The sequence below is a fragment of the Caretta caretta genome, chromosome 6 (assembly GCF_965140235.1).
Source record: "Caretta caretta isolate rCarCar2 chromosome 6, rCarCar1.hap1, whole genome shotgun sequence".
In the NCBI taxonomy this organism is placed as follows: domain Eukaryota; kingdom Metazoa; phylum Chordata; order Testudines; family Cheloniidae; genus Caretta; species Caretta caretta.
In genome coordinates, this window is record NC_134211.1 from 104,741,985 (window position 1) to 104,863,880 (window position 121,896).

A 121,896-nucleotide genomic window follows, 5' to 3' on the forward strand; every position below is an offset into this window, starting at 1 on the left:
GAACCACATGGGACAAAATGAAAATATTTAATTTAAACTCCTGTCAGAACACTGGCTCTGATACAGAATAGAGCCAAAATCTTAATCAAAAGCAAAGCACAATCTCTCCTGCCCATCTCTAGGAGAGTTTTAAATTACTTCTTTCACAAATGGCTTTAAATCCATTCACTTTTTCAGCTGCTGCATCTGCTAGTTTCTGTAGCATTAGATTGGCCATTTAGAAATGGCCCTTTCAGACAATGAATAGGAGAACATAAGAGTAGAAAAAACATAGAAGTTGGTCTGAAGATGGCAGATCGTGATGGGTTACATTCTAAGATCCACGGAGAATATTTTCTCACTGCATGTATGTTATCTAAAGACATTTTGCAAAGGCAGAATGTTTATATTGTGTATATACTTGACAGTATAACATAACCCACCCAGACATTCACACAGAATTATTGCCCAACATCCATATCAATATTTTTGGGGGTGAAGCATGATCATATTTAATATTTTTATAGTTTTTAGGCACTTCCTTGAAGAAACATTGTTTAGAAATAAACAAATTGGATTTTTCATTGTTTCAATAGTCACTGCTAACTTCTTATGCATTAGGGACACCTGCTGGTATAACAGTAATTTTGCACATCCTGCTGGATGTGACAGAAAAGGCATGTGAGTTCAGAATCATGTGAGATGAGCAAAAGGGTGTTCTTGGGAGCTCTTGGTAAAACACTGAAGGGAGGGTTGAGCTGGATTCCTATATCTGATGGAGTCATCCGCCTCTATGGAAGCTGCTAAACTTTACCAACTTATCTCTGGGGTTCATAAAATGAGACGCTTGAGTTTGGTGGGTGTTTTGAATGGATCAGACTGCCTCAGATAGCAAACTTTTAGAGAAGTGCAGGGTAAAGTCAGGTTGCGTATGAAGTGGTATTTCCCTAAATCTTTTGATGTGGTTATAGCAATGGTTACATGGGAAAGTAAGGGAACAGATTCTGCAATCCTTCAACTTTCCTCTCAGCAGGCATATGTACACCTGAGGTACCTGAAGTTTATCACAGCTTGAGGGAAAAAGTAGGAATGCTTTGCTAGAATATTTGTTTGCATTATCTTGCCATCTAGAGGCAGTCAAGAGTGGTACCTGTAGCAGAGGCTCTAGTATCTGTCACTAAGTGCAGTAGCAAAACCACAATTAAGGTTGTCAGAATTTTCCTCTTTTATGGAATCTGTACCTCAGTATCCCACCTTTTTTCAGAACTTTTTTGTAAACATGGCATGGGGAATTTCAACCAAATTTCAGCTAATATGTGAGGCATGATCTCCAGTGTGTATTGTATTTCTGTGGTTTCAGAGTAACAGCCGTGTTAGTCTGTATTCACAAAAAGAAAAGGAGTACTTGTGGCACCTTAGACTAACCAATTTATTTGAGCATGAGCTTTCGTGAGCTACAGCTCACTTCATCGGATGCATACTGTGGAAACTGCAGCAGACTTTATATACACACAGAATATGAAACAATACCTCCTCCCACCCCACTGTCCTGCTGGTAATAGCTTATCTAAAGTGATCATCAAGTTGGGCCATTTCCAGCACAAATCCAGGTTTTCTTGCCCTCCACCCCCCCACATAAATTCACTCTCCTGCTGGTGATTTGTCACTTTGGATGGGCTATCACCAGCAGGAGAGTGAATTTGTGTGGGGGGGTGGAGGGCGAGAAAACCTGGATTTGTGCTGGAAATGGCCCACCTGATGATCACTTTAGATAAGCTATTACCAGCAGGACAGTGGGGTGGGAGGAGGTATTGTTTCATATTCTCTGTGTGTATATAAAGTCTGCTGCAGTTTCCACAGTATGCATCCGATGAAGTGAGCTGTAGCTCACGAAAGCTCATGCTCCAATAAATTGGTTAGTCTCTAAGGTGCCACAAGTACTCCTTTTCTTTTTGTATTTGTGTGGTGTTAGGGGTTTTTTAAAAAGAAATTTGGGGACACTGAAATGGTGAGCTTGATATTTATTTTTTATTTAACTCCACACTGGACATTTGCTGCCCTTTACTGTTGCCTGATCAGTAACATTATGACTTTAGAGATAATCAGCCACTCATCAATCCCTTCCTTTAGTTCATTTGCTTTCTACAGCCCTGGCTGTCATAACAATGACTGCCTTTGATAACGGATGTCTCTCAGACTACCATAACATTACAAAGGAGCGTCTCAGGAGAAACAGCAATGAAAGCAGCTAGTAGTCTTACCTTTCTAATGTGGCGGATGTGCTCTTTCCCGCGGCAGCAGCCCCCAAGCTGGGGCTAGGAAGGAGGGGAGGTCTCTCCCCCACCATAGCAGCCACAGAGCTGAGGCTGTGAAGGAGGGCCATCTCTCCCTGGCAGCCACAGCCCTGGAGCAGGGGAAAGTCACCTCTTGCTCTGGCTGCTGCAGCCCTGCGTGTCCCAAATTCCCCCTACCCCTTCTCACCCCACTGCACCCTCCCACCTGCTCCCTATTCCCCCGCAAGGCCACCACCTCACCTTACATGTGAGTCTTCTCCAGGGTCCAGGCACCTAATTAGTGGAGCCACACCTGCATGGCTCCACTGATTAGGTGGGTGGCCCTTCATTCTCTTGTGTGCAGCCACCACAGTGTGCACCTTAGAGGGAACTATCTGCAGACCACCTGAATGGAGCTTGCAGACCACAGTTTGAGAACCTCTGTTCTAGCTCCTTTTCTTGTAGACTGTTTATGTGCATCTTACAAACTGGGGGCTGTGGCTTTCTGAATATTCACACTTTTTAAAAGGTGTGAATAATTTATAGATACAAGTTTTCTGGTACACATGTCTTCAATGTAATTTCTATTTTTAAAATGTGTACCAGAAAACTTGTAAGTGCTTTCTTTAAAAAGCAGATATGTTTTTCTGATTAAAAAATACCTAAGGAAATTCACAAACTTCATTTAACATTAGTTAAGGATGTTCTCATCAATAAACCATAAAAATAGGAAGTATAAAGGTGAGTATTAAAAGGTTGCAATGCCAAGCACTCTCAACCTAGGAAATTCCAGAATGAATATTGCCCATTCAGTGTATGGCTTGTACATATGCATTATGATGCACCCTTTAATTACACAACATGGTATCATTTTTTACACAGGATTCCTGGTTCAGTTAGTGTACAGGCTGGATCTGCTCTAAAGAAGAATCAGGGCTGTGTAGAGAAGGAGTTTGCTGCCTGTAGGACCCCTGCCTCATTTGTTGCAGAAGCTTTTTGTAGTGAATGAGCAAGGAGACTGTAGGAACAGAAAGGATGATCTTGTAGCCACCCTAGAAACTTGGATTCTATCCCTGGTTCTGCCACTGAGTTCCAATGCTGGGGAAGTCAATTACACCAGATTTTTAACAGGTAGTCACTTCTGCATGAAACTAAAGAGTATCATAGTTTGTATTGTATTTCCTTGTTTTTTATGCTTGTGTTTAACTAATATTAAATGAAGTTTTCTGCTTGGGAATTTAATAAGTTGAAGTATAGTTTAAAAATAATGGAAGTCTGCAAGTAGCATTTCTAAACTCTGACAAAAAGGTATTGAATGATCCTACCCCACAGGGTAGAAGCGGTTTGTCTGATCTAGAAGATAAACCTTTTGAAAGGAGGTTAATTAGCACCCCTAAAAGGCCTCTTGACAGGTTCAAAGGTGTGACTGGTAAAAGCCTAATTTTTTTCTATAAAAGTTTATGCATATGAATCATGGGGAAACTAATGCTGATAAGAAAATTTAAGCTTTTAAAAGGGGTGCTGGCAAAGCTCTTGCATCATTGTCTCTCGTTGACAGAGAAAAAGATGAATGCCTATGGCAGAAATATTACTGGAGACATGCAGGCTCTGACATCAGAAATCATAAGATGCAAACTTGTATACTTTGGTCACTAGGTGTAGAAATAGGAATAACCTTGAGAAAGTTATTAGGGAAGGTATGGCGGAAGGTCATCATAGTAGGGGACAACCAGAAAGGAGGTGGAAGGATGTGTGGCAGATCACTGGAAGGTCGGCTGCTAAGTGCTTGAAGATGGCAATGGATTGTAAAGAATTCCAAAAATTCTGCTGTGATGTCTGATAGTCAGACATGAATACTTACTAAAAAGACATTCTTCTCCTAAATGCATAATCACCCAGAGGATGGGGGAAGGGCCTAAGGTGGGATGCAAAATGTTTACCCATGTATTGTGTGGAACTTCCCACAAAGGACTACGGGGCAAGCAGGTGTTGAATGATAAATTAGAAATATGAAAGGAATCTAATGGATATCTGACAAAAGACTTGAGAGGTTCCCAAGACACACAAAGGAGCTATTTTTCTGAGGCTATTAGGACCAAAAGCATCAGAAGGTAAACTGGATTTCTATACATGTATTTTCTTTTCATTATATCTAAACTGAGGGAATTTAATCTAGATTAGTGTAGGCACAATTTAAATCTAGGTATGTCATGCATTTATTTTATTTTAAAATCCGTTCGTCTTTGTAGAATAACTATTTTTTATAAAACTACAAATCTCAGACTGCAGTTTTGATAACTTGCCGGCCACCTCAAAAGCTGTGTCTACCCTAAGAGAGAATGCATTAATTTTTTTTTAAACAAACATGTATTAAAGTGTGAGAAGGCAAATTAGCTGACATCCATTAAAATTTGCCTCATCTAAATTAGGATTTTGTCATAGGGTGACTGGGCCCTTGAAGGGGAGTCAGGGGCCATTCTACCCATGATAGGCTTCTTTAAGAAGAACAAACCTATGTTGGACCACCTGGAATTAACTGCCTACATGGCTTTGGCAGTTAACTGACTAACAAGCACCTCGCCCTGATTAAAATGCTACTATCTCTTGGTTAAAGGAGGGTGTTCCTAGAGAGAGGATTCCTAGGGAGAGGAGTTCCCAGAGACATAGGCTCCAGAAGAAGAGCTGTGGAGCTCCTGAGTTTAGGAGGAGGCCTTGGGAACCCGGATCCTGACCCAGGGCCAGAAGACCTCCCTAGTAGGCAGATGGACGTGAGCAGCCAACAGGAGAAGAGGCCTGCTTGAATTAGCACCCCAGCTTCCAGGAGAAGGATGGACTTGAGGGCTAAAAAGCTTGTATTGTGTACCAGAGTTAATAAATCCCCACCAAAGGGTAATCTAGGTCTAAGCACTTTGGGCTGGGAAAAATTATTGCAAGAGGGTGAGACAGAGCCGGGGGCCTGAAGAGTCTCCTGGTTCCTCAAGGGGTCATGCTTGAGGGAGGTGCCCCATCAGACTTGAACACATTAGTTAACCTAGGTTAAAAATATACACTACTTCCTAGTGAAGGCAAAGCCAAAGAGAACAAAACCCCTCAATTTCTAAGGGAGATTATGAAGGGAAAAGAGCTCTGGGATCTTCCCTCTGAGGCCTCAGTCAAGAGAGCATAGGCCAACACTGCCCTCTCCTGCAGGTGTGCCTTATTCAGGGCTGTGGTCAGATCACACATAGGGCAATGCCTAAAGAGATGCAGATTTAAGGGGGAGTGCTAGTGACAGAGCCCAACTGTACCAGGCTCTATACCACCATTGGCAGATAGAGGCAGCACATCACTGAGAACACAGTTCAGCAAAGCACTTAACTTAAGCATGTGCTTAACTTTAAATACGTGCTTTGAATCAGGGCCTGGATCTGCTTCTTACCATTACAGAGAGTCTTTTGAGCGAAAGAATTCCTGAACACCTTTTTTTTGTCACTCTAGTTCCTTTGGTCCAAAATATATTTTTTAAAAAATGGCATCTTGGAATGTTGCTAATTGCTATGTATAGTATTTTCTGTTTCTTGAAGGCACACTTCTACCTTTCAAAATCTTCATTTATGATATGACTGTATGGTAGGCTGCGACAACAGGCAGATTGCTAACAAAGTCCCCAAAGGCCAAAATTTTCAATGTAACTTGTGTGTGCTGTAACATTACTGAAAAGTAGCTCACTTCTTTTGGTGCCTAGCATGGCTGGGATTTTCAATGGGACTGTTCCCATGCTTAAAGTTAGGCATGTGCTTAAGCACCTGGTGGAATCACAGGCTCCTGTATTGGCGGAGCATGCCAGTGTGACCATCACACCTGTACATTTAAAAAGTCAATTCCCATATGATTTTCAAATTTCCATGAAAATCGTCAACAGTAAATCACCTGGTTGCATGCATATTAGGGGGAAGTGAACTAAAAAGAAATCAGGTGCATGGACAAAACAAGGACATTTTAAAAATTCACGTGGATACTTGGAAAACACTATTATCCCAGGTTTAGCAATAAACCACCAATGGAGGAACTATATTTTCCCTTACTACTCCCTTTAAAATTACAATTGCCAATTAATGGTGTCCACGTAGTAGATGATCCGGTTTTATATTTGATGTAAAATAGAGATGAGCTCAAACAATATGGAACTGGACTTCATGGAAGAGGACTAGCTACACTATGAGCCAGGACTAAGACTGAACCCTTCCTTCCATTCCCCTTCCCCAAAATGACCCCACACCTGAACTTGAGGAAAAATCCATGTCTTGATTTGACTTCATGGCTCATGCCTGTGTATGCTATAAAATAGAGATGGGCAAATCTTATTGTGCATGTTTGTATGGGGTTCTTTACAAAACTTTATTTCTCAGGTGTTGGTTTTGCAAGACCAAAAGCAGGGGTGAGTCACAGGGCCAGATCATGTCCCCCAAACTGGCCCTAGAGCTTTTGCATGCATGTAGATTTCCCATTTAGGATTAAGCCCCTTTTTCAGTTTAAACTGATATTTACTGAAAAAATCATGGGCTTTACAAAAAGTATTCAGTTTTTTTCTGATTTTCACCCTACTTTTGTATCATTCAAATATAAAAAAATAACTTGTTTTATTAGGAAAATACAATACATGCCATGAGATATTATTAGTCTGTGTGTCTGGGGTTCGGAGTGTGGGGGGGGGCTCAGAGCTGGGGCTCAGAGGGTTGGGGAGGGGAGAGGGTTCCAGCTGGGGGTGCGGGCTTTGGGGGTGGGGCCAGAGATGAGAGGTTTGGGGTGCAGGAGGGTGCTCCAGCAGGGAGAGAGGGCTCCCCCCAGCTCTCTCCCCACAGCAGGACCTGGGCTGTGAGGGAGAGGCGCCTCTCCCCGCAGTAGCAGCTCTGGGGCTGTGGCCACAGGATAGGCCCCCCCCCCAGCAGATCCGGGCCAGGGCTGGGTTCAGGGAGGGGCACCCTGGCTGCAACAGGTCCAGGTCAGGACTGGGTTCAGGGAGGGGTGCCATGCAACAGGTGTTGGCTGGGCCGTTCAGGCCGGGCCGTCCAGGCTGCCCCAGCCTGTTCCAGGCTGTGCCACCCAGGTTCAGGCTGGGGTAGGGGTGCCCTGGCAGGTTGGAGGCTGGGCTAGGTTGGGGCCAGGGGAGGGGTACCCCTCCCCTGGCTGCGTAAGGTCCCCGGGCGGATTCCCGGAGCGCCTGCACAGTGCTAAATAGGCTGCTGCATGGCCGTGCAGTTTACAGGGAACTTAGATCTGAATGTATATGAATCTCATGCCCACCATGTTTCACGTACACATTTGAAGCTGATAGCAGATAATGGTTTAAAGATTTGACACACTAAAATGGGAAGAAAATTAAAATCTGTATCAGGTTAAGTTTTAAAAAAAACAAACAGGAGAAAAGGCTGAAGTTGAGTGTATGCACTGCAAATGGTGTGGCCCAATTATTAAATGTAAATATTTATAGGTTAATAGTTCTAAGTCTACAACAGTAAACTGTTTATTCAAATGCAAAGTTTTTATTTGGGGATTAGAGATAGTTTTCTTAAATGCAGAGGTGGCATTGTGTTGAGTTCTGTAGCAAACCACACTGATAAACAGAATTCAAAGCATTAATCTACTGAATACTTTTCCCCTTGTCTTTCCCTCCACCAAAATAAACGCTGATATTTACCCAGAAAATTATTTAGTTGTTTGCACTGATTTTCAGCAGTTTTTGTTGTTGTGGTAATAAACACCGATAAATTCCTGGGAAAAATTGAAGACAAAATCCTGAAAACAAAGGGCCCTACTTATGATGGGGCTTAACTGCCTCTGGGGCACCAATCCTCCGTCTGCATTCTGGGCTCTGTGCTGGGGAACAGGCTGGGGATAGGATGTAATCCCCACTCTAACACTATGGAAATTTTTTTAAAAATGTTATGCAGCCTGGGGCAGCTGTATTGTCCCATCCATGGACTTCTACCACATCAGGATGTCAGAAGCAGTTATAGTTAGAGGTGGGCCTACAGTTTCAATTGAGCTGTTCTGTCAGGAATCTGTCGTGGCAGCCAGAATAGGTACCGTGGTGCAGAATAACCTTGGCCTCCCACACATCCCCAGGATCCACACAGATCCTTTTGGGGCTTTTTCTGTGAGAAGACAAAGTTCACACTGTGGGTACAATGGGTGTCCACAGTGCAATCATCACCAGAACTTATTCTCTCTGAGATTCCATCCTGCTAATTTTACCATAGCAGGGGACAGCTGGTGACACACAGTTTAATCTGTTTACGGTCAGAAAAACCTTAAAAAAGAAAGTCATAATAGTCACAAGGGGGCAGAAGCAGCTCAGGATAAGTAGTGAGTTCGTCACCCAACAGTGGGTATTGTGACAAAGCTCTCCTTGTCTCCGTGGGTCCCACATTTCCTGGCAGATTTCACTAGCCTCAGAGGCTCACTGTGACCCTCCACGTAACCCTTCTCTCTCTAGGGAGAAGGGTCACAGTCTACTGAGCCATTTTCATCATAAGCCAGCAAGGGAGGTGAGGAGAAGCTATCCTCCCTTGCACAGTCTCTGTTGTCTCCCAGTCTCAGTGATTAATCAGGGGGAGCAATGAGGGGAGCCCAGGCCCAGGCCCACCCTCTACTCCAGGCTCCAACCCAGGGACCCTAATAGTATCAGCTATGGTAGCTGACCTTTTAGAAACATGACACGTACAATTCCCTGGACTACTTCCCCACAGCAGTCCCCACTTCCTCAGGCTCTACTTCACCCTTACCTCAGGGCCTCCTTCCTTGTGCCTGATATGGTGTGTACTGCTCAGTTTCTCCAACAGCACAACTTCTTTCCACAGCTCCTGACATCCACTCCCAACTGAGTGGCTGGGAGGCTTTTAATTAGTTTCAGCCAGTCCCTGATTGGCTTCAGGTGTCCCAATCAACCTAGCATTCTCCCTGCCTTCTGGAAAGTTCTTAATTGGCCCCAGGTGTCTTAATTGACCTGGAGCAGCTGCCATTTAACTTATTCTGGTACCAGAGATTTGTTTAGCCTGGCGCTAATATATCTATCTCCCACTACTTTTCTACTTGACTCCCTTGACGCCTTTGAGGAGCAGCGGGAAAACCGTAATTATTTGGTTTTCCAGGTCCTGTGGACCCCCCACTTAGGCTGAGCGGGGATCCTTTAGCAGTGGGCAGGCTTTGCCCGCCCACTTCCTGGATCCCAATAAGACTACTTTTCTATAGCCATCTGGCTTTGCCCCGTCACAGTATATGTAGTAAGTTCTCTTACAATAGTTTCTGGTTTTAGGTTCTGATAAAATCCCACCAGAGCAAAAATGTGAGTATAGGATTTCATAAAATGATATATCGCAATTGGGCCATCGTTATTGCCATGTTGAAAAATGTTTGTAAAGAGTGTTGATTAGCAGCCCCTAAAAGTTAAGGCCTAAAGATCAGGCTTCCTGGGAGTGTGGGCTATGGAGTGGGCATTTGGTTGGCTGGTTGGTTGAAGTTCTTGAAAACACTTTCTTTTAAACCTCAACAGAAAGCCTGGTTTTACACCTAGAAAAAGTAATTACAAAACTAACCAATTCAATAACAAATATCTGAGGTCTATACACACATTTTGTATGTATGTGACTTTCTCCCTCTATCCATTGTTGTATGCTCGTCCTTTTAGGCCCAGATCTTGCAAAGATTTTTGCACATGCTTAGCTTTGAACACTGACTCCAGTAGAACTATTCACGGTGTGTAAGGATTTGCAGGCTTAGGGCCTTGCACTGCAAAGATTTTTTTTTATGCAGAGATTTTAGCTACCATTATGGACTTGCCTCTGCAAGCTGCCCCAGGCTCTCAGAGCTTTCACACCCATGGAGAGCCCAACTGATTTTGGGAGTGCTTGTGTTAAACATGCTCTTGCATTTTTAATTTTGCAGCCACGTAATGGCATCCAAAGCAGAGCCGGATCCTAACTGCAGCAGGCAGCCCTCTGTTCTGATCAGCATTCAGAATCCTGAATTGACTGGCAGCTTTGAACTCACCAGCCAAACCCAACAATAGTAACTATTCCATGCAAACACACCTACCTGCATGGAGCAGCTTGCAGGATCTGGTCCTATATTTGTACAGCACCTAGTAGAATGGGGCTGTGGTTCTTAAGTGGGCCTCTGGCTGGAACTGTGACATAAATATTAAATATTAAAGACTAATCCTTCAACTTAAAATTCTGAATGGTCTGACTGTTTTGCATATAAATGAATAACTTAGCTATTGAAATGTACATTATGGACAAAGCTGGTGAGAGCTGCACTGCATGATAAAATCAATACAGCTAACAGGGTAATATACCACTGTTAGAAACAAAATTGTCCATCACTTCATGAGAAAGACAGACCACTCAAAGAATTGGATTATTCATCTACCAAATGGAATATATCACACATTGCATCAAGTCTTTTACCCATTTATCAATATGTATCTGGAGAGAATTTAATCTACTTCATGTGATAATAATGCATCTCAAAAATAAACACAAACATTAAAAATGGCAAACATTTCCTGGAACAAATCTTGCAAAATCTTGCAATACAGGTGCCTGATGTAGCAACTCTTGGTGTGGTAAAAACACCTTTTTCCTTCACTTGTCTGAAAAATCCTTGGAATAGCAACCTGAAAAATAAAGGCTGCAAAGTAAAGAAGGCAAAATTTAGGGCAACATTCTCCTTTCCTCTCAGATTGTACTCCTATGTAAATGCATAGACACCAAAGAATTGGAGATAAATACAAAGTGAGTTGCTTCATACTGTTCTAATCAAAAAGGCACATAGGTGCAGTTATCTAATTCTGAGTTTTATTCTTGCTTAGAGATTGGCCCAAAACTAAATCCGAATTCTCTGCAGGTGTCAGAATTTGAACCTTGTTCCATCTCCTAACCTATTACTGACAATGTTCCACAAGTTGGCCGTTAATGGGTGTGAGGAATTGGTTCCTATATAAGGTGAATTTGTATTTGTTCAGCCTTTTTGCTATACTTTCCTAGTTAATTTTTTCTTCTCCCCACATTCATTGAAATAAAGCTGCTGTTGGTGGACTGCCCACCTTCTGCATTTGCACTGTTACATTTTTTATATTTATTGATTTCTTTAGACTATCTACCTTACAGTTTTCCACTGCTGCTCACCTCAGTAGTAACTGAGTGCCTTCCACATAAAAACGATAGGAAAGTCCCTAGTGGACTTCATGAAGTCTCTAGCCCTTCTCCATTTTCAAGTTGAAAACTCTGCATGGGGTAGGGGGTTTGTTTTTGACTGTTTAGATTTTATTCATTTACTCTTTTTAACTTACTCTAAGGACTTGTCTTCACTACTGGGGTAAGTCAACCTAAGTTATGCTACTCCAGCTACGTGAATAATGTAGCTGGAGTCAACGTAGCTCAGGTTGACTTACCCTGGTGTCTTCACTGAACTGAGTTGATGGAAGACCCTCTCTGGTTGATTTCCCTTACTCTTCTCGGACTGCTAGAGTATCGGGGATCAACTGGAGATTGCTCTGCCATCGAGGGGATGGTAGAGATCTGGGGAACTAGGTTGTTTGTTTGGCATTAGGAGTTAAAACCTCCTTGATGAGGGAGAAAGGAGGAAATCTGAGTCTCTTTATTAGGCTCATTATTTGGCTGCACTCAACCTGATAGACCATAGTCATGAAAGCTCTTTGCTTGAGCAGGGTCTGAGGCCGGGCCGAAGGAAGAGTTTAAACCTTGACAATGGAAATGTTTGATTATTTTGGAAGGCCAGATACCTCTGTCAGTTGGACTTTGTGACTTTTTGCTTTTGGTCCAGAGCCCAAATGCAGGTCCCCAAGCTCTCTGCCTACGGTACTACAAGACAGTCATGACTTGTTCAGCAGATTGTCTGTAACGCTAACTCATATAAATAGAACCCCACACAATGGAATAGATCCTGTAACAAAACTCAGAGTAGCAATAAATTGGTTAGTCTGTAAGGTGCCACAAGTACTCCTTTTCTTTTTGTAACAAAACTGTGGCCCATTTGTAACTGCACAATAAAATCGGATAGGGGAATGTGAATCAGATGGCTTAGAAATCTTGCTATCAATATGCTGATAGGTTATTCAGAGTCTTGTTTCCAAATGAATTAAAAACATCATTTGGCTAGAACAGCCAAAGATTGTGTATTGTCAGGCTATTACTCAAATTGCTCATGAGGAAAACTCTAAACAATCTCCAAACACCATATCAAATGCAGGAACGTGTGCTTCGGTGACACTGAACTCCATTGCAGTGTAGACAGTAGCAATGCAGCTGAAAGTCATCTGATTCTATGTTCTCAAGAAATACAACTTGAACTGGTTGAGCATGTAATTCATTTCAATTTTATGCTACATGATCTTGTTAGGCAAATAAGTTCTAAAACAGCTGCACAATTGCACAACACTGCTTAGTACCCTGGAAACTAAGACCCTTCAAGGTCCAATAATTCCACTTATGGTCCAATAATTAAGGCCCAATAATTCCTATTTTAAATTACAACATGAGGCAATGAACAAGATAATTTATCTGACAAAATATACAAATATTTTATTTGAACACATTAAAGATATTTAAGGCTGAGGGCTCTATTATCATGAGAAAATTGTAATTGCACTCAGTTAATGATCAACTTCATAGAGCAAGAGACAGTGAAACAGGCTTTAGCATACAGTGTATATATCCACAAATCCCCACATATGCTGCAGAAGCACATTATATTTCTACATTGGCTCCCTTAAAGCAATTTTTGACAACTGATGATGGCTGGGTTGCTCAAGCTGACCGCACCTAAATTGGTACATCCAGGATGTTTTCAGTTGGAGAAGCTGCAACTTTGGGGCTTCCTTCCCCAGCAGAGCCAGAGTTTCACAGGTTTATAGTCTGACATCCAGGGCATGTTGAAAAGCAAATCTACTGTGGCTAAGACTAAAAAGTATTCGTAATTCTGGGTATCCACTCTGAGACCTTGTAAAGGGGCCTGATTTTCAAAAGGTGAATGCTCAGCACTTTCTGAAAACCAGGCCCTTAAAGGCATTGCCAACAGTCAGCTGGAAGTTAGGGACCCCAAATGACTCATCACTTTTGAAAATCTTGGCTCTTCCTCCAGGACGTGGGTGATTCTTGTCTTTTGGAGGCTGTGTGGGGCATTCTTTTAGTATTGTTTTCACTTTGTCAGTGTAGTTGTGTGTGTGTTTTACTGTAAATGTGTGTAGAGGACTGTTAGACACATTATATCAATTAGAATAAATAGCTATGTCCCCTTAATAGTCAACAATCTAACACTTCACTTATTTTAGTAACATTTAGGGCTAGAGTCACAAAGGGCCTTAGACACCTAACTGCCACTTTGGGTGTTTAAATCCCAGAATCAGGCACCACTAGTATACACACAACTCTTGCGCAGCTGTGGCCAAACTCTGCAGAGGCCTAAACTCATTTGGCACTTAAATGTTTCCGGTAAAAGTTCTCCTGACTCCTTTGTTTCTGCCTCCGTTCATGTGCATTGCTGATCCCAGGAATTTGAATGCCTAAGTCCCAGTGCGATGCACAAACTGGGGAAGAAAGGTGTTCCTATGCCTACCTCGCCAGTGGGCCCCGATCCAGAGAGCATACTCAGCTCTCACCTACTGGTTGGAGCCCTACAGGTGAGCTCTCACAAAATGGCAGAGGGAGGAGGACCTCCCTCACAACTTTTAGGCCAGAGGTTAGAGTACTCACTTGGGATGTTGGAGACCCCCTGCTAAATACCCCTCTCCACCACCTGGGGAGAAGGGATTTGAATGTGGGTCTGCCATTTCTTAGGTGAGTGTGCTAGTCACTTGCCTATGGGATATTCTGATGTGGGAGCCCCTCCAGCATTCCTGTTAAAGCTATTCCATCATTGTGGATAACTAGAGTCAGTAGAGCAGGGGAGTGGATCCTGGGCCTCCCACATCTGTGGTGAGTGCACTACCCACAGGCCTAAAGCGTCATTGTCATGCTTGCACTCATGCTCGCTCTCTCTCTCTCTGGCTCAATAACTTCTTAGTTATTTAGCCACAGTGGACTAGCTTCAACAGGAAAGACAGAGTATCCCACACCAATGCCCCAAGCTCAGTAGTTGGGGTACTCACCTGAGCAGTAGCAGATCCATGTTCAAATCCCTTCCCCCCCCGACTCCCAGTAGAAAAGGGACTTGAACGGGGCAGGGGTCTCCCATATCCCAGCAAAGTTCCCTAGCCATTGGGCTGAAGATTTTGATCTGAGAATCCCCACTAGAGGGAGGCACCTGCCCTGCAGCCAGAATTTACATGCTAAACTCCCTAAGAGGGGTGGGGCTTAGGACACATCCCTCCCCTTGGCATTTCCCATTGGCTAGCATGCTGGCTTTTGTGAATCCCATTCTTAGGTGCCCATCTCCCTCCATTCATTGTACAGGGAGCCTGAATGTATTACACTCCAGACGTTTTGTTAGTTACCATCCTTATCCTTGTACCTGCTAGTTCAAACAAAACATCCATATCCATTATTCTGTCATCGCCTCCTTATCTTTACGAGGGGTTGGTGTGTTCTTGTACCATTTCTTAGCAATGTGCTTACTTGCTCTTAGCTAATACTTAGTGTATTTTTGTTCTGTCAAGGCTAGGCCTTTTTGGTTCACAGCCTTTGGTTCACACTGCTAGTTATACGCAGAGCTCCAGCAAGGCCTACAGTCTCAATGGGAGTTAGGTGCCACAATATATTTGAGGATCTGGGCCTAAGTGACTTTCCCAAGGTGACATAGTGAGTAACAGTCAGAGGCAGGACTGGAAAGCTGTAGCTGACCTGGACAAACTTTGCAGTAAACACCTTATTCAACCAATTTAGCCTCTTTCATTTGTCATAAACAATCAGCAGACGGACTTAAATTTTCACGGAATTGTTTGTTCAAAATTATCCAACAGTTTGTGAGCAGTGTTTAAGCAGGTAGCCCAAATCAAAACCTTGGATATGAATAAACATACCCGAAGGCCAAGGGCTTTGTGAAATTAAGATAATTGTCTGAATTTCAAATGGCCCCTAACTTTAGAGTAGGCTGAACTATAAGCCCAGATCCAAAACATCCTGGAATGTTAGGATGATTGAAATCTGTGGCTGTGTTTCTTGGCCCATCTCAGATTGAAAGGGAAGAACAAAATGTCTGTGTCAGAACCTTTGACTTATTAACAGTACTCTATGCAAAATGACAATGCCGAACAAACATGCAAATCATATATGTGCAGCCCACAAATGAGCAGCATACAGCAACCAGCCATCATGCTGTGCTCTCATTATGGTGGCATCAGAGATTGCTGCTTCAGCTCCTACATCCTTCTGTTCCTCAGGACTTTGATATCTCTGCTTCCTGTGCTACTGAATCCCACTTGAACATGAGAGCACAAGTAGGCATTGACTGCTGTTGCTATGCAATGAGAAGCTGAGTGATGCAAAGGGAAGGTGAGTTTATCTTTCTGGTGATTGAACTGCTGTTGATACAGAAAGAGTCAGTAAGTACTAAGGACTGAAGCTTTTTTATTTTAATCTGGGGACAGGGGAGGAAAAGAGAGAGAGATACTGTCATAAAGTAAAAGACTTAGAACAGAATCCAGCAGCCTGTAAATGCCTCAGACAGTTCTAGACTTAAGGGATGAAAATGGAATGAATCTTTGTAGGCTGCAGTTTAATCATTTAAAAAAAAATCTTTGAAATCAAGTTTTGGAAAAGCTGGCCTCCCTTTAATAGTTCATGATGAAGGCCATTGGCTGGTGGTATCACAATGCTGGATGCCTCTTGAGAATGGACCTCTTGAAGGAGATGGACTTTGGTCTGTCAACAGGGGTATGAATTCTATCTTCCAGGAGACTTTATTGTAGAGCCACAAGAGTTCTCCATTAGCCTATGGCATGGACACAGCAACCCGGTTTGAGGGAATTGGAGCTATGCTGTGGTCTGAAGACTGCTAGGAAAAACAAAGGGAAAGGGAAAGAATGGCTCAGGATAAGCCACTTCTCAGCACTTGAGGATCATTAAGAGACAATACCAGGACAGGAAGCACATGGGAGATCAAAATAACTGTGGCAGGTTGAAAACGGAACATTCTCTGAAGAGGGAAGGAGTTGTTCAGGGGAACAAGGCAGAGACACACGATGCCCTGCTGGAGGTATCTGAAGAATGAAAACTTTGCATCTAATACAAATCCCACTTCTGTTATAGATTTCCGATATGTAGTGAGGGGACACACACTGCATTTTCAAATTAGGATGGAGATGCTGCATGGCCCAGCACAACCTAAATTATTACATGATCTAAACATGCTAAATTACAAAGAATTTTTTTTTGAGTCAAATACAAATACAGCAAATTTTTCAGGACAGCTAGAAGCTTTGCTTAAGATTACAAAGAAAGGCTAAACCTTAGAGAAGCATGTGACAAATATGGCAATTTCTTGCACTATCCCAGACAAACCATATTGAATTAAGTTTATATATCATTGTGGGCCAGGGATTGTGTGTAATTCCATGGGGGAGGGGGACCACAGCCCTCCAGGAGTTAAGAACTGTGGGGATCAGGCAAATGCATTCAGGTTGTAACACCTCTAAAGAGCTACCATCACCTAGAGAGTGGCTTGTATATACTAGTTTAAACTGAATTCTCCAGGGTCCAACAGACAAACGCTTTTGGTTAAATAGCTTGAGTTAAAACTGACTCAGGGCCTTCTTTCTAGTCCTGTAAATGGACAATTCCTTTGGTCCAAATGTGGCTCAGTCCTTACAAAAGCATCCTTACTGAGGCCCCATAAGACTGAGCATGCATGTTCTGAGCTGAACCTATGATAAACTTTTAACCACAAGAAGATCTCCTGTGTGGGGTTTGAAGGACTAATCACCAGCCAGAGCCCTTGGCAGAGTGCGTGGTCATCTGTGGTAGCCTTATTAGCAGGAATGTGGTTGTTTTATTGTTTTTAATGTTTTCTCTGTAATGCTTTTACCTTAAGAATAAATGTGCTTGCTTAATGACGGGTTTCAGAGTAGCAGCCGTGTTAGTCTGTATCCGCAAAAAGAAAAGGAGGACTTGTAGCACCTTAGAGACTCCTTTTCTTTGTGCTTGCTTAGAGTTTTGTGTGGTAGTTAGACTGCAGGCAGTTACACTGTTTACTATCTCTCTGAAGTGAAACAGGCCTGCTTAGGCAGTCTGACTTTGCTAAGGTGTTCACTGCATAGGAAGAGAGCTATGCAGTCTGTTAATACCCCAGTCGGGAGGGGGAGAAATGCAGGTCTCTCACCAAGAGAAGTGATGGATGAGGAGCCTGGAACCTAGGGTGGATGCCATTGCTGGACCTTAGAGCGGGAATATAGGTGTAGTTGCCCTGAACTGTGATGAAGAACACAAGTTAAATCGGAGTTTTAACTCCGTAGTTAGATACCTTACATCCCTTCAGTGTCTGCTTTGATACGTGATTTGTTTAATTATATAGGCAATGTATCTGATTTGATTAGTTCATGGTGGTTTGACTTGGCAGGTGCTATATATTTGTCAGGAAACAATGGATTTGTTTTGTCAGATGGTAATGGTCTTTGGCAGCATGATCAGCTTAGGTTTTACTATGAGATGCGTTGTGCACATCAAGTTAATGATGTACAAGACAATACAGGTTACCCTTTTGGTGTATGTTTTAGTAATTAATTACAATATGTAATCTATCCACATTTTTTCCACAGTGAATCTTTATGGCATCACAAACTTTTCTTGTCAAAGGGATTTGCCTGACAGGGATTGGGGAATAAGGTTTGACTCACTGTAGGAGTCTGGTCCTTTACATCCATCTCTGAAAGTAGTGGAGTTGTGTGTAATGACTGTGTCTTTCTTATGTGTTGTATGTACACTCTGAGCTTTATGCAAGGAAGTATTTTATTTATCTAAAATATAACTAAATAATATGAACCTATTGTTAATGACTATTAATGACTGCTACAAACTTTCCTAAGGTAGCTTCTAGTCAGTGCTGAAATGTTACATACAGTATTGGTAATCTGTTTGGGGCAGGAACTGTCTTTCACTATATGTTAGTTGATAGCATCTAGTTCCAATCCTTTTGCTTACTGAAATACAAACGATAAATCATCATAATCATCTTGGATATGGCCTGATTTTTTATGCAGAAATCACTGAACCGATTTCTGAAAGTAAAGACTAGGTTATTTAAAGGCCTAGAAGCTCCTCAGAATTGGTTTCTTTACCTAACAATAACTGTTTCTGTGGCTCATGGTGTACTACAGCTTTTCAGATACCACAGTGAAGGACATGGCATAAAAACCTAAGTAGAAGCCTGTGTTTCTTTCTTAATAAAAATAAATAACTAACAAACTAAATGTGAATCCAATACAGAGTTTCATATGTTTTATTTCAGCACGTAATCTTGTACTTAAGACACTCTGGAGGAGTCATTAGGATATTGTCTAGCACTTGAGTGAAAACCAATTAATGTTGGCCTTTTATCTGCAAGGTAGGACTTGTTATATTGTGACTTTTATTGAAAGAAAATGGCAGCCATATAAAAATAAGAAAAGCTTAGTCCTCCAGTGTAAGACATAGTGGATATCATCTGTACATGTATTATTTTTAAAGAAAGAAAAGATTTTAAGGACAAAGTTTGTCTCCTCCCCCCTGAAATCCTCTCAAATTATATAACTGACAAGTGAAATACAGTTTCACAGTTACAGTTAAAATACTCAACACAGATTTTCAGAAACATGATAGGAAACTGCTAAGCTGCTTGCCATAGTGATACATCCTAAAGGGTAACACTGTTAGGTTTTGGTTTTCTACTCAGCATTTCAAACAGCAATCTGGGTTTGAGCTGTTTCGTTCTAAACTGCTCCTCTGCTTAGAAAACAGAAGAATACTGGTGAAATCCTGACGCCTGTGAACTCAATCGCAAAACTACCATTAACTTTAATGGGCCAGGATTTCACCCTCTGACTTCAAAACACAGTTTAAAGTGGCAGTGTACAGACCTTTTAAATGAGGTTACAGTCAGAGTGACTATGGGCTTCAGCCAACGCTTGTTGAAGTCGATGGGATTCTCTCCATTTACTTTCACAGACACTGGATCACTGTAAAAATGCCATCTCTTTGCTCACCAGATTTGCTTCCTGTGTACATTTCAAGTCCTGTCTGCTTATTTTTCTGACTAACATAATATTAGTGAGAGAAGGTGGATGAGGTTAGATCTTTTATTGGTCCAGTTTCTGTTGGCTCGTCTCTCTCACCTTTGAGCTTCCACCAATCTCTCCTTCAGGTCTGGAGAGATCTGTGCAAGCTCAAAAGTTTGTCTCACTCAGCAACAGAAGCTGGTCCAATAAAAGATCTTACCTTACGCACCTTGTCTCTCTGCTACCCTGAGACCAACATGGCTAGAATCGCACTGCAAACATACTTGACTGTTTTTACTTCTCTTAGAACTAGAGAGCCAACAGAGTCCTGGGAGACTGAGCTGGATTCTGTTCTGACTCTCAAATCATCATTGGACTTCTTATGCAGAATCTTTATTAGGGATGATAAATGAGCCCATTTTGAGATTGCAGGACTACTACTTAGAAAAAAACCCTCTTTTTTACTTGTTAACTGAGGAAATTACATATGGAAATTGAGACATAGTAAAGATGGAAATCCATGATAATACTCTCTTCAGGGTATAACCACACTGTAAGAAATACTACATGTTTTGGAAACCTTAATGCTGTCTTTTTTTGTCCTTCACAGCTGAAATTCAACCCTATATTTACTGTTGCAGAGGGTGGCAATGGTGGTGGCCAAGGATCTATGTTATCCTATGACCCTAGCATACTGTGCAAATGCTATGGAGGGCAGTAACTGTGCAAATCCAGGTCTAGGGCTGAGCGATGAGTCTTATGTATCAGCTACTTACAGTCTGATTACATGCTATAATGCTGGTGTAGTCTGAAATGTAATGAGGACTGGACCATACACCTACATGTAATAACAGAAGAGAATAGGGAAACCCAATGTCCATCAGTGCCCAACTTCTGCCCTCCTCCTGCAATCACCAGAAATTGATCACAAGGGATATATCATCATGGGTTCTGAAGGAAAGCAAACATTCCCAGCCCACCCTCTGCAAATAGTACAGAGCTCTTGCAAGCTTGTCTCTCTCACCAACCAAAGTGCGTGGCATGGATCAGCATTCACGTCTCACTTGCAGTCAGTACCCAGCCCAGGCTGGGGAAGCTAATGATCCAACCAACGGACCAAATTTGGTGATGAACTCGGGGCACGTTGCACATGTGCTAAGACGACGACCAACAAAAGTTGGTCCAATAAAAGAGATTACCTCACCCACCTTGTCTCTTTAAAAAATTATAGTTTACAGAAACAACAAATGGTCTGCCAAATCTTATCATTATTTCTTTTAATGTGAATTTGAGGATATTACTCCCTCTATTTTAGTCATATAAGTTCTTGGGGTGGCTTACAGGACACCATGATTTAAAAGTGCCCTAGCCACTAGGCTATTAGCTATTCTCGTGGGGGTGGCGGGTCTGTGTGTGTCTCTCTCTGGTTTAATTAGAAATTCCGTCCTGGACCAGAGAAACCTTTGCAGCAAAAGTTTCATCAAAAATTTTGGTTTCAATGAATCACCATTTTCCAACGAGCAATTCTGTTGAAAAATTCCTGACAAGCTCTAAGAAACTGTCAATTTTTTCTAAAATCTTAGTCCAGTACTACAAATATTTCCAATGGGCACAGTTCATGAGAATTACAGCCATTGTTTACACCTTCAGTCCTTTTGCAAAAAGAGGCTGCTGAATGAGAAATGAAAGGTTCTACACATGCTTCTGCATCTCAAAGGAATTTATGCTTCAGTAAGGACTCACAGGACACCTTGCACTAAATTACAAAATCTAAGTGGTTATATTTCCTGGCATCAGAGAGTCACTATTCTAACGATCTAGTGCACCATAGCAACAATTGTCAAAAATGGCTAGTTATTTCAGGTGACTGAATTTTGGGTGCCCAAAAAGAGATATCTTAGAGGACAGGTGCTGAGCACTTCCTGAAAATCAAGCCCTTTGAAGATGCCTCAGGTTGGGCACCCAAAATCACTAGTCACTTTTTTGAAAATCTTGGCCAAGGTTCCTTGAAGACTAGGTATAATTTTTTCCTCTGGAGAACACACATGTTCTTGGAGGTATTTAGAGTATGCCTTTCAATGTGTTGTTATCTCTTGTATTCATTCATCAGTACAGGCTAGTATAGGAATCACAGTCTACTAATTTTGGCTTGATGATACATCTCCTCTTGTACCACCATCTGATGAATGTGCACTAACTGGTTATTGGCTGGGGGAAGGTGGCAGAGTGAGTTGTGGACAATTCTCTAATTGACCATAAAGTAGCAGAGCTGTTGCTGGGGTGCCAGGCAAAAGGGGAGCAGTTTTCTTTTTCCTTGTGCTTGGGTTGCTCCCTGTCCCTTAAGAAGTTGCACATCAATGTACAGGATCTATACCAGGATTCTTTGACCACTTTTGCTTCCTCTTTAGCCAGAATGAATACAATAGCAATGGAGTGGCAGCAAGGATAAGACAGAGACAGTGTCTGGTAAGCTCTCTAAAATGCCAATCTCACATCCTCTTAGGGTTGAAGCTTCTGTTAAGCCCTGCAAAGTCAACTCAAAAGAAAAGTAAGCAGAAGCCTTTCCCTCTGTAGCAGAGATGGGAAGATCATTAGCAGGGAGCAAAACTGTCTTTCTTCTTCTGAAGCCTGCAACTGGAAATGATGTGAAAGGTGCTCATTAAAGCAGAAACTCCTTTCCAGATTCTCTCCTGCCTACTCTCTGTTCTCTGCTTTAATAAGAATTCTGGAGAATGTGCAGTGAAAATACATTCATTTGTTCTCTTGCTTTTCAGGATTAATTACCTACTGTCAGAGAGGCTGGAGGGGAGAGAGTTCCCAAACAATCTCCTTTCTTCAGTTCATTTTTTAGTTGCCACACATCCCCAGGGCTGACACTGCCATTCAGGCTGAAGAGGGGTGCTTAGGGATGTAAAATACTAGGGACAGCAAACAAAGCTTAATGCCTGTTCATTGGATGAGTGACTTTGGGTTCCGAGGAGGTAGGCATGTTGCAGCTTGCTTAAAGTGGAACAAATTATAGGGTCAATGTTGTATATCCCCTCAGGATGTCCTGCAGTCCTATAATTTCTCTTTGATTGCATTAAAGTGTTTTAATTAAAAAAGTGAATGAATTTGGCCATGCAAAACACTGCTAACTGAGAGGAAGAAAATTGGCTCCTTTGGTAAATGGAGGCCGTTTGATACTTTTTGGACTAAATAGAACTGAAGTTTCTTGATGGCAAAAAACAGTGGGAAATACTGATGTGACTTAACTGGTTCTTCAGTAAACCAAAGTGTTTGTTGCATTTACATTTATGTTTCAGCTAGACTTTTTTTTTTTTAATTACAAACACTTCCTGTACTTTTTAGTATTCACTAATGGTTTGGAGCAGGATATCCTCTACCCTGTGACAGCACGAACAGAGGCAGTACAAGATTTCCCCATGCTGCTCCTCCATTGTAGCTCATCCATGACTAGGAGGGATCACCTCTAGCACAGACGGTCTAGCGTTTTGACACCATATAATGATTTTTCTTTGTGTCCTTTAGGCAGTAGCTCTGCACCCGAGAGATGATCCAATCAGATTCAGGAAGAGAGGACAAATCTTACTGTTGATAGGCACAACTTCTAAAAGGAACTGCCAGACAGCTCTTGCAGCACCAGTAGCTGTTAACTCTGTTGATACATCAAATAAAAAGAACATATTGTGTAAGACCGTCTGTAATAACACCATCGGATCACTTCTATAACAACTTTACAGGGGTGAGGAGATGCTATAGTATTCATTCTTTATTTAGAGCTTGGGCTCTCTACTGAGATTGCCAACTGGTGGTAGATTTTGTGACATGAGAGCCTCTTCGGGTGGTGAGGTTGGGTGGATTGAGACCGTCAGACTCCTCTCACATAAAGAGGTGCGGCTCTGAATGTTGTCATTTATTTAAGATATGTGTAGCCGCCTACAATTATTTGAAAGTTGCAACCATCACTGAGACAGGAATAAAATGGTGTACACAGCGGAGGAATGGGATGAAACGGGGAAAAGTAAAACTTAGGTTCAATGTCAGGAAAAGCTTCTTGAGACGTACTAGCCTGTAGAATGGTTTCCAAGGGAAGTGCTCTGGTATATATAATACCAGCCTGGACAAAGCCCTCAAGAGAATGTACAACAAGGAAGAATCCTATGCTCTCTGTATCTCAGAAGAGCTGAGTTCTACACAAAGGTATAACAAGATCTTGTGACTGGAAGTTGAAGCTGGATTAATTCAGTCTGGAAATAAGGCATACATTTTTAACAGTGAGTAACTACTGGAACAATTTACCAAGGGTTGTGGTGGATTCTTCATCGCAAGCAATTTTTAAATCAAGATCACATGTCTTTCTAAAAGATCTGCTCTAGTAGAAGCAGGAATTATTTCAGGAAAGTTCTATGGCCTGGGTTATGGAGGAGGGCAGACTGAAAGACTACAGTGGTCCCTTCTGGCTGTAGAACCTAGGAATTTATATTCTCAGCTCTGGTGCTGGCCTGCCATGTGACCTTCAGCAAATCACTTCAATGCTCCGTGACTCTTGTTTCCCCATCTTTGAAATGGGGATGATGATAGTGACCTTCATAAAGTGTTCTGCAACTTACACATGGGCAGCGCTACATAGGCACTACAGTAACACAAATAATAATATATGGGCTAGGAACTATCATTATTACACTGGCAATTGGTTTAGATGTAGCCAGTGAAATACAGCAGGGATGAATTTGACTCTGTAGGTATTTTCATAGGCAGTGAGTAATATGGACCCGTGGTGCCCATGCGCCACCAATATTCAGGAATGTGGGCCCAGCTCCACCAGTGTATGGGCTAATATTTTCAGAGCTGTCCCGTCCATAGGACAGACCGGGGCAATTGTCCCGGGCACCGCACTTGGCAGCCTGGGGGGCTAGGGGGGGTACTGGCACTGGCAGCAGCGAGTGTCCCAGCCCCAGCCTGCCCCACTCTGCCTCTTCCCGCCCCTGCCTACATTCCATCCCTTCTCCCACACCCCTGCCCAGCCTCTTTCCGGCTTCCACCTCCTCCCCCGAGTGACGCCGTGAGCCGGCGGGGCAGGGTGGAGCAGGGCAGGCTGGGGCTGGGTTGCTTGCTGCTGCTGGCGCCAGGCCCCCCTGGGCCCCATATCCCCCTGAAATGTGTGCCCCCCCCAAAGTACGGGGCACGGGGTGGTTGCCCCCGTCCAGCTGAAGTGGCACCACCAAAAATTATATAAAACTGGCGCCCATGCATGTTTTCCCATCTCTCTTTACTTTTGTTTATATCATGTAATCTAAAGATAGAGGAAGCTGTTTCTTTGATATAGCTTTTTTATCTTTCAGTGTTAGATTTCATTTTCTCCTCATTATTTTCCTTCTATTTGTATTTTTTTTATGTAAAAGCCTCAGACTCGCCCAATGTACACTCCTTTGAAGTTTCCATGTCACTTTTCTATCAACAGTATCCAATTATAGATCCCAGACAAGTTGCATATTAAGGAGGCATTCTTTGATTGCAGAATATCATGCTTCTATGATTTTAAAGTTTTTAATGGGCTTTTGCAAAACACAATATAGCTTTGTGTCCAATTCTCTTCTCTTTTATTGTGATTCCCTCCTTTACAATATCCATTAGGTGTCTTTTAAGGAAGGAAACTCTATTCCAATAGAGCGCTGACATATGAAACAGGCTGTTCGTTGTATGGAAAGAGGTCTGCATAAGTTTTGTTCATTGGTAAAGAAAATAGAAGGTTTGGTGATAACCAAATTCAGTTAGCGTCTGAACTCCAAAGGCTAGATCATTTCCCATGTTGGAAAATTAACATGCAGGTAACAGGAAACTCTGTGAGGTTCCCTTTGACTTTCACTAGATAGTTCCCTTGGGGGAGAAAGGAGATAGGACTTACCCCATATGGAATCACCATGGAGTTTGTTCCTGCCAAAACAAACCTTGTCAAGCTAAACAATTCCATTCCCCACTATTTTTATATGAATGTGTGGCCTACTGGTTTGAGTCCAACACTAAACCAGAAATTCCTGTGTTCTAATCCTGCTGAGCGAGTTCTGCCACAGACTTGTGATAAGGCCTTGGTAAGTTCCATAACCTCTGTTTCAATTTCCTTGGCTATGAAAACTGGGCTAATAACACTGACCTACCTTTAAGGACTGAATCACTAATGCTGGTACAGTGGTTTAATTATATGAATCATTTTATAAACTCTGAGGGGTATGAAATGTAAAGCACTCCAACATGCCGCATGCTCACTTCATGATCCGTGGAACTGGAGTCAAAGGGCTCATGTTCCCTGAAGGGGCTATTATTGAGGTGATACTAGGGAATGCCAGGGAGTTAGAGCAGTCTAAAGGGTTTAAAGTTGCATTTGTTCAACTTAACCTACAAGCATATCTCTTTGCAAATGAAACGGTGTAGAGCCAGCTGGCGTGCACTAAAAGTTGCCTAGGGCACATTGACATAATACTGTTAAAAAAAGTACTTTTGTTAACATGCACTAGGGAAGGTTTCCTGCACACCAGCAGGGTCTGCATGGGCCAGTTAGTGCGCAAGATGTTGGTGCACTTTAGAATTCACACCCCTCCAGTTCATGTTCCCACAGCACGTAAACCAGCCCTAAATATTCCTTTAATATCCAGTTAGGGTTATCTGACCAGACACACAGTCTTCTGTGCTCTCCTTCACTGTGTGGTGTGGACGAGAGGAAATAAAAGTGAAAAGGGACAGTATGCTCCCCTGCTTTTCGAGAGTATGTGGAAGTCCCCTAGAGCCTGCCCTGAGGTAGGCACTCGCCATTGTGCGGCACTCCAGACATAAGGTTGCCAGGTGTCTGGTTTTTTAAGCAGAAAACTCGGTTGAAAAGGGCCCCTCTCGACTCCAGTCACTGCTGCTGACTGGGCCATTAAAAGTCCAGTTGGCTGTCTGCAGCGGGACAGGCAGGGTGCCTGCTTGGTTCCACGTGGCTCCTGGGAAGCTGCCAGCATCTCCCTCTGGTTCCTAGGCATAGGGATGGCCATCGGAGGTCCACACGCTGCCCCTACCCCAAGTGCTGGCTCCGCAGCTCCCACTGTCCAGGAACTGCGGCCAATGGGAGCTGTGGGGGTGGCGCCTGCAGGCAGGGGCAGCGCGCGGAGCCACCTGGCCGCACCGCCGCCTAGGAGCCAGAAGGAGATGTTGCTGCTTCTGGGAGCTGCCTGAGGTAAGCACCACCTGGAGCCCACATCCCGAACCTCCTCCCATGCCCCAACTCCCTGCCCGAGCCCAGAGCCCCCTCCCGCACCCTAACCCCTTGCCCAGCCTGGAGCCCCACCCACTCCAAACACCTCGGCCCTAATGCCCAGCCTGGAACCCCCTCCTGCACTCCAAACCCCTCATCTCCAGCCCCACCCCAGAGCCCACACCCCCAGCCAGAGCTCTCACCCCCTCCCACCCCTACACCCTGCCCCAGCCCAGTGAAAATAAGTTACTTCAGTGGAGCTCTGCAGAGGATCTGGCCTTGTGTTTTCAAGATAATGCCAGGAAAGAGGATAATGCTTCTGGGTGGGTTGTGATGGCAAGATGGAGGAAGACAGCCGACTGACCAAATAAGTCAGCTTCATTATAGTGGATTATTGGCACCACTATATAGGTCTGCCAACCATGCTTGTCCTTTTGGCTCAAATTCTTAAGGGATTTGGAATAAATGCCAGCCTTGCCAGCAGCTTTTTCCACTGCTATTGGCCATAAGGGCCTTGTTTATTTCTTCTGTAGCATATGGAGATGATAGCGGTGGAGTAGCAGGGCTCTGTCAGATGTTTATAACAAGCTCTTTCTACGCCTTCTATCTAACCAGCTTGTCACTTTTGGTCTTAGAATTATGGAGAAGGTGTGAGGCGATAGCCTTGGCCGACGCTTTCAGCTGACTGCATTATTCTGAGTCAGCAGCTCCCAGCTTACATAGGAGTGCCCAGGCTTTGCACTGGAATGAGTGAAGTCAAGATGAGGGCTAGTAAATGTCTATAAAAACTTTGAGGCCCTCCTCTGAAAGGTGCTATAGTAGTGAAGGCTAAGAGGTGACTTACAGTTTAATAAGTCCCTCCACAGGGAGAAGATTTCTGATAGTAGAGCATTCTTTAATCTAGCAGGCAAAGCCATAACAAGATCTAATAGCTGGGAAGTGAAGCTAGACAAATTCAGAGTGGAAATAAGGCATACATTTTTAACAGTGAGGGTAATTATCCATTAGAACAACTTCCAAGGGATATGGCAGATTTTCTATCACTTGAAGTCTTTAAATCAAGATTGAATGTCTTTCTAAAAGATACATACTCTAGCTCAAGCACAAGTTACTGGCTTGATTCAGGAAGTATTGGGTAAAATTCTATGGCCTGTGTTATGAAGGAGGTCAGTATAGATTATCATAATGGTACCTACTGGCCTTATAATGCATTAATCTATATATGCAAAGTGTTACCAAACAACATTATTCTCCTTACTGATTAAGCATTCAGTTCCCTGAATGGCACCAAAAAGAATGATAAAGGGAAAACATTTCTAAGTGAATTATCCTTTGGTAATTCAGTCCAATCAGGCTCTGTATTAAAAATTCAGAATCCCTCTGCTTAAATTATGATGTATTGTAACAACAGGGGTCTATCAGAGACAATGCATGCCGTCTCCAGGTAGGGTTTCACACATCACTTTGAATTATTCCTCCTGAAGAGAACTAACACTCAGCTGCAGCTGTGAATGAACCAGACTTGGTACAGTGAAGAGAGTAGGTTAAAACTGACGTTCAGAAGAGAATAGCATTTGTTTAATTATTATCACAAGTTCACCAAAACCTCGGATTCACCTTCTCTCCAACATGGAGAAATATTATCTATGTAAACGTAAAATCTGAGATCAAAGGGAGGCAGAATTGGGAATAGGGTGACCAGATGGTCCAATTTTATAGCGACAGTCCCAATTTTTGGGTCTTTTTCTTATATAGGCTCCTATTACCTCCACCCCGTCCTGATTTTTCACATTTGCTGTCTGGTCACCCTAACTGGGAATGCTACAGCACTGCTTTGGTAGTAAAATACAACATACAGTAAATATGACTGTACAGATACAAGCACTCTTAAAATCCTTTTCAGTAGCAAGACTCAACTGTCAAGTTTTGTAAAGTCTGTTTTGTGAAGCAAAAACATAGCTTATGCATGCATTCAGTGCAACAAAGGATTTCCTACTATGCCCCAGGAAATCTAGCAAACCAAACTATTCTCTAATTGACTTATGTTCCACTGAACTGAAAAATGTGGTCTTTTTAATAAACAGCTCTAAAGCAAATTAAGAAGCACGTTAGGCAATTGTAGCTTGTTTTTGGAATGCAATAACGTTACACCACTGAATTTGCATTTTAAGCTAGATGCTTTTATGCTGTATTTGTCAAAGGCACTAATAAATCATAACTCTATTTAAATGCTCTCAATCTACTTCATGAGACCCATGGTTGGCGTGCTAGCTACTGGACCCCTATTCACACCTTCCACCATCATTAATAAAAGACAGAAGCAGCCCATAGATTTATTTTACAGTAGAATTTAAAGAATTTGAAAGATACTATAGAGTAGTTTTGATGCAAAATTTAGTTTTGCGTAAGGAAAAAAAATGAAGTGTTTATAAATTCTTTTCTAATATATTGTTGGAATGAAAGTAGTTCATTTTTCATGGCATAGTGTTTGCAATTCAGATATTTCCTCATTGTGCTGTTGCAGGAGCCAGGAAGAGAAATTGTTAATGAATAGAAGCGAAAATTGACTAGTCTATATTTCCATCAGGCAAGCAGAATGAAATGCAAAAAGTAAACAAACATCATAAATCATATAAAAAAGATTATCTGTCAAATTTGTTTACTTAAATCATCTAAGGCCTTGTTAGTGAGAGGACATTTTGTTTTTAAAATGTGGAGATTATTACTTCCTTTTAGAATAAAACATAACCAAATATCATACCTATTATAAACAAAAACAGTAAATTTACCTCTTTCAAAAAAGAATGACATCTGAAACAGTAACCTCCTTTGTGGTGAAGAAGGAAGCTGAAAGTTACGAAGTTCTCTTAGGCAGCTTTTCCCAGGCAAAACCGGCAAATTCTGCCCAGGTGTGATTCCCATAAAACAGACTGCCTAAACTGTGTTGGCAGGGAAAGGCCCCAGTAGATAAAGTTCCAGCTCTGGTCAAGCCACTCAGGAAGTAATTCTCAATGGTAACCATTGGACTTTACTGCTGCATATAGTTAGATCCCATACTGGAGTACATCTTGCACCTGCAATAATCCATTACTTTATTATTCCTCTACCATCTGCCACTTCAGTCAAACTTCTAGAGTGCTTAGCAAATACAAGATATCATTTATCTGTTTTGTATCCAATGAATGGATAACAGCTGTGAAGAATAATACTGGCACCACGTTCCAATGGCACCAGATGTAATGAGACCCTCCTCCTTCTCAGATAGTAGAAGAGCATGTAAGAAATCAAATGTAAGCAAAGTTCTGCATAACCCAAACTATGGAAGTGAAGAAGAAGAAATGAAGCTAAGCATTTGGGGTTCAGAGTAGGAACAGACTGGGGCTGAGTTGCTGTCTTCTGTGCTAAGCACAGCGATGTTAAAAATTGTTTATATGAAATAGTTTTTCTGCTAAATCCAAACTCGGCTCTCACCTACAAGGGTCTAAATCAGAAGTCATTCCACAAGGCGTATGCACCACGGAAGTGAAAATTTTGAAACCTGAAAATCTTCAACCAGCTGTATTCTCCCTGACCTTAGTTACATAGGTCTGGAGCGGAATTTTGGAGTTGGACACATTTCGTGTGAATCAAGACTACAATGAATAAGAGAATATCAACAGGTTGATGCTTGAGCCAAATCATGAACTTGGCTCTAATATGCTAGTCCTACAGCCCTGGGGCGGGGGACAACAAAAAAACCAACAACCCCTCAGACCTTAATGAGCAGATTGAACGACTGCCCGTTAACCACCTAAGCATCATTTGATTGTCCAGTAAACCTGCAGGAAATTCACTGCACCATTCCAAAATCAAAACTGGAGGGAAAACTACAGGTTAAGCTATATTCCTTCCTTCCTGCACATTTCTGCCCATCTTTCAGAAGATTAATGCAGACATCGGCTGAGTGTCAGTGCCAGAGCCATGCCCCTGCAAAGCTCTTAATACACAGATCAAATAATATCCTCCTTTAGGCCCCAATTCTGAAGAGACTTAAGCACATGCCTAACCTTATGCACTGTGAGTAGCTCATTGATTTCAGTGAGATTGCTGAAAGTGCATAAAGGTAAGCAAGTGTGTAAGTAATTGCAGAATCAGGGCCTTTGCTACTTTATTTTCCTACTGAAGTGATACTGCTATAGCTTTTATTGTGGAGGCAGCCAAATGACCCTATTACACTCACAGGGATGGCTATAAATGCATGCAAAGTTCATCTCTAGACAATTAATTATTGCAACTGCTTAGCTTTGAAATTACCTTATGGCTCGTGATGCATGTGTCAATGACCTTTTAAACCTTTTAAGACTTTGGAGGACTTCCCAAAGTGAGACAATTCCATTATTCAGAGAATATAATTTAAAATCTTAAAATGAGAGAGCCTCATTTAGATTCTGTTGGGTTTGTTTGTTTTTTTTTTTTCCTTCAGTTAATGGGACTCTTGACACGTAGGAGAATGTTTGGCAGGGACACAAACAAAGTCATTCAAGTAACTGAGAATTGATTTTTTTGTTAATACATCATCTTCTTTCCATAGTCACCCTCTGCAAAACTGAACATAATTATCTTGAAAAAATTAGTATAAGATGTGTCTACTGTTTGGGAGTGGGGAAAACACAGTTAAAACCCCAGTGCATAGGATCAGAGAAAAGCTGCCATTACTATGCTCTTACGTTCTTATTTGTATCATAGTAGCATCTAGAAGCCATGATCAGGGCCCCATTGTGTTAGTCTCTGTACAAACATGAAGTAGTAAAAACCCAACTCCAGCCCCAAAGAGCTTAAAAGCTTGAAGATGTTGCAACATGGATGAAACAAACAGATGTGTGGCAGGGGCAGGATGAGGTAACAGTAATACAAATACGTCTAGCATAGTGAGCAGTAGTTGCAGCTTTCTATCACAGTTGCCAACTTTCACGTGGTAAATAAGCACCCTGACTTTCACAATAAATCAAGCTAATCCCATTTCAAAACAAGGCCAAAACAAGCGAATCCCTAAGAACCACAACATTCTATGTGACTAGATCCCCCTGGAGTACAATCTGGGATCATGGTGGGCCCGCTGTGCACCCATGACTCTCTTCCCCTACCCCTTGTCCCTCCTTGCCCCTGCTTGTCCCTGCTTGCTGGTAGCTGATTAAAAAAAAAGAAAAAGAAAAAAGAAGCAACAAGCTGCAACAAGCTACAAGCCAAAAACTAGCCAACAAGCAACTCACAAGCCAATTAAGCCAAAACCAAGCCCAATTTCTGCATTTTTTCACGGGTTTGACATGTCTGCTTTCTACCCACCTGACAATGGCCAAGGGGCAAGGTTTTTAAAGGATCTCAACAGAGGTGAGACTCCAGGAGGGATCTGAAAGTGGATAAAATAGCAGCTGTACATATCTTTTGTGGGCGATTTTTCCCATGTGTAAGGGACAGCATGAGAAAAGGTGTCAAGATGTTTGAGGATGAAGCTGCCTATTGAGTGGTAAAGGCTGGTAATGCTGCGGGAGTGAGGGCACCATTAAATGTCATGATGAATTAGAGTGGTTAGGTAAGGTGGGGCTAAGTCGTGGAAGGGCTTAAAGATGTGATGTGGTGGAGCAGAAGAACCAATGCAGTGATGCAAAGGGAGGGGTTTTGTGGCCAGAGTGAGGAGCCAGGAAAATGACTGCAGCAGCATTTTGAATAGACTTGAGAGGGTTTACATAGACATTTACAGCATTCAGGTACCTCTGTGAACTGGGATGGATTGGTACAATGTAATATAAGGCTCTGTGAATGAAATGCAGGCAAACTGGAAACACCTATTCCTCATTCTGTTAATTGGTCCGGCCCTTGTCTTACTGGGAGTTCTACAGAACCCAGCACTCACCCCCACACTCAACATCAACATACTGCGTACACACAAGGAGGTTGAATTAAGGTAGCGCAGGCAGGTTTAATTTTTGGCATTTACTAACTTTTGAGTGCATGACTTTGTAACCTTAATGTTCTTGCAATAGCTCTGTGTGTGTGTGTGTGTGTGTGTGTAAGTCCCTAGGTTTTTAAAAAAGCAAACTGAAAAAACAAATTCCCTCAGGTGACATCATATTGACACCTACATGGGTACCATAGTTTGAATCTTTAAATCCACCGTGCAGACTGTTGCCGCTTGAACCGATAGAGGAACTGATAGCAATAGTAGATTGTCATCCTCTATGTACACCAGCACTAGAAGAGGGGATGAGGCTCCCACTTTTCAGGTGGGATTCTCAGATGTCTGCTGACAGCAGAGGAATGATGCGATTCAGGAATCTTGAATTTATCCAAGGCTCTGGAGGGGAGTGGGCTTTAGCGGACACAATCTCCTGCCTGTTTCCCCAACGTTTGACACCTCCTATCCCATTCCCTCCATCCTGTCCCTGTCCCTTCTCTTCCCCGCTCCTGGCTTCTTGTCCCAGTTCCATTCCCTTTGCCTACCCAGTTACAAACTCTACTCCTCGGGTTTCTTGTCCCTGTTTTCTTACCTAGCCAGACCTTACCCATCTGGGCTCACTGTCCAAGCTCCAGTCCTCCCCTGACCTTGCTTCCAAATCACTCCCCCACCACACACCCCAATCTCAGTCTTCGTGCCCAGCCAGTCCCAGTTCCCCACTCCTGGCTTCCATCTGAAATGTCTCTCCCAACCCCACTAGTTCCCACTCATTCTCCCTTCACACTCCTCCTTCTCTCTTTCCCCTACCTCCTGAATTACCCCAGTTTCTTCAATAGCCAGTCCCACTTCTCTCCCTGCATCCTCGCTCCTTGTTAGTTCTGTCTTTCCTTGTCCCCAACGCCTTCTCCAGCCAGTCCCAGTCTCCTTCCTCCTTCCAGCTCCTCATCCCGCTCTGTGTCCACCTTCAATTGGCTGGCACCCAGTCACCCCCAGTTCCGTTGCCGGTTCCCAGTCCCAGTCTCCTTGTCTAATTAGCTCTTGCCTCCCCTCCCACCCAGCTCCAAGTTCCAGTCTCTCCGCCCAACCAGTTCCAGCCTCTCTTCCACAATTGCCAGTCTCCCCAAAGGTGATTTTGTCTGGTGTCAAGGTTCCTCCCCCACTCTGAACTCTAGGGTACAGATGTGGGGACCTGCATGAAAAAACCTCCTAAGCTTATCTTTACCAGCTTAGGTCAAAACTTCCCCAAGGTACAAAATATTCCCCCCCGTTGTCCTTGGACTGGCCGCTACCACCACCAAACTAATACTGGTTACTGGGGAAGAGCTGTTGGACGCGTCTTTCCCCCCAAAATACTTCCCAAAACCCTGCACCCCACTTCCTGGACAAGGTTTGGTAAAAAGCCTCACCAATTTGCCTAGGTGACTACAGACCCAGACCCTTGGATCTTAAGAACAATGAACAATCCTCCCAACACTTGCACCCCCCCTTTCCTGGGAAATGTTGGATAAAAAGCCTCACCAATTTGCATAGGTGACCACAGACCCAAACCCTTGGATCTGAGAACAATGAAAAAGCATTCAGTTTTTTACAAGAAGACTTTTAATAAAAAATAGAAGTAAATAGAAATAAAGAAATCCCCCCTGTAAAATCAGGATGGTAGATATCTTACAGGGTAATTAGATTCAAAAACATAGAGAACCCCTCTAGGCAAAACCTTAAGTTACAAAAAAGATACACAGACAGAAATAGTTATTCTATTCAGCACAATGCTTTTCTCAGCCATTTAAAGAAATCATAATCTAACACATACCTAGCTAGATTACTTACTAAAAGTTCTAAGACTCCATTCCTGGTCTATCCCCGGCCAAGACGACTACAGACAGACACAGACCCTTTGTTTCTCTCCCTCCTCCCAGCTTTTGAAAGTATCTTGTCTCCTCATTGGTCATTTTGGTCAGGTGCCAGCGAGGTTACCTTTAGCTTCTTAACCCTTTACAGGTGAGAGGAGCTTTCCCCTGGCCAGGAGGGATTTCAAAGGGGTTTACCCTTCCCTGTATATTTATGACATCTGGTATCGGACAGGAGTCTGTGATTTTTTTTATGAGGCCACGCCAGTGGGGGTGGAATAGCATGTTCTTAAAAATGGCACCCTGTTGCAGTGTGACTTCATACACACCAGCATGACCTTGCATGTATGGTGGGGGTTTATGCCATTCCCACAAGTACTGGAATGTCTTATACCACAGCCAGGAATGTGTGAATGGCCTAGTCCTAGTGCCCAGCCCAATCTACCTGGGTGCAGACACTAACAGGGATAGTTCTTCAGAGAGCCTGTATTCCTGGGCTGAAATATGCTTAATCACTCTATGGGGATAAGGCAGGTGCAGTCCAGTCCCATACAGCATGAGCAGTGAGGGTGGAATCTTCTGAGATTTTAGTTGTTAAGCTCCAGGACGTCTCTACCAAGCATGTGCAAATTGTGATCTTTTTTTTTTTTTCAAAGGCTTATATCTCAGCCAAATTTGGGTGGATTTTCATGGAGATGAAAATCATCCCTGACACTAAAGTATCCACGTGCCCAATTTCAAGTCCCTGCTCCAAAGCAAGCAGGATATTAGAGCATTTCAGAGGCAAGGTCTCAATTTTTTAATATGGGCACAACATATTTTTTTTCCTAGGCTCCTTCTTAGAAACAGCTGGACCATTTGGGCTGAAATTTTCCACTAATATTTCAGCCCAAGGCAGAACCCAGCATGGACATTTTTAGTCCAAATAAGTGTGTCAAAGTTATAAGCAACTGAAAACAGTGTCTTATGATGGGAAATGTCAGGCAACCTATGGTCTACCAAACCTGCCTCTAATATCATAACTAATTGTATTAGCATCTCAAACACTTTCAGAGGAGAAGGAAGCTTGACTTGACTTTAGCAAAGCTTTTGATACGGTATCCCACAGTATTCTTTCCAGCAAGCTAAAGAAGTATGGGCTGGATGAATGGACTATAAGGTGGACAGAAAGCTGGCTAGATCGTCGTGCTCAACGGGTAGCGATCCATGGCTCTATGTCTAGTTGGCAGCCGGTATCAAACGGAGTGCCCCAAGGGTCGGTCCCGGGGCTGGTTTTGTTCAATATCTTCATTGATGATCTGAGGATGGCGTGGATTGCACCCTCAGCAAGTTTGCAGATGACACTAAACTGGGAGGAGTGGTAGATATGCTGAAGGGTAGAGATAGGATACAGAGGGACCTAGACAAATCAGAGGATTGGGCCAAAAGAAATCTGTTGAGGTTCAACAAGGACAAATGCAGAGTCCTGCACTTAGGACAGAAGAATCCCATGCACTAGGGACCAAGTGGCTAGGTAGCAGTTCTGCAGAAAAGGACCTAGGGGTTACAGTGGACGAGCAGCTGGATATGAGTCAACAGTCTGCTCTTGTTGCCAAGAAGGCTAACGGCATTTTGGGCTGTATAAGTAGGGGCACTGACAGCAGATCGAGGGACGTGATTGTTCCCCTCTATTCAGCATTGGTGATGCTTCATCTAGAGTAATGTGTCCAGTTTTGGGCCCCACACTATAAGAAGGATGTGGAAAAATTGGGAAGAGTCCAGTGGAGGGCAACAAAAATGATTAGGGGGCTGGAGCACATGATTTATGAGGAGAAGCTGAAGGAACTTGGATTATTTAGTCTGCGGAAGAGAAGAATGAGGGGGGATTTGATAGCTGCTTTTAACTACCTGAAAGGGGGTTCCGAAGAGGATGGATCTAGACTGTTTTCAGTGGTACGAGATGACAGAACAAGGAGTAATGGGCTCAAGTTGCAGGGAGGGAGGTTTAGGTTGGATATTAGGAAAAACTTTTTCACTAGGAGGGTGGTGAAGAACTGGAATAGGTTACCTAGGGAGGTGGTGGAATCTCCTTCCTTTGAGGTTTTAAGTTCAGGCTTGACAAAGCCCTGGCTGGGATGATTTAGTTGGGGATTGGTCCTGCTTTGAGCAGTGGGTTGGACTAGATACCTCCTGAGGTCCCTTCCAGCCCTGATATTCTATGCTATTCTAAGCTTGCACCCTCATAGTTATCGTTACTCTACAGTACAACACAGGGGAGTGATGGGTAGTTTTTAATCAGTGTAGCTTTCAGAGGTTTATTGTTCCTGGACAGGGAAAGAGAGGAATGCCACTTCAAGCAAAGTTGAGGTCTTGGTCTCCCGGAAACCAGGGGGCTTGCCCTTCCCTTCAGGCCTAAGGGTGTTAGGCTTTGCATGCACTAGTAGTCTTCCGGGAGTGGAGTCTTTTTTGGAGGGGGGGGGGGGGAATCCCCTTAGAGGGCAGTACATCCCCATGCCCCAGGTTTGAAGGATTGCCTATGCCTGACACAGTGAACCTGCTTCCCGCTGCCCTGGTAGGAGTAAGTGGGGGGAAGCCAGTGGCAATGCGCTGGTGGCCCAGCGGGGCCAGGGAAGGCGCAATGCCTGCCCAAGGGCGGCAGTGGCTTGGAGCGGGGAAGGCCCGGAGAGCAGGCGCCGCCCGCAGCTAACCGCTGTGACAGGCTCAGCCAGGCTTGCACGGCCCCCGCCGCGGCCGGCAGCAGACCAGGCTCGTCCCCTGGGCAGGCGAGGGAGAGCCCGGGAAGGGCTGCGGGGCTTTGCCCGAGCAGTAGGCGGGGAGCAGGGAGGGGGAATCACATGACAGCACGGGCTGGCTCGGCGGCTGCTGTGCTGGGAGCTGCCGCTGCCCGCACCGCTGCCCGCGCAGACCATGAGAGGAGGCTGCGGAGAGCCGGGCTGCTGCCGGGGCGCCGCGACCGCACTGAGCTGGAACTGCTAACGCGCCCGCGGCTGCTGCGGGGGGAGGACCAGCTCCCTCCTCCTCCTCCGCCTCCGCCTCCTCCTCAGCGCCACAGGGACCTGCCGACCCCGGGCAGCAGCGGCAGCCTCTCCAGCAGCAGCACCGCCACCACCCGCAGCAGCACCATGGACCTTTCCTTCATGGCTGCACAGGTAAGTGGCCAGTCCCGCCAGAGGCACCAGGTTTCAGTGCCTGGTTAACCCCCACCCCTCCCTTCCCCACTGGATCTGAGTCCCCTTCCTCCCCAGAAACTCCACCTCCCCCAGGGGCTGCCCGGCCGTAGCCTCGGTGCGCTGGGGGACTGACACAGGAAGATGCTGCTTTCTCCCCCCTGCCTCTGCCTGAGGCTCGGGGGTGGCCCGCGCCCGGCAGGGGGTGGCCCGCGCCCGGCAGGGGCTGCGAGAGGGAGCGGGGCATGTGGATCAGAGCGGACGCATTGTGATAACTGATCTTCTCCCACTCCCTGGCCAGCAGGGAGGGTCCTTTTCCTAGTGACTGAAGCTCTGTTTAGAACAGAGCGAAAGACGAGCACTGACCCAAACAGCTGGCCGTAGGGAGAGTGTTTTGTATACTGTCAATCCTGCTGGGTTGGTTTTTTTTTTAAAGGGCACTTAATGATCATTTAAATTGCACATTGTCATTATTTGGCAAAGGGGAGAAGGGATTCTCCTGGTGCTCTCCGGGGAAAGAAAACCAGCAAGATTTCAATGCCAGCCAGCACCCTTTCACATAAATAAAAAATTGTATTGACTTGATCACATAAACTGTTAATCACCATCACTTTCATAACAATCATTAATAATACCCAGAACAGTTGCTTTATTTTCTCAAAGACCTTCCAGGAAATCAGTAGGCACCATATTAATAAGAGCTCCTATGCACAAATCAGCATACAGCACAACAGCTGTTTACACTGAACAGAGCTGCACTTCTGAAAATGGAGCTGCTGTTCTCCACAAGTAGTTTCACAGTTGCCTCTCTGCTGCTAGGTTTATATTCTTACAGGGGCACAACAGCAGCAACATTAGAAGCAAAATCTTATGTTTTAGTTGCCTATTAGTACTCAGCTGGCTGCCAGACCATTCGTTTATATTATGTTACGCTTCAAGTTTATGCCAGGTGATTTCATGTTAAATTGGATTATGTTGTATGAAGGGAGGAGCAAGCATGAAATTTTTCCAGTGCTAATGTCTGCTGGGTGCCTCCAAGGCTGAAATATGGTTGTATAAAATCATTGGTCATCTCCTTATGCAGCCCTGCTTTCTATTATATTTATTTTGTTTTCAGGTTCGAGCGAGAACAGTATTTTTCCCACCAGGGCCAGAGATTATTTTATCCCCTGAAATATTAATGGGAGTACAGTGCACAATTTGTTTTTCTCTCTTTAAGTGTGTGTTTGTGCATGTCTGTGTATTTATATATATTATTTTCTGGTTCTGAAAACTGTTTCTGTATATGTCATGTGTATGCGCAAACATATGATAAGCTACCAAATAAGTTCTGTGGGGTAGTCCTATAAATATACAAGGAAATAAACATTCACTATGGGGAGAGCAACTCAATGGTTCCAGATATCCTCAAGGCCAAGAAATGTCTGTGACCTGGGTGGTGCTATCATGGTTTTTTTTTTTTTGTTTTTTTTTTTGTATTGTTTTGTTTTGAAGAGAGAAGCTGTATCTAAGATATGCTATGAAAACACAGGGTTTTATGCCAAAAGGGCATCTTCAATAGACAGTACTTTTAGGATACTTTAAGGTCATTTTTAGTTGGTTTGTTTTTTGTTTGTTTGGTTTTGTTTTTACAGAGAGGTGGGTATGATCTGCAAAATTTGGAACTTTGCCAAAGGATTCAGCCCATCTCTCTTTAGAAATATACTAAGGGCCAAATTCTGGTCTCACTTCACATCAGTGTAATGGCCTGGACACTGTCTACAATTGCATTTTGTGAGTGTAATAAAGAGCAAAATTTAGTCCCAAGTGTGCTGTATTTCATTAATGGGATGGTAGTGTTCTCTTGTATGCCGTCCTCTCCCTCTCCACAACCGCCTACTTCTTGGTGTGGGTATCGAGCTATGTCTTCCTGAAGGAGGACTGACCCCGTTGCCCAAAAGTGAAGTAGTCTCTTGTATTTAGTGGGAATGTCCATATTAAGAATATTCTATAAGCAATGCCATACTGGGGAAAAAAATCAGTGGCTTATCTAATCTGCTCTCGTTCCTTCAACAGAGTCCCGTTCTGGATTATTCAAAGGAAACTGTCATACATGCCAAGTGTCCCTGTTTAAGCGGGAATATACTTCTTTAGTTACAGAGTTTTCTATGGTCCCCATTACCATAGTCCATGGGTACCTCAAAATCACTGATGCCTTTATCTGCATGGCACCACTGTGAGGAAGAGAAATATTATCATCCCTATTTTACAGATGGGGAACCAAGGCAGAGGAAAATTAAGTGATTGACTGAAAGCCACAGAGAATGTCTGTGGCATAATCTGAAATAGAACCAACGTCTCCGGAGGCCAAAAGCTGTGCCTTAAGATCATCTGCATTCCTTTCTTAGCACTATACTTGCTGTTTACTGTTCTCATTCTAAAAATCCTGTTTTCCATCTTCAGTATATTCAAAAAGCTGAAGAGCTGGGCCCTTATTTTCTCCACAAAAGTCCCCTATTAATAATTTTAATATGTACTAAATTATGCAATAGGAGTGTGTGGGTGTGTTTCTTCCTGACCCTCCAACTTTTTCCGTGAAATATGAAGATGAATAGTCTCTTTAAGGTCCTACCTGGTGAAGTTTCAGAATCTATTCTTTATACGAATGTCTGAGTGTTTTTAAAGTCAGTTATTTGTGGTGTTAATATCCTGCTGCAGTGAGTGCTAGAGAGAGAATGAGATCATCCCTCCATGGATCTGTGTATATACAGATCTCCCTCTCTTGTGGTAAGGAGAGGTGGAAGGTCTGCTGCCTCCAGAATGCTATTTCCCTACATCTCTGCCTGGTCCCTCTGAGGAGAGTTGCTGGTGTAGGGTCCACTCGGGGATAGGGTGGAGACTGGGCAAACTAGGGGAGGATTGAGTGGACCGAGGCAGGGACAAATGATTGGACTGTAGGAGGAAAAGGTTAAACAACCTGAAGCTGTATTATCTTTTCCACATGGTGCCCTCCCACCCCGTGGTCCCAGGAATTGCCATGGCCACAGGAGTCCCTGGGAGTGCAACTCCAAAGCCATGCTGCCAGGGGCCAGAGCCAGTGTAGAGGCAGAGTGCCCCTATGGACCTTCTGCACTTTTCCCAGGAGCCAAATGAATTCCAAGGGATCTGCCCATTGGGGGAAATGAGGGAACTCCATGAGAGATCCTTGTGCAGATTTCCCTCCATAAAAACCTGTCACATAGGAGGGGATGATTTGAGGTCTTATGTGTATATTATGTAAATCCATGTTAAGGGTTGCTATGTTTAGTGGAGATGCCCAACTAGCCTTCACTAGACCTTTACCACAGCACCTCTTGCTCTGTCTTCGTTCTGAACAAAACAATCCTTTCCCAAGTGGAATTTCATACAGACAGACACACGTCTCTTATTTTTGTTGCCCTTCTTTTTCCGGCCTCCTTTTCCTGCTGTTTTTGTAATTCAAAGCCAAGATGTATGGTCCGTTTGACATAACGGCATTACCCTAGGGGTTCCAATGCTCAGTGTTGTCGTCATGTCACCTACTGTATTAGGCAACTCTTCATCTTTCAAACTACCCCTTGGCTTTCAATCTGCTCGGTGTGGCTGGAGCCATCTGTGTCCATAGCGTCTGTGGTGAGATGGTGCACTGAGTTGGCCCTGCTTGACAAGGCAAGTGAGGAGTTGGTGGTTAAAGGAGAGGATGTGTGAGGACAGGAGATGAGATAGGGGCAGGAGGAGATCCAGTAAGATTGTGTTTGCCATTTTACGGCTTAAATGCCAGATGCATAAATATTATACCTGATTTTTATGACAAGGTAGGCAGTGCTTATGAGCGAAGAGCATAGCTAGTCACAAAGGCAAGGGTTAAATCTTAACTGAATTTCCTTGCTCTTGTGAGTTCATCAGGCCATTAATATTCCTGTGAGAGAGGCTTTGTATATTGATCTTTAAGTAATGCATTCACACAATACATCAGGGATAGGCAACTTTAAAATAGCAGAGGACCACTAAAACCCTTTGTTTTTAGGCTACATATTGCATAACTCAGAAATGTTTGCTACATATAGCCTGTTGACCATAAAAATAACTATGTACTAACAGTGTAAAACTGAAGTGTTTTTAAATGTAAAAGCCCCTTATAGCTCAACCTTTAATTAAATAAAAAAAAGTTTAAACAAATCTTTTATGAACCTTTTTTTTCAGTGTGCAGAAGAGCAGGGGATTAGGGGTTATCCATTAATTATGTAACACATTAAGGGTGGATCCTTAATTTTCATGTTTGTTTCAGTGTTACAAGAGTGAGAGGAAGGTCTTGAAAAAAATCACTCAAAAAGGTGTTATATAATTTATGGAGAGCCCCTTAGTAAATGAAAATAACAAAAAATAACTATGAAAGATGTTTATGTCTTTGTTGCTTTCAGTCTGCCTCCTCTCTGCTTCCGGTATACGAGATATGTTGGCATGCAAGTGTTGAGCTATATTGTAGTATGTATATTTTACCTTTGCGTGCTGTGTGTTCACCTGGGAGCACATTTGTACTGTAAATAATCTTAGAAATAAAATTGGCTTCTCTTTATTTTACATAGAGATTCAGTCTTTCAAAATAACGGCCCAATTCTGTGAGGTGCTGAACACCATCAGTGCCCAGTGGGAGCTGAGTACATGCAGGACTGAGCCCTGAATTCTGACTACATATCAGAAGGCTGTGCTGGTTAAAAAACTGACCTAGTTTAGAGGGGAAGTGAAAGCAGCTATACAAATAAAAAACAAATAGAAGAAAGAGGAAATTGATAATAATGAATATAAATCATAAATTAGAAACTGTAGAAAATTGATAAGGGAAGCAAAAGAACACAAGGCGAACTCTATGGCCAGCAGAGTTAAGAATGATAAGGAGTTTTTAAAATATATTAGGAACAAAAACAACCATGACAGTGGTATTGGTCCATTACTGAATGGAAATGGTAAAATGATCAATAATAATGCAGAAAAGGCAGAAGTATTCAATAAATATTTCTGTTCTGTATTTGGGGGGGAAACAGATTATATAGTGTCATCATATAGTGTTGATAACACTCTTTCCTAGTCTAGTATCTCTGGAGGATATTAAACAGAAGCTACTGAAGTTAAACATTTTTAAATCAGCAGGTCCAGATAGCTTGCATCTAAACGTTTTTAAAAGAGCTGGCTGAGGAGCTCACAGGACAGTTTAATGTTGATTTTTCAAAAAGTTTTGGAGCACTGGGCAAAGTAAAAAAGACTGAAAGAAGGTGACTGTGCCAATTTGGGGTAAATGAGATGACATGGGTAGGCCTGTCAACCTAAGATATTGAAGTGGCCATTCTGGGACTTGATTAATACAAAATTAAAGAAGGATAACGTTGTTAATGGAAATCAACATGGGTTTATAGAAAATAGATGTAATACAATCCAATGGCTGGAAGCTAAAGCTAGACAAATTCAGACTGCAAAAAAGGTATCAATTTTTGATTGTGAGGGAATTAACCCCAACAGTTGTGATGGATTCTCCATCACTGACAATTTCAAAATCAAAGTTAGATATTTTTTCCAAAAGGTATTTTCTTGGAATTATTTTAGGGAAGTCTCTGGCCTGTGTTGTATAGAAGATCTGACTAGATTACAATGGTCCCTTCTGGCCTTGGAATCTATCAATTATTTTGTCAGTGACCACAACCCAGTACCAGGCAAAGATGTGTTTTTTGGTTTTGTTTTGTTTTTAGTTTTTAAAAGCTCTGTAATTAGACAACAAGTTTAAATGATGTTTAAAAAAAATTGGAAAAAAAAGAATGGTTATATGGTCTTCAGTGGATACATATCATTGCTATCGTACATGCCAATTGTATAACTATTTCCAGTTAGTTATTTTTTAGGATTTACATTTGCAATATTCCCCTACCCCCACAATGTTTAAAGGATTTGAAAAGAGAGGAGTAATTTTTGCTCCATAGTGAAAGAGAAAATTGCAGAATCCTCCTTTCCTTTCTTTGTATTTTTATTGCACTATGTGCTGTGTAAACCACTACTGTTTTCTGAACCCCATCAATGTCCTTTGCATTGTACCAAAAAAGAGTACCTGGTAAGGAAAAGACTAAGCCTTTTAAGACTCTAGAGAATGTGGTCAAGATTCTAAATGAAAAGGAGTACTTGTGGCACCTTAGAGACTAACAGATTTATTTGAGCATAAGCATCCGATGAAGTGAGCTGTAGCTCACGAAAGTTTATGCTCAAATAAAGTACTCCTTTTCTTTTTGCGAATACAGACTAACACGGCTGCTACTCTGATTCTAAATGAGTTCATCGGCACAAGTGTAACTTACAAAATTAAATTATCTTTGTGTTCTGCCTGGTTCAAACGATTCTTTTTGTACAACTTCTGAGAATCCAAGGTCAACTCTTGGATTAAAGTTAACTCTTAGGCCTGTAATTTGAGTTTGCTCAGATTAAGTACAAATTCTTGACATTGCTAGAGTGAGTTTTCTAACCTTGAATTTATGCTAGGGCTAGGTACATCTTATATCTCGTCCTCCATAGATATTAAAGTGCACCTCAGCAGTGCACTGTGGAGGTTAAAGAAACACATTTAAAATAATATAGCAGATTCTGTTTTAATTGTTCCCATATTCTGTGTGGGAGTCATTCCATTGACTTTAATAGGCATGGATCAGGCCCTTTTCACAGGAATGTGTTCTTTATCTCCAGTGCAGCTTAGAGAAACCCCAGGGCTCTAAATTGTGCCATCTTGTTAATATACTCCATAGTGTGTTACAGTAGCACAGAACAGCCAGATCATAGCTCCCCAATCGACTCTACCACATCCTCTACCAGAGGGTCCAAGAGGTGATGCTAGTGTAGAGCTATTATAAAGATTGTATGCTATTTGGAGAACTTCCAACAATGAGGTTATTCTGCAGGGGCCTTTTAAAACCTTTATGGCCCCTTTAGACTACTAGAGCAGCATACAGTGGTCCCAGCATAAGGAAGAATCTTGACAACTGATTCTAGATGCGTGTGTTGAAACCTGGATTCAATATCAGCTTAAAGAGTTAGATCTTGCAGACTTGCTTAGTACCTTGAGTAGATGTGTCTGATATTCAGGAATGCACTGATCACACTTGGGAACTTGTTCTTTGTTTGGCACAAGTTCAGGAAAATGTTCTGATCTTCAAAACAGTATATCATGTGGAAGAAAACAAATTAGAAAAGGAGATTTAAAGATGCATGATTATCACACGTCAGCTTTTTAGACTTAAAAGCCAAATCCTCTTTGATCCTTAGTATCCAACATTAATAATTCTACCTAAGTGGATGCAGACCTCCCCTTATATGAAAATATAATCATTTCAATACAAACTGGCATAAAACTTACAATATAGTAAGGCACCATAAATTCCTCTACCAGCTTCGCTGTTTTCCAAAAGTTAAAGTAATTTTTTTTGGCATCCTTTAATCAATACAGACCTAGAATGTCTTGACCCATAATAAATTGAATCAACCTATTTGGGAAACTAAAAGATCAGAGATGGGCCCAAACTGCAAAATTCAGGTCCAGATCCAGGTTTCAAATTCTCAAAGTTCAGGGCATCTTTTAAGATCAGGGGTTTTGATATGGCCCATTATAGAGATATGGGCCACTTGTGAAACTTAGATACAGATCAAATTCCAGCCCATGCCCCCTCAACACATAAGTCGGTCGTGTTCAGATCCAGGACATTTGTTGGGGCCCATTACTCTACAAAAGGCTATCTGCTGCTAGGGGCTCTGGTGTGCGTAGTCTTTGGTGTGGCCTGTCTGGGATTCGATGCCATATGTGATTGGCAGAATCTTAAAGGAAATATCTCTAGCTGCAGAAACGGTGGAGACCAAGACAGCATCTTCAAATCTCATGTTGCTTCTCAGGTAGCAGAATCATTGTGCCAGAAAAGTTTTTGAACTTCATTCTGCAGAGATTTGGTTTGTTTTGTGAAATTCTTACTCTGCGCATTGGAAGAGGCTGCTTTGTCCTAGCATTATGGGCTTGATCCTGGGCGATGCTGAGAACTCTTGACTCCTTTCCAGCAGTGTGCTGTCCTTTAAGAACATGAGTGGTCCCACTGACACCAGTGGGGGCATTCATCTGCTTAAAGTGAAGCACATGCTAAAGAACTTTGCTCAGCACTTTAGGGGATCAAGACCAATCAGAGTGGGAGAGTGGGAATACAATTATAGAAGTACTTTATCTCATGCTCCAGAAGTATCCCAAACAAACCTGGTGTTTTGGAAAGAATCATTATAAAGAGATTAATGTCAGCAATTGTCTATTTCTCCCTCCTGTAAAAAAAAATCAGTGATAAATATTCCATTGGAAATCACTATATGCAGTGGAGTTGTAGCCATGTTGGTCCCAGGGTATTAGAGAGACAAGGTGGGTGAGGCTATATCTTTTACTGGACCAACTTCTGTTGGTGAGAGAGACAAGCTTTCAAGCTTACATAGATCTGAAGAAGAGCTCTTTTATTTCTCTCACCAACAGAAGTTGGTCCAAAGAGAGATATTACCTTACCCACCTTGTCTCATTGGAAATTACTAAAACTTTTAGGGAAAGAAAGGTAGGTGGGTAGGAGTGTGTGTCTGTGTGTGCACGCACCTTTTTGTGAACACCTGGGTTTCACATTCATTAGTTTGTGTTTTGTGGGGGGTTTTGTACATGTGCATGGATACACAGTTTGCGGAGAACAGTGCCCCTCTTTGCTGTCAGTTTTATATGGCAATCAGCTAATAACTGAATTTTATGAAGCATTACAATTATGATTTTATTTCTGTCTGTTATGAACCACCACATCCCCAGTCACTACATTCTGAATCTTTGACAATTAGTATCTGAGTCTTTTTTAAAATTTCCGGCTAGTGCAAAAATAAAGTGGATAAAAATATTTGGAAACAGACATTGGTATTATCCATTAACACTCCTTTTTGGAGTTTTGGGTTTGTTTGGTTTTTTTAAAGGATTATTTCCCAGCTTTCTTATGGCAGGAGCTCTGCTGGGGCCCATTGTAAAGAGGAAATTGCAAGAGGTGGAAGTGTGGAAAGGAACCAAGATTGAAGAAGCAACACATGCTTGGTTGAATATATTGTTTGTTCTTATGTGTATATTTTGCCCTGCCGTAAGAGCCCAGTACTGCAGTGTTCTGGGCACTCTTAAAAGGGCTGAGCACTGTCAACTCCTTAATGGACATATACTGAATCTCACAATGCAGGAATAAAGTGCAAACAGCAAAGCATGCTAAATTAGACAGACACTTTATAAAGAATGAATAAATTGACCAACTTTACTGGCAAGTAACATTCTTTGTGGGTTAGAAGGTTACCATTAGTTGTTTTAATTATAATAATCATTACCATTGTTACAGGGGGGTTTTATGGACCATGTGGCAGGGCCGGCTCGCTCCTGTCCCTGCTCAATTCCACAAACAGCTCAGAGACCTTTATGCTGGTAAAACACCCAGTGCAGTTTATTTACAATGCTGGTTCCCATTACCCTTGTATACTATACAGCCTTACACCTAGGGAGCCCCCAGCTTAATTAGCCTTTTAGTTCTCCTCAGCCCATCAATTAGGCCCAGCTCTGCTTAATGAGGTCTGCTCTGGAGAAAGTACAGCAGTTAGAACTGCAGTGACCAGAGTGCTGGCTTAGCTGCTGTTGCTCAGTACTCTGTCGCAGGCTGATACACTTTCTTGAGAATTTTGTATGGCTGCTATAGATATTGGACAAGATTCTGTGGCCAGTGTATGGTCTCTTTGCATCACTTCTCCACCACAGCATTCCTCCTAAGGCCTCTCTGCGAGTGGGAGAAACTGTCTGGCAGAAGCTTTCAGTTGTGTTGGAGATGCGGTTGAGAATTAGGGAGTCAGTTCTGGCTCTTGATGCACCTGTTCCAATTCCTGTGCCAGACAACACTCAGCATAGAAGAGTTTAGACTAGTGACACAATTTTATTTTTTTTTAAAGCAAACTATTTCCCCGCCCCACTCAGAAAACCCAAAAACAAACCAAAACTTGGAATGAGACTTAGAGCTACAAAATGAGAATCCATTCTACTGCTTGTTTGAACATTATCAAATCATAGTGTCACTTAAAAACCCAATTTGGATCCTTCAGATGAAAGGCGCAGTAATGTAGAAAGTGGAAAATTAGAATGGTAGCAGAAGTCAATTTAGCATTGACCAATTTTTGTTAGCATGCTCAGTGTACCTGCAAGGACTTTCATGGCAGAAAATCCCTTCAGTGAATGTTTCTAAGAATCCTCCATCTATCCTTCAGAGCTGGTGTAACCCACACACCTTCTGGGTATGGTGTTCTGTCCCATCTAGTGGCACCAAGACCGCTTAGAGAGAGAGAAAATGAGTCTGCTCTTCAGCCTTAGCTAACAGCTAGTTGGCTTTAAGCTCATACAGTAGACTGGAGGCTCATGCACTAAACTCCAGAGGTCCCTGGTTTGATCCCACCTGCTAACAACCGGGGTCTGTCAGCGTTACAAGTAGGGGCTCGTCTGGGATTTCAACTGGGAAGTCTCTGGACGTGCTTCCTCAGCTAGGGGAAGTATGTAACCCACTCACCTTCTGGGTGTGGTGTTCTGTCTCCTCTAGTGGCACTGAGACCACTTAGAGAGATTAATGAGTCTCAGCCAGTTGGCTTTTAGCTCATGCAGTAGAGGCACTAAACTCCAGAGGCCCCAGGTTCAATCCTGCCCACTGACAACCGGGGGTCTGTCAACATTACACTGGGACTAGGCATAAGCAGACTAAGCAATTGCTTAGGGCAGTGGTTCTCAACCAGGGGTAACATACCACTAGGGGTACGCAGAGGCCTTCCAGGGATACATCAACCCATTTAGATAGTTATCTAATTTTACAATAGGCTACATAAAAAGCCCTAGCAAAGTCAGTACAAACTAAAATGGCATATAGACAATGACTTGTTTATACTGATCTATATACTATACACTGAAATGTAAGTACAGTACCTATATTCCAATTGATTTATTTTATAATTATATGGCAAAAATGAGAAATACTGAAAAATTGCTTAGTAATGTGCTGTGCCACTTTTGTGTGTTTATGTCTGATTTTTGTAAGCAAGTATGCTTACAAAGTGAGGTGCAAGTTGGGGGTATGCAAGACAAATCAGACTCCTGAAAGGGGTACAGTAGTCTGGAACGGTTGAGAGCCACTGGCTTAGTGCCTCAAGCCGCTCAAGGGGCCCCCTAATATATTAATTATGATGTGTTTTGGGGGGCAAAAATATTCCTACTTAGGACTCTGAATGGGCTACTGCCGGCTCTGCTATGATTTCACATAGTCCCTTGCCTAGGTGAGTGTTATAATATAAAAAGAACCCGCTAAATCAGATGTCCCCAAATTGTGGGGCGTGCCCCCTAGGTGGCACAGAGGAACGTTCAGGGAGGGCATGGCTGGGCCAGCCCCCAGGGGGCGCGGGGAGGGAATACCACACAGCTCTGCTCCTGGTCCCAGCCATGGCTGCTGGCTCTGTGCCTCGAGCTCTGCTCCCTGCACACGCCCGGAGCCCGGCTGCCAGCCCCATGCCCAGGGCTCTGCTCCTGGCCCCTCTTCTAGGGTCCTGGCTGTCAGCCCCATGCCTGGAGCCCTGGCTGCTGACCCGGTGCCCCAGCTGCTGGCCTCGGGCTGAGGCTCTTCCCCTAGCTGCGGCCCCAACCTCGACCCCCTTACCCTGGTCCATGTCCCCCTCTCCCAGAGCTGGCCCTGGCTCCTGGGGCGGGGGTGGGGGAACAGATAAGGTAAGGGGTGAACACGAGATAAAGTGTTTGGGGAGCACTGCCCTAAATGGCTTACACGGGCCATCATGTAAAATGGGTGCCCTAAAATAGAAATGGTAAATCAGTGTTGCTCTTAATAAAAAAGTGCTTTCAACAGACGAGCGCTGTCATCTCACTGGAGGTCCACCCAGAGCAGCAGTAAATCGGAAACATTTGTGCCATCCACTAAGGGCCTGATTCTCCTCTCAGGGCTAAATTAGGACTAATTCCATCGGCATCAGTGGAGTAACACCAGTGTGAAACCAATATAAGTGAAAGGAGAATCTGGCCTGCATATTGTTCATGCCAGAAACACAAATAGCTGTATTATCTGGGGTGTCTGTAATTCCCATTGTAGGGCAAGGGGCCAGATGCACTCAAGTGTGCATTTTGAAAAATTAAGTGATGCACAAACCTTGCACTGCCCTCACCTGCGGAAGAGCAAATTTAACCTACAAATGGTTAATGCCCTTTCCCTCCAACCCCAGCGCATGGCCTGAAGATGTCTAGTGCTGAATGCTTGGTGAATGTCCTCTCCACAGCTCTGGGGGAAAACCGGGAGCGGAGGAAAACATTCCCCATTGTGATACCTCTCTGCCTGCAAATGTTCTGACATGAGTCTCTGGGTGCGTGGCAGCCAGAATTTGGTTTATTACTTGCAGCTACTGTACGCCCACACATACGGGCTCACACCCACATGCAGCTCCTTTTATGTATGTCTCCCAGCAAAGCAAGTTTGAAACCACAATTATTCCTGTTCCTCGACTGAACCTCTCGTCGCTCCCATTCAGTGTTGAATTCTGCACTCGTATTAGCTGTCAGGCCCTGAACCTGCCAAGAACGAGCTAACTAGAAAAAATTAGTATTCCAGTCACTTCAACTGAGCTGGAAGCCTATTAGGAACAGACGTTGGGAGGCAGAGGCAGACCAAGTGCCAGTTCTTTTGTTATATGACAAGCTGAGTCCTCTCTGTTGAATGATCAAATAGTACATTTTTGACACCAAAACTGGCTTTTTTGCTGCTACTGCTGCTGTTCTGCTTATTTCTGAGAAGTGGTTATAATGTTATAAAAAGGGGAAACATCTCCGAAATGATGTTTAGCTTTTTAAACAATAATACTTGCAACATTATTTATCCTCTGACAAACCCACCAGTCAAGCATCAGTAAGGCACATGCTCTCCTGCTGGGCATCAGGGTTTGGGCTGCAGGAACCTGGAGCTGGCAGGAGCTGGTCACACTGTAGAAGCAGCATATTCAGTCCCTCAGGAGGAGGAAGAACCTAAGAGAAAACTAAAGCCACCCCCTCTGGAGGACGCTGCAGTATGCGCGTGCTTGGAGCAGAGAGGAGTAACGGGAGAATGAGGCAGATCAAAAAGAGTCTCCCCAAATAAAAGGGTTTCCAAGACAGAGCATCTGATGCTGAAGACTCAGAGGGGCTGATTCTCTGCAGCTGATCTGTGGCTCCAGTTGAGTGAGATACTTAAGCATGTGCCTGACTTTGAGCTTGTGAGCAATCCCATGGACTTCTCTTGTGATTAAAGTGAGGCACGTGCTTAAGTGCCTTGCTGATTTGGGGTCCCTGGCTCACAACTTTGGGGCTACATGTCATTGCTGTTCTTCAAGGGGATGTAGGATATCTGGACACTCGGACCAGAGGGAGAAAGGTCATTTTCCAGAGCCAGGCCTCCATTATCACACCGTTAGCATTTGCGAGGCCTGTCCCATGACCTTCCTTTCTACCCCTGTGTCTTCAGACTTTGTGTGAAAATTTTCTTTGAGAATGGAGTCCCACAGATCTGCCTGGTGCTTCTTGGACTTTCCACTCTCATTTCCTAACTCAGCTTTTGTGCTCTAGTGCAGGGATTCTCAACCTTTTTCTCTCTGAGGCCCCCTCCTCCTCCCCCCACCAACATGCTATAAAAGCTCCACGGCCCACCTGTGCCACAATGACTGGTTTTCTACATATGAAGGCCAGGGCTGGTGATAGGGGGTAGCAAGCAGGACAACTTCCTGGGGTCCTATGCCACAGGGGTCCCTGTGAAACTACATTGCTCAGGCTTCAGCTTCAGCCAGGATGCCGGGGCTCAGGGCCCTGGGCTTCAGCCCTGTGTGGTGGGGCTTCGGCTTTCTGCTCTGGGCCCCAGCAAATCTAATGCTGGCCCTGCTTGGCGGCCCCTCTGAAACCTGCTCTAAGGAACCCCAGACTCCTGATTGAGAACCACTGGTCTAGTGCCATGGTTCCCAAACTTGTTCCGCCGCTTGTGCGGGGAAAGCCCCTGGCGGGCCAGGCTGGTTTGTTTACCTGCCGCGTCTGCAGGTTCGGCCGATCGCGGCTCCCAGTGGCCGCGGTTTGCTGCTCCAGGCCAATGGGAGCTGCTGGAAGTGGCGGCCAGGACGTCCCTCGGCTCGCGCTGCTTCCAGCAGCTCCCATTGGCCTGGAGCAGCGAACCGCGGCCACTGGGAGCCGCGATCAGCCGAACCTGCGGACATGGCAAGTAAACAAACCGGCCCGGCCCGCCAGGGGCTTTCCCTGAACAAGCGGCGGAACAAGTTTGGGAGCGACTGGTCTAGTGCATGCAATAAACTAAAGCCCCGATCTTCAAAGTCTTACATTCATACCCATGCTTGGGTCTTCGTAAGATTTGGTCCAAAAGGTGAAATTCATTCTTGTGGAGAGGGCCACTATAAAACAGGGATTAAGTGGGTGTGCTGGCCTGCTGCTAAAAGGAACCCCAAAACTTGCAAATGTCTGCTCTATTGCAACTACTATGATCGTCTGTAGCCAGTTCTCTCACGTTTTAGCACAGCCCTTTTGAAAGGACTAAAAAGAGCTATCGCTTTGTGGCAGAGCTGCAAAGTTCAGGTTGGCCAAGGTGACTAGTAGTACAGATTAGGAGGGCATCATTATTGGCCTATGGCACTCAGAGCCAACAGACATGAATTCTTGTTGTGATAGTGACACTGGTTCATCGTGTGAACTTGGGCAAATAATTTCATCTCCCCGTGCCTCAATTTCCCCATCTGTAAAATAGGGGTAATAAACACTACCTTGCAAAGCACTTTGGATTAAATATGCTATATTTTATTATTTAAGTGGAGGATTTTTATAGTATTTTACATAGTTTTCCCATATGAATGTAGTGCTTGTGAAATGTGCTGGATTAGCAGCCCTGCAGACTGAACTCCTGTGTTCCCTGAATACGTAGAAAACAGGCAGCAGCAGCATAAGCTTTCCCATGCTGCTCTGTACCAGTGTGCCTGTGACTTTTACAGGAGAAAAGGTACTTCTGGCTTTATGTTCATTCTTCTCTGCCGAGTCTCACAACCAGAGTGCCACTTAGCGTCAGTTGTGATATAGAATCTAATGCACCTGGCATGAAAACAACCACACTAATTTCATAGAGGTCATCAAAATATCGGAGGGTAAAATCTTGTGGTCACTCTCAATCTGGGCTGAGTGACCCAGCAACTCAGATCTGAACGGCTCTGAATCCCATTTTCAGTACATGGCGCCACCCAGTCACTTGGAGAAAAACGTTTAAAACATAAAAATAAAACAGTTGAAGGGAAGGGAGTGAGTTCAGACGCCTCCTTTTTTCCTGTTCACCTGTCCTCAATTTTTTTCCCTTTTCTCCATTGTGGGTGGACGTTATCAACATAAAAATGCTTGTTATTTGTCATGTCCTAACTTTAAAGAGCACCGTTTGGTATTACTGGCAGCCCCTTCTGTGCTAGTCTTTGCCAAATGTGCAACCTTTTCACAATTCTAGACCTCACACCACTTGACCAGGCATGCTGTGAAAATGCACAGATGGCTACGTCAGTGAAATCCTGAACAGATTCATTGACAAAGTGCGACAGTTGGTTTATTCTCCTGGTGTGTTCTTTGGCACTCAACATGTAGATGGGATAGAAAGAGCAGAAAATCAAAGGTTTTTTTCTTCCGGATGCCTTGCGTTCCTGTGTAGCTTTGCAAATCATTATCCATGTAATGTCATGGAGAACGAACAGAACTGGGCCCTCTTTGGAAACTTCTTTTACAACTGTGCTTTACGCTTTCCACGTGGCCCTCATCTTTACCCAAGCATCCCTGACTTAGCGTGCAGAGAGGATTTAGAATATAATGCACTTTGTTTTGATAGTATCTTCCTTACTCAGCATGAAGAGGTATGATGTATTCTTAACAAAATTTGAAATGCAAGTATTTTTCAAATGTTGTGAATACATAATTAGTCCCATTTCCATAACATTTGCCCAGTGATATCTGTTCCCTGGAATATGGATCAGCCATAAAAAGAGAATTTAGTGATCTGCCCGCAAAAGGTAATATGCTAAAGAAGCTGCCATTGAGGGCCCCAATTCAACAAACCATTTCTGTTCAGCAAACCAAAAGGAATGGGGGTGAGGAGAACGTGGGAAATGGAAGAAAGGCAGTGACCAAATTCTGCCATTTGAAAGCTGGACCTTTCATCCGTGTGTGTGTGTGTGGAGAGAGAGAGATCTGTCCCTTTCTTTCTCTCTATTATGTTATATACTCAGTGTAATAATACGTCAGTGCATCCTCTCTGGAATGATAAGAACTGGATGTGCCTTTCATGATAAAATGGGACTGATTACTGTCTGCCTTATTGGGTATACAATATAGAATGGTTTGAATTGATTTTGAGTACGTTGGCCATTTCTGAATGCCAGCTCATTATTTCCAGCAGTGTTGGATTAGGAAACTGCATCTAGGTTATAAAATTTGAATTCAGTGCTAGAGGAGAGGCTATGGATTTATCGAGGTCTCCTGTGAAATGAAATCAGTCTTGTCATGCTGCTTAACCCGTGTTATTTAAGAAATGTAATAAAATAAAACCAATGCAAAATTATATAAATAAAGTATTGTTAATATATTAAGAAACTGTATCAGTGAATAAACAGCAATCCTGCTTTGTCAGGCCAGACAAAGTGATTTAATTAAATATTTTTTCCCTCTCTAATTTCCATTTTAATAGTGATACTGTTCTGCATATTGCTCTTGCACAACAAATGTCACACGAAGGAACCACACTTAAAGCCTAAGTAACTATATTTACTAAACATATATAGCATGCGAGGCCTAGCTACATGTATACACTGCTGCTCTCTCAGAGGTCTGGTGGCTTCTAAAACAGAAGATGGTTGGGGCCACTGGGGGGCTCACACACTATTTAAAAGGACATTACCCAATTCCTATATGCTACAGATGCTTGCCATTTTTAGGCCCTGATTTAACTTCAGTTATGTGCTTAAGTCCCATTGACTTCAAGCCACTTTCCAGAGGAAGGTAGTATCATTTACAGACAGGGTACCTGAGGCACAGAAGGGTGATGTGACTCACTTAAAATGTCAAGGAGTAAATTAGTAACATAATCAGGCCTGCCTGACTCCCAGTTTGGTGCTCTGTCCAGTGGAACACACTACCTCTCCTGTAGGTCAAGTTGAGATTAGTCCTATATGGGGGCAGGAAGGTTTCTCCTACTTCTTGTGTCATGCACAGAGAGCCAGCTGGACTAGCGTGGTGATGTGCACATGTGTCCTATTCCACTGTTCACTCCTCTCCCCATGCATGAGGAATTTATACTACTGCATATGCCCACCCCAGCCCCATCCAGTATAACCAGTATCTCAAAGCCAACTTCTATCTGTCTGATTCTCTTTGAACTTGATGAAGTCTAATCTCCTTCCCCATCTTAAGCAAGTCTTGCCCTTCCACGCTGCACTCACCACAATCAAACTCATACACAGTCAATTATTAGGGCCCCCTTTCATTCGAGGTGACCTCAGTAAGTATCACCGCTGTGCTGTGAAAGCAAAAGCAATCTTTTCAGGCCCAATCTTGCAAGCTCTCTGAGGGCAAATCTTTCAGTAAAGCCAGGGCAGGCTGGCAGGATCAGGCTCTACATTTACACATCCCAGGAACTAGGTGAAATCTGAGTGATTGTTGATTTGTTCAGAGGCAACAAATGCAGGGTTGGGGAAGGAGAACCCACTTTCAGTTTATGTAGGGCTACTTATTGAGGGTTATCCCATGTTCAGCTCAGTTATGGTAGCTGCAAGTTCCTGACCTTCTCTCAAAGAAGTAACAAGATGGTGACAAAAGAGAATACTCCAACTGTCTGTCATATTTAGGCCTTGTTCTTCCACATCAGCCAGCATGCACCTATTTTTGGCACAGAAAGTTCTAGAAACACAAGAGTAAATGCATTCAGTATTCACTCAGTAGAATGAAAATATTTTTCTAATTATTTTTAAAGTAGACCATTAAAAAACTAAATCACAAGTAAAAATGTAATATCCCTGCTAGTTGCTAAGACAATATTGACAACATGCCGAATAATTGAATTTCTTCTACTTCCTATACTAATTTAGTAGGAGATCCAAGCATTTAATGCCAGATCCTTAGCTGATTTAAGTTGGCAAAGCTCCATTGATTAAATTTATACCAGCTGAGGATCTGGCCCTTAAAGTAAAGATTTTATTCCTGGATTCAGTGGGTATGTTATCTCAGGCTTACCAAATCTACTAAAATGAAAAAATATTCAGCACAAGGCCAAACAATATTTACTGTAAAAAGGCAGAGAGGATTCATAGTTGTGTGACTATAAAATCAAATTGAAGATTCCCTTTGTTTGTTTTTTGAAAACAGTGGTGGGGGAAAAAACATTTGAAACAATTAATGCTTTCTCCCTTGTAACCTAAAAACAAACACTTAGTCTCACACCTTCCAACTCAGTCTCCCCAAAAACATGGGCACAAGAACAATTTTATAACAGCTCATTTAGTCACTAGATATTTTTAAAATTCAAACAAAATTGTTGATAGTTCACATTCTTTTCTAAATAACGCAGTAAGTCCCAATTCAGCAAAGCTGACATGCTTAAAGTTAAACATGTGTTTATGTACTTTGTTGAATCGATGCCTGGTATGGGGGGTCTCAGTTAAACAAAATAAAAGAATATAGAGGAGTTTGTAAAACTTCACCTCCTCAGGAAGCAACCAAAGGGTCTGATTCTAGGAGGTGGTGAGCACCTGCAACTCCCATTAAAGTCAGTGGGACTTGAGTATACCCAGCACCTCAAGATCAGGACCATTTTCTTCAATATTTGTTTTCTACACATTGATAAATTTCATTTAGAATAAGACCTTTCTGAGCTCACCTGAACAAGCTCCTTGCCACAGGATCATCAGCCTAGGAGATTTGTGTTACATGAAAATCCCACCCAGTTTGCAGGACTTTACTCACACCACCTCCAATAGAATGGACAGATTCATGAAATGAATAGATGCCCACTAATTACTCATGCCAAAGATCACGTTAAAAGGGCCACCTAGTCCATGTCTTTTAGGGTTGTTAAATGCATTCCCCATTATAGATGTTAAAAGCATAATCCTGTGTAGGATTCTATTTGCCTGTTCCTGAGCCTTCCCTTTAATAATATTTTGAATTCTACCTCTACTCTTGCAAATAGGGCACCTCCCAGAAGGCATCAGGAGTGACTAAGTGGAACAAGCCTTCAACTGACAAAATCAAGGTTCTTGAATATTTTTCAATTTAAATTTCTCTTGCAGTTTTCTAAATGACAGTAAACCAGACTTTTTGTACAAGGCCCATATCACTGTAATCAGCCCTCCTAGCAATACAGTTCCCCATCCTTTCTTAAATTTGGTATTGCCTGGGAACATTTACTTAAAAACCCATCTTAAATTATTCCCTTAGGACCAAATTTTACTCTGTTACAATGCACAAATACAGTGTAACTCCATAAAACCTATTAGAATGACTCCAGATTTACACCATGGTAACCTTTTGTTAATTTTCCAAACTCTCCAGACAGCCAGGTTGATGGGCACAACTGCTGTGCAAAGAGATGGACCAAAGCATTAATAATGGCATATGCGTATTTCTATATCGCAAACCTGTCTACCAGTCCCAATGCGATGCAGTGTGTGTGTTCTTACTATCAGAAAACCTCAGCAATGATAGGATGTCACCTCATATTGTTGCCATTTAGGGGCTAGGCTGTACCAGCCCTAATGCCATTGTGCAGGGGAATAAGTCTCCCCCAAACCTTCCACTGACCGTATAAGCCACCATGTTAGGGATCAAACACGGAAGCTGTTTACCTGATGCTACACTAAAGGTACATCAACACTGCATGCTCCATACAGTAATGTGTAGAGTATAGACACAACACCCTCCTCCCCCCAGCATGGGTATGAATAGCAGTGTAGACAATGAGGCACTGCTTAGGTGCAAAAAGCCATGCCAGACCCTTAGGGTATGTACTCAAGTACGTACTCTGTGTGGCTTTCTACACACCAAAGAAGTGCCCGTCTATTCACACTGCTGTTTTTAGCAGTGTAGTATCCTGCAGCTATCTCCCAGCTGCCAGAGTCTTTCCCCTCACAGGGACCTTCAGGAGCGGTGAAGGGCTCCAGCAGCAGGAAAAGGGTCTGGCAGATCCCCACTGCCAGGCCTTTCCCTGCTTCCTCCCCACTGCCAGAGCCTTTCCCTGACAAACAAAGCTACACACTACAATGTGGATTCAGTCTGCTTTTCACTGTGGCAGGTAGCTACACATACCCTGCACATGATCGCCACAAGAGGTCTGCCGTGGAGACATAGGCTTAAGGTATGTACCCTACAGAGTTCTCTACACACCCAAGCAGTGCCTCCCCCCCCCCCCAAACTGGTACAGCTATTTTAGCTGTGTAGTGTCCCACTGCCAGAGCCCTTCCCCACCACAGGGAGCTGCCAGAGCCTTTTCCTGCTCTAGGGATAGACTCCGGCAGTGAGGAAAGGTCCGTCAGATCCCTGCAACAGGGACAGGCTCTGATAGGTGGAGGCTCCAGCAGCTGCTGACCTGCCAGAATTTTTCTTGCTGCCTCCCCTCTGCAAAAGCCTTTCATTGCCGCCTCTTGCTACACACTGCAGTGTGGGCGCAGCCTGCTTTTTGCTGCAGCCTATAGCTACACGTGCCCTACATGCTGCCACCACTGGTGTGCAGTGCAGACTTACCGTAAGGAGCAAGCAGGCAGTCAGGGATGGATAGCTGGTGGAGCTTTAGCGCTGCCTCCCACCCCACCCCCCACATAGCAGCCAACAAAGCTGCAGTGAAATAAGTGCCCCATCTTTCCAAGAGCAATAGGGGAGCACCAGAGGAATTGTGCCTCACTGATGCACCAGGCCCCTCAGGCTGCCCCTGGACTTTCCCAGCTGCAGGCCCCTCCTAACTGCAGGCTAAGTGTTTTAAACACAAATTAGCCTTAGGCTTTTAGTGGGAGCAGGAACAGGCTCTCCCTGCACAGAGCTAGTTACCCATTCCAAAGAAAAAAAAGAGTCCGGTGAGACATGTTATAATTGTCACATGCATAAAACATACAGCAGGGTTTGTAAAATATGCAGAGGTCATGAGCAAGTATTCTGAACATGCACATTGCTGCTAATCACCAGCTCCGGTCACACACACTTTGCCTTCAGCACTCAATTATTTTATTTTCTTTGGGATTACTGTTTTTCAGCTGAATGTAGTGTCCCCTCACAGCTCTGCACCTGAATAATCAGTAAATGTGATGAATCATTTGTTCACAGACATTTTAAAAATAGAAGCTTAATAAAGCAAGTAATCAGCACTCAGCTGGTAGCATACCCAGTCATGAATGCTGGATGTTATATGATGAATTGGAAAATGGAAATTATTAAACAAAGGAACTAACGATCATCCTTTTTATTTTTTCCTCATGGATGTAATAGACCCAAATGTCAGACTGCAACACACCAAACTTTGAATTCTGAACAGTTCATGCAAACATCTGTTTGCAATGACACGTGACACCTTCTGGGGACAGCCACCTGTGTGTGCCTTTTTGCAGGCATGAAAAGAAAGGCCACAGCGCTACATATTTCCCCTTAAAAATTCTCTCCTCATTAAATGATGGATCATTTTAGAAACTGCTATTAGAACTTGTTGGGAATTTTCCATCTGAATGATTTTTCAATGGAAAAAACAATTTTGACAATAGTGAAATTTTTTGTGGAATTTTTTTTTGGTTTTTGTCAATTTTCTGTTGGGAAAACTAAATGAAATATTTCAATTTGGGTCGGTTTGATCTGAATCAAATATTTCAGTTTGTGGAACTGATCTGAAATGCTTCTTTTCCCGTCATTTCAACAGTAAACTACATCTCCCTATAATGCTGATTGCCATATGGATGTTGTTAATGCAGATATCTGATGCCCCCTTTTTCTCCTATGAGCCAGACCTCTTGTCTGGACTACAATTCCTATGATGCAACATGGTCTCCCTTCTGACTGAACCACTTAGTGCATCATGGGAGGTGTAGTCCTGCCAGGGAGCCCAGCCCTCAGGGGAGGATGGGGGCATCAGGCACCTGCATAACTGCCATGAGGCACTGTGGCACCATAGGGAGATGCAGTTTAATGTTGAACAGACTTGAAATGAAATGTTTTAATTCAGGAATATCAAAATATTTCATTTCATTTTGATAGAAAATGTCAAAACAAAATGTTTTGCCATTTCAGATTTGAAATTTTCCAGAACTTTTTGTTCTGCTAAAAACGTTAATATTTCAGCTTTTTGTCCTGATTCAAGATGAAAATAAATATTGAAATATTAGAATTTCCCTTGGATGGAAATAGGATTGCCAGGTGTCTGGTTTTAGCCTGGAACGTCTGGTCGAAAAGGGAACCTGGCAGCTTCTGGTCAGCTGACCAGACGTTAAAAGTCCAGGTGGCTGCAGTAACCGGCCTCCACAACCTGGGGGGGCAGGAAGAGCAGGAGCTGCGGCTGGAGCCACATGGAGGAGCTGCTCTCTGCTCAGCTGCTGACACCTGACAGAGAGCAGTGGCTGGCTTTTGGACCAGGCTCCAAGAGGTAGGTGCTGCTGCTAAGGTTGCCAACCCTCCTGGTTTCATCAGGAGTCTCCCTGAATCGGGCTTTATCTCCCGGAGGCTACTGAAGCCAAAATGGGAGATTTTAGGCTGCTAAAAGTCTGGCGGCACAGTGGGGCTAAAGCAGGCTCCCTGCCTGCCCTGGCTCCACGCTGCTCCCAAAAGTCGCCAGCACATCCCTGCAGCCCCTGGGGATGGGGGCAGGGGGTTTCTGTGTGCTGCCCCTGCCCCAAGTGCCGATTCCACAGCTCCCATTGGCGGGGAACTGTGGGACGGGCCCCTCCCCCCCCACTTCTGCCTCGCCATGCCCTGGTCCCTTGCTACAGGGACCAACCCCTCCCCACCCCAGCCCCTTGCTCCGAGGACCAACCCCTGCTGTACCCTGATTGCCCTGGCCCTGGCCCCTCGCTCTGGGGACTGACCCCCTCTCCGCCCAGCTGTGCCCCAATTGCCCCTGGTTCTCCTACACAACACTCAGCAAAGGTTTAACAACAGATACCATGTTGTAAGAGTCAATGTAGTACAGAAAAATGAATATTATCCTGAGAAACACCTTGCAATTACAACTTCTCCATCACTTGAAGATACAGAACTGTGTATTCTAAGGAATGACTGGTAACTGATATGTAAATATAACCATTTTCTGTGATGGGGATGTGGTGTTGGATTATGAACTAAATTCTCTACCTACTCTCTTCTGGGTGGGCTTTTTTATTGTCTTAAAGGTTAAACCAAATTCAGAATATATTCTCTTAACACAGTTGACTTAATATATCAACATGTTAGTGCCTTGTTTTGTTAATCTTGAGAATAGCTGGTATCCAATGTAAATTATATTGTTATCTTATAGTTTTCGCATCATTTTGTCATGGCTTAATAATACTCTACCAAACATGAAAAATGGTGAAACTGTAAGCATGCAAGTTTGATGTACTAGTTACAGCAGTTAGTGCTGTTCCCTGTGTGGTGCTAATTGAACTGTTGCAAATATACAGAAATGTCCTTGTCGAATTAGATGTTACTGGTCAAAATACCTATGTTAACTATGGCTCCACTGAAGACAGAAAAATAGCTCATGACAAATTATAGAGGATAATATGTAAAAAGAAAAGGAGTACTTGTGGCACCTTAGAGACTAACCAATTTATTTATTAGTCTCTAAGGTGCCACAAGTACTCCTTTTCTTTTTGCAAATACAGACTAACACGGCTGTTACTCTGAAACCTGTCAGAGGATAATATATAATATAACATAACATAATATAATTAATTAATTAATATAATTAATTCAAAAAGTCCAGATTTAAGGGGACCTGTGCAGTCAGAAGTATTGACCGCACTATGTTACCAGGCTCTAATTTAATTATAAGTCAGCAAGAAGATTAATTGAAATCAGTGAAAGCTCAATACAGTTGTACATTGAAAGAGAAAGAATGGGAAAGGGGAGTGTTAAAAGGGCTGTGAGTGTGCTAACCATGCTCCTTTTCTGAGCCAGAGCCCGACCACTGTGCCCGGATTGGGCAGGTGGGCCAGCTCCACGTCAGCTCCTCCCAGCTTGGCTCTGCAGGCAGCAGGTGAGTCCCGGGAGAGAGGGGAGTGAGCCGGGGTGGGGTGGAGAGTAAGCGACGGAGAGAGGAGGGGAGAGGAGTTATTGGGAGGAAGCTTGGGGGTAAGAGTCAGGTCAGGGGCGGGGCATCTGGGGAAGAAGCAGGGCAGAGGATGGGGAAAGGGTGTTCAGTTTTCAGCAATGAGAAAGTTGGCAACCGTAGATGGAAATTCTGACTTTCACACAGCGATACAGCGTATGTAGTCTCAAGATTAGGGATCTGTTTCTCTTGCATTTGCTATTACTGTTTTGAACTTTGGCCTCACTTTTACTAGGATTGTATTTTTCATTATCAGTAATCTTTCAATTTCTTTTTGTTCCTCTTTCCACTTAATAGAGTCTAACTCCTTGCATCCCAAATTTCTTTTGATTCTATTTGTCCAGACAATGCTGTGTCTGTAAGACCACAATAGTGAGCATTTTAGAGCTTACATGCCAAAATATTAAAAGTTTTATAGGCAGACATCTATTAATTTTTTCCAAAGTGAGACTTTGCAAAATGAGACTATATAGCAAATTTCTCTGAAAATGACATTTGAAAAGGATGCATGCAAAGCTCATATAAGTCAGTTTGAAACTATGGAGGATTAAAGTATAATCCATAGATATGTAGTGCTCGAGAGGTCATCTAGTCCAGCTCCCCATGCTGAGGCAGGACCAAATATAGGTAGACCATCCCTGACAGGTGTTTATCTAACCTGTCCTTAAAAACCTCCATAGATGGGGATTCCACAACCTCCCTTGGAAGCCTATTGCAATACTTAACTGTCCCTATAGTTACAAACTTTTTTCTGTTATCTGACCTAAATCTCCCTTGCTGTAGATTAAGCTGATTACTTCCTGTCCTACCTTCAGTGGACATGGAGAACAGTTGATCGCTATTCTCTTTATAAAAAGAAAAAGGAGTGCTTGTGGCACCTTAGAGACTAACCAATTTATTTGAGCATAAGCTTTCGTGAGCTACAGCTCACTTCATCGGATGCATACTGTGGAAACTGCAGAAGACATTATATACACAGAGACCGTGAAACAATATCTCCTCCCACCCCACTCTCCTGCTGGTAATCGCTTATCTAAAGTGATCACTCTCCTTACAATGTGTATGATAATCAAGGTGGGCCATTTCCAGCACAAATCCAGGTTTTCTCACTCCCCCGCCCCCCCCCCCAAAAAAAACCAGCGGCACTGCTATGGGTACCCGCATGGCCCCACAGTATGCCAACATTTTTATGGCTGATTTAGAACACCGCTTCCTCAGCTCTTGTCCCCTAACGCCCCTACTCTACTTGCGCTATATTGATGACATCTTCATCATCTGGACCCATGGAAAAGAAGCCCTTGAAGAATTCCACCATGATTTCAACAATTTTCATCTCACCATCAATCTCAGCCTGGTCCAGTCCACACAAGAGATCCACTTCCTGGACACTACAGTGCTAATAAACAATGGTCACATAAACACCACCTTATACCGGAAACCTACTGACCGCTATTCCTACCTACATGCCTCCAGCTTTCACCCTGACCACACCACACGATCCATCGTCTACAGCCAAGCTCTGCAATACAACCACATTTGCTCCAACCCCTCAGACAGAGACAAACACCTACAAGATCACTATCAAGCATTCTTACAACTACAATACCCAGCTGCGGAAGTGAAGAAACAGATTGATAGAGCCAGAAGAGTTCCCAGAAGTCACCTACTACAGGACAGGCCTAACAAAGAAAATAACAGAACGCCACTAGCCCTCACCTTCAGCCCCCAACTAAAACCCCTCCAACGCATTATTAAGGATCTACAACCTATCCTGAAGGATGACCCAACACTCTCACAAATCTTGGGAGACAGGCCAGTCCTTGCCTACAGGCAGCCCCCCAACCTGAAGCAAATACTCACCAACAACCGCATACCACACAACAGAACCACTAACCCAGGAACCTATCCTTGCAACAAAGCCCGTTGCCAACTGTGCCCACATATCTATTCAGGGTACACCATCACAGGGCCTAATAACATCAGCCACACTATCAGAGGCTCGTGCATCTACACATCCACCAATGTGATATATGCCATCATGTGCCAGCAATGCCCCTCTGCCATGTACATTGGTCAAACTGGACAGTCTCTATGTAAAAGAATAAAATGGACACAGATCAGATGTCAAGAATTATAACATTCATAAACCAGTCGGAGAACACTTCAATCTCTCTGGTCACGCAATCACAGACATGAAGGTCGCTATCTTACAACAAAAAAACTTCAAATCCAGACTCCAGCGAGAAACTGCTGAATTGGAATTCATTTGCAAATTGGATACTATTAATTTAGGCTTAAATAGAGACTGGGAGTGGCTAAGTCATTATGCAAGGTAGCCTATTTCCCCTTGTTTTTTCCTACCCTCCCCCCAGACGTTCTGGTTAAACTTGGATTTATGCTGGAAATGGCCCACCTTGATTATCATACACATTGTAAGGAGAGTGGTCAGTTTGGATGAGCTATTACCAGCAGGAGAGTGAGTTTGTGTGTGTGGGGGGGTGAGAAAACCTGGATATGTGTTGGAAATGGCCCACCTTGATTATCATGCACATTGTAGGGAGAGTGGTCACTTTGGATAATCTATTACCAGCAGGAGAGTGAGTTTGTGTGTGTGTGTCTGGGGGGGGGCGGGTGTGAGAAAACCTGGATTTGTGCTGGAAATGGCCCACCTTGATTTTCATACACATTGTAAGGAGAGTGGTCACTTTGGATAAGCTATTACCAGCAGGAGAGTGAGTTTGTGTGTGTGGTTTTTTGAGGGGGGGGGTGAGAAAACCTGGATTTGTGCTGGAAATGGCCCACCTTGATTATCATACACATTGTAAGGAGAGTGATCACTTAGATAAGCTATTACCAGCAGGAGAGTGGGGTGGGAGGAGGTATTGTTTCATGGTCTCTGTGTATATAATGTCTTCTGCAGTTTCCACAGTATGCATCCGATGAAGTGAGCTGTAGCTCACGAAAGCTTATGCTCAAATAAATTGTTTAGTCTCTAAGGTGCCACAAGTACTCCTTTTCTTTTTGCGAATACAGACTAACACGGCTGTTACTCTGAAACCTATTCTCTTTATAGCAGCCAATGTAAAGGCCAGTCAAGGCCCAGTGCTCTGAATGGGCATCCACATTTCTAAGTATGAATTAATATCACATTTCCACGAAAACACACCCTACTCCATACATATGTATTTCTAGACACCTTGTCCCTCCCCCATAAGCCCTATTTCATGATTCCGTAACCAAGGCCCCAAATTTTACAGATGATCAAGGCCACCGTTCATTTGAATCCATCTCTGACTTAGATTGTTTAATTTTCTGAATTTTATCTCAGCGAGAACTGTGGTTTGTAATAGTATTTGATATGCAATTGAGAAACTAGCCTTGAATGAAATAAATTCTGCTGTCTGCAAAACTAATCATGGTTCTGCATTTTCCAAAAATGGAAGAGTGATTGCAGCTCTATTATTTTGATGATTTCTGATGATAAAAACAAAAAGTGGTTTATTTGGAGGCAAAAATCTTGCCCTTTGAACACAAAGATTTGCAGAGGTGGGAGCATTTCTGATTTAACTCATGGTGAAACTTCATGTTTTCGGGGGAGGGGGAGCATTTGCTGATATATATGGCTAAATCTCACTTTTTATCAGATCTAGAGGTTAAGATCAAGAGTAAGAAGATCTGAGTATTTCTATTCCCATACTCCTGTTTCTGCTGCTGTCTTGCTATGTGACCTTGGACAAGTCATTCAGTTTTATTTAATTTCTGTGAACCAAGTTAACCTCTTGTTAATTGTTAAACTCCATTGATTTCTTTGGGTTTACGTGTAGGCTGAATGTGATCCCTAGGAGCTGAGTTTCTTTTTGCAGCTGTAAAATGAGGATAATATTTCCCTACCTTATTCAAATGGAGTTTGTGAGGTTTAATTACAGTGTATGCAAAGCACTGTAATTACAGAATACAGTTACAAAGGACTCCAGAACACTGTAACCATCAGGCAAAGAATTTCACACTTTAAAAAAGTTTCAGAATAGCAGCCCTGTTAATCTGTATTCACAAAAAGAAAAGGAGTACTTGTGGCACTTTAGAGACTAACCAATTTATTTGAGCATAAGCTTTCGTGAGCTACAGCTCACTTCATCGGATGCATTCAGTGGAAAATACAGTGGGGAAATTTATATACATAGAGACAGGTTTCAGAGTAACAGCCGTGTTAGTCTGTATTCGCAAAAAGAAAAGGAGTACTTGTGGCACCTTAGAGACTAACCAATTTATTTGAGCGTGAGCTTTCGTGAGCTACAGCTCACTTCATCATGAGTTGAAGTGAGCTGTAGCTCACGAAAGCTCATGCTCAAATAAATTGGTTAGTCTCTAAGGTGCCACAAGTACTCCTTTTCTATATACATAGAGAACATGAAACAGTGGGTGTTACCATACACACTGTAACCAGAGTGATCACTTAAGATAAGCTATTACCAGCAGGAGAGTGGGGGGACGGGGACCTTTTGTAGTGATAATCAAGGTGGGCCATTTCCAGCAGTTGACAAGAACGTCTGAGGAACAGTGGGAGGTGGGGGGGGGGGGAAATAAACATGGGGAAATAATTTTACTTTGTGTAATGACCCATCCACTCACAGTCTCTAGTCAAGCCTAAGTTAATTGTATCCAGTTTGCAAATTAATTCCAATTCAGCAGTCTCTTGTGGAGAGCCACACAAACTTCCTCATGGCTGGACTTTACAAAAACTAGACAAGCAACACACACTTTGCTTCTCTACAAAAGAAAAAGGACACTAAACTATCTAAACTACTACATGCCACAAGGGGCCACAACAGTGGTTCCCTTAACCCACCCAGCAATATTGTTAATCTATCCAACTATACTCTTAGCCCAGCAGAAGAATCTGTCCTATCTCAGGCCTCTCCTTCTGCCCCTCCACCCCAACGAACATGATACAGTTCTGTGGTGACCTAGAATCCTATTTTCGACGTCTCTGACTCAAGGAATATTTCCAACACACCTCTGAACAACACACTAACCCACAGAGACCTTCCTACCAAGACTACAAAAAGAAGGATTCTGGGTGGACTCTCCTGAAGGTCAAAACAACAGACTGGACTTCTACATAGAGTGCTTCTGCCGATGTACACGGGCTGAAATTGTGGGAAAGCAGCATCACTTGCCCCATAACCTCAGCCGTGCAGAACACAATGCCATCCACAGCCTCAGAAACAACTCTGACATCATAATCAAAAAGGCTGACAAAGGAGGTGCTGTCGTCATCATGAATAGGTCAGAATATGAACAAGAGGCTGCTAGGTAGCTCTCCAACACCACTTTCTACAAGCTTTCTACAAGAAATCCCACTGAGGGTTACCAAAAGAAACTATACCATTTGCTCAAGAAACTCCCTGAAAAAGCACAAGAACAAATCCGCACAGACACACCCCTGGAACCCCGACCTGGGATATTCTATCTGCTACCCAAGATCCATAAAGCTGGAAATCCTGGATGCCCCATCATCTCAGGCACTGTCACCCTGACAGCAGGATTTTCTGACTATGTAGATTCCCTCCTCAGGCCCTATGCTACCAGCACTCCCAGCTATCTTCGAGACACCACTGACTTCCTGAGGAAACTACAATCCATCGGTCATCTTCCTGATAACACCATCCTGGCCACTATGGATGTAGAAGCCCTCTACACCAACATTCCACACAAAGATGGACTACAAGCCATCAGGAACAGTATCCCTGATAATGTCACGGCAAACCTGGTGGCAGAACTTTGTGCCTTTGTCCTCACCCATAACTATTTCACATTTGGGGACAATGTATACCTTCAAATCAGCGGCACTGCTATGGGTACCCGCATGGCCCCACAGTATGCCAACATTTTTATGGCTGACTTAGAACAATGCTTCCTCAGCTCTCGTCCCCTCATGCCCCTACTCTACTTGCGCGACATTGATGACATCTTCATCATCTGGACCCATGGAAAAGAAGCCCTTGAGGAATTCCACCATGATTTCAACAATTTCCATCCCACCATCAACCTTAGCCTGGACCAATCCGCACAAGAGATCCACTTCCTGGACACTACGGTGCTAATAAGCGATGGTCACATAACCCCACCCTATACCGGAAACCTACTGACTGCTATTCCTACCTACATGCCTCCAGCTTTCACCCAGACCACACCACACGATCCATTGTCTACAGCCAAGCTATACGATACAACCACATTTGCTCCAACCTCTCAGACAGAGACAAACACCTACAAGATCTCTATCAAGCATTCTTACAACTACAATACCCAGCTGCTCAAGTGAAGAAACAGATTGACAGAGTCAGGAGAGTACCCAGAAGTCACCTACTACAGGACAGGCCCAACAAAGAAAATAACAGAACGCCACTAGCCATCACCTTCAGCCCCCAACTAAAACCTCTCCAACGCATCATCAAGGATCTACAACCTATCCTGAAGGACGACCCATGACTCTCACAGATCTTGGGAGACAGGCCAGTCCTTGCTTACAGACAGCCCCCCAACCTGAGACAAATACTCACCAGCAACCACACACCACACAACAGAACCACTAACCCAGGAACCTGTCCTTGCAACAAAGCCCGTTGCCAACTGTGTCCACATATCTATTCAGGGGACACCATCATAGGGCCTAATCACATCAGCCACACTATCAGAGGCTCGTTCACCAGCACATCTACCAATGTGATATTTGCCATCATGTGCCAGCAATGCCCCTCTGCCACGTACATTGGTCAGACTGGACAGTCTCTACGTAAACGAATAAATGGACACAAATCAGACATCAAGAATTATAACATTCAAAAACCAGTCGGAGAACACTTCAATCTCTCTGGTCACTCAATTACAGACCTAAAAGTTGCAATTCTTCAACAAAAAAACTTCAAAAACAGACTCCAACGAGAGACTGCTGAATTGGAATTAATTTGCAAACTGGATACAATTAACTTAGGCTTGAATAGAGAATGGGAGTGGATGGGTCATTACACAAAGTAAAACTATTTCCCCATGTTTATTTCTCCCTCCCCCCCCACTTCCCACTGTTCCTCAGACATTCTTGTCAACTGCTGGAAATGGCCCACCTTGATTATCACTACAAAAGGTTCCCCCTCACCCCCGCCCGCCACTCTCCTGCTGGTAATAGCTCACCTTAAGTGATCACTCTGGTTACAGTGTGTATGGTAACACCCATTGTTTCATGTTCTCAATGTATGTAAACCTCCCCACTGTATTTTCCACTGAATGCATCCAATGAAGTGAGCTGTAGCTCATGAAAGCTTATGCTCAAATAAATTTGTTAGTCTCTAAGGTGCCACAAGTACACTTTAAAAAGTTAATTATTTGTGCTTACAGTCTGTGTGCCTTCCAATTAATTATTCTCTGTCTCCTCACACTACATTGATAAAAAAGGTAATTCTGAAAGGGCACAGTCCTTTAACGTATTCTGCTTTTAAACCCATCTGCACAGATTTGATCACCTGGGCACACAAGCAATTTTGAGCAGAAAAACAGTGCATGGGAGGGGGTGCAAATTTGCTTATCTATAAGTTGAATCCACCTAGTAAAAATCAGATCAATATTTTTATTATTTTCGCACTTTTTGGTGATGCCAGCATTGATTTGCAGAGGTCAATAAATAATATATGTGGATAAGTGTTTGCTGTAGACAAGGAAAGGAAACAGATATTATTAGGGTCCTGCACAGATACAAAAGTTGTATCTGCATCCAATCCGCAGACATGGTCCGCAGATATCCAGAGATTTGCAGGGCTTTATATATTATGCTGTTGGTAGCTATTTTGGTTGTTTCTTTTTAATATAGTGTGAATATATTAGAAACCAGGGAACATGCGTGATGAAAATAATGACAGGTTTCAGAGTAGCGGCTGTGTTAGTCTGTATCTGTAAAAAGAAAAGGAGGACTTGTGGCACCTTAGAGACTAACAAATTTATTTGAGCATAAGCTTTCGTGAGCTACAGCTCACTTCATCGGATGCATGCAGTGGAAAATACAGTGGGGAGATTTATATACATAGAGAACATGAAACAATGGGTGTTACCATACACACTGTAACAAGAATGATCAGGAAAGGTGAGCTATTACCAGCAGGAGAGCGGGTGGCACGGGGGGCTGGAACCTTTTGTAGTGATAATCAAGGTGGGCCATTTCCAGCAGTTGACAAGAACAGTAGTAGGGGAAATAAACATGGGGAAATAGTTTTACTTTGTGTAATGACACATCCACTCCCAGTCTTTATTGAAGCCTAAGTTAATTGTATCCAGTTATGAAAATAATATTAGGGATGATCAGTTCTTTAGCCCAATCTATTTCTGCACAGCACTTTCTTGAAGTTCAGTAATTTTTGCCGCTAAGGTCTTGACTTCACTGGCTTGTAAGCTCAGGGTGTAATTGAAATGCGGCCCATAACCCAGTTCCTAGCCATACAAAACAATCTCTAGCTCTAAAAACTCCAGCTGGTCAGGGGCTGTGGGTTGAAGCTTAAGTGGGTCTGATGCTCCAGCTAGTAATGCAGTGGGGATGCTGCCAGCAAAAACACTCTGTGCTGTTCCAGTATTATTTTGCAGTGTGGCTACTGACACTCAAGCTAGGCTAACACAAGAAGAGATATCTTGAACTACTCTGCAGTGAAGACATACCCTAAGACTTACCTTGGCTTCTATAACTGTCATCTTCTGGTTCTCCTCCTACTTCTCTAATTGCTCCATCAGTGTGTCCTTTGGAGAATCCTCATCATCCCCCACCCCCAACTTTCTGTGTGGGTTCCACAGGGCTTTTTCCCTCTATACCTCATTGTTGGTTAATTTCATCTGCAAACACAAATTCAACTACCATCTCTATATGCTGACAACTCACAGATCTACCTCTCTACTCCAGACTGGATCCTGTCCAAACTAAAATCTCGGTCTATCATTCTAACATCTTCTCCTGGATGTCTAGCCATCAGCTCAAGCTCAACATAGCTAAAATAGAGTTCTTAATCTTTCCTCCCAAATGTTCCCTTCCACCTCCTTTCTCAGTCACTGTGGACAACATCATCATCCTACCTGTTGCTCGGGCCCCTAACCTGGGCATCATTTTCTACTTGAATCTCTCTCTAGGTCCTCACATCCAGGCTATGTGTAAATCATGAAGATTTTGTCTGCGTAACCTTTTCTCTGGCCTTGACAATTGCAATCTTGCCCTGCTCATATCCACTCTGAATGCTGCTGCAGAAATCATTTTCCTAGCTCATCACTTGGATCATATCACGCCCCCCCCCTTCACATCCCTCCAGTGGCCTCCCCCTTTCTATCACAACAAACATAAACTGCTTTTCTTCACTTTCAAAGCCCTTCACGGCTTATTTCCATCCTACCTATCCTCTCTCATTCTGTATGGACATGGTGACTTCCTCCTCTGATTGTCCAGTAATGCCAGCCTCCATTGTCCACTGTTAAATCTTCAAACAAACACCTTTGTGTTTTCTCCCATGCTGTGTCTCATGCTTGGGAAGAGCTCCCTGTAAACATTCACAAAGCTACCTCATTTTCCTCCTTCAAATCGCTCTTTAAAACTCACCACTGTCATGAGGCCTACAAAAAACTTGACAGTTGGCTGTTGGTGTACCGTGACCACTGCCTGTCATGTTGACCGATATTGTCTCATTGTTTCCGCCCTTGTCGTTCTCTCTCCATCTGTTGTCTCTTGCCTTGTACTTAGATTGTAAACTCTTTGGGGGCAAGAACTACCTTTTTGTTCTGCATGCGTATAGCACCTAGCACAAGGGGTTCCTGGTCCTTGACTGACTCCTAAGTGCTATCGTCATACAAATAATAGTGAATAATAAAAAAAAATCAATTTGTAGCCCATCTAACTGCAAAGGGTTCAGCTTGTTAAATATAATCTTCATGAAATGTTATCCCTTTAGCAGAAATGCTGAAAGCTAGTGACTAGTATGTTCCCATGCAATTGTATCCAGTTCCCATGCTTCTGAAAGCTGTTGACCTCCTGTGGATCCTCTCAAAATGACCTCAAAATGTCCAGTGCTCCATAGCTGCTTATCATAGTCCTGCTACATGTTGTATGAATTGACCATATTTTACTAGACAAGTTGGATCACATAGTGTTTTTTCATATATATCACAAGCACATTTGTTTTGATGATACACTCTCACTTCTTGCTCAAGAAAGGAAATGGTTTCTTCAAACTATTAGCTGTTGGGGCAAAGCTAAAGAGACAAACAACATGCAATAGAAAAAGATCAGTTATACTAATTGAGCTCTGTCTCTTCTTGTCATTCCAGTTTCCTCATGCTCATCCCTTTTCTCCTACTCTAGGTTAGCTAAGTAACAACCCTCCAAGCAGTTAACCAGACTGGCAAATCCAGTTACCTCTTTAGTTTTAATCACCTTGTCTCAACAACAATGCCAGGGAATTATCCAGTCAATAAAGTTGCATTTAGAAGAGCAATTCTTTCGTAGATTTATTTATTTGTGTGAGATTTCTTTCCCCTGAAACAGTCTGAGTTTCAGTAATTCTTCATCCAACTTGCTGGCAGCACAGATAACAATCACTGCCAGACTCTTATGAATGCTCACATCATTGCATCCTTCATGGAGCAGTGAGAAAATGCTAGCTTTTCACTTATCAGTCCTGAATTATCCACTGGCACCACATGCATATATCACTATATCAACCAAGCACACATCAACTACCGCATTACTGCCTGCCTTTTTTCAGTTTTGTCTAGCTATCCATGCTGCAAAAATACAATAAATTTGTAATGATTGTGTTTTGAAGGTAAAGATGGCGTCATGCCAAAGGATCTGAATCTGCTTTCAGATCGGATTTCAAACACCACCAAAATACAGGGTGTTCTGATCTCGGTTTCTGGATTGGCTCATGACAAAGATGGGACTAGGGTTGCCAGGTGTTTAGTTTTTGACCAGAAAGTCTGGTTGAAAAGGGGACCTGACAGCATCTGGTCAGCAGTGCTGACCACACACTAAAAGTCCGGTTACCAGAGTAACCACAATCAGGGTCCCTGCTGAGAGACAGGAAGAGCAGCAGCTGCTGCTGGAGCCTGGAGGAGCTGCTCTCCGCTTAGCTGCTGAGGGAGAGAAGTGGCAGGCTGGCTCCTGGACCCAGCTCCAGCCTCTCCAGCAGAGAGGTAGGTACCAGAGTTGCCACCACCCGGGAGGGGGGATCCTGTCTGTCCTCGCCCCGCTGTGCTCCCACTCCGGCCTCTCGCTCAAGGGACCGACCCCCACCCCCAACCTTGCTGTGCTCCTGCCCCGAACCCTCCAGGGACCAACCCCCTCCTCGGCCCCACTGTGCCCTGATTGGGCAGGCAGGCAGGCTCCAGGTCAGCCCAGCTCTTCAGGAGGCAAGTGAGTCCAGGGACAGGGGCAGTGAGCGATGCGGGGAGGTGGGGAGAGGAGTGAGTAGGGGCAGGGCCTGGGGGAAGGGGTGGGGCAGAGGTGTCTGGTTTTCAGCAATTAGAAAGCTGGCAACCTTCGATGTGGCACATTTGCAAAGTTCAGATTCAGAGTATTACTACTAGTTATATAGCACCCAAAAATGTACCAGGGTCTGTATATTAGGACAGGTCACTGTCCTCAAGAGCTTGCAATCTAAAACATAAAGGACAGACTGGGGACTGGGGGGCAAGGAACATTGAAGCTTCAGGATGTATTTCAAACAGCCTTGGAATTTGAGGGATGTTTGAAACTCAGTGTTTTGATTTACTCCAGTTTGAAATGATCTCATGAAGGATATTAAGGAAGTTCTCCATTTTGGCTACGTGCACACGCTTGTTAGCAAGAGCTATCTCTGGAATAATGAGTTCTTTTTATCATCTCTCTGCTGTAGTTTGTTTTTGCATAACAGAGACATCTCAATAGTCATTTAATAGCGAGTGCTAAAAGATCCACTGTTTCATCTCACAGGCTAACTAGAGGTTGTCACATTTTTTCAGACAAAACATATTTCCATTGGAAAATGCTGTATTGTCTAAAGGAGCATGTCAATTACAACAAAATTTTATTTTAAAAAATGGGGAAAAGGATTTTGGTAAGGTCAAATGTTCTGATTTTCCATTTTGTAATATTTTCCACTTTAAAAAAATTCATTATCAGAAAAAAATTTATTTTTTTTTTCATAATGGCTTTTTGACCTGAATTGTGCTTATTTTTAAGTAAAATATTGAAATCAGAATGAAACATTTAGATTTGATCAAAACAGAATGCTCTGATCAACCCCAAATGATTTTTTTTAGATAATTATGTTTTACAGAAAATTGAAAATTTTTTGCAGAAAGGAAATTCTGGTTCCTGCACAGCTCTGTTGCTAACATTGTACGTTTTCAAAAGTTTTAAAGCTGTTGGATACATTTTAATTATGTTGAGCTCAATAACTTAAATGCATCCATTTTCTAACAGGCACAAAAGATGTGGAACCTAGAGCACTGTTGGAAATCAGGCTTTCTAATGTTCATCTATTCTTCTGATCTATCAAAGAATAAAACATCTTTGTAAGTAAGCATTGCCATGGTATTTCAAGGAGCACCAAAAAGTTAGAGATCAGGCATGATCCTTCCTACTGGGAAACATATTCTTGATATCTTGGTGTCTGACTAGATTTTTCAGGATGCTCAACTTCTCCATGGGATAGTCATAGATTCTGTTCTACCTAGGCATTGGGAGGATATGTTGAGGGGATGGAGCGCGTGCACAGCTGACCAACAGCTGGGTGGAACCATGAATGGAATATATACACTTAATATGGCACTCCTAGCTGACAGATCCAGACCAGAGCTGTATCAAGGATAGGAGTTGTGGCTCAAGGTACCATTTGGTTTGGTTTGATTTTATGGCTCTATCCTGGACCCTACAGCTGCAAGTGCGGGAGAGAGGAAGCAGGATAAACAAAGGGTGTGGAGCAAGGAGTTCATTTTCACAGTCCTCTGCCAGCAGTTCCATTCGCCTTGAATATAGGCTATGTGTTCAGAGCCCTTCTGCCCCCCTTCTTTTCTGAACTGAGCCAGCTGCCCTCTGGATCAGTTAGCAAGGCCACATTAACCAATAGGCTCATGACGCCCAGGACTAGGGTACAGCAATTATAGGACCACCATTCTGGAGAAGTGGGCAGATATGTAAACAGGGGAGTGGTAACAATGAAGGGAACTAGACAGCTAAGTGGAATCTGAGGCAGTCTGGCATGACTTCAGCCGTTATAGCTGTGCCAGTCTAGGGGAGGAGCTGTAGGTGCATGCTGGCCATGCACCTGGAGGAGAACCATGCCAGCGACAGGATGGGATATGAACAAGAGAATCTGTTAGAAGATGAGGAAATGGACAGCTGCCATCAGCTGTCTGAACTGGCATCTCAGAATGAATATAGGTTGTGTTTATGCAAACATAGATATGTATTGGGTTAATCTGTCTCTGTTGGCCAGGCCCATACAGATCCAGTATATGTAGCAATAATGGATTTCCAATCTCCTTACTGGTGCAGTCCAGGATTTTAATATTAATAATAATAATTAATAATAATACATTAATATTGTAACAACTAGGGATCAATGGAGTTCGGGATCCTATTGGCTAGGCATTGTTCAGACACAGAGTAAGAGACTGTACCTGTCCCAAAGAGCTTACAATCTAAATAGACAAAACAGATAAAGGGTAAGGGAAGGGATATAATACACAAATAGAGGAAGTAGAGTCAGTCTGCAAACACCATGTGAGTATTACAATTTAAAAAAATTATATGGCTGGCATTTAGTTAGGAGGGGATTAGCTAGACAGACAAGGGAAGGGAGAGCAGGTAGGGGGACAGGGCAGGGGAGAAATAGTAGGGTGAGAAAGGAGAAGGGTGTGCAGGGTTGGTGGAGTGAGGCTTGGGTGCAGAGAATGTGGGGGAGGGAGTTGGAGCAAACCGTCAGTGAGCACTGGGGAGAGAGTGTCCAGCCAAACCAGTATAAAGGATTCTGATTACATCATCAGTGTCCACTGGTCCCTCTGTGTCTGCTTCTGCTGGTATCCATTCCTCTGGTCCCTGGGGCTGGCAGCTCCTCCCTGGAATTTCTTCCCCTAATTTATCCCTGTGAAATTATATTGCTACATTGCTTAATAGCTGATCTTAAACCCATCCTTTCCATATGACGATATACAACACTAATATACAGCAGAGCGTCAGGTATGCTTCTCCCCAAGCAATTGGACCCAACCTTCATTCATTAATCTACACAGAAGAACTACATTTATTTATTTATTATTTTGATTGAATTTGTGGAACTATTGGCTATGTTTTTAGCTTTCTTAATGTTATGAAGGAACTGCCCCACCGAGAAGGTGCTCTATAAACTCATGAAAATAACGATAACAATAAAAATAGTTACAGCAAGACAGCATCTTTTATTAGAGTTGGACTGAATAACAGCAACCTACTACCTGGAGGATTGTCTGAGATCCGCGGTTCAAGATAGTCAAAAGTGACTAGTGATAGCGGGTACCTCTTTTGGGGATGCCCGGTTTGAGACACGCTAAAGCGGCTTCACTTTCAGAGGGTGGTTGCTCAGCTCTTTCTGAAAATCAAGCAGCACTCAGGGGTTTCAAATCAGCTACCCACAAACCTGAGGCTCCTAACATCACTAGTTAACTTTTAACAATTTTGCCGCTATGTATCTATATGGTATAATCCCATCATAGCACTGATGGCCCTGATTGGACAGCCATTTCTGGAATTATCCCATACCAGGAAGAGAAATGATATAAAAACATGGTTTCCCTTACTGCTGTCAGCACTTGATTTGCCAGTGGGCAAATTATGGCGGGTAAATGAGGAATATGTGAATGGAAGACCTTGGCTGCTGGGTTATTTTGTTCCTGGTGCATCAGTCGTATTTATATATTTCTACCCTGGTAGTGCCTGGGGCCCAATCATGAATGGGGTTCCATTATACTGGGCAGTGCACAAACATGGAGTAATAAACTGTCCCTATATTGCAGGGCTCACAATCTATATCAGTGGTTTTCAGCCTTTTCATTTGCAGGATCCCTAAACATGTTCAAATGGAGATGCAGAGCTCTTTGGAAATCTCAGACATAGTCTATGGACCCCCATGGGTCCACAGACGACAGGTTAAAAAACACTGTTCTACGGTAATGGTAACCTTTCATGGACCACTTAGACATAATGTGCGGAAACCTCGGGATCTGCAGACCACAGGTTAAAAACCACTAATCTAAATAGAAAAGACTGGCCCAGATAGAAGTAAGGGATATAACAGAGAAGCAAAGTTTGCTTATTTTCACAATGTTCCTCCTGCAGGTGTGAAACAAATCAAGACGTGACAATTCGTTTGCTCTTGGGTCTTGTTTTTTCTGTGTTTTGTAAGTAGCGTCATACTCAAAATCCATCTCATTTGATCCTATGTTGTAAAGGTTCCAATAAATACCTAGATTAGATTTTTTTTGGCATTGTTTCTCTTTTGAAACATGTCAGTTCAGTTCTAAGATAGATAGGCTACAGACACACTCCCTTGGTAATGAATCATCCTCTTACGTGCTCTCTAGAAATTTTCTGTCTTGGGGGCAGAGGAGTTTTCACATTGGCAAAAATTTTCAAAATGCACAATTCTGTTTTTTTATTTCAAAATGACTTTTAGTTAGTTTATAGTAAAACAAAGTTTTAAAGAATGTAAGAAGTCACAACTGAAATACGTTGCAAAATTATTAAAGCAAAACATTTTGAGTGACTGAGCCAATTTTTTTTTTTGGCCTTTTTAATTTGTGAAAATATTCAAGATTTCAGTTTTTTACAGGAAATGTTTTTAAAATCTCAAGAATTTTCATGGGACAGGAAAACCACTTCCCACTCTGATCCACTTGTGACAGCAGTGCTCTGTAATTACAGATCTTGTTAGCATTTCCAGCATGCACCCCTATTTTCATGTGTTCATAACTAAGCTGGTAAACCATACACATGTATGGTATTTCCTGGGTATGGGAATAAACATGTATTTCCTGCCTCAAGCCTTCCAGTCACATTGCAGGAAGTTGGTGTTATGCCAAAGTCCAGGGCTTGTTGTAGGGTTTGTACAGTCCTCTGGGCCTTATCCAAAGTCCACTGAAGTCAATGAGTCTTTCCACTGACTTCAGTGGATTTTGGATCAGGCCCAACATGAAGTATGCGGGGCCCCAACGGATCATTCCTAACCTTCATATACACAGGATGTCCCTCTTCCTCTGTAGCTGCCTCCTGCCTGTCTGTGACACTCTAAGCTGTGGCAATTTTCCTTTTTCCTCAACTAGTTTGTGAAGTTCAGGCAACACTCCTTGCTGACCGAAGAAGCCTAGAGGAGGACCTACAGCACAACTTTTCAGGGATCATAGTAGGAGAGTGTTCTACAGAGAAGCTAATGCAGACACTGCAAACGCTGGTGATTACACTGTCCTCCTCTTTGAATTATTGTAACTGCATCACAGTCTAGTTCTCTTACCTCCACAATAGTACCCCAACTATCTCTGTTGGACTCACCAGGGTGTTGGCTTAAGTACATTTGTTTGCTGTGACTTATCAGCATTTGCCTACCAGCAGGTAAACCCCGTAACCCTTTGAAACCAGAGACATAATTGTGTACGACAGTAATTAGTGGATAAAACAGAAATCTGTCTGAGAACATCTGTTTTAAGAGATTCCAACATTATTAAAGTTTAACCATACTATGTTTGGAAGTTAAATTACCATGCTAATTAGACAGTACAACTACTTCACAAGTCATAGGTCCTTTTTCTTTAGGGTCACATGCACATTTCATGTGAACTTCCTGAGTAGTTGAGAGTTTGGCCTACTTTTTCATGCAATCATGCATGAAATGTATAATTTGCAAGCAGTCTGCAAGCACATTTCATATCATGTGTGGGTCAAACAGGGAATAAATAACCCAGGATACTTAGAGCTCACATGTTGTTGCTATTGCAGAATAAGTGGACTTCACTTGCTTGGATCTCTTCTTTCTCAGAGCTGCCATACCAGTTAAACAATCACAGATTACATCATAGCTTCAGCTTGTTCTGAATGGCTGCCATTCCTAGAAACATTTCCAGATGATGTACTTCCTGAAATAATAGCATGAGTGGGGGAAAAGTGAGGGGGACTGAGTCTCCTCTCACTTACACATCTGTAAATCAGCTGTCAAGCCATTGAAGTCAATGTCATTATACCAGTGAAAAATCAGTGTGAGAGGAGAATTGGATGTTCTGTATCTAATTACTTGAAATCTCATTGGTAGATTAGGTATCTGGAGTGGATACCTGCCAGAAACTGGTGTCTCCCACTCATCTATGCCGCACATCAATATAGATGTTTGGTATAAAGCAACACTGATAACTGTGACATGCAGTTGATTATCATCTTAGGTAAAGTAATTTCTTTATTTCTTTTAATATGGGTAACAATTAAAAAATGGGCTGTTGTCTTGTGATGCCGCAGAAAGTTTCTGAGTGTAACTCATCACCATTTAAAACAGAAATGAAAACACAAGGGATGGATCAGGGTTCTGAAATATTCTGATAGTCATCTGATTGAAATGTCCACCATTAATAGAACCAGAAGTGATTCTTTAAGCCACTTCAGAGCAGAGATCATGTCTTCATATACGTTGGTTCAATGCCCAGAACAATAAAGACCCAATCTTGATTGAGGTTTCTGAGAACTACAGTAATGCAAACAATTGTGTTATTATTTATATTACACAAGTGACTAGACTCCCCAGTCAAGATAGGGGCCTCATTGTGTTAGGCACTGTATAAAAAACATAATAAGAAACAGTCCCTGCTATGAAGAGCTAAAATATAAATAAAGAATTGAAATAAAAGTGGAGAGCAAAGAGAAGCAAAGGAACGTGAAGTGACTCATTCAAGTCATAGAGCAGGTCAGTGGCAGAGCCAGAAGTAGAAGCCAGGTTTCATGAGTAACCACGCCAATGCCCTATCCACTGGACCATAGTGCCTCTCATCCCCTCAGCCCGACCAGAACTGACCACCTCCAGGAGAGAAAGAATAGGTCAATCTTCATGTCTTTCCAGTCCTTGATGTCTCTGCTGAGAATGTAAATAAAATCTTGATCCAAAATCCATTTAATTTAATAGGAGCCTTTCCATTTACTTCAGTGTGGTTTGGATCAGGGCTAAGTGATGTGGGCTTTTGAATTGGACTGAGATCACCAAATTCATTTGTCATAGGCCACAAAACAGCCTTCAAATGATCAGAGTTTTCATTTTCTACTGACTTGGCTCAGATTCATATCAGCAAACAGTAAGTGAGATGTTGTACAGAGTATTACCAATCTCCTGAGCTACCCAGTCTGCAAAAGATGGTACTTTTCTCCCAAGCAGCCTATTATAAACTCCGCATCTTTGTATGCCCCATATTCTCAATAAACTAAAGTTTCACTACTTCTGTCATCTCTGGTAATTTGAAAGTGAAGCCATTATGCTAGACAGTATCTTTCCACTGATGAAATTCATAAGATCCACAGGTGTTAAGCGATTTAAAAATTCATTGTCATTAATCATGCAATTTAAAAAATCGCAATTAGTCTCACGATTAATCATGCATTTAAACAATAACAGAATACCATTTATTTAAATATTTTTGGATATTTTCTACATTTTCAAATATATTGATTTCAATTACAATACAGAATACAAAGTGTACAGTGCTCACTTTATATTTATTTTTATTACAAATGCAGTGTAAAAAACAAAATAAATTTTTCAGTTCACTTAATAGAAGTACTGTAGTGCAATCTCCTTATCATGAAAGTTGAACTTACAAATGTAGAATTATGTACCAAAAACATCTGCATTCAAAAATAAAGCAATGTAAAACTTTAGAGCCTACAAATCCACTCAGTCCTACTTCTTGTTCAGCCAATCTGTCAGAAAATAAGTGTGTTTACAATTGCAGGAGATAATGCTGCCTGCTTCTTGTTTACAGTGTCACCTGAAAGTGAGAACAGGCATTTGCATGGCACTGTTGTAGCTGGCATCACAAGATATTTGTATGCTAGATGCGCAAAAGGTTCATATGTCCCTTCATGCTTCAACCACCATTCCAGAGGACATGTGTCCATGCTGATGATGGGTTCTGCTTGAGAATGATCCAAAGCAGTGTGGATCGACGCATGTTCATTTTCATCATCTGAGTCAGATGCCACCAGCAGAAGGTTGATTTTCTTCATTGCTGATTCGGGTTCTGAAGTGTCCACATCGGAGTGTTGCTCTTTTAAGACTTCTGAATGCATGCTCCAAATCTCATCCCTCTCAGATTTTGGGTAGTACTTCAGATTCTTAAACCTTGGGTAAAGTGCTGTAGCTATCTTTAGAAATCTCACACTGGTACCTTTTTTGTATTTTGTCAAATCTGTAGTGAAAGTGTTCTGAAATGACCAACATGTGCTGGGTCATCATCTGAGACTGGTATAACATGAAATATATGGCAACATGCGGGTAAAACAGAGCAGGGGACATACAGTTCTCCCCCAAGGAGTTCAGTCACACATATAATTAATGCCGTCTTTTTTCAACATGTCATCAGCATGGAAGCATGTCCTCTGGAATTGTGGCCGAAGCATGAAGGGTCATACAAATGATTAGCATATCTGGCATGTAAACACCTTGCAATGCTGGCTGCAAAAGTGCCATGCGAATGCCTGTTTTCACTTTCAGGTGACATTGTAAGTAAGAAGTAGGCAGCATTATCTCCATTAAATGTAAACAAACTCGTTTGTCTGAGAGATTGGCTGAACAGGACTGAGTGGACTTGTACGCTCTAAAGTTTTATATTGTTTTGGTTTTGAGCAGTTATGTAACAAAAAAAAATCTACATTTGTAAGTTGCACTTTCATGATAAAAACATTGCACTACAGTACTTGTATGAGGTGAATTGAAAAGTACTGTTTCTTTTGTTTATCATTTTTACAGTGCAAATTTTTGTAATAAAAATAATATAAAGTGAGCACTGTGCACTTAGTATTGTGTTGTAATTGAAATCAATATATTTGAAAATGTAGAAAAACATCCAAATTATTTAATAAATTTCAATTGGTATTCTATTGTTTAACAGTGCGATTAAAAGAATGATTAAATATATTTCTATGTTGTATTTATATGTTATATATTATAATTCTATGTTGACAGTTTGGTGGATAGTATTTCATTTTTGTTTTAATTCCATGATTCCTTTACATAATAGACACTAAATAAACAATTTTCTTTACTTAACTGAGATATACTTCAAGCAGCAGCGAAGCACAGTTGAAATAAATTACCTTCTCTTTTGAAGGATGTAATGCAGAATTCAATTTTCTACAATATCTCTGGTCACTGAGTATATTATGAAATTGTTACATCATGGTTCCCAATTTCATTTCAAGGGTAAATTTACTCAAATGATGAATGTCATGTAGAGAACCATTCAGAGCAGCATCAGTGCTTTCTGAGACTGAAAAGATATCTAGATGTCAAAGAAACCTCCATGAAATGCTTGCTCTTGCATTCTCTTGTGTTATGGGCTAGAAACTATTGATGTGCAAAATGTTTGCAAGGATTTCTGAAGACATGAAACACGTTACCTTGTTTTGGGACCCTCTATGAGTGTATGAAACTTTTCATAGAACCATAGGACTGGAAGGCACCTTTAGAGGTCACCAAGACCAGCCCACTGCGCTGAGGAAGACTAAGTAAATCTAGACCCATCCCTGACACGTTTGTCCAACATGTTATTAAAAACCTTCCATTGATGGGGATTCCACAGTCTCCCTTAGAACCTATTTCAGAATTTAGCTACCCTTATAGATATTCCTAATATCTAACTTAAATCTCCCTTGCTGCAGACTAAGCCCATTACTTCTTGTTCCTACCTTCAGTGGACATGGAGAACAATTGATCACCATCCTCTTTATAACAGCCCTTAATATGTCTGAAGATTATCAGGTCCCCCTGTCTTCTTTCCTCAAGACAAACATGCCCAGTTTTTTAAACCTGTCCTAATAGGTCAGGTTTTCTAAACCTTTTATCACTTTTGTTGCACTCCTCTTCACTCTCTCCAGTTTATCCACATCTTTCCTAAAGTGTGGCACCAAGAATTGGACAGAATACTCCAGCTGAGTCCACACCAATGCCAAGTAGAGCCGGACAATTACCTCCCAGGTCTTACAACACTACTGCTATTTCACTCCAAAATGATATTATCCTTTTTCACAATGGCATCACATTGTTGACTCATATTCAAAGTTTGATCCACTGTAATCCCCTGACCCTTTTCTACGGTATTACTACCTAACCAGTTATTCCCTATTTTGTAGTTGTACGTTTGATTTTTTTTCTTCCTAAGCGTAGTTCTTTGCATTTGTCTTTACTGAATTTCTTACTGATTTCAGACCAATTCTCAAATGTGTCAAGATCAATTTGAATTATAATCCTCTCCTCTAAAGTGCTTGCAATGTCTTCATCTTGGTGTCGTCCTCAGATTATATAAGCATACGCTCTACTCCATTATCCAAGACAGTAATGAAAATATTCAATTCCAGACCTGGGACTGATCTCTGGTGGATCCCACTAGATTTGACAGTGAACCATTGATAACTATTCTTTGAGTACAGTCTTTCAACCAGTTGTGCACCCATTTTATAGTCATTTCATCTGTTTATGAGAATGTCATGTGGAACTGTCAAAAGTTTTACTAAAATAAAAATATATAATGCCTAGTGCTCCGCCCCCCCCCAAACTGGGCCAAAAACCCTGTCAAATAAGGAATTAGTTTGGTTTAGCATGGTTTGTTCTTGACAAATCCATGCTGACTATTCCTTATAACCCTATTTATCCTCTAGGTGCTTACAAATTGTTTAATAATTTCTTCCACTATCTTTTCAGGTATTGAAATTAAACCTATTGGCCTATAATTTCCTGGGTCATTTTTGTTCCCCTTTAAAAAATAGGTACTGTGTTTGCCATTCTCCAGTCCTCTAGGACCTCACTTATCCTTCATGAATTCTTGAAGGCCCTCACTTCAACAGTTCAGAGACTGCTTCAGCTAGTTCCTTAAGTACCCTAGAATGAATTTCATCAGGCCCTGCTGACTTGAATACATGTAACCTATCTAAATAGTCTTTAACCTGTTCTTTTCCCTATTTTGACTTGCATTCCTTCCCTGTATTAATATTGTGTTGCGTATCCTGTAACCATTTACCTTTTTAGTCAAGACTGAAGCAAAATAGGCTTTAAACACCTCAGCCTTCTTGATATCATCCACTATTAGCTCTCCTTCCCTGCTAAGTAGAGGATACACTTTTGACTGAACCTGAGCCCAGTGTTAGCCAATCTGGGCTCAGTTCCTCTTAGTCTTTTTATGTCTCATTAAAATATCCATTTCAGCATATGAAGAGAATTTTATCATTTAGATTTCAGCAGAGCCCACAATATGCTCGGTTCTTTCCAAATATCTGAGAAAAATGTACAGTTGCTTAAAAGAAATAATAATTTGACTAATTGTTATTTACGTAACAATTCCTTCCTAGCCTCTTTATCTTCCTGTGTACAATAGTGGTCTTTGAATTATATTTGAGATAGGTACAGGCAGATCCGAATTTTTAGATATATTTCTCTCTGGTTAGACTTATAGTAAAAAAAAGTATCTTAAAAATGGATGGGCACAGAGAATAATCTTCCAGAAACACTTTGCCAGTTTAAGTGTTTCTGTTGAACTGTTCTGAAAAAGCTGCATTTTTGTTGTGAGAAATGGCTATGCGTGCCTCCCAGAGGATCTGTCCTGATCCTGGCCTCTGTAGCTTGACTTCCTTTATTCTAAATGCTTCATTGTTATCTTATGTATTGTGCTTATGAGATTGCCTGGAGAGCAAGTGGAAAGTAAACCTAAACCAGCTGCATTGTGGGCCGTGTTGTGCCCTCAGGATACTCCTTAAATGGAGACCTTAGTGTAACATTTTCAAACCTTGATGGCTAAAAAGAAATATCACTGAACTGACTTACATAAATTGCTGAACACCTGCAGCACAGAACCTCTGAATATGCAGCCACTTATTTAGATGCCTAACTATGGCCTTTGTTGTGTAACTTGGGGCACGCAGACTTGAAAATGGCTTTAGTTTTTATGTTGGACTTGAATTTCCTCTGACTTACGCTGGTTTGACACAGTGTAAGTCCAGTGATCTCAGAGGAGAATCAGGCCTTTTGCCTTGTATTATTAATGGGGTGTGAAAATGCGCCTTCTTCCATAGAAAGCCAGAGCCTTAAATTGAAAGTATATAAGAATGTAAGAACAGCCATACTGGGTCAGACCCATGGTCCATCTAGCTCAGTATCTTTGTCTTCTGACAGTGGCCAGTGCCAGATGCTTCAGAGGGAATGAACAGAACAGGGTGATTATCAAATGATCCATACCCTGTCATCCACTCCCAGTTTCTGCAGTCAGAGGCTTAGGGACATCTCGAGTGTGGGGTTGCATCCCTGACCAGCTTGGCTAACAGCCATTGAGGGACCTATCCTCAACATCACCACCGTGCCTAGGAAATATTAGAGACCGCTCATCAACCAACCTCTTTTGGTCTTCACATTTCTCCAAGGTGACTCCTTAATTCCTCCTTAATGGGGAATTGTCATTGAGTAGGTCTGTTTCTAGTAGGGTCTCACAGGTATTGGTTCTTGGCCCTACACTATTTAATATTTTTATCAATGACCTAGAAGAAAACATAAAATCATCACTGATACAGTTTGTGGATGACACAAAAATTGGGGGCGTGTAAAAAAATGAAGAGTACAGGTCACTGATTCAGAGCAATCTGGATTGCTTTGTAAATGGGGCTCAAGCAAACATGTGTTTTAATATGGCTTAATGTAAATGTATACATTTAGGAACCAAGAATGTAGGCCATATTTGCATGAGGGGGACTGCATCCTGGGAAGCAGTGACTCTTAAAAAGATTTGGGGGGGTCATAGTGCATTATCAGCTGAGCATGAGCTTCCAGTGTGATGTGGCCGAAAGAGCGAATGCAATTCTGGGATGCATAAAGAGTGGAATCCCGAGTTGTTTTACTTCTGTATTTGGCACTGGTGTTACTGTTGCTGGAACACTATGTCAAGTTCTGGTGTCCACAATTCAAGAAGGATGTTGAGAAATTTGAGAGGTTTCAGAGAAGAGCCAAAGGTGTGATTAAAGCATTAGAAACTATTCCTTACAATGATAGACTCAAGGAGCTCAATCTATTTAGCTTAGCAAAGAGAAGGCTAAGGGGTGACTTGATTACATCTTTTAGTACCTACATGAGGAACAAATATTTGATAATGGGGCTCTTCAATCTAGCAGAGAAAAGTATTACACGATCCAACGCTGGAAATTTAAGCTAGACAAATTCAGACTGGAAATAAAGCATACATTTTTAACAGTAAAAAGAAAAGGAGTACTTGTGGCACCTTAGAGACTAACCAATTTATTTGAGCATAAGCTTTCGTGAGCTACAGCTCACTTCATCCGATGAGGTGAGCTGTAGCTCACGAAAGCTTATGCTCAAATAAATTGGTTAGTCTCTAAGGTGCCACAAGTACTCCTTTTCTTTTTGCGAATACAGACTAACACGGCTGTTACTCTGAAACCTGCCATTTTTAACAGTGAGAGTATTTAACCATTTGAACAATTTACCAAGTGTGGCGGTGGATTCTCCATTACTGACCATTTTTAAATCAAGATGGGATGTTTTTCTAAATGATTTGCTCTAGGAATTATGTTGGGGAAGTTATACAGGTCAGACTAGATGATCATAATGATCTCTTCTGGCTTTACAGTCTATGACTCTCTAATTAGATAAATGTATATGGCATCCCATCAGAGGCAGGACTCAGTGATGGCTGTGGGATTTGGCACATAGACTTTCTGTAGTGATACCTGACAGGCATTTAGGTGTTAGGTTTTCCTGAACTGCACATCGGCTTGAACTAAAGACCAGTCCATCAGAGTTTGATCATCTTACTTTTTTATTCCAGTCACCAGCCATTTGCCCCTTTTGTCTCACATTCACTTTAAAACCATCACAAAGAGCCAGATCGTGACAACTTTACTCAAGTTGAGTTGACTTCAGTGGGACTGTTCATGAATACTCAACATGAGTAAAGTAGTATAATCTAGCCCAAAGAAAGCATTTATTCTTTTTCTGAACATGCAAGCCAAGCCCTAGATAAGTGAATTCAGCAATGCATCTGTCTGGCTCTGAAAGTGGGAAACCCAGAGGCACCTTTCACACCCTGCTCTGTCTTGTGGCACAGTGAGCCAGACTTCTGTCAGCCAACTTTGATTGGGATTTTACTAAGACCCCTGAAGGGCAGATTCTGATACAGCAGAACTAATTAATATTGTAACCTAGCTTTCAAATATCCAATAACAGTATTTAAACTTTAGCATTAGGATCACTTAAGAGATGCTTTCCCACAGATTATTGTGATGCACAGGTTGTTTGGAATGTAAGATTGGTCATGTAAGGCCATATTTCCAAAGGAGCTACAACCACAGAAATAGGGTACCTGCCAACACATGCATTTTTGAAAATAAAACAGCAGTTCCATGTGCAATATGGGTAATTGTATGTGCAAGTAATTTACACCCCCCTTTATTTGAGAAGCTTGTCAGCATGGCACACTGATCTGGTTTTATGTGTCTTCTGTAATTGATCTGTGTAAGTGCCTAATTCAGTGCAACTATAGGGTGAGTCCTTGGGCCAGATTGTATCATCCCAAACTGTCCTACTTAAATCAAGGAGTAAGGGGCTACTCAGTATGTGTAAAGGCCCTGTTGGCTTGCTATGACAGTTGCTTCCATCTGCATGAAAGCTACGAGGGGAAGCAAATGATCAGGCTTCCTGTGCTATTGGCATCTTAGCATTCCTTATAGCAAAGGACTTTGGAGCAGTTCAGAAGCCATCATGTTGTTCACTTTTAGAATTCATTTCATGTCATATTCATAGAAGCTCTTTCCTTGGGGGCCCATGGAATTGCACCTTTCCTTATACTGAAAAAGATAGCTGGAGAGAAAGAAACAAAGTACAATTATTTGAAAGTGAAGCCTATTTTGATATTTATAAGAGGAATTTTTTTCTGCCTTATAGATCAAATTCAGCCCTGCTGTAAGCAAGTATAACCATTGGGTTCAGTTAAGTTATGCCCACTTATACCTGCATTGATTCATAGATTCATAGATACTAAGGTCAGAAGAGACCATTATGATCATCTAGTCTGACCTCCTACACAACGCAGGCCACAGAATTTCACCCACCCACTCCTGCGAAAAACCTCTCACCTACGTCTGAGCTATTGAAGTCCTCAAATCGTGGTTTAAAGACTTGATATGACTGCATTACATTTTCTATCTTTCTTATTTGTGAAACGTAAATCTCTTAATTTTCCTCTTTTGCCCTTCACGTGTAATCTTTAAAAGCACTATAAGGGAGTTAGGAGCCCAAGTCTAATTGATTTTCAGTTGGACTTAGGGTAAATTTTTCAAAATCACCAGTGTGACCCTGAAGCCTGCATCCCATCAAAAATCAATGGCGCATGGCTCCTAACTTACTTAGACACTTCCGAAAATGTTGCCCCTAATTGCCGTAGGGGTTTTTGAAAATCTCACCCTTATCCTTTTCCATTTAGCAAACACTGATTTCATTTTCTGTGTTGAGAGTGCGGTTGAAATCAACATTTTTTTTTTCCAGACAGTCTTTTGTGTCCCTGATTCCTTCATAGACTTTAAGGCCAGACGGGACTATCAGATCATGAGAAAAAGGATTTCCTCTTCCTTATTTCTCCCTCTTTTAAACCTTTCCCTCTCATAAGGCCAGTAATGATCCTGCTGTTTGATTTCCCCCTCAGAAAATGAGTAAATAAAATTAAAATAAAATAAATTTTCCATCATCCCAATTCCAGGCACCATCTTCTAGGCACTCTCCTCCTTTCCCCTATCCTCCCCTCACTTTTTTCCATGACACTATCCAATTGGCTACTGCAGAATAGACACCTCACTGTCACAACCAGACCAACTACTATACAGTCTGTGGTACCTGCTTGCCAGTCACAAACCGTAGCTGGTGAGAATCTCATCCTGGCCCAAGCACATCAGTACACATTAGCTCCTGTCATAAATATAAAGGGAAGGGTAAACACCTTTAAATCCCTCCTGGCCAGAGGAAAAAACCCTTTCACCTGTAAAGGGTTAAGAAGCTAAGACAACCTCACTGGCACCTGACCAAAATGACCAATGAGGAGACAAGATACTTTCAAGCTGGAGGGAGGGGAACAAAGGGGTTCTCTCTCTCTTCCCTCCACCCATTTTGTTCCGGCTTGCCCTGCCTCTCTGGCAGTCTGGAACTGCTTGTTTCGATCAGCATAAGAAGAAAGACTTTCTGCTGAGTCCATTTCCTTATCCCATAAACACTGTTTTATTTCCTCCTTGGACATAGTCAGGAATTGCTCCTGAGCTATCAAATCACACATTCCGTCAAAGCTAGTGACACCCCTTCCTTGGACCCACTTATCTAACAGATCCTTCATCTGGTTTAGATAAGCCACATTACTTAGTCCAGGCCCTCTCTTAAGGGTTTGAAATTTTACTCTGTACGTTTCAGATGTAATTTGAAATTGCTTTAAAACCAAATCCTTGAACTTATTATAGTCAGAAGCCTCATCAATAAGCATCTTATTGAATATATCCAGAGCTCTTCCAGTCAATTTTGCGACCAATGTGGTCATCTTGTGAGCTTCAGGAATTTTATGGAGAGTGCACAGACTCTCAAAGGTGAGAAAATATTCAGCAATATCACTGGATTCATCATACTCTGACATAGTCGCTCCCATTTGTGGATTGTTGGGGAAGGATTATTAGGGTTATCCAGTAGATCCTCTCAGCCCTTACCTTCTCCATCTCCAGAGCATACTTCCTCTCTTTTTCCTTCTCCTCCAGTTCTTTTTCCCTTGCCTCCATAGCTCTCCTGTGGGCAGCCTCTAGGGCTTTTTCTGCCTCTTTTTCTGCCTCCATTTCTTTGTCCTTTGCCTCCATTTCTCTGTCCTTTGCCTCCATAGATCTCCTGTGGGCAGCCTCTAGGGCTTTTTCTGCCTCTTTTGCTGCCTCCAGTCTGGTTAACTCCAATTCGTGTTGTGCCTTGGTTTCTGTCATGTTAGCCTCTCTGTTTTTAACTAACTTTACACCCGAGAGTTAGAAAGAAAACAACAAAACTAAACAAACAAACAAACAAAAAACTTGGCTTGTCCAAAAAAAAAATAGATTAGATAGATAGATAGATAGAGAGAGCTGTAACCGGATACCTATGTTCTCTGATACTGATTGTCAGCCTACAGAAAAACCCTATAAAAAAACCAAAACTAACACCTTTGTCTCCAGGCAATTAGACAGAAAACCCCTCTCGTTGCTCTTAGCTAAAAAACAACTTCAGGTCTGTGAAGACTTGTGAATTTCCCTGCAAGAGGTTAACTACCCTGCCTTTAGGTACAGAAAACTCCAGCTCACAAAAGACAAATCCCTTTTGTCTCTGCTCTGGCCCCCAAGCAGAGACAAAAAACCTCTAACTGCTTTCAGCTTAAAACCTGCTTTCCAGCAGCCCAAAGGAAAAAAAATATTTCCTTTTAAAATCTGTGCTTCTGGTTCAAAAAAATCTTGAAATGATTTCAAGTTAATCCCACTGCTCTGCCACCATGTCAAGGTTCCTTCCCCACTCTGAACTCTAGGGTACAGATGTGGGGACCTGCATGAAAAACCCCCTAAGCTTATTTTTACCAACTTAGGTTAAAACTTCCCCAAGGTACAAACTATTTACCTTTTGTCCCTGGACTTTATTGCTGCCACCACCAAGCGTCTAACAAAATATAACCGGGAAAGAGCCCACTTGGAAACGTCTTTCCCTCCAAAATCCCCCCAAGCCCTACACCCCCTTTCCTGAGGAAGGCTTGATAAAAATCCTCACCAATTTGCATAGGTGAACACAGACCCAAACCCATGGATCTTAAGAACAAGGAAAAAGCAATCAGGTTCTTAAAAGAAGAATTTTAATTGAAGAAAAAGTAAAATAATCACCTCTGTAAAATCAGGATGGTAAATACCTTACAGGGGAATCAGATTCAAAACATAGAGAATCCCTCTAGGCAAAACCTTAAGTTACAAAAAGACACAAAAATCGGAACATACATTCCATTCATCACAACTTATTTTATCAGCCATTTAAACAAAACAGAATCTAACGCATATCTAACTAGATTGCTTATTAACCCTTTTCAGAAGTCTGACCTGCATTCCTGCTCTGGTCCCGGCAAAAGCAACACACAGACAGAGGGAGAGAACCCTTTGTTCCCCCACCCTCCAACTTTGAAAGTATCTTGTCTCCTCATTGGTCATTTTGGTCAGGTGCCAGCAAGGTTGTCTTAGCTTCTTAACCCTTTACAGGTGAAAGGGTTTTTTCCTCTGGCCAGGAGGGATTTTATGGTGTTTACCCTTCCCTTTATATTTATGACAGCTCCCAACAGCAATGGCCAGCCCTGACAGTGCCATTAGAGTACTTCCTGACTGGCAATTCACTGAATTACCATCCCAGTTGTTCAGTGACACCAATACAGAGCGCAAAAGGTGCACTCAAGCTCCTTCAACCATTGCACTTTCCAGGTACTCATTCTGTGTACGTATCAAAGCCCTATTCCCACTACCCATACCCTTCATTTGACAGAACCATGCCTGCTTATGAAGGAATGTCATGGTGCACAAGGAATAACCAATCTTGGTTAGTCAAGTGTCAGAGTTTAAATCACTCCTAACTATTAGGGGATTAGGAAGAGCCGGGGGAGGTTATCCCACATCTGCCAAGTACAGGGTTTCTTATTTTTGCACCATCCCATGATGTTTCTGGTATCAGCCACCATCAGATATAGAATTTTAGATTAGATGGACCTTGGGTTGGATCCAGGAGGGCAATTCCTCTTTTTCTATATTCCAATGTTATATTTTTTCTGAAAAAAAGCAACACAGCCCAGTGCACAATGCCTTGTGGGAGGGCATTTCATTTCAGACACATGGGAATGTACTAAATGCAATTAGTAATATCATCTACATTGTATTAGTGGCATGTTTCAATAGATGCTGTGCAAAAACTAAGAAGAGGTTTATCTGTCACATGAAAAAAGTTCACATGCACGCAGCTCATAATGCCACACCTTACATTTAAAAAAAATCCTTATCTTAAGAATAAATCAGGTAAGGATGCCAAATGGAATTCTCTACCAAGTAAAAGCCCCAATGTTTCATAGCCACCTCTCTTGGCTTTGGATGTGGTACTGATGTAAAACACTGGTGGAGAGGGGGTCAACTGTCTCATTCTCTTGATTATAATTAAATAGTATAAAACTAGCAATTACAGGCTGTTTTTCATGAACAGATCTCAAAGTATTTGACAAGGGGAGATAAGTATCATTAGCCTTTTTTTAGGGAATGGGAAACTGAGTCATAGACATATCATGTTAATTGTCCAAAGTCACATAGCAAATTACTGGCAGAGCCAGGAATAGAACATAGCTCTTTCTGATGCTACATCAACTGCCTGCTCAAATCACTGAAGATGATTTTTTCAATTAGCTAGTGAATTTGTCAACTACGTGCCTTTGGGGCCTGATCCAATGCTTGTTGACGTTAATGGGATTCTTACTATTGACGTCAACGGGCCTTGGATCAAAGCTTTGTATTTTTTCTCCCCTATATATTGTTATCCGCCTAACAGGATGTTTAGCCTATTGCTGTATCTCTGGATAGGGTATGAGGGTGTTTGGCTATCGTTAGCAGAGATGGAAGTGGATGTGCATATCTCAACACAGGTTGAGTTCAAAACTAATTATTATTAAATGACTAGAACTCATTACTGATTGGCTTAGTGAGTTCATAAAAAATAAAAATCTGTCCACTCCAGATGGCTCAATATGATGCCGATTTAGGTGGTTTTGGTGCTTCTGACAAAGGCTGGAAGAATTTCAGAGGGCAAGTGTTGGAGGGGCTGAATCTAGAGGGACCCATTATGCGAGGGTAAATCTTAACGGGTCTAAAACATGAAGAATTTTTTTAAAATCCACCATGTAGCCTATGTTGACCATTGTATGAACCAGCTTGTACTAGGAATAATAATATCTTGTAGGCTCGTTCAAACTCAGTTGCACTGCCCATAAAACATTAACCAGCTAAGCCTCAGCTGTGCCACACTAACAAGCTAACACAGCTTAGCTCTAGTTCATCAAAGAAACATATAGCTATTCCATGCAGATTGAAGATCCATCAAACTATCTGCCTGATGCATTTTATATCGTGTTGGTTGTAGTCCAAAGGCAGGCTGGGATACATTTGCCTACTGAGGGGAGTAATTGCTGTCACAGCAGCACTACTGTAAGTAATGATACAAAATAACTGCCTCATTGTCAACAACTCTGAGACAGCCATAAGGGTTCTGTCCTCAGATATACCCAGCGAGAGAGCCAGGGCAGTGCCCTCATCATGGTGTAACCCTACCGATAACATCATTATATTAAATCATTCTAAATATTAGTTCCCTCATGGGAAAACACATGCAGGAGTGGAAGAAAATATCTGGCTTTCAAAGAGAATGCTTCAAAGGGAAATTATGTAGTATTACAGCCTCAGCTTTTTCCTTAATGGATATTTTCCTTAAAACCACATGTTTTCAGACCTGCTGCAAGAACTGAGGAGTAAGAATACTGCTAATGGTGTATTGGTTTTCATAAGAATTATAACATTTTTGTTCAGCATCTTCTTTCCCTATTTATTTTCTTCCTTTCCCTTCATCTTTATGTTGCATTAGATATTTCAGAATCAAAGAGGGACATGATGTAGGAGATGAGGATATGTGATGTGTATTCTATAGTCTTTTACTTAAGCTCTTTTTTTATATGAGCACATTCTCTCTCTTTCCCAGTACCCAGATCAAGATCTAGAAATATATTTGGCCCAGTCACTTTTGTAAACATAAAAATACATCTGGGGGGAATATAAAGATAAAAGTCATCTGAAACAAAGTAGCATTACTCCTCTCAATACCTACCCTTTATTCATGAAGTTTGGCAGATCACAATAGATATGGCTAGCAGCAGGACACCTTTACCAAATAAAGGAGATGTCATTTACAGCAGCTTTCGGGAAAACCAAAGGATGTCAGCATGAGTACAGACCTGGTGAGGGAAGGCTACCCAAGTCTCTCAACGCAACCCACTTTGGGGTCCCAATCCATGGACTGCAAAAGGAGTCAGAGCAGGCAAAGCGAGGATGCCAGTCTGCCATGGTAGGATGACATGGGCAAGATCCTCAGCTGCTGTAAATCAACGCATCTTCAATTATTTCAATGGAGCCACACTAAATTACAACAGCTGAGCATCTTGTCCGTATTGCCTGTTTTCCATCCTTAAGACCTACTAGGTGAATCTGTCTATCTTAGGTAGTTATAGGGCCCCATCACTGTAGTATTTGAGCACCTCACAGTCTTTGAGTTCTCCCCATAAGACCCCTGTGAGATAGGGCAGTGCTGTTATCCTTATTTTACAAATGGGGAACTGAGGCACAGAAAGACTAAATGACTTGCCCAAAGGTGCACAGGAAGCCTATGGCAGAATTGGGACTTGAATGCAGCTCTTCCAAATCCTAGTCTAGAGCCCTCACACTGGACTGTCTTTCCTCTTTCACTGTTGTATGGCAAGGAGATACTAGACTCAGAGGAAGGCAATTTTAGCAAAGTGTTTTGTGCTAAGGGAGATGTGATTTTATTCAGAAGGCAACTACTAGAGACTAAATGCCTTCCAATCTGTGATGAAGAGTGAACCTATAAATAGAGAGAGACTCAATATTATAGAATATGTCCGTACCAGCTGCTGAAAGTCCACACTTCATAATGGGTCACTGCAAATCCTTCAAAAAGTCAGCTGAGCTTTTTCGCCAGGTGCTACTCTCAGATGTTGAAAACAATTCATTTGCATTGTGTGTGGTATTGCAGGGTTCTGACTTGACATTACTTGCAATGCTGTGCAAGTCCACACTGTCCATGTACTCTGAATGGTACTTACACAGAAGGGGCAGCACCATGTGTCCTAAAGTTCTTATAGCTTCTTGGATTCAAATAATGAATAATCTAAGTCTAGTAAAATGATTTGTTGAAGAGGCGTGCCCTTCAAATGAAGTGTTCTACTGATAGCATTACAAATGCACACTCACAGAACATCTCTCTCTTTACACTATGTAGTACAGGGGTTCTCAAAACTCATTGCACCATGTCCCCCTTCTGACAATAAAAATTACAACATGACTCCAGGAGGGGGGACCGAAGCCTAAGCCTGCTCAAGCCCCACTGCCCTGGGCCAGAGGGGGACCAAAGTCGAAGCCCAAGGGCTTCAGCCCCAGGTGGGGTGGGGGCTGTATCCTGAGCCCAGTGCTGAAGCCCAAGCCTGAGCCCTGCTGCCCAGGGCTCAGGCTTGGGCTCAGGCTTTGGCCCCGGGCCCCAGCAAGTCTAACGCCAGCCCTGGCGACCCCATTAAAAGGGGGTTGCCACCCACTTTGGGGTCCAGACCTGTGTTCCCTGTAAGCTGTGCGCTTGGGCAGCCACCCAGGAGAGATTCAAGTGTCACACAGTTGAATAGCAGAGCCACACACATCCAGATGGCAGCATATGTTCTGCCCCTCCTCCCCCGCCCTGCTGCTTTGCAGCCACCTTGCTCCTGCAGCTATTCCTGGGACCCTCCTGCTTGCTGTGCAGAGCAGGATGGGGGAGGGGGAAAGGATGGTGCTGATTTCAGGGAGTCTCACTTCCTCTCCCCCAGCCCCTGTACCCCATCTCCACAGAGCAGGGTAGAGGGGACAGGGCTCAGGACTTGCAGCAGCTCTGAGGTCTGAACAAGCCTTCAGGTGAGTGAGTGCCTTAAAGAGACAGTGCACGGTTTCTTACACACACACACACACTCTCTCTCTGTATCTTCCTTTCTCCCCTGTCCATCTACCCCATCTCCGCAGAGCAGGGGAGAGGGGACATGGTTCAGGAGGAGGAGAGCTTTCAGTGAGTGCCTTAAAGAGACAGCAGACGGGAGTCTCTCAGAAACTTCCCTAGCAGCCATCACACACACTCTGTGTCACACACACACACTGTGTGTCTCACACTCACACACAGTCTGTGTGTGTGTGTCTCTCTCTTTCTCTCTTTCACACACACACACACACACACACACACACACACACACACAGAGTCTGTGTCAGACACCTCCCAACATTGTTGTTGTTACTTCTTGGTACTTCCTGCAATGCACATATATTCTCTGTAATTTTCTTCTTTCAGAGTGTGTTATTTTAATTTTTTTGACTGGTCTATGCATTTCATAATTTTTATTTCTCTCTTACACTTACATTTAATTCTTTTGAGTAGTGTGTTCTAAAATGCCTAATTTGTCCTGGTTGGAAAAATTATCCCTATTAGTCACTTTTTAAAAATATATATTATATACAGGGTTTTTTGTTTCTACTGGTGGCGCACATCCACACATTACCTTGGTGCACATAACAAAATTTATTCCGCACATAGGTGAAAAAAATTAGAGGGAACATTGGTCCCAACCCACATTTTGAGATGTAGTATAAATGTTACACTGGTTATTTTCCGTTAAAAATGAAATATGCTTCACATTCCACTTGAAGCCTTTAGAGCAGGCCACACTGAAAGAGGGTCTGCCTTTTACAGCTTTGAGTGCTATTGATAACAGTTTACCCATATCAAACACATTTCATCCCAGAAGGTCCCCCACATGCTTTACAAATGATGGTCCAAATTCTGCAAAGCAGAGGTGAGTAGAGGTCCTGTCATGGGGAAAAGTGGCTATGCTCTGTTATCCTCCACACTAAGCTGCTTCTCTGGAGCTCAGCTATACAGGACTAAGAGGAGTGTGGGTAGGTGTGCTGGTGAGGACTCAAATCCACATAAATAGGAGGTGAGGGGGAAGAGTAACCTTGTTCCCCTTGCAGTTAAGTGGGACTTGATATTTGAGGCAATGCAAGTTAATGCTGCTAGAAGCAATAACCCTCTGTGGCATAGTAGTGGGAGTATGTGCTTAGTGAAGGGCAAGGGCACCATATGACAATGCTGCAAAGCAGAAATAGGGGCCAGGAGACTCCCAGAGACAGATCCCTGCCACATGGAAGGCCAGAGATCCACCAGATCTCCCCTGCATCTCAGCTTCTTCACCTCTTGATGGTCACTCCCTATGTCAAGACAACTCTACTGCAAGCCTCACCTCCCACAAGCGATGATATGGTTGAATGGCAACAGGACATGTAAGCCTGCCCTGCCCTTCTAGGTCTTTTATGGTGTGGTGAAGGAGAAAATCTGATCCTCAGTCTATAAACTGTTGGTACCGTATATAGCAGAGGTGGGCAAACTACGGCCCCTGGGACCGTCCTGCCCGGCCCTTGAGCTCCTGGCCGGGGAAGCTAGCCCCCGGCCCCTCCCCTGCAGCCTCAGCTCGTCGTGCCACCAGCGTTCTGGGCGGTGGGGCTGCGAGCTCCTGCCGGGCAGCGCAGGTGCAAGAGCCGCCAGGTGTAGTGTATTAAATTGTTCCCCATAGGAATGTGCTACTTACAGAGCACCAGGACTGGCAGCTGTAAGTCGCACATTCCTATGGGGAGCAATTTAATACACTACACACAGGTAGGGATGGCTGTGCCTCCCCAAACACCTGGGCCTCTGCCCCCTATCTGCCCCTTCCCACTTCCTATCCCCTGACTGCCCCCCTCAGAATCCCTGACCCATCCAACTCCCCCTACTCCTTGTCCCCTGACTGCCCCCTCCCAGGACCCCCCACCCCTAACCGCCCCTCCGGGACTGCACCCCCTATCCAACCCCCTGCTCCCTGTCCCAACTGCCCCGACCCCTATCCACATCCCCCTCCCCCTGACTGGCCCCCCAGGACTCCCACGCCTATCCAACTGCTCCCTGTCCCCTGACTGCCCCTCGGGACCCCCTGCCCCTTATCCAACGCCATCGCTCCCTACCCCCTTACCATGCCGCTCAGAGCACCAGGACTGGCAGCTGTAAGAAGTACACCATAAGTAGCACGTTCCTACAGGGAGCAATTTAATACACTACACCAGCTCTCCATGCACTTTCAGAACCCCAATGTGGCCCTCAGGCCAAAAAGTTTGCCCACCCCTGGTATATAGGAATCGCTAGCCCACTACTTAAGTACAATGCACCCACCTTCCAAGTGAAACATGGCAACCGATTAATACTATCCGGCTCCAGAAGCATCTGGGGCCATGACTTCACTCCTCCCACTCTTCACTGGCCCACAATGCTGTTCAGCCACCCAGAAGAGAGCCCGTTAAACCACACATGCCCCTGTATTCCTTGGAGCAAAGGAAACCAAATCATTTTTAAAGGAGAATTGATTTTAAAGATGGTTTTCCCACAAAAACCGTGGGATCCTTTGAGAATTTGCTAACCTTTTCTTTCCCTGGGATGTGCAGAGCTTAGAGCTGTGTTTGCTCCAACTTCTTAGCGCAGGCTCCAATGCTCAGGTCCTTTCTCATTAAAAAACACTAAGGTTTTGTTTTCTGAAAGATTGACTCTCAAGTGCCTTGAATGAAATAGGTTTTTAAAATATAATCCCAACCTGAGACTGCAAATGTGGTTGTTCAGCTGGTCACTCTCCCCATTTCAAGGCCCATTTGATACTTATAGCATCATTTATGAATGCTCCCCGGGGGTATTTGCTCGGGAAATGTTTAGGAAAGCAAACAATGATCATACCCCCACATTCTTGAAAGAAAATCAGACTGTGGAAGGTTAATATAATAAGGCCTTTTGTAAATGTCTGCTTCTTAATTTGGAATTTTGTGAATCATTTATTTTAGGATCAGAGGATGCCTGGTGATCGGTTTTAGGAACTGTTTTCGTAATAAAAAATATTTTTCTGTCCCTGGAATACTCAGTTCATTACAGATTTTTTTGCAAAGTGTCTTTTACTAAGTTTCCTTGCTGTAGTCCATTCTCCCTAGGTGAAAGAGTTGTATTTTGTGTGGCCAGTCTTACAACGTGCTGAGCACCCTCGACTCCTAATGGCTCCATTGGGAGCTGCGGGTAGTGGGAAAGGCTCAGCACCTTGCAGGATCAGACTGTTTGATGCTAATGGTAATCATCCTTAAAGGAGTAGGATCATAGAATCATATAATAGAATATCAGGGTTGGAAGGGACCTAAGAAGATCATCTAGTCCAGCCCCTTGCTCAAAGCAGGACCAATCCCCAATTTTTGGCCCAGATCCCTAAATGGCCCCCTCAAGGAGTGAACTCACAACCCTGGGTTTAGCAGGCCAATGCTCAAACCACTGAGCTATCCCTCCCCTGCAATCCCTCCTTGCGGAAGCTAAGGGACCTGGCCGACCTCAGTGCGGTACAGACCATGGGGAGAGGTTGCCAGGAGAGGTTCCTGTGGGAGAAGGGGTTCCTGTACCGAGAATGGGCTCCCTCAGGGGACATGGAGCCCTGGGAGATCCGTAGGTCTTGGAAAAATTTTTGAAGGAGAAAGTAGTTAAGGACATTTAAGTCAATGGTAATTGGGACAAAATACAACATGGTTTTACAAAAGGTAGATCGTGCCAAACCAACCTGATCTCCTTCTTTGAGAAAGTAACAGATTTTTTAGACAAAGGAAACACAGTGGATCTAATTTACCTAGATTTCAGTAAGGCCATTTGATATGGTGCCACATGGGGAATTATTAGTTAAATTGGAAAAGACAGGGATCAATATGAAAATTGAAAGGTGGATAAGGAACTGGTTAAAGGGGAGACTACAGCGGGTCCTACTGAAAGGTGAACTGTCAGGCTGGAGGGAGGTTACCAGTGGAGTTCCTGAGGAATCAGTTTTGGGACCAATCTTATTTAATCTTTTTATTACTGACCTCAGCACAAAAAGTGGGAGTGTGCTAATAAAGTTTGTGTATGACACAAAGCTGGGAGGTATTGCCAATTCAGAGAAGGATCAGGATATCATACAGGAAGATCTGGATGACCTTGTAAACTGGAGTAATAGTAATCGGATGAAATTTAATAGTGAAAAGTGCAAGGTCATGCATTTAGCGATTAATAACAAGAATTTTAGTTATAAGCTGGGGACACATCAGTTGGAAGTAACGGAGGAGGAGAAGGACCTTGGAGTATTGGTTGACCACAGGATGACTATGAGCTGCCAATGTGATATGGCTGTGAAAAAAGCTAATGCGGTCTTGGGATGCATCAGGCGAGGTATTTCTAGGAGAGATAAGGAGGTGTTAGTACCGTTATACAAGGCACTGGTGAGACCTCATCTGGAATACTGTGTGCAGTTCTGGTCTCCCATGTTTAAGAAGGATGAATTCAAACTGGAACAGGTACAGAGAAGGGCTACTAGGATGCTCCGAGGAATGGAAACCCTGCCTTATGAAAGGAGAGTCAAAGAGCTTGGCTTGTTTAGCCTAACCAAAAGAAGGCTGAGGGGAGATATGATTGGTCTCTATAAATATATCAGAGGGATAAATACCAGGGAGGGAGAGGAATTATTTAAGCTCAGAACCAATGTGGACACAAGAACAAATGGATATAAACTGGCCATCAGGAAGTTTAGACTTGAAATTAGACAAAGGTTTCTAACCATCAGAGGAGTGAAGTTCTGGAACAGCCTTCCAAGGGAAGCAGTGGGGGCAAAAGAACTAGCTGGATTCAAGATTAAGCTTGATAAATTCATGGAGGAGATGGTATGATGGGATGTAAGTACAGTGAGATAACTATCCATTCTTGTTTCCTTCAAAGAATAAATCTACTCTTTCCTTTTCATTCCTATAAAGGAAGAAAAGGACCACCTATGATGAAGCAGGTTAACGTTTAATAGCCTCCTTAATCTGTGGATCGAGGTACAATGTTCAGGCATATATCATTTCAAGATATTGTATCCTGATATTAGTTACCTAAACAGCAGTGTGTTTTCACAGAGCCCAGCAGCTCCACAGTGGTCCAAGCGGGAGGGTGTTTGCTGAGATAAGCCACCCTAGTTACCTGGGAAGATGCAATGAGACCTCTCGACACCGAGCCAACAGGAAATGGAATTTCAAAAATTCCCGGGGCTTTTAAGGCGGAGGGGCAGATGGTTGTTTACCTGGCTGCAGGGAGGTGGAGTTCGAACTGCTGACCAGAGAAGTCAGGATGGGCATTGTGGAACACTTCCTAGAGGCCAACTAAAGTGATAAAAACAAGCGTGGTGTCTACACCGGCACTTTGTTGACACATTTTTTGTGCAAAAAGCCTTATGTCTCTTCTTGGGGTAGTTTTATTTTGTTGCCACAACAGGGCATTTTTGCCACCAAAAGTCGCATCGCAGTTTGTACGCATTCACTGTTTTGTCAACAAAAGCTGCCTTTTGTCAACAAACCTCTGTAGTGTAGACAAGGCCTTAGGCTATGTATACACTAGCACTTTTGTCGGTAAAACTTTTGTCGGTCAGGGATGTGAAAAAACACATGCCTGACAGACATAAGTTTCACCGACAAAGGTGCTGGTCTGGCGGCACTCTGTCGACAGGAGATGCTCTCCTGCTGACATAGCTACGGCTGCTCGTTGGGGCTGGCTTAATTATGCTGATGGGAGAGAGCGCTCCCATTGGCATAGAGCGGTTACATCGGAGACCTTACAGTGTCGCAGATGCAGTGGTGCAGCTGTGCCGCTGTAAGGTCTGTAGTGTAGACATCGCCTAAGCAAACATTTTTGTAGTTACAGAGCAGACATTTAAACATTCCCTTGTAACATGGGATACAGATGTTATAAGTAGGATTAAAACATGCAACATCATAGAATCATAGAAGATTAGGATTGGAAGAGACCTCAGGAGGTCATCTAGTCCAACCCCCTGCTCAACGCATCCTGCAAGCATTCCATAAAGTCTAAACACTAAAACACATTCTGATAACTCTTATATCTCTTTTAATATTACTAACACACAGTTCAGCCAGTCTGGTTTCCAGCTGTGCATTTGTCAGTGTTCAGTGAGGCCTAGGGCCACCTGGTCTGCCAGCGTCACACCTGTCTCTGCCTTGATTTGGCCAGACAGATGTAAAATGGAGATAACCACACTGACCTCCTCACAGTGGTGCCCTGAGAGTTAATTCATTCCCGGTAATATTATTTAAAGTACTCATATATAAAAAGGCTATAACTGATCATTTCACTTTTCCAAGTCAGGAAGAAGAATCATATGTTTCAATGTGTTTTTCAGCCTTATCCCATACATAAGGTTCATGCTGCTCCAGGAGAGAAGCTGTGGATAATGCAACCTCCTAGTTCAGAGACACTAAACTAAATTTATTGCTGGTATAATAGATACTTTGCAGTCCTTGTAGTTACACCACGGGTGCATTTGGTCTAATTGTTAATAACTAGGTACTAATTAACATAGCATAAGCTTATCCTCTCACTGATATGGCTCTCCTCCATCCGTTAGCCGACCCAATCTACTCAAACATTCTATCATGTGGAAAATATTCCACCCAAGTTGTCGCTCTCTCTAAGGCCACTGTCCTATTCAGTCTTAAGCATGTGTTTAATTTGAAGCCAATGAGACTACTCACGTTCTTAAAGTTAAGTGTGTGCATACTTTTTTAAGGATCAGGGCCTTAATAATCAAAATATGACAAGATTTCCACCATTCTTAAATTGTGGATCCCATCTGGTACCATTTGATGGGACCCATAACCAGGCTAAGTTAAAGCTCTAGCTTCTTTACAAGGAAGCAACAACCAGCTAAAGATCAATAGCGTTTTTATTTATGTGGTTTGATTCAGCTGTCCTCCCAAGTAAATCAGAAGCACTGTATTTTCCCAGGCCTGCCTCAGAGTCATGTTTATTAGGTCAGAACGGATACAAAGTTCTGGAATAAATCTTCTTACTGCCACATGCAATAAACTGTTAATAGAGAAATGTATGTAACTGTTACTTCATGGTGTCTGATCCACAGGGCACAGCACGTTTTGATGCTGTGTGATCAGTCAACCCTCCCACAGAAAAACCACTGGAGGGATTTGGGGGTGGGGAATCTCAGTGAGACACCCCTCATGATACTTTCCCCAAAGGGTGCTAAGAGTAAGTGTCAGTGACAAGTTTGCCTCATGCACCAGCCCACCCCACCCTGTGAAATAAGCAGGGGATCCTGATGGCAGAACCTGGGGATATGCAAAAGACCTATCCATGCAAAGGCCTCATACCTCTGCACCTACTCTGAGGCCCCTTGTGCCCCCTCTAGCTTCCTGGCAACATGGCTGCAAAGGAAAGCTGTGCTGTAGCTTGCTCTGGAAGTACCTATGAAAGTGTTCCCACTCCTGCCATGAACCCAGCCTCTCATCCCCTTCCTTCCTGCCCCCTTTCCAGCCCTGGATCCCCAAACCCACAAGCGCTGTCCACAAGGTCGAGGTCAGGAGTGGCCAACCTGTGGCTCCAGAGCCACATGCGGCTCTTCAGAAGTGAAGACGTGGCTCCTTGTATAGGCTCCGACTCCGGGCCTAGAGCTACAGGCGCCAACTTTCCAATGTGCCAGGGGGTGCTCACTGCTCAACCCCTGGCTCTGACAGAGGCCCTGCCTTCACTCCTCCCCCTCCCCCACAGAGCCTCCTGCATGCCACAAAACAGCTGATCGGGAGGTGTGGGGAGGGAGGGAGGGAGAGGCGCTGATCGGCAGGGCAGCCAGTGGGCAGGGGGTGCTGGGAGCTGGGGTCGGGGGGGTGATGCAGGGTTGCTGACGTATTACTGTGGCTCTTTGGCGATGTACATTGGTAAATTCTGGCTCCTTCTCAGGCTCAGGTTGGCCACCCCTGGTCTAGGTGAAGGGGGCTGTGTGTGTGGAGTGCCCCTTTGTTATTCAGACCTCCGGGGGCTGATTAGTCTCTGCCTCCTAAGTGCATTGGTTCCATTCTTGGTGCTGTGGGTAACTCCAGATTGAATACCAACAAGAAACAGTATAAGTGCATTTCACCAAACTGAAGAACAAGGAATCTGACTCGAGAAATTTGTTTTAAGGCGATTGGTTGAGATTTTCAAAACCAGCTAAGGGATTTAGACACATAGTCCCCATTGAAATAAATGGGGTTGTGGGTCCACATACTCTAGGCAGCTTTGAAAATTGCAACCATTATTTAGTAGTTTTGTTTATCAATTTATTTATTACAAATACATTTCTATTCACATGTACAGACCACTACAATAAGCCAGGCTATAAACACAACCAGACAATAGCAAGAGAAGCCTCTGTATGTGCCCCATTCCCCTGTGGGGTGAGGATCCCTGTAAATAGCAGGCTTTCTGCCCTGTGCCATCCATATCTCATCCCCCTGTGCAACATACCCATGCTGTAAAGGGGTTGGCTTCTTGGAAGAACTCCCCAAATTCTGCCTGTCCACTTGCATGGCTGCCAAGGGGGTGCTCTGAAGCCACAAACAAGGAAACTGAATTTGCCTTAAGCTTTTCCTGTGGCGGATGATTACAGGAAAGAATATCTTTCAGAATGCAAGTGCATTTAGTTGAGATTAGATCTGGTCAGGAATTTTTCGCTCAAATGTTTTTTTGATGAAAAATGTGGTTTCCGCAAAATAGAAGTTTTCTGCAGGAAGATTTTGATTTTGTCTAGCATTTTTGATTTTCTGCTGGTATTTTTGTCCAAAGCCTTCAGAATTTGGCCCTAGGACAGCAGTGACTTGATCCTTAAATGGATGAGGAGTCAATAGATTTGTTGGAAGAGATGGTGATGTGGCTGTATTTCTTTTTATATATGACCTAAAACAAGCTTGGGAGCATGATTTACATTGTTCTTAAGGAGACAATGAATGAATCAGCCTTTTAAACTTCACTACCAGACTGTTGACATGCCTTGAAACATCCATATCCTTAGATTTTGAATCATGCACTGAATAATCGCCTTTTTACTGAGTGCTTTTGTTTAGTTCCATGTACAATGTTGGTACCTCCATTACGTGTAGCAAGGGAATCTGAAAAAACAACAAGGAGTCCGGTGGCACCTTAAAGACTAACAGGTTTATTTGAGCATAAGCTTTCGTGGGTAAAAACCTCTCTTCTTCAGATGCATGGAATGTGAGTCTTCTGCACCGGGGATGTCTATATGGTGGAGAGGAAAGGTGGAGCATGAAATCCCCCACCTTGTATTTTCAGCAGACAGCGCTGTAGTCCTGTTTGGTTTCTGAACATATTGGGCCAGAATGTCAAAATAACTCCATTATTTACTCAGATTCACACCACCTGATGGCTCTGGCTGTTTATCATCAATTAAGTCTTCTGCAGCTTGTTCAGTGAATTTTCAGCATATATGTTGGGGTTTATGAATCCTCCGTCTCCACAAGGGTATGTTCCAATTCCAGGAGGCATATCTGAATAAGCTTTTGTAGGTTTCTTTCACAGGAGGACAAAATATTGAACTTCGGTCAATAGCTATCCTGGCAAAGGAAGATGAATTGTGAATGTGTAGGGCCTTTTGTGTTCTCATTTATTATGTGTGATTTTTCTGGTCACTGTCTGATTATATATCATGTGGGGGAAGAACACCATATATCATTTTCTTGTGCATTATTTTTGCATTCTACCTGTTTAATTCCTCTAAGCAGCACAATTTTGCTAGGTTTCTCGGTGTTGATAGTTTTTACTCTAGTCATAAGGTGACAGCCATTCTGTAAGCCACTGCCTACATTTTGACATCTGGGTGGCTGAAGGGTATATACAGCCCTACTAGAAAGGTCATTTGCCTTCCTTTAAAAGTCCATATAACTTTAATTTTAGCTTTTTGGTAAAGTTTGTTCAGCTGTGAGAGGTCTTTAAAATAGTTGATCGTCAAGATCATGTGGGTTTCATGCACCCAATTTGCCTCGACTGAGATTTTTTTGTGTTATGAATTGTCCAAAGAGTTGAATACACTGTTACCTACATGTTATATCAATGATGCTAGTGAACACATTTGTGTATAATCTCTATCTCTATAGGAAGGGAATGTTATCTTTTATTTAGAACATGGGAGTGGGTGCCAGATCTCTTCAGTTATGTTCCTAGTGCTGCCTCACTGGACCAGATTCTCTGGCCTTCTCCACTCCTTTTGCATTGCCCTTAGCTCCTATGCTGGGGATACCCTAGCAAGGCCTTCCACTGCACAACCCCACTGCAGGGGTGTGCGAATGAGCCGGCTACCTCCTGAGTGCCAGCTCACGGCCTAAGGTTTCTCTGCAGGCAGCCTGCCTGTGTTTCCCCCTTCCAAGTGCTTCTTAAATAAATTCCACACCGGCATTTTTTTGTCCAACAGTGCCCGCTCTTCCAAGGTCTAATGTATTGACATAAGACACAATACAAAACTCACTACTAGGGCTTCTCTTCTCCCTGAGTCTGCTCTCCACAGCTTTTCCCTGCCTTGGCAGGCCTCTCTCAGCCCTGTCTGGCTGGAGTCTTTTTCTACTCCCATGGAGTTTGTTCTCCCTGGCCCCCAAACTTCTTCAGACCTCTGGCTTCCAGGACCAAACCCTTCTCCCGGTCTAGGGTATTTGGCAAAAGCCTCCTGCTCACTGCAGCTCTTCTGACTGCAGCCTCTGCCACAGCTTCTTCTCATTGTCTCTCCTTGAGTGTCCCCCCTCTCTCTACAACAGAGGTTCTCAAACTGGGGGTTGGGCCCCCTTTGGGGGTCACGAGGTTATTACATGGGGGGTCGCGAGTTGCTTGAGGCAACCCCCGCTTTGCCTCTAGCATTAATAATGGTGTTAAATATATAAAAAAGTGTTTTTAATTTATAAGGGGGATCACATTCAGAGGCTTCCTATGTGAAAGAGGTCACCAGTACAGATGTTTGAGAACCACTGCTCTACAGCTTCCTGCTGCTCTTAGAGTGGAATCACCCGATCCCAGCTCAGAAGTACCTACTTAGTAACAAGGGCTGGCTGGCCCCAGCCCCCTAGCCCTTAAAGGCGGCTTGTTTGTGCAGGGAAGACTGGTTCTTCAGCTGCTCCCCTCTTCCAGTCCTCCCATTGTGGATGATTCACCAAAGAGAGGAGCAAAGTTAAGTAGCAAAGAAAGGAGCTGAGCAGCTACTTTACAACATAGGATTATCCTGCTTGAGAGAAGTAAAAATACAGGCTTAGTTTTAAAAGTGCCTGATTCCCCAATCACAGACTGAATTTAAACTCCAGCCACCTCCACTCAGAAATTATCTTGATGGGAGTCATATAAGTACCCAGGTGTACAGAAAGAAAACTGTCTTTCTCAGACCCACGTTTACAGGTCCCCTGAAATGAACTTAATAGTGCTGATGGAAACTTTATGATGTGCACATTTAAAATCTTCCTAAACTATCAAAAAGTGCAAAGATCCCATGAAGATGATGCAAGGCATGTACAGATCCATTGTCTAATGTTTAAGGCAAGGAATGTGCCTGGCAGAGGACATTCTTCCATATATGATCATTGCATCCCAACATCGTGCATGTGAGAGCTTTGCAGTTTTGCCAGAATGAGTGGTAGTTATTGCTTTGTATGAAAAGATAAATAACATATTAAGACCAAAAAAAAAAGTTGACCCTGGACTTTAATCTAATGTTGTCAAATCCTTCTTCGCAGATTCCTGTTATGGGAGGAGCCTTCATGGACTCACCCAATGAGGACTTTGGTACAGAATACTCCTTGTTTAATTCATCGGCCAATGTCCATGCAGCTGCTTCAATGCAGAACCAGCCAGAAGAGACATCCCGCTCCTCAAACGATGCCATATTGTTATGGATTGCAATCATAGCAACAATTGGAAACATTGTGGTTGTGGGAGTGGTGTATGCCTTCACATTCTAAGAAGACCGGAGACTGGAATACTGCAGGAGTGGATGGCTACAAGTGTGTTTGTTGTGCGTGTTTGTGTATATATACATGTATAGCTATATAAATATATATAGATAGACACATTTTGTTAATTATAAGCTGCGATAGTACTAGAAATGAAGTGCAAGTTATTAAACTTGAACTTCAGTAGCAAAGTTTGGATGCATTGGCAAATTTTGTGGTGGTGAAAGCTTTAATCAAGAACAGCCAATACATGTCACATATAAATTTGATGTGAAAGGCCAATGTTGATATGCGAAAGACAAAATGAAAGCGGGTTTTATGTAAAAAATGCTTATTTCCTATTGGTTGGATTTTCTAGTAGCTCTTCTGTTTTTGTTTGTTCCTTTTGTTGAGTTTTTAATCTGCTTTTGGGATTGGTATTTCTATCACAACATTATATGAAAAATGCTCTGTATCTTATTCTCCATGGAAATCTAGTTATCTAGATGTCCAGATGCACTGGATGGTGGGCATTGGCTCAATTGTAATTAACGGATTTTCAGGATTCTTGTGTGTTGAACTAAAATACACACGATCAGTTGGCTATGTTTAAAGTGTAGATATTATTAATCTTAAAGCAGTGGGCATGCAGGTGGATGCATGGCTGCTTTAACTAGGGCTCTCATTCTAAAGACAGTGAGCAGAGATGATATTCTGAGTGTTAATACTGAATCTGCTTGATATTTCTAGAACCTGTACTCCAGAGGATGAAGTGCTGGCAAGTGAGTTTTAAATGGGAGGGACAGAAGCTCCAATTTCCATCAGACTATTGACAGCCAGAAATGATAATGATTATAGTTCATTGGATTGACCCCTTCTAGAAAATAAAGACTGTGGATCTTTTGGATTCATTATGCTGAAATCCAAATTTCCCATAAAAGCCATGTGGTCAAATAAGCTTTATTTATGAATAAAAGAAATTACTTAAAGTGCAGTAATTCTGCAGCCTAATTCACTGCCAATGATTCATCTATGGGGATAAATGAATCACAAGGTTTACCAGATAGCCCTACAGTGCACATACATAACCTCCCACGGTGAATTGGGTACATGAGTTACATACAGTGGTGGGTTTTAGAGTAACAGCCGTGTTAGTCTGTATTTGCAAAAAGAAAAGGAGGACTTGTGGCACCTTAGAGACTAACCAATTTATTTGAGCATAAGCTTTCGTGAGCTACGTAGCTCACGAAAGCTTATGCTCAAATAAATTGGTTAGTCTCTAAGGTGCCACAAGTCCTCCTTTTCTTTATACAGTGGTGGGATATACGGAGCACTGGAGGGCAGTAGCTTAAGGGAAGTTGCTGATAGACCTTGACAAATGTTTACATTTAGGCACTAATATGTTTCTATGGCCGGATAATGAGGGGGGAAATGTAAAATCAATTGTGCTAGCAATTTTATACAAACATTTGTATTCAGTGTTCTATTAATGGGTAATGTCTTTGTTGTATTAATCTTGTGAGCAATGATTTTTAAGGGCTGTATCCATCTAAAATAATCTGCAGCCTTCCTTGCCAAAGGAAGGGTGTGTGTATATATATAGGTGATGGATGTGAGCATAGAGAAATGGCAGCAGATAAATACTTTACACAAAACCTCTGTGTATTGGACAGTTCTCCCTCTACTCTTGTCCCCTACAGCTGTTACCCTGATTCCAGAAGGCCCTGTCTGTAGGCATGGTGGATATTTTTGACACTTCTCTGTCACTCCGCTCAAGGCTGGAGTAAGAGCTGGTAAACGTATGGACAGGTTTTGCTTTTATTTTTCTCTCTAAACCATTTTTCCTGCAGGGTTGGTGAATAGTCACTCAATCCAGAGCAATATGTCCTAAATGAGCATTTCAGCTTTTGCATTTATTTATTGTTAGTCAAAGTATTGGCCTGTAAAGCTGCCCTAGTTCTTTTGCAGCTGGCTCACTGTCAATCAACTATCAACTGCAAAGATTCTTGATCCATGAAATCACAGGAGAGGATTCCCAAGGCCCTTTTCTAGGGGCCATACCGTACTCTATATGGCTACCACTTCAGGAGGAAGGTGCAGTACCATTCCACACCACTGAACCTCTGGAACCTGACTCCTGGTTAGACTATATGGATGATCGGTCACGGAGTATCTGTGACAGACACCTGTGAAGCTGGTATTTTAGATGATTGGCATCCTACAATGTCTACTCTCTCCTTTATAGACAGAGGATTTAGCAGGGGGAACATCTATTAATGCTCATGTGAATTACATACATAAATTCCCTACATTCTGGTAAGAGAATAAGCCATTAAGTGCCAAATCCTGTAGCCCAAGAAAGGCCCTGAATGCAGTGAAAATTAGTGTGGCAGGGTGCAGAAGGGCCTCTAAAGTAGATTCAAAGAGGAGGCATTTGGGGGTAGGATGAGTTATGTCAGCCATGCATTTGTAGTCCCCTCCCCGCCCCCATGTACATGTGTATGTAGTGGAAGAGCACAGCCCTCCATGGAGCAGCCTGATGAAGGAGACTTCAACCTCCCACCCCACCACCAATAGCAACTGTCAAATGAAGTCCTTAGTGCAAGGCCGATCTAATCAGGCTGTGAGCAGGGGAAAAGATTTGGTCCTAAGTGTGTGTGTGGGCCTCCTGGGCTTTCCGTTTTAACACACTAATATATGGTAGAACAGTTTAATTCCATGCCCTCAGCTATATCAGGTGTGTCACTAGCATCATAATTGCATCATTAGTTATTAATAGGATTTTTTGGTGCCTCAATAAGGCTCTGCAGTGATGCTACCTCATGCAGTAAAACTATTCTTGCATGGTTGATAGTAAAGCATTTTCACCCTGATTAAAACCAGTTAGACAATATTGTATTTACCCAATGGGAATCTTTTGCTGCTCAGTGAATTTGCCAGTAGAATGCTTTGCCTAAACTTTTAATTTTAATCTAAATGCAATTAGCAAAGTTTATCTTTAATCTCCCAAAGTATTGGACCAAATTGAAAAGGTACAGTCAACCATGAAAAAAAAATACTTGAGAATGAGTTGTTTTAAAATGAGAGACACTGTCATGTTGTCTTATGCAAAGAGGTGCCCTACTTTCATATGAAGTCAACAGGAATTGCAGAAAAGATTCGAACGAACCAGTTCTCCCCCTGTCCTCTTCATATATATTTTTCATCATCAGAGTTGACTTGCCAGGAAGGGCCTGATGTAACTTAATGTAACTGATTTAAGAGGGTGACATATAAAGTAGGGTATCTAAGGAAAATATTTGCTCTTGCCGCATCTCAGACTTGAAAGATTGTAAATGTGTAGTTAGCACTGTGAATTCAGGAGATTTCCACAAAATAAAGGCAGGTGCTATGGGAACTTTATGATTAAAAAATAGCCTTCTCTAGGGATATATTTGGACTGTTGAATGAAAAGTCTGGGCAGTGTGTTGTCAAGCATATTAGGGATGGGCTTGTACTGAGGCTGAATCCCATCAAACTATGCAGATATGCAGCTCCAGAACCAGACGTTAGCTGTCTAGGTATTTATAACAGGATCTCAATGTGGTAGCTGAGCCTAAGATCCAGATAGGGACTGGAACTTCACCGCTTGGCCCTCTCTTGGTATTGGGCCAAACCAGAACATGGAATCCAAATACCTCCACATATTGGGGAATTTCAGATTTGGATCCAATTCTGCATCTAAACATTGTAAAATGGACCCAACTCCCAATCCTGACTGGTGAAAGAAGCAGTTCTGGGAGAATAAGTAGGGCCAAAGTAGATGCTTTTGCATCAGGAACTCTGTTAGACAGGATCCACATTATATACCTTTAACTGCATTTTAGTGCTCTTCTTAAGCAGGTGTATGCAATGCCCTGACCTGTTCCAGCTAGCACTTACTGCTGACTGCACCATAGTTACTAGTCACCTGTGGACTGTGTAACAGACCTCACCCTCTTTGGGATGTAGTATGAGCTTCAGCATGTCAATCAGGAATTTCTGCTTGTGCATTTGTGTGGGCTGGGGAACCATTCTACGTGGCTATTTGGCAGGAGAGGAGAAGCCCCTCCGCAATTCTCCCTGGGCCCCCTTGCACACCAACGCAGGAGTCAGCTCAAGGATTAGTTCTAATCAGTATTAAAATAGAGGCACGTAACACAAACAAATGACAATGAGATACTCAGTGACACGCAGAGAGTCTTCATAGTTGTATTAGGCCTTTGTAGTGGAGAAGGCAGAACACCTTATAAATCTAGCATACGACCTCTAGCTGTATAAATGCCACACCTTGCACATGCATGTAGTAACAATATCTGTCTTGTTCAAGGTTGTAAATGTACCTCAGCTTGGGTGGAGCAAGGAAATGGACTGGACGATCTTCCGTAACTTCTACTGGCTCTCAACCTTTCCAGACTACTGTACCCTTTTTAGGAGTCTGATTTGTCTTGAGTACCCACAAGTTGCACCTCACTTAAAAACTACTTGCTTACAAAATCAGAGATAAAAATACAGAAGTGTCACAGCACACAGTTACTGAAAAAATGGCTGACTTTCTTATTTTTACCATATAATTATAAAATAAATCAATTGAAATATAAATATTGTAGTTACATTTCAGTGTATAGTATATAGAGCAGTATAAACAAGTCATTGTATGAAATTGTAGTTTGAACTGACTTCGCTAGTGCTTTTTTGTACCTGTTATAAAACTAGGCAAATATCTAGATGAGGTGATATACCCTGTATTAGACCTCTACGTACCCCTGGTTGAGAATCACTGTTTGAGGGCTCTATGCTCATGTATCTCACTATTTTAAGAATGATTTGACCATGAGCAGCCACCATCCCAACTGAGCTGCCCTGTTGGCATTTTAGCAAAGAGACAAAGGATTGAACAGGTATGGAGACTGCTGGTTCCTCCAGGTCAGGAAGAAGGCATGTTAGAAGGGAGAGGTGAGGGGGGGAAGCTTACAGAGCTGCCCCTGCTGTCCTTGTTCTCTTTGGCCTCCATCGCTATTAATCCAGTACATGTCCCCAGCACTAACATTCCTTTACAACAAAATGAGAGAGGTGGAAAACATGCCTGTTTCCCTGCAAATGTGGTTTGAAATCCATCATTTCCCTTTGTTAACAAACTGACAACAAGCAAAATGGGGGAAAGAGATGGCTCGTGTGTTGCAAGCAATTTAGATCACCATTTAACAGGGCTCAGTCCTGCAAGCTGCTGCACGCTGTTGTCAGGCGCTGAGCCCCCTCAACTCTCCCCAACTTCAGTGAGAGCTAGGGACACTCAGCATCTTTCAGGAGTGCTCAGCACCATTCAAGAATGAGATGAGAGAGGAGACAAGCTAGACAAATATCTGCTTCAGATACACCCATATCAAGCCAACTGGAAACTTTTCTACTGTGGGTGAGTCCAATCCAAATAAAGCCACAGTCTTTGTTCAGTGAGCCACTATATCTTTTCTCTATTATTAACAGCCTCCTGTTTAATATCCTGCCATTATTCAATTCTTAATATCCTCTTTGCATTGTCCTGCAGGAAGCTAGTAACTATTAATTTAACACAGCTCCACTTTTTACACCATGTCCCAGCAAGTATAATTTTACTGAGTTTCCTGTGGCTAATCACAGAAGTAGATCTGGAAAATGACATTTTGTTAAAAAAATATAATTTTTGTTAATAAAAAGAATTGGCCAAAATCAAAACCCCAGGTAGAAACACTTCTGAGCTTTGGGGTTTTGATATCTGGAACTGAATTTCATCTCACTAATGCTAGGGAAGATAAAGGGCATCCCGTGTTTCCCCTAGTTGTATAAAGTCCCATGCAGAATTCAGAGCTCTGTTAACTAGCATTCTGTTCCTGTGCTCCCAATTCATTTACTCTGATCTCTGTTCACACAAGAGCTGGACATCCCAGGGGGACATCGTGTACAGCTGCTCCTCCCTATTTCTGTTGTTGAGACTCCTGAGGGAAGCACTTATATTTACCCTGTTGCTGGCACTAGCAACTGTGGCCAGGGATCAAGACTGAGCTATGTGTACCTTACTTAATCACCACAGGAAAAGCATAGGAGAATTTATGCTGGGCATGGAAGATGAGGGGTTGTCCCTCCTTAGGCCCAGCCTTAGGCACGTCCTACACAGGTTGGAGCATCCTGGTGCCTGCTTTAAACCATGCCAGCTTTCATGGTCCCCTAGCTGGGGATTGCTGGAGTACATTGAGCTCCTCATGCCCACCTCTCTCATCCCTCCCTACCTCCTACATAGCCCCTGCACCAAAGGCTGTGGAGTGAGATAGTGTAAGAAGCAACCATTCTGTGTTGACTGAGGACTCCCACACACATCAGGAATCCCCAGCAGCTGTGCTCTCTTTGTGCTGCCTGAAAGTCACAAAGCGGGTAGAGTGAGGCCAAGAATCTACCTTTCCATATCAAAAGCGATACGCGCCTTCGCAGAATGAAGTGAGTGACATTTTTATATGGTCCCAGTCTATTCCAGAGTATTTAGGCTTGGCCTGTGACAACAGGTAGGTTATTTTGAGGGTGTCAATTATCCTAGTCAATTTTGTGACAGGTTGTGTGTGTCTGTCATGTCTGCATTGGCTGAAAGAAGCCAAAACAAACCTGACGGGCTTACACAATAGACCAGCGATTTGACAAGCACGATTGACCTCTGTCAGAACTAACCCACAAGCTATGGTATTTGAGGCCTATCTATTACATCAGAGCTGCTTGCTGCTGAATATTCAGTGGAAGGGGAGAAAACATTTATTTCTGAATGGCTTGGCATTTAGGCCCCTTTAAGCTGATGTTTTTTCCTCTTTTGTTAATTCTTTTTCTCCTGATCTTGTTATTGCAGTCACTCATTTTGGGAACTATCATAACACTTAGCCAGGAAGACTCCCCTAAATTATAAAATCTGCTTGTAACAGAAAAGCCTTTGAGCACACTAGGTCTCCGTAGCATATTGCAGGGTCCAGCCCCAAAGACAGGTTCACCTTGAAGTTCATGGACATGTTCAAGATGTTGTTGCCAAGGCAACTAGCCCTTTAACATGAGCACAACCTTGTTTGCTCATCATCTGGAAGGCTTAACAAAGTCAGAAAATCCCAAAAGGCCTTCTTTGTTAGATCTGTCCTGTACTTCCTATGCAAGGTGGTGTGGCTGGCGTGGTGCGGGGGTGGAAGTCTTCAGGTACAGAAACGGCAAAAAAGGCCTCCAATTTTGGCAAAATGTTTGAGGAAAGATTTATTATGTAAAGCCCTATGATGTCTATAAAGGGATATGAACAACAATAGAAAATTATATAACAGACAGATCTCATCCATAAATAGTTAATGAAGAAGCATTATTTGCATAATGCTAACACCACCAGCTGTTATATAGAACTTGACAGTGGTAGCTCTCAAAATGCTTTATAAGGGAGGTCAGAATCCTTTTTCTCATTTTACAGAGGAAGTATAACTAAGTCTCTGAGAGCTGAAACAATTTGCCCAACATCATCCAGCAGACCAGGGGAAGAGCCAGGGCTAGGACTGAGGTCTCACAATTCCCTGTCAAGGGCACAGTCCTTTAGGCCATACTGTCTCCCTTGACTGTTTTATTTCAAATGCACCTTCCTTTAAAGTATCTGGCTATAACAAATCAAACACAACATGACACAATTCCTTTATTTTGTTATCTTCCCCCATTGGTATTTTTTGAAAATCTCCCTTTGGGGCACATGAGTTAATTCCCAATCAGCCCATCCAGTTGATTGGGAACCAGAAATAGTCTTCATCCCTTCTCTCAATTTTGCAGACCTTCCAAATACTGCTCGAGAAAGTCCAGGGAAGTAAGAGCATCTTCCCTTCCCATAGGTAAGTGTTTGTTACCAAGGGCCATACAAAACAACCCAATAGTTCCACAAGCCAGACAATACATTGGGGGCCTCTGAGTCATGGCACCACTATGCTGCGACTTCCTTTGAGACCTCTTTCCACTCAGCTTCCCAAGAACTTAGTTCAACTCCAAACTTTGTCACACAGGTATCTGTATTTGGCACAGCAACACTATGCTGAGTTGATCAGACTCAAACGTCAGGGGTGGATGCAGGGTACATCACTGATCTAAAGTTACACAGAAAACCCTTTCCCTTTTTATACATTTACACTTCTCACTGCATTTACTATACATTGCATCGTGCATATTTATATTGGCTTGGTTACAGTGTAGGAACCATCCCTGGACAGCATGCGCTGTTCATGCCTTGTCCATGCTCAGCCTACTCTTTACCGCATCTTCACATTCCTGACTTCTCTTGTCCATTGTTATCTTGTTCATGGTAAATGATTCCTTGGGCGTTCCCCCTGTTATCTGAGCTAGCTCAGACATTCTCTTTTAGCCTACTGACCCATTTATTTATCATCGTTACCACAAATATTTCATCTTCATTCTGCTAATCAATTTCCCTCTCTAATCTTGTCTTCCAAGAAATGAGGTTTCCCCCATATTTAATTACTTATGTCAAGCCAGGCTTACATTCCTACCTCTTCCCATTTATAGCATCTATGCTCATCAATATTTGTGCAGCTTAAACATGCCTGCTGCCTGAGTAAATAGAAGCTCAGCCTTTACCAGCAGGCTGGCACCCACAAGTGCAAGCTCCTACCTAGCCAGCTTTTAGTAACCAGCCTCCTTTGAACCTGGCTCTGTGGATGAGGGGAAAGCAGTGGACGTGTTATTCCTTGACTTTAGCAAAGCTTTTGATACGGTCTCCCACAGTATTCTTGCCAGCAAGTTAAAGAAATATGGGCTGGATTAATGGACTATAAAGGGGATAGAAAGCTGGTTAGATCGTCGGGCTCAACGGATAGTGATCAATGGCTCCATGTCTAGTTAGCAACTGGTATCAAGCAGAGTGCTCCAAGGGTTGGTCCTGGGGCCGGTTTTGTTCAATATCTTTATTAAAGATTTGGAGGATGGCATGGACTGCACCCTCAGCAAGTTTGCAGATGACACTAAACTGGGAGGAATGGTAGATACGCTGCAGGATAGGTGTAGGATACAGGGGGACCTAGACAAATTGGAGGATTGGGCCAAAAGAAATCTAATGAGGTTCAACAAAGACAAGCGCAGAGTCCTGCACTTAGTATGGAAGAATCCCATGCACCGCTACAGCCTAGGGACCGAATGGCTAGGCAGCAGTTCTGCAGAAAAGGACTTAGGGGTTACAGTGGACGAGAAGCTGGATATGAGTCAACAATGTGCCCTTGTTGCCAAGAAGGTTAATGGCATTTTGGGCTGTATAAGTAGGGGCATTGCCCGCAGATTGAGGGACGTGATCGTTCCCCTCTATTCGACATTGGTGAGGCCTCATCTGGAGTACTGTGTCCAGTTTTGGGCCCCACACTACAAGAAGGATGTGGAAAAATTGGAAAGAGTCCAGCAGAGGGCAACAAAAATGATTAGGGGACTGGAACACATGACTTATGCGGAGAAGGTGAGGGAACTGGGATTGTTTAGTCCGCGGAAGAGAAGAATGAGGGGGGATTTGATAGCTGCTTTCAACTACCTGAAAGGGGGTTCCAAAGAGGATGGATCTAGACTGTTCTCAGTGGTAGCAAATGATAGAACAAGGAGTAGTGGTCTCAAGTTGCAGCGGAGGACGTCTAGATTGGATATGAGGAAAGACTATTTCACTAGGAGGGTGGAGAAGCACTGGAATGGGTTACCTAGGGAGGTGGTGGAATCTCCTTCCTTTGAGGTTTTTAAGGTCAGGCTTGACAAAGCCCTGGCTGGGATGATTTAATTGGGGATTGGTTCTGCTTTGAGCAAGGGGTTGGACTAGATGACCTCCTGAGGTCCCTTCCAACCCTGATATTCTACGATTCTATGAAACCCAGTCCTCATGTAATTCTGCAACTGGAACTAGGGTATTATGATTACTAATAGAAAATGCGGGGGGGAGGGAGAGAAGGATGCTGATGGTGTAGCACTAAGGGCAGCATCCCAGAAAGTGGAAAAATCTTATGCATACCCACATTGTTGTTGTTATTATTTGTTTGTTTCTGGTAGCATTAACAATGTGCTAGGCACTGTACATACACAAAATCTTATGCATACCCACATTGTTGTTGTTATTATTTGTTTGTTGCTGGTAGCATTAACAATGTGCTAGGCACTGTACATACACAAAAGAAGACAGCCACTGATTCAAAGAGCTTCCCATCAAGCAATTCAGTTTAAAGGGTTCTGAGGATAAAATTCCTGATGAAGTAAGAGTTTGTCTAAGAATAATGCGTGGCTGTGTTGATGTCAATGTCTAAACTCCCATTGGCATCAGTGGGGCCAGAATTTTACCCAATGTGAAATCATACTCCTCAGTGTATCTGTGGTCAGAGCAGGTGTTTGGAGCTCACATGTCAGGGTATTTGTGGCCCATCTTATCTCCAATAAGTACCAGAACTCTAGCAGCCAGAACTAAATGTTTTTGGATGTTGAATACTGATCAATATAATACTGTTGAATATTGACCAATATCATATTGCATTTAAATATTCTAGCAAGCCCTGGAAATGCAAATTTTCACAGCTAATGTAATGTTGGACTTATACAGTAATTTGCTTATATTAAATTGTGTATCGCAATTTTTTCTTTACATGGAGAGAACCCTTTCTGTTAAGGGTTGAGGTAATATTCTGTATCCAACAAACAATCGAATCTGGCTCCAATGGAGCAGGAGAATCCAGAGCCCCAGGAATACGGAGACTTTCTTCCAAAGCCTAATACACTGTCATCTTGACTTTTTTTTCCAGGTGTCTGGCAAAGTGATATTTTAAAAAATATTATAGGAAGTTACTGAATAGACTGTTCATACTTTATCATGTTTCATTGTGCTGTAATCAGCGTGGGTAGCACAAATAGATCAGACAGATTCTATGGGACCCTTTTCCATAATAGAGCCAGAGATGGAGTACTGACCTTACACCAGTATACGGCATTATGATAAAACCATCATCGTGGATTTAAACTGCACCAGGCACTCAAATCCAATGAAACAATCATGTCAGTCTCTTTGGGTGACTTTTCAATACACAATCTTTTTGTGATGTAGTGAAATAAGACATGTCTTTGTATGTCATCATTTGGTATGTGGACCTGTCCCTAAATATTTTCCTATGGTTCCATTTTACAGTGTGTTTAATTTTGCCTCTTCCAAAAATAATGATGGGCCAGTTTTGATACAGATATTGCTATCTATTAACTCTTTTCCTCTTGGCTGTTCTTCAGGTTGACATGGGGGCAGGATTGAGACCAGCAAAGGCTAACATATCATTCAGTTAAAGAAAAATAACCTGAATTGAAATACTTCTGGAGTCCTGTTATTATAATTTATTTTTTGTATTCGTGTTGTGCCTCAGAGTCCTAGTCATAAAACAGGCCCTCATTGTGCTAGAAGTTCTGCAAACACAGAACAAAAAGATGATTCCTGACCTTAGCGGCTCCTAAGCCACAGATATTTAAAACTCTGGGATCTCTTTTGCCCTCAGGTGTTCATTGAAGCAAATGTATGAACATTCCTAAAGGCCATCCACCTGCGTCAACACGTGGGGGAACATCATGGGCCCAGAAGTGAAGTGGGACAGCCCCAGCAGCAAGGGAGGGAGACACTCACAAAGGGATAGCTGGTAGCTCCTCCAGCACCTCGGAGTCTCTGGTGCCCTTTGGGGGAGTAGGGCATTGATTGGGCCATTCAGAGATGTAACCTGGAGCCTGGTCCATGTGGACCCTTTTTCAATTCCATTCCAGCAAATGATATGTGATCATTCCTAAATCAACTTCTGACCAAACACCATGGATGTGGGAACTTGCTTGGAACTTTTCTGACAGAACTGAAAAAAAGTTTAATAGCAAGGCAGTGAAAGAACCCTTCAAGGCACCTTCAAACACAAACTGATCCTGCTGCCACTGGAATCAGTGGAAGCAGACAGCTAAACTATGTGCGTAATTTTACTCACACAAGTAGCCTCTTTGATGTCAATGGGATTATTCATATGAGTAAAATTAAACTGTTTGCAGGATCAAAGCCTAAAATTCATACTGGGTTATTAGGTTCCTCCCTTCACAAGAATGCCTACAGCCCCAATGCTGCAAGCTGGTCCATGCAGACAGAACCTTTCCCTCTTGTGAGCCCCCATTGGCTTGACTAAAGTTCCTTGCTGATAAAATGGGTCTGCCTGTACAGAATAGCTTGCAGGACTGGAGCCTTAAATCTCTTTTATATCTCTAAAATCTTTGTTATTTAAAAAGAAATCAGATCAATGTATTTTTTAAATGAATGGGTAATAGAAAATCTGAGAATTTTGATAGATGGGGCAGAGGGGTGTATAATATAGCAAATTTGTAACTTGCCTTCTCCTTCCATTTCTGCTTGCTTGTGGAGTGTCTGAACTTAATCACGTGAAGCCTTGCTTCCATTCTGAAGTTGACAAGCCCTTAACTGGGTACAAAATCTCAATAGAGTTTGTAGGTGATGTAAATTGGTCAAAGAGATAGCTTTGTTACCTAGCTTGCAGTGTATTTCTTTTTTTCAATTTTGGTTAGCTTTTCATTTCAATTACCACTTGCAGAATTTTTGCAAAAATTCAGACTAATTCCACTGATGTTGTCCAAGCTTCACCCAAACTCTTGTTGTTTTAGGAAGCTAAACCTTCCTTTTAATCCTATTTAAGGCACAGGCTTTCTCAAGAGTCCTTTGGTATTGGTACCATTTTTATTAAGTATCTTTCACAATATAATGTTCATGTTCTTTCTCTCTGCTACTTCTTTCTCTGCTTAGTTTGCTTTGAAGGGGCTTCACTGTTCTGTTTTATATTGTATGGGTTGGTTTACAGAAACTTTATTCTTGTAATGAATTGTTCTTGAAATGTGGATTTATCTGTACAGATACAAAATTTGAAAAGTGTTCTGTGTCTAATTGGATTTTTCATAATTTATTGTGATCCTTGCTGGTATAGTAAACAGAAAAATGTTCTTTTAAACTTCTGCTACATTCACTTCCTAGTTATTTAACTGGCTTCACTATGTATTTACTTATTACTACTTGTTTACTCTTTTTACTATAATGAGAATAACAAAATTTGTTAATGTAAGATTAAATTTGTGCTTTTTCTTGATAAAGTTCTTGAAATTGACCACAACAGGATGATTTTTATTTCATTCTCTCAGTTAACTTGAAAGGGATTGGATTATAATTAAAGTTTAGTATATCAGTATATTAATAATCACCTATAATTATTTGTTAACCTCTGAGAATTTATTAAAAATAAAATAATTTAAAATAAACGCGCCACTGATCTGTTACACCAGATACCAAGAACAAAGGCTGTAGATCGATACAGATAACAGATTAGAGTGACCAGACGTCCTGATATATAAGGGCCATCCTGATATTAGGGGCTTTGTCTTATATAGGCAACTATATCCCCCTCCCCGAAAAAAAAAGTATACCAATTTTTCACACTTGCTATCTGGTCACCCTATAACAGGTATACACACTTATATCCCCACCCAACAACTCAGCTAGATGATCATTCCCTCCCGCTGTCTGGAAGGTTGGTTAGCCTTATCCACCAACCCTATGTTCACTGTAACAGGAATCCTGCTTGCAACCCTTAAAATCCATTCTGCAGTATCACGGCTCGGATATGCTCCTCCTGCAATGCTGTTACCACTTCTCAAGGTCTTTTGCCTCACTATAGGTATTGCAATTTTGAGGACTACGTAATCTGGTGATGCACTCTTGGGTCTCTTATCCCAGGCATGAGATAAAGGGCTTTGAACTATGTCAGTAGCACAGTTAAA

The 121,896-nt window shown here is 42.8% G+C and overlaps 1 protein-coding gene across 1 annotated transcript; it reads left to right on the forward strand.

Annotated features, from left to right (window-relative positions):
- Positions 1–37,062: 37,062 nt before the first annotated feature.
- On the forward strand, positions 37,063–121,226 carry C6H14orf132 (chromosome 6 C14orf132 homolog). Its single transcript, XM_048853542.2, has 2 exons — positions 37,063–37,596; positions 107,833–121,226. Exons 1-2 carry the CDS (start codon positions 37,282–37,284, stop codon positions 108,055–108,057), a joined length of 540 nt encoding a protein of 179 aa, XP_048709499.2. The 5' UTR covers positions 37,063–37,281; the 3' UTR covers positions 108,058–121,226.
- Positions 121,227–121,896: the final 670 nt, after the last annotated feature.

What these genes read in the sequence shown, in the direction of transcription:
- C6H14orf132 (XM_048853542.2), top strand. Translation starts at nt 37,282, where the DNA reads ATGACAGCACGGGCTGGCTCGGCGGCTGCTGTGCTGGGAGCTGCCGCT. An exon ending in TTTCCTTCATGGCTGCACAG is followed by an intron (nt 37,597 to 107,832) that starts GTAAGTGGCCAG and finishes CCTTCTTCGCAG; the next exon opens with ATTCCTGTTATGGGAGGAGC.